The sequence below is a fragment of the Oncorhynchus gorbuscha genome, linkage group LG08 (genome assembly GCF_021184085.1).
Source record: "Oncorhynchus gorbuscha isolate QuinsamMale2020 ecotype Even-year linkage group LG08, OgorEven_v1.0, whole genome shotgun sequence".
NCBI classification, from domain to species: domain Eukaryota; kingdom Metazoa; phylum Chordata; class Actinopteri; order Salmoniformes; family Salmonidae; genus Oncorhynchus; species Oncorhynchus gorbuscha.
The window spans coordinates 59,911,776-60,055,954 of NC_060180.1; the positions used below are offsets into that span (position 1 = coordinate 59,911,776).

At 43.1% G+C, this 144,179-nt stretch overlaps 4 protein-coding genes across 6 annotated transcripts; 2 read left to right on the top strand and 2 right to left on the bottom strand.

Annotated features, from left to right (window-relative positions):
- The first annotated feature begins 11,148 nt into the window (after positions 1-11,148).
- Positions 11,149-12,593, top strand: LOC124040953 (E3 ubiquitin-protein ligase rnf152-like). The gene has a single exon (XM_046358078.1). It carries the CDS (start codon positions 11,439-11,441, stop codon positions 12,219-12,221), a length of 783 nt encoding a protein of 260 aa, XP_046214034.1. The 5' UTR covers positions 11,149-11,438; the 3' UTR covers positions 12,222-12,593.
- Positions 12,594-24,797: 12,204 nt separating this feature from the next.
- LOC124041927 (paired box protein Pax-3-like) lies at positions 24,798-69,833 on the top strand. 2 transcript variants are annotated; one of them, XM_046360107.1, is made up of 9 exons: positions 24,798-25,226; positions 26,059-26,294; positions 26,825-26,954; positions 27,455-27,601; positions 41,216-41,415; positions 42,267-42,432; positions 43,782-44,002; positions 58,729-58,992; positions 67,090-69,833. In XM_046360107.1, the coding sequence occupies exons 1-9, from the start codon at positions 25,142-25,144 to the stop codon at positions 67,105-67,107; spliced, it is 1,467 nt and encodes a 488-aa protein (XP_046216063.1). In that variant the 5' UTR covers positions 24,798-25,141; the 3' UTR covers positions 67,108-69,833. The 2 variants fall into 2 exon arrangements, with proteins under 2 accessions (XP_046216063.1, XP_046216064.1); XM_046360108.1 differs by having other exon boundaries at positions 26,828-26,954.
- Positions 69,834-74,564: 4,731 nt separating this feature from the next.
- LOC124040668 (flocculation protein FLO11-like) lies at positions 74,565-79,039 on the bottom strand. The gene is made up of 5 exons (XM_046357747.1): positions 78,889-79,039; positions 77,563-78,429; positions 76,512-76,706; positions 76,279-76,367; positions 74,565-76,099 (listed from the first exon to the last, which is right to left on the bottom strand). Exons 1-5 carry the CDS (start codon positions 79,037-79,039, stop codon positions 76,016-76,018), a joined length of 1,386 nt encoding a protein of 461 aa, XP_046213703.1. The 3' UTR covers positions 74,565-76,015.
- A 4,909-nt stretch (positions 79,040-83,948) lies between these two features.
- On the bottom strand, positions 83,949-102,770 carry LOC124041928 (zonadhesin-like). 2 transcript variants are annotated; one of them, XM_046360109.1, is made up of 23 exons: positions 102,596-102,770; positions 102,087-102,127; positions 101,445-101,692; positions 97,696-98,248; positions 97,306-97,502; positions 96,585-96,965; positions 95,437-95,738; positions 94,998-95,263; positions 94,545-94,598; positions 94,290-94,427; positions 93,733-93,995; positions 93,538-93,622; positions 93,357-93,428; positions 93,108-93,245; positions 92,296-92,558; positions 92,030-92,114; positions 89,763-91,937; positions 89,341-89,549; positions 89,080-89,236; positions 88,461-88,840; positions 86,871-87,000; positions 85,715-85,883; positions 83,949-85,436 (listed from the first exon to the last, which is right to left on the bottom strand). In XM_046360109.1, exons 1-22 carry the CDS (start codon positions 102,670-102,672, stop codon positions 85,750-85,752), a joined length of 6,348 nt encoding a protein of 2,115 aa, XP_046216065.1. In that variant the 5' UTR covers positions 102,673-102,770; the 3' UTR covers positions 83,949-85,436; positions 85,715-85,749. The 2 variants fall into 2 exon arrangements, with proteins under 2 accessions (XP_046216065.1, XP_046216066.1); XM_046360110.1 differs by lacking the exon at positions 93,108-93,245.
- Positions 102,771-144,179: the final 41,409 nt, after the last annotated feature.

Below are 144,179 nucleotides of genomic sequence, written 5' to 3' on the forward strand. Positions count from 1 at the left end.
CAAATCAAATCAAATGTATTTATATAGCCCTTCGTACATCAGCTGATATCTCAAAGTGCTGTACAGAAACCCAGCCTAAAACCCCAAACAGCAAGCAATGCAGGTGTAGAAGCACGGTGGCTAGGAAAAACTCCCTAGAAAGGCCAAAACCTAGGAAGAAACCTAGAGAGGAACCAGGCTATGTGGGGTGGCCAGTCCTCTTCTGGCTGTGCCGGGTGGAGATTATAACAGAACATGGCCAAGATGTTCAAATGTTCATAAATGACCAGCATGGTCAAATAATAGTAAGGCAGAACAGTTGAAACTGGAGCAGCAGCATGGCCAGGTGGACTGGGGACAGCAAGGAGTCATCATGTCAGGTAGTCCTGGGGCATGGTCCTAGGGCTCAGGTCAGTTGAAACTTGAGCAGCAGCATGGCCAGGTGGACTGGGGACAGCAAGGAGTCATCATGTCAGGTAGTCCTGGGGCATGGTCCTAGGGCTCAGGTCCTCCGAGAGAGAGAAAGAAAGAAGGAGAGAATTAGAGAACGCACACTTAGATTCACACAGGACACCGAATAGGACAGGAGAAGTACTCCAGATATAACAAACTGACCCTAGCCCCCCGACACAAACTACTGCAGCATAAATACTGGAGGCTGAGACAGGAGGGGTCAGGAGACACTGTGGCCCCATCCGAGGACACCCCCGGACAGGGCCAAACAGGAAGGATATAACCCCACCTACTTTGCGAAAGCACAGCCCCCACACCACTAGAGGGATATCTTCAACCACCAACTTACCATCCTGAGACAAGGCTGAGTATAGCCCACAAAGATCTCCGCCACGGCACAACCCAAGGGGGGGGCGCCAACCCAGACAGGATGACCACAACAGTGAATCAACCCACTCAGGTGACGCACCCCCTGCAGGGACGGCATGAGAGAGCCCGAGTAAGCCAGTGATTCAGCCCCTGTAATAGGGTTAGAGGCAGAGAATCCCAGTGGAAAGAGGGGAACTGGCCAGGCAGAGACAGCAAGGGTGGTTCGTTGCTCCAGAGCCTTTCCGTTCACCTTCCCACTCCTGGGCCAGACTACACTCAATCATATGACCAACTGAAGAGATGAGTCTTCAGTAAAGACTTTATACAAACAAGCCATTTGCCACACGGGCCTGCCATCATTCACTTTGAACTGGACTGTGTGTTTACAGGCAGTAGGCCCTGTCACCATTCACTTTGAACTGGACTGTGTGTTTACAGGCAGTAGCCCCTGTCACCATTCACTTTGAACTGGACTGTGTGTTTACAGGCTTTAGGGCCTGTCATCATTCACTTTGAACTGGACTGTGTGTTTACAGGCAGTTGGTTCTGTCATCATTCACTTTGATCTGGACTGTGTGTTTACAGGCAGTAAGGCCTGACATCATTCACTTTGAACTGGACTGTATGTTTACAGGCAGTAAGGCCATCATTCACTTTGAACTGGAATGTGTGTTTACAGGCAGTAAGGCCTGACATCATTCACTTTGAACTGGACTGTATGTTTACAGGCAGTAAGGCCATCATTCACTTTGAACTGGAATGTGTGTTTACAGGCAGTAAGGCCTGACATCATTCACTTTGAACTGGACTGTATGTTTACAGGCAGTAAGGCCTGACATCATTCACTTTGAGCTGGACTGTGTGTTTACAGGCAGTAAGGCCTGACATCATTCACTTTGAACTGGACTGTGTGTTTACAGGCAGTAAGGCCTGACATCATTCACTTTGAACTGGACTGTGTGTTTACAGGCAGTTGGTTCTGCCATCATTCACTTTGAACTGGACTGTGTGTTTACAGGCAGTTGCAACAGCGCGACTTTAGATCATTAGAATGCATTCGCCAAAAGCCACAAAATCCACCTGAATGGATTTCTGCAAATATGTAAAGACCACAGGATTAACCCCGGTGTCCTGGCTAAATTCCCAATCTGTCCTTCATACAATCATGGCCACCTAATCATGCCCAGGTTAGAATTGGCTCATTCATCCACCCCTCCTCTCCCCTGTAACTATTCCCCAGGTTGTTGCTGTAAATGAGAATGTGTTATCAGTCAACTTACCTGGTAAAGTAAAGGTAAAATAAAAAAGATGAGCTAAAATCTAATGAAGGAACATTAGATAAACTCTCTCAAACCTTTTCAGCTAGTTGGACGTCAAAATTTCACTGATAAACGATGGGGAATTGTAGCCTCCTCGTCGTTTTGCAGCTTGCCTGCCAATGCATGCTTGTCCCAACTAAGCACGCAAGATAACTGGCTAAAGTTGGCTAGCTTGCTAGCTAGCTACTTCCAGATACAAATGAGAGAGCACCTCTGACCATTTTGGGCTCCCGAGTTGCGCAGCGGTTTAAGGCACTGCTTCTCAGTGCTAGACGCGTAACTACAGACACCCTGGTTCGTATCCAGGATATATCACATCTGGCACAATGGCCCAGGGTCATCTGGGTTTGGCTGGTGTAGGCCGTCATTGTAAATAAGAATTTGTTTTAACTGACTTGCTTAGTTAAATAAAGGTTACATTTTTTAAAATTAAATACTTGTTGTAGCAGAGATGGCTAGGCTGTTTATACATGTTATGTAGAGCGTTCTTGACTAACAATTACTTTTTTTGTCTACGTTTACTGACACCGGTCATATTCAGCGGATGTTGCGTTTTCGTAAATTCAATCAGTTATTCTGCACTCTGACACATTCAGACGAGAGTGCTCTGAAATCGGAGTAGATAGCCAGAGTGATTTTGCAAATGCAATAGATTCTTGAACTAGCTAACCAAAGTACACCTGCATCTCTAGCTGTGTATAGCTAAAAGTCACTCACCCAATCCTCCAATGGCGGGACATGACATCCTCCTAGAAGATAGCTAGCTAGCTAACGTTAGGCTCCGTGTTTTTAGCTTGCTATATAAATAGATACGCTAGCCTATTAGCCACGTTATGACTGACTTGTGATAATTTCCCTTGCTAGTTTGATTGTATTGACATTCCCAGCCTGTTACATTTGTTTGTTTTTTGTCCAGAATAGTAAGTCATTGAAACTGAAACAGTGCACCCTGAATGGAGACAGCAAACAAATATTGGGAAATGCCTCATGATTGTGTTTTTGTATTCTTATGATTGGAACCTACTGGCTTATTATTTCAGATTTTATGGACTTCTTATCCTTTAACATCATGCTGTGTGTGACTGCTGTCTTCACATCTGTACTATGCAGTGGTGTAGTGGTGCCTGGAGAAGTGTGTATACTCAAATTCTGCCAAAAAGTTTCCAAATGGCCCACCCAGCAAACGAAAGGCACCCCGTTTTTAAATTAGTTTTCCTATAGATTTTTCAGATTTTCACTCTCAAAATCATGTTTTTTTAATTTTATACAAAAATGTGATCGTCTAAGTCCACAACAATGCTTAAAACACATCAATCTGTTTGGGTGGGCCTATCAGGGCCTGGCTCCCCAGTGGGTGGGCCTTTGTCCACCCAGGCCCATCCATGTCTACGCCCCTGGTGCATGATGACAATTGCGCATCACAAATAGCCTACTAACCAACACTTCGGACTTTTTCAATACCTGGTTTGCATACTCATTATTGTCTTCGGTAGGATTTACTGGTAAATATCATAAGTTGAAACGTCTTTCCTACCCTACCGGCTACCGATGTCATTCTTCTGTGAGCTGCTCTATGCCAACAAAAAACAGCTGAGAGCTGCACACTCATGCTGCCTGCCTGCAGATAATATTCCGCTGAAACTAGGCTGAGTTCGGAGCGCATGTGAATATATTTCACGTGATTTGCGACTGTATAGGCTAATTTGTGCATGGTTTCTCTATTGTACTACATAATTGATAAGTCCTATACCTCCACTTCAACATTGGTAAGCATCAGTAGGGATTAAGAAGTGAGTATAGCAATGAAAGGAAACGGGGCTTATACCTGCGTATAGTCTTCACTACACCACTGGCCCTTTGTTTTACAAAGAGTGCGCTATCGTACATGAGTGCGCTGCTATTACGGTTGCTGTCCATTCAGAATCACGAACCTGTCACACACTGAAGGCCTGTAGGTTCGCCACTGCGCAAGCATGTTTATAATATATATAAAGGCTGTTAAGATACTGTATTAATGATTCAAGAAATTAGTGTATATATTTGGCCAGGAGAAACGGTTTTATGCGCTGACTGAATGGAAACGGATAATTATTAGTTTTTTACTCCGCTGGTCTCGGCTGGTCTCGGGAAGAAATTACGAGTCCTCACTGTCCTCACTATCCTCCGAGACTGTCCTCACTGCCCTGCCTCGAGACCGGCATTGAGTACTACAGCTCTGAAAATAGGGTTGTAATGTGAAAGAGGAAGTGTGAAATTTAATTCGGATTTTCGCATGTGGAAAGAGCTACAGAGCGAAATGCTCACCTTAGAAACGACATGCAAGTGAAATGGCCAGGTAAGCCCCTCTTGACCCCATGACCCTAGACTGATGATATCCACTCAGTACAGCCAAACATCTCCAGGGTATTGGCATGCTTATTAAAGCAAGAACGCTCATCCTTTCACATGGTGTATATTGACCATGTGTCTAATAGGGTTAGGTTCCCCAACATACTCATGTAAACAATGGACACACATGTGTTAGTACATACACACACACACACACACACACACACACACACACACACACACACACACACACACACACACACACACACACACACACACACACACACACACACACACACACACACACACACACACACACACACACACACACACACACACACACACACACACACACACACACACACACACACACACACACACACACACAGCATCTGTGTCCCCAGGCTATTCCTTTCTCGTCTAGGTCATCAAGATGATTCACCCACCATCAGAGGGCAGATGTTATAAACCGAGGAAGCACTTTCGTCTCCTCTGTAAATATGTGTGTCCAATCTGATAATGACACCGACACGCACTTGAGCTGCTTGCCCTGGTGCCTAGGTGCACACTTAGTGGTGACCCTAAAGGAAGACAGAGGAAGAGAGGGAAATGCATAGTATACTGAGACCTAACCATAGGTGATGACCTCTTCTCCCTGACAGGCTTAGACTAGCTGACAGACTCTCCCTTGGGAGTCACTCTGAGCAGCACCAATATTGACCCATGTCATGTGATCACTTCATGATTATGATGATGAGTAATGTGTTTAGTCATTTCTCTAATACCCACCATAATATATGATGAATGGTAAAGTGTCAATGGGGAATTGTATGAATGAATGGAATTACATTACAAGAAATTGGGGTGATGTTTCTCATTATGGTTGCTATGGCACTGTTAAAGAGATGATGTTCTGTTATAATCTCCACCTGGCACAGCCAGAAGAGGACTGGCCACCCCACATAGCCTGGTTCCTCTCTTGGTTTCTTCCTAGGTTTTGGCCATTCTAGGGAGTTTTTCCTAGCCACCGTGCTTCTACACCTGCATTGCTTGCTGTTTGGGGTTTTAGGCTGGGTTTCTGTACAGCACTTTGAGATATCAGCTGATGTACGAAGGGCTATATAAATACATTTGATTTGATTTGATTGTATGTTTTCCATAGAAAGACTTCAAAGATCAAGCTCTTATTAACTTAAATGCTGGCTAAATTCTGGTAAACTGCCAGCTACAGTTGAGAGCAGTTCAGAATCATGAAGATATACAATTAAAGTCCCACATACAGATATTTGTGTCTGTTACCCTTAAAAACAAGGGGAGAGAATGTATAAAAAATAACGCTCAGATTATCCCATTCTTCTGAGTGATGAAGTAGAATGAAAAATGTAACCATTGAGTCCCTGCCTGAGCATGCAGCCCCTTTGACGTCCAGTTGGGCTTGAAATGTGCCAAGGGGAGGGGAGGGGTGTAAGGAGGGGGATAAGAGGGGCGAGGAGGATTAGGGGAACAAAAGGATCCTTCTCTGTCGTCTTAAAGAGGATCTTCTCCTGGCTCATCCCCTGCTCTCTGGCGGCAGATTTATTTTTCAGAGAGAGGGTGGCTGGTGGAGAGAGTGATGGAGGGAGGGAAAGAGGGAGGAGGACAGAGAGGAGGTGGAGTGCAGATTTCAAAGTCATCTTTAACTTTAAGCCCTGCAGTCTCTCCCAAACGAAGCCCCCTTTCCCAGACACCGTGTTATCTATGGCTCCCCAATGGCAGCCCAGTAGCCTGGCACCCTCTCTTTCTTCTCACGCTTTTGTCACGTTGGCATTTAAGTACCCTTTTTCACCGGCTGGATGACCAAGTGAAGGAGCCCCTTTGAGGGACATGAAAGAGACAGACTTTAACTATCCAGCCCAGTCTCCTCTTAAAACAATACCACACGGGAAACAAATACCCACTTTGTTGCCAGAATTCTTTCAGGCATGTTCTATATCAGAATCAGTCAGAGGCAAGATGACTAGTTAAAATGAGAGTTTGGGGAACAGTTACCCCCCCCGGAGACAATGGAGATCTCTGATAGGAGAATAGAGGGCGATGTACTACTTTAAGCTGCATTTGTTATGATCGTTTCATCCAATAGCTTTTCACAAGATGGATGAAGACATTTTGACTTCAACTAATGCTATTTTTTAAATGACCATAATTTACCTCCATTAAAGAAATGTTGCCATCAAGTTACACACACACACACACACACACACACAAAAAGAGATCCCATTCCACAGTCTCATTAATATTTCACTAGTTGCAACCGTAGAAAGCATGAGAGACCACAATGATATTTGGTCGAGTAATTTGGGAAGAGAATGGATCTATGCAAATTCATGAAAAAAAAACACACTTTACAATGAAACAACATTGTTGCCAGATGATTATAGCAATACATATCCACCAGTAAAACCCTGTAGAAGAGAATTGTATATCTGACACAAATGAATCAGATGAACCCTAATTCTGAGCAGTGAGGAGATCCTGGCCCACTCTTCATCCATTGCCTAAGACCTTTATTACACTCCTTGTTCTCACCTCCTACTTCTCAGTTTTAAGATGGACTTTATTTGCTTACAACCCCTTACAGTCATCAGCCTTGCTCTCCACTATGTCCTCCACAGGCACAGACAACCCCATGGTGAACTGAGATAGAGTTAATCCCAAATGAGATGGGGTTGGTACAGGGAGGGACCAGGTCCTGCTGTTTGTAGCCTGGCTACATTGCAGCTGGTGGTGCTAGTTGAGTTGAAAGCTGTTTTGCTTATACTGTATAATCCCAGCCCCAGGCTGTAGGTTACATTCAGACACACAGATGCATGCAGTATAACACACGCACACACCACACACACACACACACACACACACACACACACACACACACACACACACACACACACACACACACACACACACACACACACACACACACACACACACACACACACACACACACACACACACACACACACACACACACACACACACACACACACACACACACACACACACACACACACACACACACACACATCAGCTTCATGTACAACTTCCCACAGAATATGCAACACAATCACACACACCAATTCCTTCAGAGGCTCTGTCAGACACTGAACTCTTAACCTGTGCTTTGTTCCAACACGCCTAGCTAACAGGGAGGCTGACAACATAATACAAATCTGTACCTAAGGGTTAACTCAGACAGGTCGAGGGTTAAGGATAATTTTTCACTTAAATTATCATGTCAAAGAGATGCACATTCAGCACTGTGATATTGGCAAAATACAATAATGAGGACATCAATAAAAACATAAAATGACATCTGAAAATGTTTATTCAAGGTATGGTGTTCATTTACCTCCAATTTGTCAGATACAGCCTAATCTATATCACATATCAACACATGAAATTCACCTGATGATCCATACATTTTGAGGTTCTAGTCTTATTGGTGTGTGTGTGTGTGTGTGTGTGTGTGTGTGTGTGTGTGTGTGTGTGTGTGTGTGTGTGTGTGTGTGTGTGTGTGTGTGTGTGTGTGTGTGTGTGTGTGTGTGTGTGTGTGTGTGTGTGTGTGTGTGTGTGTGTGTGTGTGTGTGCAGAACGACAAACCGAGTCTGAGTGTAACCTAAAGCCTGGGGCTGGGATTAAACAGTTAAAGTATATACAGTGGGGCAAAAAAGTATTTAGTCAGCCACCAATTGTGCAAGTTCTCCCACTTAAAAAGATGAGAGAGGCCTGTAATTTTCATCATAGGTACACTTCAACTATGACAGGCAAAATTAGAAAAAAAAATCCAGAAAATCACATTGTAGGATTTTTTTATGAATTTATTTGCAAATTATGGTGGAAAATAAGCATTTGGTCACCTACAAACAAGCAAGATTTCTGGCTCTCACAGACCTGTAACTAATTCTTTAAGAGGCTCCTCTGTCCTCCACTCGTTACCTGTATTAATGGCACCTGTTTGAACTTGTTATCAGTATAAAAGACACCTGTCCACAACCTCAAACAGTCACACTCCAAACTCCACTATGGCCAAGACCAATGAGCTGTCAAAGGACACCAGAAATAAAATTGTAGACCTGCACCAGGCTGGGAAGACGGAATGTGCAATAGGTAAGCAGCTTGGTTTGAAGAAATCAACTGTGGGAGCAATTATTAGGAAATGGAAGACATACAAGACCACTGATAATCTCCCTCGATCTGGGGCTCCACGCAAGATCTCACCCCGTGGGGTCAAAATGATCACAAGAACGGTGAGCAAAAATCCCAGAACCACACGGGGGGACCTAGTGAATGACCTGCAGAGAGCTGGGACCAAAGTAACAAAGCCTACCATCAGTAACACACTACGTTGCCAGGGACTCAAATCCTGCAGTGCCAGATGTGTCCCCCTACTTAAGCCAGTACATGTCCAGGCCCGTCTGAAGTTTGCTAGAGAACATTTGGATGATCCAGAAGAAGATTGGGAGAATGTCATATGGTCAGATGAAACCAAAATGTAAAAACTCAACATGTCGTGTTTGGAGGACAAAGAATGCTGAGTTGCATTCAAAGAACACCATACATACTGTGAAGCATGGGGGTGGAAACATCATGCTTTGGGGCTGTTTTTCTGCAAAGGGACCAGGACGAGTGATCCGTGTAAAGGAAAGAATGAATGGGGCCATGTATCGTGAGATTTTGAGTGAAAACCTCCTTCCATCAGAAAGGGCATTGAAGATTAAATGTGGATGGGTCTTTCAGTATGACAAAACACACCGCCCGGGCAACGAAGGAGTGGCTTCGTAAGAAGCATTTCAAGGTCCTGGAGTGGCCTAGCCAGTCTCCAGATCTCAACCCCATAGAAAATCTTTGGAGGGAGTTGAAAGTCCATGTTGCCCAGCAACAGCCCCAAAACATCACTGCTCTAGAGGAGATCTGCATTGAGGAATGGGCCAAAATACCAGCAACAGTGTGTGAAAACCTTGTGAAGACTTACTTAAAACGTTTGACCTCTGTCATTTCCAACAAAGGGTATATAACAAAGTATTGAGAAACTTTTGTTATTGACCAAATACTTATTTTCCACCATAATTTGCAAATAAATTCCTTGAAAATTCTACAATGTGATTTTCTGGATTTTTTTCCTTCTCATTTTGTCTGTCATAGTTGAAGTGTACCTATGATGAAAATTACAGGCCTCTCTCATCTGTGGCTGACTAAATACTTTTTTGCCCAACTTATGATGCAGTATACGGCATCTTCAGGCTATACACATAGACAGCGAGAAGCCCACACTACACATTCTGAAATCACATTCTACACACTCCACATCGACTCACTTTGTGTCCGTATTTGCCTATGATACTGGTTCAGATTGTCTGCACTGGCTAAAAAAACAAGTTATTTCATTATTTGCTGCTCATGTTGGTCAATAAACTATGACAGGGTGCAAAAATCGTGTAAAACTCATTTGAGTAAGCTTTTTTTCTGGATGGGATGAGTAAAAAATGTATCACTAGCTACTTTAAACAATGCCACTTAATATAATGTTTACTCATCTCATATGTATATACTGTACTCTATACCATCTACATCATCTTGCCATCTTTATGTAATACATGTATCACTAGCCACTTTAAGCTATGCTACTTTTATGTTAACATACCTTACATTACTCATATGTATATACTGTACTCTATACCATCTACATCATCTTGCCATCTTTATGTAATACATGTATCACTAGCCACTTTAAGCTATGCCACTTTTATGTTAACATACCCTACATTACTCATCTCATATGTATATGTATATACTGTACTCGATACCATCTACTGTATCTTGCCTATGCGGTTCTGTACCATCACTCATTCATATATCTTTATGTACACATTCTTTATCCCTTTACACTTGTGTGTATAAGGTAGTAGTTGTGGAATTGTTAGGTTATATTACTCCTTGGTTATTACTGCATTGTCGGGAAACTAGAAGCACAAACATTTCGCTACACTCGCATTAACATCTGCTAACCATGTGAATGTGACAAATAAAATAAAATAGGATTTGATTTAGCAGGCGGGAGGTGTCGTCGCATGGTGCTGATTAGAATCACTGGCGCTGTCCACCAAGTGTGGTGCTGAAATGTCTAAAACAACAGTGCGCGGATTGATCACAATAATAATAATAATATATGCCATTTAGCAGACGCTTTTATCCAAAGCGACTTACAGTCATGTGTGCATACATTCTACGTATGGGTGGTCCCGGGAATCGAACCCACTACCCTGGCGTTACAAGCGCCATGCTCTACCAACTGAGCTACAGAAGGACCACAATAAAGATATTGTTAACTATTTCACTCAAACGACAAGATGTAGACCTATCTCTAAAACGACGAATAGGCCTATGGTTTTTGTTTGTTCAGATAGGCTGTATGCTACGCAAATAGGTACTTGGCAGGAGGATAGATTAGGTGTTTTGCAGTAAGGGTTTATTTCTTTAAGTATGTAACAGGTTTTGACCTAAACGGGTTTAAACCTGAATAATCTGATCATGTAGCCTAATCTGGCACTGTTCTGGGTTGTGCCAGTACCCCAGTTGCGCCCCAGATTTGTGAACCAAACAGCTCTACAGGGGGAACGACTCTAATCTAGATTCTGGTTCATGCCGAGCTTCAGCAGCGGGGGGAAGGGAACCGTGAATGCTGCTCTGTCCTGTCCTCTGTGAGAGAGAGGGCTAAAACGGCTGCCGCCTCTTCACCGACTCAGCTAGGAAACCCCCAGCATTACCTCATCAAATTCCCATTGCGTCGTATTACGGTATTATATCTCTATTCCGGGATTTGATGATAACAAAACCACACAGAATGGCGGCGATGGAACTCACTGCGTCTGTGTGAGCCCGGGTGAGAGGCAGTGGAAATCATTTGATTATATCACATCAGAAGTTATTTTGAGCATGTAAACATTCGAGGATGACATGGCAGAGGCGCCGAATGTAGCAGGAACTAAAGGAATCGGGGCGCAGGTGAATGAAGATGTTTCCCTCTATGAGGAATATGAGTGTAAAATATGCTATAACTACTTCGACCTGGACCGTCGCACGCCCAAAATTCTGGAATGTTTGCACACTTTCTGTGAGGAGTGTCTGAATACTCTCCACCTTCGTGAGGACCGAGGATGGCGCATCGGCTGCCCTCTCTGTCGCCACCGGACCCCGGTGCCTGAGTACAGGATACACAACCTCCCCAACAACACCAAAGTCACCGATGCTTATCCATTCTACATCCAGGATGACAGTCTTCCGCAGGACATCCTGCCACCGTATCCTCCTCCTTTGCACCCAGCGCTCACTGCCGCGTACCGCCGCGAGGTGGCGAACGAGGCAGCCGTAGCTGCGCAGGACCAGGCTATCCCGTCTGTAGCTGTGGTCGGAGGTAATGCCGCTGCGAACTCTTACGACAGTGCTGGATACGAGAGCTGTCAGAACTGTAGGCGCATCGTGTTAACCACAGGCTGTGTGTGCGCCATTTTCGGCTTCGTCTCCATGCTTGTGCTGCTGTTTCTGGGACTGATATTCGTGCATAACTTCAACAACCCTCCGTCTCCAGTCGGCCCTATCTGTTTGTCTGTAGCCAGCATCATGGCCATGTTCTCTGTTGTTATGACGTGGTTGGTGTGCTGGTTGAGATACAGGCCTGACCCGGAACCCGGGCGTGCTGCTTCCTCCAATGCCAGCAGGAGACATGTAAATGTTTTATGAGATTACATTTCAAATGTGTTCACTTCGTTGTATTAATTTATTGACGTGTCAGTTATTAAGTGTAGGGTATACTATATATACTCAAGTTTGTTATACACAATAAGTAAGCCATGATACACTCCTTTCGGTAGCCTGGTTGACATAGAAGGGGGTGTATCACATGCTATCACATTATTGGACCAATTTAATTGTGTAAAATGTCTGCCCAATTTAGTGTTGCATCACATTGTGTTCCACGTCTGCCTCTGGTGGGCCTGTCATGTCACCCTGAATGTAGGCTAGGTCATGACTCATAGTCAGATTGTGTGTTCTTCTGTTTCAAATGTGTCACCCATATTCACATTAACCAAAGAATAAAGCTAATGAACAATTGTCATGTGCCCTTGCTGCCCTGGCTGTTAGGTATAGGTTAGTACTATTTGATGGCAGAAAGGATTTAGAGCAGTTTCTCAGTTAGACGGACCCTGGAATGTAGCCCTTCAGATGGTTTTATATGACATTGATTCAGGCATTGCTCAAGTCTTATATTTGTAATAGAATTGATCCTTGAGTCTTGATCTGCCAGCCCTTTCCTTCCTTTCTGATCTGGCATTACTGGATAAGTGTACAGGTATTTGTAGTTCATATTGATTGTTTTGACTACATTGCCTCACCTGGGCCCAGTTTTTTCAAAGTTATCTATCTGGATTTCGCTTATCGGATAGGATTAAATACATAGAAATAGAATGAACAGAACTCACAAATCATTGACATGAATGGGGACTGCCGTTCTATTTATTCCATTTCTATGCATTTAATCCTATCTGATAGCCGAATTCCGCATAGATAACCTTTGAAAAACTGGGCCCAGAGGGTGCGAATCCCAGCCTCAAATCAGAATAAGGATTACCACTGGCGCCCTCCTGTGGCTCATACAGTTACACTGTACAATATTTCATACAATGAAACGACTGAATTCTGTGCAGCTCACTGATGCTGCATGAATCTCAATGTACTTGTCACAATCTGTGATATGCTAAGCTACTATAAAAGCCTATCATTGGAAGCCTTTACAATGACAGAATGTTCTGTTTTAGGTTCTGGTCTTATAAAGAGAACAATGCAGGGTTTTCCACATCATCAAGCAGAGATGGTAGGCTACCCACATCCTCTACTTGGTATCCCTTTTTCTTATTCTCATGGTGGGAAATACACTCCCTGTCAAAGTGAATATTGTTCACAATAAAACATTTTCCATCGAGTTCCCTAGATGGAGAGATGAAATAATGACATTATTCACAATTAGATCAGGGAGAGATATGGGGTTCCAATGTTGATGGGGGGAATCTACTCCCACAATGGTGAAGGTATTAGGTTACAGGTTGATGAGGCACCATGGTGGGACATTTCTTATAGCACTACGACGTGATAAGTCGCACAAAAGAAGAACAAACACATACACGCATTTCTGGCAAATGCCAGATGGGCTGGTCCATCTTTATCTTAGTGTGCCTGTCTAAGATAGTTTTTTTTTGCACAAAATGATCATTATCTGGCTAACAGTGGGGCTCAAGGGAAAAAATGGGCCGGAGGGCCGTGAGATAAAAAGAATGGCCGTTATGGGGGTCTCGAGGGAAAAATTGACCAGTGTATTTGAAATGCCAGCTCCGATTTCTTTCGTCCAAGTCCGCCCCTGCACACACACACACACACACACACACACACACACACACACACACACACACACACACACACACACACACACACACACACACACACACACACACACACACACACACACACACACACACACACACACACACACACACACACACACACACACAGAGACACACACACACACACACACACTCAAACAAATTAACACACCAGACTGAGCGTCAGGATAAAGTGACTAAGAGGGCAGTTGAAATCGGTGAGGGGGTAACATTTTGGAAATATATTGAATTCTGCTTATATCGCGCTATACAACAATAAACAAATGCTGAGACTCCAAAATCATTGAGGGTTTTTGAAGTGACAGATAGGCTACATATTTCGCGTCAATCTCCGATGTACTGTATCAGCACAATGGACAGCGCCCTACACACTAAAGCAAGGCCGTTTTGGTAATGAATATAAGCTACAAGATAGATAGGGTAGTTCACCTATTACAAACATCTTATGTGAATGCAGCCGCACACACAGCTGTCTTACTAAAATAATGCAAACTAAATGCTGAAAGTAGTAGCCTTGTTATTCATGCAAACAAACATAGTGAATAGCAGTTTGATTTAGAATAAAGACACAACTGTGAATGAGAACGAATTAATGCGAACAGAACAAAACAGCAGTACCAAATAAGCCCAGTAAACAAAACATTTGATCCATAAAGGCATGACACGAGCTATATTTAGGCTTGTCACATTAACAGTAAACAAACGCAGTAAACAAAAGGCGACTGGAGATCTAAAGAACCAAAACATACAGCCTGCCACAGTGAGATGCAGCCATGCACAGCTGTCTTGCCAAATAAATACGCCTATAGGCCCACTTCAAACATAGAAAACCGCTCATAAGTACAGCAACTCGTTGTGATATGCACAATACACTTCTGTGGATCAAATTCGACCCATGTAATCAAGGAAGCAATACCAGACTTCAATAAACACGTTTCCAATACGTACAGTTCTATTTACAACCACGAAAATTAGTAGACTGCCAAGAAAACCATAATACAATGTATCTATTTCTATGAGGAATCGTACGGATATGTAGCTACAGCGCATTCGGAAAGTAGTCAGACCTCTTAACTTTTTCACATTTTGTTACATAACAGCATTATTATTTAAAAAAAAAATGTTTTTTCCCTTCATCAATCTACACACAATACCCCATGAAGCCAAAACAGGTTTTTAGACATTTTTGCAAATGTCTTCAAATAAAAAACTGAAATATAACATTTACATACAGTACCAGTCAAAAGTTTGGACACAACTACTCATTCATACTTTGAAGAATCTCAAATAGAAAATAAATTTAGATTTGTTTAACACTTCTTTGGTTACTACATGATTCCCTATGTGTTGTTTCATAGTTTTGATGTATTCACTATTATTCTACAATATAGAAAATAGTAAAAAATAAAGAAAAACCCTGTAATGAGTAGGTGTGTCCCAACTTTTGATTGGTACTATAAGTATTCAGACTCTTTGCTCAGTACCATGTCGAAGCACCTTTGGCAGTGATTACAGCCTTGAGTCTTCCTGTGTATGACGCTACAAGCTTGGCACATCTCTATTTGGGGAGTTTCTCCCATTCTTCTAGACAGATCCTCTCAAGCTCTGTCAGGTTGGATGGAGAGCATAATTTCACAGCTATTTTCAGGTCTCTGTCTCTCTAGCGATGTTCGATCAGGTTCAGGTTCGGGCTCTGGGTGGGCCACTCAATGTGTTGTCTTGGCTGTGTGCTTAGGGTCGTTGTCGAAGGTCCTGAGTGCTCTGGAAAAGGTTTTCATCAAGGATCTCTCTGTACATTCAACTTTCCCTCGATACTGACTAGTCTCCCAGTCCCTGCCACTGAAAAACATCCCCACAGCATTTATATTTTATTTTATTTTATTTATTTAACCTTTATTTAACTAGGAAAGTCAGTTAAGAATAAATTCTTATTTACAATGACGGCCTACCCCAGCCAAACCCGGACGTCGCTGGGCCAATTGTGCGCCGCCCTATGGGACTCCCAATCACGGCCAGATGTGATACAGCCTGGATACGAACCAGGGACTGTAGTGATGCCTCTTTTACTGAGATGCGGTGCCTTAGACCGCTGCGCCACTCGGGAGCAGTGGTCTGGTGCCAGGTTTCCTATAGACGTGAAGCTTGGAATTCAGGCCAAAAACTTCATTCTTGGTTTCATCAGACCAGACAATCTTGTTTCTCATGATCTCAGAGTCCTTTAGGTGCCTTTTAGCAAACTCTAAGCAGGCTGTCATGTGCCTTTTACTGAGGAGTGGCTTCCGTCTGGCCACTCTACCATAAAGGCTTGATTGGTGGAATGCTGCAGAGATGGTTGTCATTCTGGAAGGTTCTCCCATCTCCACAGAGGAACTCTAGAGCTCTGTCAGAGTTACCATCAGGTTCTTGTTTACCTCCCTGACAATTGCTCAGTTAGTCCGGGCGGCCAGCTCTAGGAAGAGCCTTGGTGGTTCCAAACTTCTTGAATTTAAGAATGATGGAGGCCACTGTGTTCTTGGGGACCTTCAATGCTGCAGAAATGTTTTGGTACCCTTCCCCAGATCTTTGCCTTGACACAATCCTGTTTCGGAGCCCTACGGACAATTCCTTCGACCTCATGGCTTGGTTTTTGCTCTGTCATGCACTGTCAACTGTGGGACCTTATATAGACAGGTGTGTGCCTTTCCAAATCATGTCCAATCAATTGAACTTACCACAGGTGGACTCCAATCAAGTTGCAGAAACATCAGTGGTGGAATGTGCAATAATAAGTATATATTTTTTTTGCTTTTGTCATTATGGGGTATTGTGTAGATTGATGATTTTAATTTTATTTCATCCATTTTAGAATAAGGCATTGGGAATTATATTGGGAATTATATTGAATTCTGCGTATATCAAACTATATCACAATAAGCATAACAGTTCCATTTTTTATTTAACCTTTATTTAACCAGGTAGGTCAGTTGAGAACAAGTTCTCATTTACAACTGCGACCTGTCGTAGATAAAGCAAACAGTGCGACAAAAACAACACAACTCTGTGGAGTTACACATAAACAAATGTACAATCAATAACACAATAGAAAAAAATAGAAAGATCTATGTACAATGTGTGCAAATTTAGAAGAGTAGGGAGGTAGGCAATAAATATGCCATAGAGGTGAAATAATGACAATTTAGCATTAACACTGGAGTGATAGATGTGCAGATAATGATGTGCAAGTAGAGATACTGGGGTGCCAAAGAGCAAGAGGGTCAGTAATAATATTAGGATGAGGTAGTTGGGTGTGCTATTTACAGATTGGCTGTGTACAGGTACAGTGATCGGTAAGCTGCGCTGACAGCTGATGCTTAAAGTTTGTGAGGGAGATATAAGACTCCAGATTTGGTGATTTTTGCAATTCATTCCAGTCATTGGCAGCAGAGCACTGGAAGGAAAGGCGGCCAAAAGGAAGTGTTGGCTTTGGGGATGACCAGTGAAATATACCTGCTGGAGCGCATGCTGGGTGTTGCTATGGTGACCAGTGAGCTGAGGTAATGCGGGGCTTTACCTAGCAAAGACTTATAGATGACCTGGAGCCAGTGGGTTTGGTGACAAATATGTAGTGAGGGCCAACCATCGAGAGCATACAGGTTGCAGTGGTGGGTAGAGTGTTGGGGGCTATTTTGTAAATGACATCGCCGAAGTCAAGGATTGGTAGTATAGTCAGTTTTACGAGGGTATGTTTGGCAGCATGAGTAAAGGAGGCTTTGTTGCGAAATAGGAAGCCGATTCTAGATTTAATTTTGGATTGGAGATGCTTGATGTGAGTCTGGAAGGAGAGTTTACAGTCTAACCAGACACCTAGGTATTTATAGTTGTCCACATATTCTAGCTCAGAACCGTCCAGACTAGTGATGCTAGTCGGGCGGGAGGTGTGCGGGCAGCAATCGGTTGAAGAGCATGCACTTAGTTTTACTAGCATTTAAAAGCAGTTGAAGGCCACAGAAGGAGTGTTGTATGGCGTTAAAGCTCGTATGGAGGTTTGTTAGCACAGTGTCCAAAGAAGGGCCAGATGTATACAGAATGGTGTCGTCTGTGTAGAGGTGGATCAGAGAATCACCAGCAGCAAGAGCGAAATCATTGATATATACAGAGAAAAGAGTCGGCCCGAGAATTGAACCCTGTGGCACCCCCATAGAAACTGCCAGAGGTCCCGACAACATGCCCTCCGATTTGACACACTGAACTCTGTCTGGGAAGTAGTTGGTGAACCAGACGGGGCAGTCATTTGAGAAGCCAAGGCTGTTGAGTCTGCCGATAAGAATACGGTGATTGACAGAGTCGAAAGCCTTGGCCAGGTCGATGAAGAGGGCTGCACAGTACTGTCTTTTATCGATGGTGGTTATGATATTGTTCAGGAACTTGAGCTTGGCTGAGGTGCACCCATGATCAGTTCGGAAACCAGATTGCATAGTGGAGAAGGTACGTGGGATTCAAAATGGTCGGCGATCAGTTTGTTAACTTGGCTTTCAATGATTTTTTTCTGTAGTGTCTTGCAGTTGGATGTCAAGTAGTTTGCCATACCAAGCGTTGACGCAGCCAGTCACGATGCTCTCGGTGGTGCAGCTGTAAAACATTTTGAGGATCTGAGAGCCCATGTCAAATATTTTCAGTCTCCTGAGGAGAAAGATGCTTTGTCGTGCAATGTTCATGACTGTGTTGGTGTGTTTGAATCATGATAGCATGTGATTCAGTATTACAGTAGTGTAATTATTTTAAAATGAACCAGCTTTATTTGACATCAAGATGCCAACATCAGAGCGAGGATGACCCAGGCTCCTGCAGGGTGAAAGGTCAATTGAGAGCTTATGGTTTAGTTTAGGGTAGACAGGAGGAGGGCCAAGGTGCTCACACAGTAGCCTGGGGGTATGGATGGAGAGATATGCATGGGGTTGTAGGTATAGCCATATGAGTTCACCATAGGGATAATAAACTATAAACTCACCATTGTCTCCAGTCATCGTCTATGGTCATTTATAATATTAAAGTAGACTGCTGCATGGCCTGAGGGCTCCCATGCCCCTCTACTCATCTTTCTCTCTTCTTCTCTTTCTTCTGCTCACCAAGTCCACTTTATAGGCTCACTGTCATGCAAAATGCCCCCAGTTTGAGCTCTGGGTGACGGGCCTCAGATTGCATGGAATTGATAACATCAAACACATTAGACGTAACATATCCATTGTTGAATGAGCTTAGGCCCACAAGTCCTACCTTACCTGTAGGCTATATGGGCAACCAATCGACCAATAGCCAGAAGAATATTTTGCCCCTGAGAAGCTATTCTTTGTTTGCAACCTTTTTGAAAATATCCATATATGACTGCATTGAGAGCTAAAGTTCTGACTGGGCTATGCTGATAGGCTATTGTTTTAACACATATCATATCTGGGGACAGTATAACCTACACAAAAATTGGCTATGACAGTACTTGGTTTATATAAAATCATGTTACTTTCATGAGAGAATTACCGCCCCTGTCACAGTGGCAAACATTTATCTGTGGACTTAATACATCGTTGTTTACACTCAAAGTAAATGGGAAATGGCTATCAACCATTCCTTATGTATTTGAATGACCTGAAAACAGTGTGCAAAGTCATCACAGCAACCAGTTCCGACTGTAAACGGTATTCTGTCATCATAATGGGAGAATGATACGGTTCCCACATTATGCACCACTGACTTTAAAAGGGATCATTGAAAAGAAAAACTCCAAACCTCCAAAATGGACATTTTTCTGATTCATACTGTTATACTTTTGAACAATATATTTATATTAGGCTACAATTTCCCAAAAACATAAGTCATCTTTCATAATTGAAAGAACTCGTCAATAAATAAATGAAATACCATGAGATGTGGGTTTATTATATCGAAAATGACATAATTCTGAGATCAGAACCAGACCAAATTCCTAACGGTACTTTCTTGTTTCCTCCCGGCCTATACGTGACAGATTTGTTGTTATTCTCTTTTTAAAATTAATTTTGCTCTCTGATACATCACAAGGTTATGTTGGTTCTGAGCCTGCACTGAATACTATGAGTTTTATTTTCTACACTGAGGCATTTTGGTCTTTATTTTTCGATGCATTTTGTTGAGGAAATTTCTGACTGATCGAGGAAATTTCTGACTTAGATTTTCCCCTTCACTAATTGATTTGACACGGATATCCAGTATCCCTTTCATGATAATCAAACTTCGTATCATAACTTTGTTTTTGCACCATTCCATCTTTTATGGCGATATAGAGTTTCAGTAAGTCCTTCATGTTCCGTGGATGTATTTGTGTAGGAGGAAAGGGGAATGTATCTCACCTCGAACCCTGTGAACAAAAACATTATCAGGCTACATGCTGGGGTTGTTGCTGTAAGAAGTAGCCACGCCATTTCTTTAGAAAACTGCAAATAAATACACTTTTTAGTGATCTCAATGTAGTGCATGTTTCAAATGTCACAATATATTATTATGATATATTATTATTTGTATTATAATTGGTCATTATTATTATCATTATTACTACGTTATTAACAGGCCAACATGTTAATGCACGATTGGAAGATTAAGTCCCATGCCCGTAAAATAAATAATAATCGTGTTATCAGATATATTTACCATATTAGTACATTAGATTATCACAAATAACGCATACGCATCCGACCAAAAAACATGGCTAATTGTCACAGTTCAACAAGACCACAAAACAGTCAAATGATCTCTCATGTCTCTGTGTCAATAATCGAACATTTGCATGTGTCAGTTACACCAACGTGTGGTTGAACCATAGGTCATGCATGGTCCTAATGTTCAATTAGTCGACCATTAGGCGAAGACGTTCCACATGTAGACTTTTGTGCTGAAACTCTGAGAAAGAGAGCAATTTCTCCATTTGCACGTGAAATAACTCCCGTGTCCATACCATATTCCCCTCGTGCGTTCAATTGTCCGTGCGTTCCTGTAGAAAGACAACATTTGGAAGAGACTTTTCAGTTCCCCAAAAGTTTAACGTAAAAGCAGGCCTTCATAAAACTATGGGATACCCCATTTCCATCTCTAAGATGTATTTTGGCTAACAGTCATTCTTCTTCTGTTTATTTAGATCTCAGGTAACAAAAACGACAGCAATGGTCATGGAACAGGGTTAGAAGAAAAGCCGCACACAGCCACTTTCCTAATGATTTTAATGCCGTAGCCTATCATAGTAATGGATATTCAATAAGAATGTTAACTATTATTATTATTATGCCTGTTTATCTCCATAGTTAACATTGTGTGAGATTTTTAAAAATCATACAATGTTTTATTATTAATGGATATTTATCAGAAATAATAAGAGCCCCAATTATAATAGTAATAATAATATGCTTAATATTCCATGTATTTTTTAATATGTAGATATATGAATAAGACATACTAATCATCTGTTGCTCTTTTTTAACACCTCAGGGACATCGCTAAAAACGACATATAACGAAGCTATTCCCATTGATAAAGAAGTGACACCATTATGCAAATACTAGGCTATGATTGGCTTTAGGCATAGGGCCTACTCATCAGAAGCATGTATTAGTGTTCAGCTATCCCAGCAAAATCAATTAAAATCAAATCCAATGACGCTCTCCCTTGTGGAGATTCCAGCTTGGTATGGAGGCTCCTTGCTCCACAGTGACGGCCTTAATCCGGTTAGGGTGCACCTGGGACCGCGACGCTCCATAATCACCTCTTATTAAGGTCCGCGGTGCACCCGGGCGCGCACTCAGAGATACGGAGAGGGTAATTATGCCATCCAATATTCCGAAGGAAAACCACTCTCGAATAGACTTTTCTGTTTATACACAGAAGTATTTTTGTCAACAAAATTCAGCTGTGGTGAATATCAACCACAGTAATGTTGTAGGGCTCAATCTGTTGGAGTTGACCACGTTGTTATTGGCCTTTTATAGAGCACAATGGTGTAATAGCTGCTGATATGCCTAAATCCCTTTAATGCAACAACAAAAAACATGACAAAAAAGTTCATGTGGGATTATGAATTGTTGATCAAGTTGACTATATTCCAGGCCCCAAACAGCCACGACTGTCACAAGTAACCTGTAGGGGAAAATGCCCCCTTAAGAAATGTCACATTTCTGACAGAAAAATATTTAGATATGTGCATACTGGCTATCTTTAGGCAAACACATTTTGAATGGAAATAAGTGGGCAAAAATGTTTGTTGTTGTTGTTGTTATTCAATAAAAGTAGAATCTTTAGAAAGGGGGCGTTTTTCCCCACTATCAGGTCAAAACGCCCCCCTCTATGGGCAAAAATATTTTAAAATAATTTACTCTTAAAAGCTAAGATATCCTATTTTAAATAGATAAATCAAATATCCGAACAAACTGGCATTGTACTATCTCACTATTTATATACCCGCTATGATGAGGTTTTGATCCACTGTCCCTCTTTTTATATTCGCCCTTCCTGTCCAAATCATCCTGAAGTTTCTCAAAATGGATTGTGTAACTCAAAGAAGTTATATTAGGTATCATTGATTTACATTGATTGCCTGTACATAGATTTTTCCATTTTTCTTTTCTTTTGTGTCATTGGCTGTACGTTTGTTTATGTGTAACTCTGTGTCATTGTTTTTGTCGCTTTGCTTTGTCTTGACCAGGTCACAGTTGTAAATGAGAACTTGTGCACAACTGGCCTACCGAGGGTCTCGATTTCGACAAACCATTTCTGTATGGACCTCGCTTTGGACACGGAGGCATTGTCATGCTGAAATAGGAAAGGGCCTACCCCAAACTGTTGTCATAAAGTTGTAAGCACAGAATTGTCTAGAATGTCATTGTATGCTGTAGCGTTAAGATTTCCCTTCATTGGACTCAAGGGGCCTAGCCCGAATCATGAAAAACAGCCCCCTTACATTATTCCTCATCCACCAAACTATACAGTCAGCGCTATGCATTCGGGCAGGTAGGGTTCTCCTGGCATCTGCCAAACTCAGATTTGTCCGTAGGACTGCCACATGGTGAAGTGTGATTCGAGAGAACTGCTCCAGAGTTCAATGGCGGCAAGCTTTACACCACTCCAGCTGATGCTTGGCATTGCACATGGTGATTTTAGGATTAAATGTGGCTGCTCAGCCATGGAAACCTATTTCATGAAGCTCCCAATGAACAGTTATTGTGCTGACGTTGCTTCCAGAGGCGGTTTTGAACTCGGTAATGAGTGTTGCAACAGAGGACGGACGCGGCTGAGCCATTCTTACTCCTAGACGTTTCCACTTCCCAATAACAGCACTTACAGTTTACCAGAGCAGGGCAGAAACTTGACAAACTGACTTGTTGGTGGCATCCTATGACGGTGCCACGTTGAAAGTCACTGAGCTCTTCAGTAAGGCCATTCTACTCCCAATGTTTGTCTATGGGGATTGCTTGTCTGTGTGCTCAATTTTATGCACTTGTCAGCAACCGGTGTGGCTGAAATAGAGGAATCCACTAATTTTCTGGGATGTCCACATACTTTCGACATGTCGTATATTTTCTAAATGACAAAAAAACAGATACATGAACCTCAAAATAGTTTTTTTGGAGTGATTTAAAAAGTTGAGCTGAAACAGATGAAATGTTAATTAAGTTGAGCAAGACTAGTGGCATCCAGGTAAAGTGGTTTCTGTGAGAATTACAGGAGGGGGACGTTTAACCCCGAGCCACCCTACATCTCTCATATACATATCCTCATACAAAACTGTATTTTCGTTCAGTTTACTGATTGGAAATGTGACCAAACAATCGGTGGGTAATATTAGGCTATGTGGAATTTTGAGACAAATAACCCGTTGTTTGCATAGAACTAACTCAAAGGCATATTTTGGAATGATCTCGATACTTTTGATTGATTGGAGTGGTGAATGGAAGAAGCTTTTTGACTGACGGGACGTGTTCAATTAGCCTCCACAAAGACTGCGCTTCTGAACTGGGAACAATTGTGTGCGTGCTTGTGCGTATGCGCGCGCGTGTGTGTGATGAGAGAGAGGCAGAGCGCGCGCGAGAGCGAGAGATAAGGACGGGGCAACCAGTGAACAAACACGATATTTATGTTTATTTATTAGTAATGTTTACTGCTAATTTCTGATAGTTTATTTAACTTTAGTTTATTATCTATTTCACTTACTTTGGCAATGTAAACATGTTTCCATGCATACCAGAAAAAACATTTGAATTTAATTGTGAGAGAGAGAGAGAGAGAGAGAAAGATGGGGGGGGGGCAGTTGACACTCATGAAGTTATAAATAATGTCTTCACACAATTGTACTTATTTCGCTACAGACAACTTTTACTGCACTCCCGGCGTCATATCCTGCTGGGTCGACCGAGCGGTGCTCCTTTTATTCTAATTAGTGCAATACTGTCTAAATAGTACAATAAATTCCTGTGTTTGTAGCATCACTGTGCATAGCATTAACAAACTGTGTTTGTGTATGTGATTTTAGTCACATCATAATAAATGGATAGATGAGTGACTGTTTACTTACAGACTCAGAGGGTAGCGTAGCCTTCAGTGAAAGACGCATCTTTATCCATCCACATATTAGATGGAGGGCTGATCCTGGATCAGATCCTGTGAAACAAAAAGCTCGAGGGCACCGCAAGACTCAAAACACATCGCCTTGAACCAGTGAGGCCACGACGTGATACATTTTCCTCTGTCGGCCAATCAAAAAGTCCCCTCGGCCCTCAGGACTTTCGCCTCTCTACGCCAATCAGAGGCCTGGAAAGACTGGGGTAGAAAGGAGAGAAACATCTTCTAAAATGTTTCACTTCCACGCATCTTTCCAATTCACATCAAGTATTAACAAGAACTCCATCTAAGCGTCTTCCAATTTCAACAGAGGCAAACATCGCTTTGTCAAACGTTCACTATTTTCACTCTCCATATTGGATATCGATAAATGCACGATTTTCAAAGGATTTATCTTGTGTTTTTATTTGCATGTTGTTGTTATTTTGACGAAGCAACTTGCTATTCCCCAGGAGGTGGAGGCTGTCCTGTTGCTCCATCAAAGCCAAAGTGTAGTCTGTAACTTTTTGGAGGATCCCAGAATTGTTCTGAAGTTCCCGTTTTGGTGTTGATTTTGGTCCAGCGCAAAGCTTTGTTTGCGGAGGTTTAGGAGACATGACAGCTCTAGCCGGGGGCATACCGAGAATGATACGCCCGACACACCACCAGAACTACCCGCGGGGAGGCTACTCTCTGGAAGGTAGGCAGTTGCAAATAAACATGGGTCCAAATGGAACCAAGTGCATGTTTCTTGCGTGTTGGAAGATTTTGTTTGTTTGTAATTGATTCAATCAGGTAGCAAGTGTTGATATTTTGTCAACTTCGAACAGATGCAAAATTGTTGTTCGTCTATAAATCATTTTGTTTGCCTTTCAACAGACAATTAGGCTACATACGAACTAGCATTTTGACAGTAACAAACATTTTAGGCTACACTACTAGGCCATGTAGCAACCCATGATTCCGTTGAATTGACATAGCAGCAGTTATCAAAACAACGACAATGCTCATGTTATGATTTTGATATTTAGCGATTTAGCGAGACTGTGCACTATTAATTAGGTCTAGTGTAAAAACAATACCAATCAACCCTTTGCCTATATCTATCGAGATTAAATGCTATTTTAGATATCAACAAATGTTATTGCAACAGGTCTCTCTTGAAAAACAGCCTCGTTTTAATCAGGATACATACAGGTTGAATGAATAAATACAGGCCTGATTGTTTGGGCTTTTTTGCTGTTGTTGTTCTTTTTATTGACGTAATTGTTATTATTGAATGACATGCGTCCCCTCCTTCCGGTCTCTACCCCGTTAGGCCAGGGCCGGGTACATGCGTTCCCTCCTTCCGGTCTCTACCCCGTTAGGCCAGGGCCGGGTGTTGTTGTTCTTTTTATTGAAGTAATTGTTATTATTGAATGACATGCGTTCCCTCCTTCCGGTCTCTACCCCGTTAGGCCAGGGCCGGGTGTTGTTGTTCTTTTTGTTGAAGTAATTGTTATTATTGAATGACATGCGTTCCCTCCTTCCAGTCTCTACCCCGTTAGGCCAGGGCCGGGTGAATCAACTCGGTGGAGTGTTTATTAACGGCAGACCCTTGCCCAACCACATTCGCCACAAGATCGTGGAGATGGCCCACCACGGCATTCGACCCTGTGTCATCTCCCGCCAGCTCCGAGTCTCCCACGGCTGCGTGTCCAAAATCCTATGCCGGTATCAGGAGACCGGCTCCATCAGGCCCGGGGCCATCGGAGGCAGCAAACCGAAGGTGAGGGCCCTAGAACCGGATTGCAAGACCTGCCTGAAATAGTCAACGATAATTAATAGCAGAATATTTTATTTGTATTGTTTCAACTTTAAACCAAGCCCATATGCTCTAACACTGTCATCATCACTAACGACACGAGAGAGTTAATGGGAGATGACAGGCCATAAAAGTAACGTGCTATCTAAAAGGACACGTAATAATGTAGGCCTACAGTTGGTATAGTTTATGGAATTGTCATACGCTATTAATGAATTCCCAATTTGAAATAGCCTATTTTTTTAATCGATAAGGACATTTGGGGGGTGTTTTACGCGCACTTTTACACACTCTATTAACCCAGCAAGTGGATGTAGAGTCAAAACCTAGGTTTTATAAACTAAGTAAACAATCAAACTCAACAGAAGCAAGCATAGGCTCACCCCTTAGGGTACTTATTTTCTATTGTGCAATGTCTAATTTATTCAGAAAGGAAACCGTATTTTGCAACAACAATATATTGAAAGAAATGTGTATGCATTCTTGGCATGAAGCAGACATCCACCCCAGACGTGGATAAGAAGATCGAGGAATACAGGAGAGACAACCCGGGAATGTTCAGCTGGGAAATCAGGGATACATTACTCAAAGACGGCATCTGCGACAGAAACAACGTCCCCTCAGGTAGTTACATTTTATTTGATTTTCTTGACCAATGTGTAATACGTACAACATTACTAACATGCATATTTTACAATATATCTACACGTTTCAAATAATGTCATTCACAATAAACAAACATGGACGGTAGGATATAGGCCTACTTGACTGAAATCGTCTAAACTTTTGCGTAGTAAAAAAAGGCAATGCCTCAAATATTTCGGCAAGAGAGGATATACTAGCCTAGGCCTAAGAAATCATAACCGCAGTTGGCTAAATAACGAAAACAGTATTTGAATGTACATGTAAACTTATCTGAAAGTTGAAAAGTATGCCATGCATTGCCTAAAAAAACAACATATGAATACCATATGTGAACAAATCAACCGGTGCTATAATGGCAATGTGAATGACATGTTAGTATGTCTAATACCTGTTTTGACATAAGTTTGCTCATTATCCCGTATTCCTGCAGGCATTTAAAAAATAACGTAGGCCTATCATTTTACATTTTGTTTCGAAAGTGAGTTCAATCAGCCGCACCATGCGTTGTAAATTCGGGGGAGGTGCAGGAGAAGACGAGGAGGACGATGATGAAATCGAGAAGAGGGAATTGGAAGAGAACGAAAGAAGGGCGAAACACAGCATCGACGGCATCCTCGGGGATAGATGTAAGTAATGGTTTTAATTTAAAGCAGTGCAGAGCACTGGCGATGTTGATGTGGCCTAGGCGACGATGTTGAGTTCTATTGGACAAGTGTGCAATTATGATACAGATAGGCCTACTTATTTTTGATTTCAGAATTAGTACCATCGTATACTTTTTTTTCCTCTCAGTTTTCTATATTTGGTTGTGATAAAATGTGTAGAGTTATTCTTTAGAAGTTTCGTAAAGGTTTGTTTATTTGTTGGCTTCTTGAGTCTGTTGGTGGAACATTTAGGAAAATTGAGAATGGGGAAAATTAGTATTTGTCTCTTAACGATACTGAATTAGAAGATATCTGTACCATTTAAATTCAGAGGATAGACAAGACTCAGTTGGTGTAGCCTAAATAAAGTATAATCATGAATTGGAATAGTCCTACAATTTGATTTGTGGAAATAGGAATTATCTTTCATTTTCAGTTATTCCATTTCATTACGCAATTTCCCAATCATGCATTGAATAAAGTTGGAATAAATTATATACGTCCAGAAATTGTTTAGTAAATCTGTTGACCAGAATTGTTTTTTAAATGTGTTTTCTTAGGCTACGGTTGGTTTATAAAGCGAAATGAGTCCTGTGCATATTATATTTTTTTACTTGAACATAAAAAAATACATTCAAAAACCAATGGCACTTGACAGAGAACTATTATGTACATTTTTGCAACATAGTCTATTGTTTATGAATTTGGAGTTCTGAATTGTATGCCTGTAGGCTATTATTTCCAAACGAAACTTTTACAAAAGCCAAACGTTTCCATATGAAGTTGATCAAACATTTGCCCAACTGTTCCGTCCCCCATAAAAAGAGACGGTTCCTCTGCACACAATCCGGCACTTGAGGATGAACTTGGGAGACAAAGGCGCGAGAGTCCATTGAGACTCACACTTCGGCATCTCGCGCACAAAGGTCTGCTATAGCAAGCGGCTCAGTGGTGTACAAAAAGACGCCAAAGCTTTTCAAAATGTGGAGAGAAAGGGATAAAAAATGCGCTGACAAAGGGCTGGGAGAAGACATTATGGACCCGCAATAAGCGATGAATAATTCAGATAACACCGATAGCAAATCCGGCCGTTTTTATAGACTGCGCGCCCAGAGAAAAAAAATGCCGTTTTCACCTACAAAATGTTACTTTGGAGTGTTTCTCAGCGTCAGGAGATGGCGTTTACCATTCCGAGTCCGAGATAAAGAGACAACATCTACTTTCTCCCTGTGACCTGGATTTTCCCCGAACACCTGTTGATTGGTGACCTGTTGGGTTTTATGGAATGTAGGCTCTATGATATCATAGTCCTTTCCCATTATGCTTATATTAGGCTAAATGGACTTCACATGCTTATTTACATGTTTTACATAGTTATACAATTCTAGAAATGTGAGCATAATATTGTTGGTAAATGTAGTAGTTCATAAAATATGTCTGAAGTGCCCAGTGCCCATTGCCTGCTTTGTTTAGATATAAATATATGTATATATATATTAAATATATCTATTTCGTTCCACTTATAGCAAATACTTCTCGGCCACATTAGATAAATAACTATCAAACATATATATATATATATTTTAAAATGTACTTCCCCTCCAAGCATCCTCAAATGATTGTGCCCACATCGCTCTTTTACGCATGGTTTTACTAGTCTGTACTGCATCAGTCATCGCAGTGAAAACCTTTTCTAGTATATTAAACTCAAACCTTTTATTTTTCCCCACTTTCATCTCCGGACAAAGCCCGCCCCCTTCCTCTTCGCCCGGGGCGCGCGCATTCATGCAATATAACCGCTTTCCTCCCTCTTTCCAGGCGAGGCATCGCGAATACAGATCAGGATAGTCAATTGACTTTATTAACCTTTAAAAGTGACTCTACCAGTTTGGTTAAGGTCTTTCCTGTAGGGTTGGAACGAATTTGTAGGCTTGTATTTTGTTGCATTTATGGTGCTCCTTTATGATTGTGTTTCGATATCTGATATTATTCTCCCCAATTTTCTGTGTAATCTATTCGTGTCGATGCCTTGTTTAGATAGATTAGACAGCCTCGCAGATATTCTGAGATAGACCTATGAACCGGATGAAGACATTGTCAAAAGTCAGGACCAGCAAGGCATAATAAAACGTTGCAACAAGTGATGTTAAATTGGATATTATGGGCACAGTATGATTTACAGCCTATTTATTTTCAAATATGCCAAACATCTGAATGAACTAAAAGTAATTGTTTTGATGTGTTCTCTATTTCAACAGAAATAGTTTAGTGTTATGGAAGGATTATTCTAGGTATTTTGCTTTCAGTACCTGGACCTCATGTTACATTATCATCCGCATTAGCAATATGATCTTATCCATAATGACTACATCAACTTATAAACTCAGTGCAAACTCAACTGTTGATAATGGCATATCTGAAACGTTTTTTTTTTCAAAATATGACTTTCCTTTTCCCATCTTCTGTGTGTCTGTGGAAGTAGTTGGTCTTGTTGTTTTCTTTGTCCTTTAAAGCTCTTCATTAGAATATGAAAAGGCTGTTTTGGGTATGAGGACTGTGTCTTCTGGCCAAATATTGATTAAGTAGGTGTTTGTAGAGGCGATAGTTGTGGGAGAGAGAGGACTGTTGCTCTCTGCCCCTTTCTCTTCTGCCTCCATTGTTGGCTTCCCTTAAGTGCCGAGATCAAAGCTGCTCTGTTTAGATTTATTTGTCTGGTAAAAGGCCACTGCAGAGTTCTGTGGCCGGGATAAAAGTATCTATACTGGGACTGGGTAGCTACTATATCTGCATGGTATTACAGGGAACCTAGAGCATTCTGGGAAAAGGATGCCCCCAAGCAAATTGGAAATGTTGCGCTTTTAATCAGGAAATGAATCTGATGTTGAATGATTCCACTTCCTCTTTAACTGTAATAATGAAGTTTAGCGGAAATAAAATATAACTATATACAATTGATTTACTGCGTGTCCTTAATTGAAATGGTTGTGTTATCATTATACAAACGGTTGTACCTTGTACTAGAAGTAGCAGTGAGAGGCATTAGTACAGGAAATAGTAAATACATAGTATCTTTAACAACAAATGAATATTGCTGAAAAAAATATCTAGAAACATATCCACCCAAATATTGCATTAGCAAGTTCCATAAAGGATACTGGCATGTAAAAGTGCCTCCAGAACGGAATAGATGGTTACATTTATTAATCAATAAATACTTTCCTAGTAAGTGGCCCCTAATTAATGACACCGTTTCTCTGTATAGTCTGTATGACTATATCACCAATGACACTCCTTTAGCCTCATTTAGCTAAGTATAAAAGTAACCAATTTCATGATAGAGGAGTGGCCTTCTTTTACAGATTCCATTTAAAACGATGGGGGAGAGAGAAGAGAGGAGGGAAGGGAGAAAAAAAGTAAATACAAACAGTCAAAGGGATAACTTCTCTTAAAATGGAGTCCTGCGGTGCCAAATTGAATAAGCCCAGTTCTTTCAAATCTGCCATGGTGAACGCAGTCAACATGTAATAATTGGTTTCATTGAGGCACATTCCAACAATCTGCTACCATTCTCCTGGCTCCATTGTCTTGGGGCAGGCAAATAGCCAGGGGACAGGAGGAATCAAGTGCTGACAAAACATGAAAGATTTAGCTGCTTTTGTCAAAGAAACTGAGTAGGACTTTGTTTGTGTAAATAAAGTGGGGAAAATGGCTCCCCACTACTTTGGCATGGACTGAGAGAGAGTAGAGGTTGAGAAAAAGAGACAGAGAGCAGAGAGAGAGAGGGATACAGGGAGAGAGAGAAAGATATCGATTACGGAGAAAGTGAGACATTTTTCAACGTGGCATGAATACACTGTAATGTGCATACTTTGCAAAACTGTGTTTGATGTTTAATCATATCATTGACTGATATGATTTGTCTGAATGTATATACACAAACCATGTAAACCAACTCGAACATTCCATAATGCCTATTCTCCCAGGGCTTTTAGAAATGTCAATAGACCCATGTATATCACACAGTCAGTCAATAATAGCCTAGTACAAGCTCAGGTCAGGAATACACCGATACCCCCTCAGATAGAACAGGAAAACCATCAGGGAAGATGAACAGGGAAAACCATCAGGGAAGATGAACAGGGAAAACCATCAGGGAAGATGAACAGGGAAAACCATCAGGGAAGATGAACAGGGAAAACCATCAGGGAAGATGAACAGGGAAAACCATCAGGGAAGATGAACAGGGAAAACCATCAGGGAAGATGAACAGGGAAAACCATCAGGGAAGATGAACAGGGAAAACCATCAGGGAAGATAGAAATTGATTTTCTGTATTCCTTTAATGTTGTGCATTTGTCAACGGTCCATGCGTTTTTAAGCTGTTTTAGTGAATTAAGCAGGGGGATTGAGAGAGATGGAGAGAGATGGGAGTCTCCAGTCACAACAAACAAAAGCCTCATTGCAACCAATGGAATGTTTTCTACAGGCTACTTTCCATCTCTGCCTCCAGGCAGAGCAACAGAGAAATCCTAGAGTAGAGAAAAGCTGGGTTTTGACTCTGTGTGTGATCCATGGCTGTCTCCCTGCCTGGGTTATAACTACTTATGTAAACCCAACTGAACTTGGCCAGTGGAACTGTACTGTAACAATATGCCAAACCAGAAATCCAAAGCCACAATACCTGGAATATAGCAACTGTTTCTAGGAGACTGATGGAGGGATCAGAATTCATTCCATGGTTAAGAGTTTTTAACCTCAGTGATAGATTAATAGTGGATGTATCCTAGGGAATTTGGTGTTAGGTGTCCTACAAGCTCTCACAGTCTCACGTTAGGATTAGTCCATCATCCATGTTTCTCAAATTTCAAATTTGTCCAATTTTGAAGTGTTTAAGGTTAAGTTTAGGCATGAACTCACATTCTTAAAGTTAGGCATTAACTCTGAATGGTTAAGGTTAGGCATTAATTTTGAATGATTAAGGTTTGGGATAGGCTTAAAACAAAAATATAAAAAACAACTTTCTATTGCTGGATTTGAACATGCCACTTTTGGAGTCAGAGGAAGACGCTTATACTTATTCCCCTCTACCATCCCTGTCCACAATGGTCTAGCAAAACCCAAACCTACTTGAAGGTAACAGTGCTTACTGCCAGTTTCCACCACATCTCCCAACCTCCTCAGACATGAATGGACGTGGAATACTGACTTGAATCACGGGCGACGTGCCTGAATGTCACCACAAGTCAAACAGAGAAACAGCTTGATAGTCCCATATTTATCTGTTTCATGGCAACTTTTCCCCCTTGCATGAATTTTCTTGTTTTCTTGGATAAAGTGATAAAGATAAAGTTAGTGATCGTTTAAAAAAAAAAAAGTTGTAGTTTATTTTTTACTTCTGCAGTGTGTTTCCTGCAAACCATTTAAAATCTTGTCAGCTGGTTAGTTAGCGACGTCCAGATTCTGCTGGCCAGCATTTTTAGAGAATGTAGCTATGCTAGTGGCAACAGATTGCATCAGTTAGTGTTGCATTCAAAAGCATCCCCCCTCCTATTCACTTCCAGATTTACTCCTCTCACCCTAGCTATACACACCACATTCACTTTAGCCTACGTCACAGCATCACTTTCAAGACTGGCTTATCTGCAAGTGAATGGCTCTATGCTTCATTAATGCTTCTTTCTCCACTGGCACCCTCATTGTGATCGGCATGATATCATTCAAAGGACAATTAATGAATGCAGGGCAACTTTGAAGTGGGGGAGCGGGGTCCTGCCCTGGACCTGCCCCTCGTTGGTGATAGACTCCATCACATTCTCCCCACTGCCCTGAGAGACAGTTTGGAGTGGGGGAGCGGGGTCCTGCCTTGGACCTGCCCCTCGTTGGTGATAGACTCCATCACATTCTCCCCACTGCCCTGAGAGACAGTTTGGAGTGGGGGAGCGGGGTCCTGCCCTGGACCTGCCCCTCGTTGGTGATAGACTCCATCACATTCTCCCCACTGCCCTGAGAGACAGTTTGAAGTGGGGGAGCGGGGTCCTGCCCTGGACCTGCCCCTCGTTGGTGATAGACTCCATCACATTCTCCCCACTGCCCTGAGAGACAGTTTGAAGTGGGGGAGCGGGGTCCTGCCCTGGACCTGCCCCTCGTTGGTGATAGACTCCATCACATTCTCCCCACTGCCCTGAGAGACAGTTTGAAGTGGGGGAGCGGGGTCCTGCCCTGGACCTGCCCCTCGTTGGTGATAGACTCCATCACATTCTCCCCACTGCCCTGAGAGACAGTTTGAAGTGGGGGAGCGGGGTCCTGCCCTGGACCTGCCCCTCGTTGGTGATAGACTCCATCACATTCTCCCCACTGCCCTGAGAGACAGTTTGAAGTGGGGGAGCGGGGTCCTGCCCTGGACCTGCCCCTCGTTGGTGATAGACTCCATCACATTCTCCCCACTGCCCTGAGAGACAGTTTGAAGTGGGGGAGCGGGGTCCTGCCCTGGACCTGCCCCTCGTTGGTGATAGACTCCATCACATTCTCCCCACTGCCCTGAGAGACAGTTTGAAGTGGGGAGCGGGGTCCTGCCCTGGACCTGCCCCTCGTTGGTGATAGACTCCATCACATTCTCCCCACTGCCCTGAGAGACAGTTTGAAGTGGGGGAGCGGGGTCCTGCCCTGGACCTGCCCCTCGTTGGTGATAGACTCCATCACATTCTCCCCACTGCCCTGAGAGACAGTTTGAAGTGGGGGAGCGGGGTCCTGCCCTGGACCTGCCCCTCGTTGGTGATAGACTCCATCACATTCTCCCCACTGCCCTGAGAGACAGTTTGAAGTGGGGGAGCGGGGTCCTGCCCTGGACCTGCCCCTCGTTGGTGATAGACTCCATCACATTCTCCCCACTGCCCTGAGAGACAGTTTGAAGTGGGGGAGCGGGGTCCTGCCCTGGACCTGCCCCTCGTTGGTGATAGACTCCATCACATTCTCCCCACTGCCCTGAGAGACAGTTTGAAGTGGGGGAGCGGGGTCCTGCCCTGGACCTGCCCCTCGTTGGTGATAGACTCCATCACATTCTCCCCACTGCCCTGAGAGACAGTTTGAAGTGGGGGAGCGGGGTCCTGCCCTGGACCTGCCCCTCGTTGGTGATAGACTCCATCACATTCTCCCCACTGCCCTGAGAGACAGTTTGGAGTGGCTGAAAGAGAAAGAGAGAAGAAGAGAGAAGAGACGAGCGACCAATAGAAGGTTAAGGAGAGGAGTCCCTGTATAAAAAGAGCTCTCTATTTCCTTGGAAATATTAGCCAAGCAAATCTCTGTGATGGTTGAGGATAAAGGAGTTGGAAGAGAATGGAGTCGGGGGGCCGAGGGCAAAGGGACTCCTGGCAAAAAAGGTTCGGACACAATGAGATAGTTAATTGAGTAAAGCCAGACAGCGTTGTCAATCACTTAACTTTGTTTAGCCAGGCTTTTTTGTTGTTGAATAGCAGTTTAGTTCAGCGTAGAAGAAGGGACACGGTAGAAGGGACTCTTTTTAGCTGTCTTCTCACAATTTATTTTTATCTGCAGCTGTTTTTTCATCCGTATTCGTACATCTCAACTGTCTTCGACTTGACCAATCTCTCATTTCTGCGAGAGAAGCTGAGAAAAATCCCACAAATGTCAAAATGTAAAACTAAAGAAACCAGGACAGACAGACTTAACCAGTAAAGGGAGAAACAGAAAGACAGACAGACGTCACAGCCAAGAACATTTGTTATGGAAAAGAAGAGAAACTGAGGAATGTGACGGTGGTTGATCTCTGGCCGTTCACTGCCTATGATGTTTTGTGGAGAGGTGATGTTGGGCTGTAAAGGGGTAGGTAGCCCCCATCCGCCCCTCTCCTGTCCCCCTCCCATCTCTGGCAGTACATGGCAGTGTGGTTTGGGCAGGGTCAGAGGGCGGCTTGGGGTCACTGCCTGTTAAAACTATCTCCTCCTCAGGAAGAGAGGGTTAGAATAATGTTTAGTTCACCATGACAGCTAATGGACTCCCGTTCCGTTCCTCTGGGCTATAGAACATATTACATAGACATCCTATATTACATGGAAATCCTGCATGGATGTGTAATGCTAAAGGGAATTGGAATGATGATGGTGATTGCTTGGTGTGAAACTGTGAGAGTAGGCCCACTAGGGTCATTATGCACCTGGGGAGCGGGTGGCTTGGGAGGCTGGGCAGGGGTTAGTCGGTGCTGGGGGGGAGCGTGTGGCAGACTGGCCTGTTCATGTGGCCCTGCATGGGTGCTGTACTGCTGCTTTGTCCCTTCTCTGGGGGTGGCAATGCCACCGTGAAACTGTCACCTCACTCCACCCCACTGGAACTAAATAATAAGATGCCCCACACTGGGTCCACATAATGTCCTGCACAGGGCCGTTTGGGGCTTTTTGTCACTTTAGCTACATTAGAGAGTGATACATTTTCTTAATGTCATATCGCTGGCTCTCTTTGTGTGTGATCTCTGCAGACAGCTTTCCCATATCTCCCTGTCTACCATTGTCTTCCCCTTTCTCTCTCTCTCTCTCTCTCTCTCTCTCTCTCTCTCTCTCTCTCTCTCTCTCTCTCTCTCTCTCTCTCTCTCTCTCTCTCTCTCTCTCTCTCTCTCTCTCTCTCTCTCTCTCTCTCTCTCTCTCTCTCTCTCTCTCTGTCTCTTTGTCTCTCTCTCTCTCTCTCTGTCTCTTGTCTCTTTGTCTCTTTGTCTCTCTCTGTCTCTCTCGCCATCTCTCCATCTCTCTATCCCTCCTACCTCCCTTCCTCATTCCCAGGCAGCTGGCACAGACTCCTGGGGGCTCCTTAGAAAGTCAAGTGAGAGCCAGGCCCCACTCCGCTCTTTCTGCCCATCCTCCCTTCTTTCTCCCCACACTGTTAACTCCAGCTGGGGTCAAAAGCTCTCAGTTAACCATTATGCCCCGTGTGCATCTGCTGGGTCTGGCCCTAGCATTTCCCTGTCACGCCTCCATGGCGATGATGTACTGTTTTATTCAGTGAGTAGGCCAGTGAGTCCTACTCTCTGAAAGGGCCAGATCTACTTCCCTGGGCAAATAGCTAGTTTATTTGTCTCTTCTGCCTTTTGTTTTGGGTGCAGAGGAACACATGTCAGCAGCTCAATTACCCTCTATAGTAAGAACCCCTAGAGGATGGGCTGCCCGCCCCTACGACCGTTCTCGTCATAAACAACCCCATATGGCCCTCTCTCTAAACCCTTTCTCTCTTCTTCTATCTCTCTCTCTCTCTCTCTCTCTCTCTCTCTCTCTCTCTCTCTCTCTCTCTCTCTCTCTCTCTCTCTCTCTCTCTCTCTCTCTCTCTCTCTCTCTCTCTCTCGCTTTCTTTCTCTTTCTACGTCTTTATGCTGAGATTGCAAAAGCAGAGAGTGCACAGGTTGTATTTTAGTGTGTGTGTGTGTATGTGTATTGCACACTCTCTCTCTGTGTGTATCAGTCACTATGTGTGTGAGTGATGTCTCTCCTCATATTGACATGTCAGAGTAGGGTGGAGAGTTGAATGCTTGCCAGGGCGTCTCTTGTCTTGCCCACTGTACTCTACACAGTCAACAAAGCCCGTCCCTATTGGAGATCTGGTCTGTGTGGAGGTTTTCCTCTATTGTTAAATACAGTTCTACTGCAGGTGATCTTAATGGACAGAGACAGCTTGACAGTTCACATCTGTGTGTGTGTGTGTGTGTGTGCCCTGCCTGTCTGCTCCCTGGATCCATAAAGCATTAGTTTAGCTCAGGTTTGTGTATGTGTGCTTTAAAAAAAAAAGTGTGTTCCCAAGTCGGTGTGTGTGTGCTTGCGTGTGTTTGTGCGTGCATGTGTTAGAGCTGGTTTCTGTGTGAACAGCACATGAATGTCTGTAATAGTTTAAGAGACACGCACTGTCTAACACAAACTACCTATTTAAATCTATCTCTCTGTCTATTCTTACTGTGGCACTCTGCCATCCTTATGCAATGTATCCTTTATCTACTGGCCTTGTCCTGCTTTGTTTAAATGTCTATTTTACTGGGTAATTCAACAGCAAAACCAATTTCCCCCCTCAGGGATAATAATCTATCTTCCCATTGTGGTCAGAGACACAGCCAAACTGTTGAGTATTTTGTATTCTCAGCACCCTGGTGCTTTAGCTCCAGCGTAACATTTGATTTGGGTGTTGAAATGAGGAGGTCGAGGCCTCCCTTTGTGTGTTTACTATCCTCTTCTCCTGTTTGCTGACGAGAATGTGTGGGAACACTGTTGCTCCGGGTTCCTGCGTCCCGATCCTCCGCGACGTCGGAACGTGGTTGGTCTTCTCATACTCAAAAGCTGTTGTGGCGAGGGGGGGGGGGTATATAGAGAGCATGAGTAATGAGAAACAGGGGAGTGAATTGATGGAAATGGACGTGATGTAAGGGACAGTTTTAAGAATGAACGGCACAGAGCAAGGGAGTAGAGAGCATCCCCAATTTATCTCCCTCCTGTTCTGCTATCGTGGTTCCCTCTATAGCACCCCTAACCTCCTGCCCACATACACTTTTCTCCAGGTGCATTTAGCTCCCCTCTCATTTACCCCCTCTCTCAACCCCCCCCAAACCCCCATCCCTCCTCCAATCACCATGCCCCTCTGGGTTTAGGTGGAAGGTGGGCGCTCCCCTGCTGTGCCCCTCCACAGCCCCCAATGGCCCCTCTCTGGCCCTCTTTGTGCCCCCCCCCTCGACTCCCTCAGCTCCCCCAGCCCCCCACTCCCCTGCCGGGCAGGTGACAGGGCCCTGAATGCGGGCCTGGGCAGCCCTGATGAATCCTACAGATGGAGCGTGGAAATTGACCCAATAGAGCCCTGCCAGGCCTCTCCCCTCTGCCATACAAAGGAACCCAGGCCACATCACTCCCAAAGAGAGAGAAAGAGTGAAAAAAAAAAGTCAGGAGGATGACAAAAGTAACACTGTCATTTGCCATTAACGGAGTGGCCGTGATGTAGAGTTTCCGTGGCAGTTACTAATAATAAAAACAGGGAGCGAAGAAAAAGAGAGAGAGAAAGTGAGTAAAAGTGGAATGCTCCACCCCCACCCTGCAACTAACATGATACAGTGCTGCTGGGGTGCTTCATGAACTCTCACTCTGTCGTTGAGTCTCTCATTTTCAGCTCTAGCACTCTCTCTCTCCTTCTTTTCTATCTCTCTCTTCTCTCCTTTAAATGGTAATGACTGTGAAGTTTGTTTAGTCTTATTCTTGTTTATCTCTTGATTAATCCGTTTCTTGTTTTGTGAATGATTTGACTAACAAGTCCAGTGGCTTTTGGGGCAGAATTTGAGATTAGAGGGTAGTATCCAAAATACTAGTTTGTAGTTTATAAGTTGTAAATGTAAAATTCATGGCTGAAAAAAATCCTTCACTATACTTTTTTCAGTTTTAAGTGAGGCTTCATGCTGTGTTCCAAGCATCTCCTCACCATTGCTGCCAAAGTACCACAAACGTCCAAGCCAGACCAGTATTCGAAATCACGGCTGAAAACTCTCTGCCCTGATAGGTATTTGCACTTTACGTCCAACAACTCTCCCATGAGTCTCTCTGCTCTCAATGCTCTGTCCGGTACCCCTGGTCCGACTCTATTAAAGAGCTCTTCTCGGTGTTGGAATCTTGATTTTGGTGTTCCAGAGCCGGAGAAGAATTCCCCGAGCTAAAATCCCCGTGTAATGCCTGGACGGGCTTTCACTGGCAACCAGCACAAGCATTTCCTGCTCGGCTCCAGGGGCTGGTGCTGAGGGGACTGGAGAGACGGGAGCCCAACTCGCATGCCTGCCTGGCTCTCTTTTTAATTAAACCTCCAAATCTGGAGAGGAAAGGAGAGAGGGAGGAGAGAGGAGAGGAGAGGAGAGGAAAGGAGGAGGGGAAAGGAGAGGAAAGGAGGAGGGGAAAGGAAAGGAAAGGAAAGGAGAGGCGAGGTGAGGCGAGGAGGAGGGGAAAGGAGAGGAGGAGGGGATGGGAGAAGAGAGGAGGGGAAAGAAGAGGAGAGGTTACCTCCATTAACCATTCTCTCTCCACTTCTCTCTCTCTTTCCTCCTCTCTGATGCCTCAATGAGAGGAATTGATTTGGGAAATACTATCACCAGAACATAACTTTATTTGCCTAGGAGCACAGACTTGTGGCTCACAGAGCTCTGTCCCATCTTCTGTCTGACTTCATGATTAGATGGTCTCAGGCAAGGAGCTCAAGGGAGTGGAGTTGAACCCTTTCTATCTGTAGCCATCTGCGTTGGAAACATTGTTATAGAGAAAAAGCAATGCGTGAAATCAGAGGTCCTAGACACAGCAGATGCATGTGTGGGTGTGAGTGTGTGTATACATTTTGTGTGTGTGGCGAGGGCATTGCATACACGTAATGGCAAACAATGGGTGGCTGTCACGCTAGTTTGAGGAGCCTAATCATTATTTAATAGACGGCTAGCCTCCCCCATGTGCTGCTTTAGTTGTTCAGTCTCTCAGCCTCAAGCCTTCATTCACCTCTCTTCTGCTGAATTAGGCCTTAAAGGCCCTCTCAGTCTGTCTGTCTGTCTGTCTGTCTGTCTCTGTCTGTCTGTCTGTCTGTCTGTCTGTCTGTCTGTCTGTCTGTCTGTCTGTCTGTCTGTCTGTCTGTCTGTCTGTCTGTCTGTCTGTCTGTCTGTCTGTCTGTCTGTCTGTCTGTCTGTCTGTCTGTCTGTCTGTCTGTCTGTCTGTCTGTCTGTCTGTCTGTCTGTCTGTCTGTCTGTCTGTCTGTCTGTCTGTCTGTCTGTCTGTCTGTCTGTCTGTCTGTCTGTAAATTCTTCTGTCCCTCTGTCTCTCTCTCTCTTTCTCTCTCTCTCTGTCTCTCTCTCTGTCTCTCTTTCTGTCTCTCTGTCTCTCTGTCTCTCTGTCTCCCTCTGTCTCCCTCTGTCTCTCTCACTCTGTATATTATTCTGTCCCTCTGTCCAGCAGCCCTTAACTGAGCAAACAGATTAAAACCACAATCTGGGATAAATGTTTCATCCAAAATGGCACCCCTGTCACTTATGTTGGCAGATTAGGCAGCACCTGCCTGGTGATAGGCGCCTCTTTCCCTGCTTGTCTTCCTCTATAGAATGCTATCTCCACAGTGCGCCCAGCATGAATGAGACTAGAGGCCTAGGGGATATCCTACTTTTCCCTACAGGGATACGACTCCTTTAATCCGTGTTTAAACAGACTACTGGTCTCACTGGGCTCTTTTGATCACCTTATGATCCACTGGTGCCTGTGGGGAGTTAAAAAGGGGTGTTCAGGATATATTTAAAGTGATCTCTCCCTGTGAAAGCCATAAGCTCCTAGTCATAGTTGGGGGAGAACTAGATATGTTATTCCCTGACCACAGGAGCTGCTCAGGAAAACTCTGGGCCTTAGTCATTACATTACATTGCAGGATTTATACCAAATCTCTGACACCTTTTGCTTCTGTGTGTCTCTCTAATAAAGGTGTAAGCGTTTACTTTACAATCCAAGTCTTCTGGCATTTTGTTGTTCCATTCTTCCATAAAAAAATAACAGCCTTCCTCATTTAGTTTTTCCAAACGGCCAATCAGAATAACCATTATGTGTTGCATGTTTGCAGCCAGCCACTCAGATGAGGGTTCGGATGTGGACTCGGAGCCAGGCCTGCCACTGAAGAGGAAACAGCGTCGCAGTAGGACCACCTTTTCAGCCGAGCAGCTGGAGGAGCTGGAGAGAGCCTTTGAACGAACGCACTACCCAGATATATACACCAGAGAAGAGCTAGCTCAGCGGGCCAAACTCACAGAGGCCAGAGTACAGGTTAGTGAAGACCAACATACACACATAGGCAGGAATACACATACACATTATGGAGGTCTTTGTCCACAGTCCCATTCAACCCCTCCAGACATCAGTCACGAGACATCAGTCATGAGTCAGCTGTACACACACACACACACACACACACACACACACACACACACACACACACACACACACACACACACACACACACACACACACACACACACACACACACACACACACACACACACACACACACACACACACACACACACACACGATATGCATACACATACTGTATGTGCACGGACACACACACACACACAATGAATACTCTTACATAGGCATGCCTATTCATTACATTTACATTTACATTTAAGTCATTTAGCAGACGCTCTTATCCAGAGTCACACTTGCACACACACACACACACACACACACACACACACACACACACACACACACACACACACACACACACACACACACACACACACACACACACACACACACACACACACACACACACACACACACACACACACACACACACACATAGAAGTGTTTAAATACACACACAATGAATACACGTTAGCATTCCCATACACACACACACACACACACACACACACACACACACACACACACACACACACACACACACACACACACACACACACACACACACACACACACACACACACACACACACACACACACACACACACACACACACACACACACACACATAGAAGTGTTTAAATACACACACAATGAATACACGTTAGCATTCCCATACACACACACACAGATTTTCTATTTTTCACAATAATTCATTCTCACATCTTTTATTTTATTTTTATTAGGTGTGGTTCAGCAACAGGAGAGCCAGGTGGAGAAAACAGGCAGGAGCCAATCAGCTGATGGCATTTAATCACCTGATCCCTGGCGGTTTCCCACCTTCGGCCATGTCGAGTTTGCAGCCCTATCAGCTGTCAGACAGCCCCTACCCTCCCACCTCCATATCACAAAGTGAGCACAACTTCACCTTCTATTTCTCTCTCTGATCTTGTTTTATACGTGCACACCAAAGCTCATCTACAAATCACATTTACATTTGAGTAATTTAGCAGGAACTCTTGTCCAGAGCAGCACGTACAGTTAGTGCATTCAAGTAGGGGTGGGAGGGCCAAGAGACCGGAGGTGGCAGAACAGAGTGCTCGGGTTGGGGTGTAGAGTTTGAGCATAGCCTGAAGGTAGGGAGGGTCAGTTCCTCTTACATTTACATTTACATTTAAGTCATTTAGCAGACGCTCTTATCCAGAGCGACTTACAAATTGGTGCATTCACCTTATGACATCCAGTGGAACAGCCACTTTACAATAGTGCATCTACATATTACTCTCTTGCTGCTCCGTAGGCAAGTACCATGGTCTTGTAGTGGAAATGTTATTTGTCACATGCTTCGTAAACAAAAGGTGTAGACTAAAAGTGAAATACTTACTTACGGGCCCTTCCCAACAATGCAGAGATAATAAATGCACAATGAATAACAATAACTTGGTTATATACACAGGGTACCAGTACGAGTCGATGTGCAGGGGTACGAGGTAATTAAGGTAGATATGTACATATAGGTAGGGATAAAGTGACTAGGCAACAGGATAGATAATAAACAGTAACAGCAGTTTGTGATGAGACAAAAGAGTTAGTGCAAAAAGGGCCAATGCAGATAGCCCGAGCAGCTACTTGGTTAACTATTTAGCACTCTTATGGCTGTTCAGGGTCCTGTTGGTTCCAGTCTTGGTGCATCACTACCGCTTGCCGTGCAGTAGCAGAAAGAACAGGCCATGACATGATGTATTTGACTGAAAATCAATAGCCTAGCATTAATCCATTCCTCCTTTCTCTCTCTCTCTCTCTCTCTCTCTCTCTCTCTCTCTCTCTCTCTCTCTCTCTCTCTCTCTCTCTCTCTCTCTCTCTCTCTCTCTCTCTCTCTCTCTCTCTCTGTCTCTCTCTCTCTCTCTCTGTCTCTCTGTCTCTCTCTGTCTCTCTCTCTCTCTCTCTCTCTCTCTCTCTCTCTCTCTCTCTCTCTCTCTCTCTCTCTCTCTCTCTCTCTCTCTCTCTCTCTCTCTCTCTCTCTCTCTCTCTCTCTCTCTCTCTCTCTCTCTCTCTCTCTCTCTCTGTCTCTCTCTCTCTCTCTCTCTCTCTCTCTCTCTCTCTCTCTCTCTGTCTCTCTCTCTCTCTCTCTCTCTCTCTGTCTCTCTCTCTCTCTCTCTCTCTCTCTCTCTCTCTCTCTCTCTCTCTCTCTCTCTCTCTCTCTCTCTCTCTCTCACACACACTCAATCTCTTTCTCTCTCTCCATCACTCTCTCCTTGCAGTGTCAGAGCAGCCCAGTACGGTCCTCAGGCCTCAGCCCCTCGCCCCCACCTCAGTGCACCAGGGTGGGCTCAGCTCCTCAACGGGGGCCCAGGACGGTAGTTCTGCCTACTGCCTGTCTTCTGGACGCCATGGCTTCTCCGGCTACTCGGAAAGCTTCGTGCCTCCGTCCGGCCACTCCAACTCAGTCAACCCCAGCATCAGCAATGGTCTTTCACCACAGGTCAGTTCACTGTTCAGTCCCGACTGTAGCTAATAGAATAATCATTTATCACATTGAGCAGCAGACTATATTATCCAAAGAGACTGACATTTTGCTAGCAGCGCACATAGAAGAGCTTGCCTATGTTCCGCTCTGCAACACGTGGATTCCATAGTTTCAATAAGACATTTAGTACAGGTTTTATACCATTGGAATGGAAAATTCCTGTTTAGCGGTTGGTTCTAGATAACATTCAGAAGGTATATTTTCTCAGAGGTTCTACAGATGTTTATCAAAATATCCGCAACATTTCAACGGCATGTCTTAAGCCTTTCAGTAGCATCTCAACAGTCAATCTCTTCATGTTCAACGAGGTAGTCAAACAGGTGACAAACTCGAAACCGGATGTTTGTCAACAATACACGATACTAAATCATTTCAGTTTAGCAAAAAGTCTCTTCTCATTTGAATATGGACCGCTAGCATATGAATAGACATGAGACAATAAAAGACGGAGGGTGTGTGAGAGCGGAAGATGACACAAATGAAATCTGAAAAGACAATTATGGCCGATTACACAGTCATCAGCATCCATGGGGGGTTCGGTACGCGGCGACGGGGCCGTCCTAACAGGCGGAAAACAAGCTTTTAACTGCCACAAAGGGTGGCCAGGCCCCACGCAATGCATGCTGGGCCCTCACCCCATGAGAAAGAGAGGTTCTCAGTCCTCCATCAGTGTCCTGCTTAGTGGTGATAAAAACGAACGCTTCAGGCACATCTTCCTCTCTTTCTATGACAAGGGGAACCCCGAGGGTGTGTGTCTGTGTGTTTGCTTGTCATTTTCATCAGCAATGACAACATTAAATTCAACCACACCTGTTTCATCACAAAACTGGAGAGCAACATCTGTCTGGTGAAGTCCACACAACATATTGCATGTAACAAACAGTTACAAGACCTACAGCAGGGTCAAGCAAGGTAATGTTTCTCACATTTTCGAACTACTAAACAACTATAGATTTAGAGCCACAGAGAGTTACCGCAAAGAAAACAGGAACTGCCTCCACTATTCCAGCACCATTTCAACATCATCAAATCACCTCTGCTTAGTCTAATACAGTGGCAACTATAATATACCAACAACAATTTAGTCCAGTCAACATACGCTAAATATGATGTGGCTGTCCATACCACTGATATATGTGTGTGTGTGATTGCAAGTAGAACAAACATGTTGACTCACCAATCCCTCCTCTCTGTCATGTTGCCGAAACGGTCTATGACAGTCATACAGTACAAGCTTTTAGTTTTTGTTGTCCTAGGCTACCTGGATAATATTATTGCTGCTAGCCTAACTTCCTTCCCTAGGCAACAGTGAGCCAGCTAGTCAACATTAGCCTACTACATCTACCTCCGTATTGAATTTCCATCCTCTCAGACAAGGGGCACAATGTATGAATTTATGGTTGGATCGGTTGGATCGCCATTATAATCATTTACCAATACAGGGAATTAAGGAAAACCACAAGTCCAAATCCCTGTCTCCATCCTTGGCTAATTTAGGAAAGGGTACATTTTAGCTAGATAGCTAGCCACCAAAATCAAATCAAATCAAATTTATTTATATAGCCCTTCGTACATCAGCTGATATCTCAAAGTGCTGTACAGAAACCCAGCCTAAAACCCCAAACAGCAAACAATGCAGGTGTAAAAGCACGGTGGCTAGAAAAAACTCCCTAGAAAGGCCAAACCCTAGGAAGAAACCTAGAGAGGAACCGGGCTATGTGGGGTGGCCAGTCCTCTTCTGGCTGTGCCGGGTAGAGATTATAACAGAACATGACCAAGATGTTCAAATGTTCATAAATGACCAGCATGGTCAAATAATAATAAGGCAGAACAGTTGAAACTGGAGCAGCAGCACAGTCAGGTGGACTGGGGACAGCAAGGAGCCATCATGTCAGGTAGTCCTGGGGCACGGTCCTAGGGCTCAGGTCCTCCGAGAGAGAGAAAGAAAGAGAGAATTAGAGAGAGCATATGTGGGGTGGCCAGTCCTCTTCTGGCTGTGCCGGGTGGAGATTATAACAGAACGTGGCCAAGATGTTCAAATGTTCATAAATGACCAGCATGGTTGAATAATAGTAAGGCAGAACAGTTGAAACTGGAGCAGGAGCATGGCCAGGTGGACTGGGGACAGCAAGGAGTCCTCATGTCAGGTAGTCCTGGGACATGGTCCTAGGGCCCAGGCCAGTTGAAACTGGAGCAGCAGCATGGCCAGGTGGACTGGGGACAGCAAGGAGTCATCATGTCAGGTAGTCCTGGGGCATGGTCCTAGGGCTCAGGTCCTCCGAGAGAGAGAAAGAAAGAGAGAAGGAGAGAATTAGAGAACGCACACTTAGATTCACACAGGACACCTGAATAGGACAGGAGAAGTACTCCAGATAAACAAACTGACCCTAGCCCCCGACACATAAACTACTGCAGCATAAATACTGGAGGCTGAGACAGGAGGGGTCAGGAGACACTGTGGCCCCATCCGAGGACACCCCGGACAGGGCCAAACAGGAAGGATATAACCCCACCCACTTTGCCAAAGCACAGCCCCCACACCACTAGAGGGAAATCTTCAACCACCAACTTACCATCCTGAGACAAGGCCGAGTATAGCCCACAAAGATCTCCGACACGGTACAACCCAAAGGGGGACCCAGACAGGCCGACCACAACAGTGAATCAACCCACCCAGGTGACGCACCCCCCCAGGGACGGCACGAGAGAGCCCCAGCAAGCCAGTGACTCAGCCCCCGTAACAGGGTTAGAGGCAAAGAATCCCAGTGAAAAGAGGGGAACCGGCCAGGCAGAGACAGCAAGGGCGGTTCGTTGCTCCAGAGCCTTTCCGTTCACCTTCCCACTCCTGGGCCAGACTACACTCAATCATATGACCCACTGAAGAGATGAGTCTTCAGTAAAGACTTAAAGGTTGAGACCGAGTTTGCGTCTCTGACATGGGTAGGCAGACCGTTCCATAAAAATGGAGCTCTATAGGAGAAAGCCCTGCCTCCAGCTGTTTGCTTAGAAATTCTAGGGACAATTAGGAGGCCTGCGTCTTGTGACCGTAGCGTACGTGTAGGTATGTACGGCAGGACCAAATCAGAGAGGTAGGTAGGAGCAAGCCCATGTAATGCTTTGTAGGTTAGCAGTAAAACCTTGAAATCAGCCCTTGCTTTGACAGGAAGCCAGTGTAGAGAGGCTAGCACTGGAGTAATATGATCAAATGTTTTGGTTCTAGTCAGGATTCTAGCAGCCGTATTTAGCACTAACTGAAGTTTATTTAGTGCTTTATCCGGGTAGCCGGAAAATAGAGCATTGCAGTAGTCTAACCTAGAAGTGACAAAAGCATGGATTAATTTTTCTGCATCATTTTTGGACAGAAAGTTTCTGATTTTTGCAATGTTACGTAGATGGAAAAAAGCTGTCCTCGAAATGGTCTTGATATGTTCTTCAAAAGAGAGATCAGGGTCCAGAGTAACGCCGAGGTCCTTCACAGTTTTATTTGAGACGACTGTACAACCATTAAGATTAATTGTCAGATTCAACAGAAGATCTCTTTGTTTCTTGGGACCTAGAACAAGCATCTCTGTTTTGTCCGAGTTTAATAGTAGAAAGTTTGCAGCCATCCACTTCCTTATGTCTGAAACACATGCTTCTAGCGAGGGCAATTTTGGGGCTTCACCATGTTTCATTGAAATGTACAGCTGTGTGTCATCCGCATAGCAGTGAAAGTTTACATTATGTTTTCGAATAACATCCCCAAGAGGTAAAATATATAGTGAAAACAATAGTGGTCCTAAAACAGAACCTTGAGGAACACCGAAATGTACAGTTGATTTGTCAGAGGACAAACCATTCACAGAGACAAACTGATATCTTTCCGACAGATAAGACCTAAACCAGGCCAGAACATGTCCGTGTAGACCAATTTGGGTTTCCAATCTCTCCAAAAGAATGTGGTGATCGATGGTATCAAAAGCAGCACTAAGGTCTGGGAGCACGAGGACAGATGCAGAGCCTCGGTCCGATGCCATCAAAATGTCATTTACCACCTTCACAAGTGCCGTCTCAGTGCTATGATGGGGTCTAAAACCAGACTGAAGCATTTCGTATACATTGTTTGTCTTCAGGAAGGCAGTGAGTTGCTGCGCAACAGCCTTCTCTAAAATCTTTGAGAGGAATGGAAGATTCGATATAGGCCGATAGTTTTTATATTTTCTGGGTCAAGGTTTGGCTTTTTCAAGAGAGGCTTTATTACTGCCACTTTTAGTGAGTTTGGTACACATCCAGTGGATAGAGAGCCGTTTATTATGTTCAACATAGGAGGGCCAAGCACAGGAAGCAGCTCTTTCAGTAGTTTAGTTGGAATAGGGTCCAGTATACAGCTTGAAGGTTTAGAGGCCATGATTATTTTCATCATTGTGTCAAGAGATATAGTACTAAAACACTTGAGCGTCTCTCTTGATCCTAGGTCCTGGCAGAGTTGTGCAGACTCAGGACAACTGAGGTTTGGAGGAATACGCAGGTTTAAAGAGGAGTCCATAATTTGCTTTCTAATAATCATAATCTTTTCCTCAAAGAAGTTCATGAATTTATCACTGCTAAAGTGCAAGTCATCCTCTCTTGGGGAATGCTGCTTTTTAGTTAGCTTTGCCACAGTATCAAAAAGGAATTTCGGATTGTTCTTATTTTCCTCAATTAAGTTAGAAAAATAGGACGATCGAGCAGCAGTAAGGGCTCTTCGGTACTGCACGGTACCGTCCTTCCAAGCTAGTCGGAAGACTTCCAGTTTGGTGTGGCGCCATTTCCGTTCCAATTTTCTGGAAGCTTGCTTCAGAGCTCGGGTATTTTCTGTGTACCAGGGAGCTAGTTTCTTATGAGACATTTTTTTAGTTTTTAGGGGTGCAACTGCATCTAGGGTATTGCGCAAGGTTAAGTTGAGATCCTCAGTTAGGTGGTTAACGGATTTTTGTCCTCTGGCGTCCTTGGGTAGGCAGAGGGAGTCTGGAAGGGCATCAAGGAATCTTTGTGTTGTCTGTGAATTTATAGCACGACTTATCGATTTATAGCACCAGAGGACAACAACACAACGAGATGCTCAATTAAACTTTTTTATGTGAATTTTGTTTGACTTTTGGTGTGATGTGATTGGTGTGAAGCCAAATCCAAACTGGCTTTCTTGACTGCATTACCTCTTCTTTTTATAAGAAACATTAACGTGTTGAACATTCTAAACATTGCATAGTCAACTTACACACAGATCTGACACACACTTACCCCACCAGACATACCACCAGGGGTCTTTTCACAGTCCCCAAATACAGAACAAAGTGTACAGTATTATATAGAGCCATTATTGTATGGAACTCCCTTCCATGTCATGTTGCTCAAATGAACAGCAAACCTGTTTTTAAAAACAGATAAAGAAACACCTCACAGCACAACGCCTCTCTCCTATTTGACCTAGACAGTTTGTGTGTATGTATTGATATGTACGCTACATGTGCAGTTTTTAAATGAATGTAGTTCTATCCTTGAGCTGTTCTTGTCTATTAATGTTCTGTATTATGTCATGTTTTGTGTGGACCCCAGGAAGAGTAACTGCTACTTTTACAACAGCTAATGGGGATCCTAATAAAATACCAAATACCCTTGACACTTTTTTTGAGTGCGCCAGGCCTGAGCTCACTCAGTTTAGCTCCTCGCTGATTGGCTATTATTATAATTTTTTATTATCAAGGGAGGCCAAATGCTTGCTGGTCTCCCTTGCATTCAATGCTTCGGGCAGCAACAATGTCATACTCTTTTTGACCAGACAGAATCAGATAGATGGGCTACATAGTGAGAGGGGTGCTGTTTTGCTCGCTCAGATACTTTCTCTAGTGAGAGACATATAGCCTTTTCCGAATTGAAGGAAAATTATGAAACAGAGTGACGAAAGCTAAATGATTTTTTTTTTCTTGGTAATTATTTTGGGGAAGCCTGGCTTCCGTTGGCATCCATGAATACAAGCCACTGGCACACACACACACACACACACACACACACACACACACACACACACACACACACACACACACACACACACACACACACACACACACACACACACACACACACACACACACACACACACACACACACACACACACACACAGTCAAACACACACACACAGTCAAACACACACACACAGTCAAACACACACACACACACACACACACACACACACACACACACACACACACACACACACACACACACACACACACACACACACACACACACACACACACACACACACACACACAGTCAAACACACACACACAGTCAAACACACACACACAGTCACACACACACACACACACACACACACACACACACACACACACACACACACACACACACACACACACACACACACACACACACACACACACACACACACACACACACACACACACACACACACACACACACACACACACACACACACACACACAGTCAAACGCACACGCCGGGAATGTTTGTTTCCATATGGAATTGCAATCATGGAACGTTCCAGTGTGCTAATTGATTGCAATGAAGGAATCTATCCCTTAGTAATGTGGTGTGTAATTTATGCAAATGACTCACTTTGTTGACTCATTTGTTTTAATTAATATATTCATCTGCAAATTTGGATGTATACTGGAATATGCTCATTTGCATTTCAGACTGGATGGCATTTATGTGAGGATTGTAAATGAATACAAGAGAGGGAATGTAAATGAATACAAGAGAGGGAATGTAAATGAATACAAGAGAGGGAATGTAAATGAATACAATGTAAATGAATACAAGAATGTAAATGAATACAAGAGAGGGAATGTAAATGAATACAAGAGAGGGAATGTAAATGAATAAAGAGAGGGAATGAATAATACAAGAGAGGGAATGTAAATGTAAATGAATACAAGAGAGGGAATGTAAATGAATACAAGAGAGGGAATGTAAATGAATACAAGAGAGGGAATGTAAATGAATACAAGAGAGGGAATGTAAATGAATACAAGAGAGGGAATGTAAATGAATACAAGAGAGGGAATGTAAATGAATACAAGAGAGGAATACAAGAATGTAAATGAATACAAGAGAGGGAATGTAAATGAATACAAGAGAGGGAATACAAGAATGTAAATGAATACAAGAGAGGGAATGTAAATGAATACAAGAGAGGGAATGTAAATGAATACAAGAGAGGGAATGTAAATGAATACAAGAGAGGGAATGTAAATGAATACAAGAGAGGGAATGTAAATGAATACAAGAGAGGGAATGTAAATGAATACAAGAGAGGGAATGTAAATGAATACAAGAGAGGGAATGTAAATGAATACAAGAGAGGGAATGTAAATGAATACAAGAGAGGGAATGTAAATGAATACAAGAGAGGGAATGTAAATGAATACAAGAGAGGGATTGTAAGAGAGGGAATGTAAATGAATACAAGAGAGGGATTGTAAGAGAGGGAATGTAAATGAATAAATTTATTTTACATGAACAGTGAGTGGATGAAAACTTTACAATTAGACATACCAACGAAGCTACGTAAACTCTGCACATATGCGTCTCAGCAAAGCCTCAATACTGTGGATTGTTACAGTTCATTGTTCTTTTGAGTTATTTGATCGTTTATCAGTGCTGAATGGTATTTCTTGGTGGTATTGGGAGTTATTTGGGGCTTTAGTTAGTGAAATATCAGTTCCTGTGGTGTAGCTCTCTGAATGTTACACTTTGTTTATATGGTGTTTTAACAGTAGTGTATGAATATGTCGCCAGTGAGTTAGTCCTATGCTATGACTAGTTCGGCCTATGCCCTGAGTGGTGGTGCTTCGGTTGGTAGTAAAACATAAAGGCTTAGGGAACTATATGACCATTCTAGCCTAGCCCAGTGTAATGTGGGCTAGATCCCTGTCGCATGGGGTCTCAGGCGTCTGGCTAGCTGATCCGTTGCATACCAGTGGAATCCTTTCTCACCAGCGCAGCGAGCGGTCAGGCTTTGCACAGCGTTGAGGCTTAATCCCCGGAACCACCGAAAAACAGAGACAGCGCCGGGGCTTCAATCACAGAGCAGAGGAGCTGGAGTAATACATAGACTGGCTGAGACGCATATGTGCGTTCATACAGTCTCAGACACACATACAAACAAGGCTTTTTTGATCAGGTTGCCTTATCAAAGGGATTGTACACAGTTATCTTCCCTCTAATGCATTATCTAATCTCATCTCTGAGGACATACAGTGGGGAGAATTTGATACTCTGCCGATTTAGCAGGTTTTCCTACTTACAAAGCATGTAGAGGTCTGTATTTTTTTAATCATAGGTACACTTCAACTGTGAGAGACGGAATCTAAAACAAAAATCCAGAAAATCACATTGTATGATTTGTAAGTAATTAATTTGCATTTTATTGCATGACATAAGTATTTGATCACCAACCAACCAGTAAGAATTCCAGCTCTCACAGACCTGTTAGTTTTTCTTTAAGAAGCCCTCCTGTTCTCAACTCATTACCTGTAATAACTGCACCTGTTTGAACTCGTTACCTGTATAAAAGACACCTGTCCACACACTCAATCAAACAGACTCCAACCTCTCCACAATGGCCAAGACCAGAGAGCTGTGTAAGGACATCAGGGATAAAATTGTAGACCTGCACAAGGCTGGGATGGGCCACAGGACAATAGGCAAGCAGCTTGGTTAGAAGGCAACAACCGTTGGCACAATTATTAGAAAATGGAAGAAGTTCAAGATGACGGTCTATCACCCTCGGTCTGGGGCTCCATGCAAGATCTCACCTCGTGGGGCATCAATGATTATGAGGAAGGTGAGGGATCAGCCCAGAACTACACAGCAGGACCTGGTCAATGACCAGAAGAGAGCTGGGACCACAGTCTCAAAGAGAACCATTAGTAACACACTACGCCGTCATGGATTAAAATCCTGCAGCGCACGCAAGGTCCCCCTGCTCAAGCCAGCGCATGTCCAGGCCCATCTGAAGTTTGCCAATGACCATCTGGATGATCCAGAGGAAGAAGGGGAGAAGGTCATGTGGTCTGATGAGACAAAAATATAGCTTTTTGGTCTAAACTCCACTCGCCGTGTTTGGAAGAAGAAGGATGAGTACAACCCCAAGAACACCATCCCAACCGTGAAGCATGGAGGTGGAAACATCTTTCTTTGGGGATGCTTTTCTGCAAAGGGGACAGGACGACTGCACCATATTGAGGGGAGGATGGATGGGGCCATGTATCGCAAGATCTTGGCCAACAACTTCCTTCCCTCAGTAAGAGCATTGAAGATGGGTCGTGGCTGGGTCTTCCAGCATGACACTGACCCGAAACACACAGCCAGGGCAACTAAGGAGTGGCTCCGTAAGAAGCATCTCAAGGTCCTGGAGTGGCCTAGCCAGTCTCCAGACCTGAACCCAATAGAAAATCTTTGGAGGGAGCTGAAAGTCCGTATTGCCCAGCGACAGCCCCGAAACCTGAAGGATCTGGAGAAGGTCTGTATGGAGGAGTGGGCCAAAATCCCTGCTGCAGTGTGTGCAAACCTGGTCAAGAGCTACAGGAAACATATGATCTCTGCAATTGCAAACAAAGGTTTCTGTACCAAATATTAAGTTCTGCTTTTCTGATGTATCAAATACTTGCAATAAAATGCTAATTAATTACTTAAAAATCATACAATGTGATTTTCTGGATTTTTGTTTTAGATTCCGTCTCTCACAGTTGAAGTGTACCTAGGAAAACCTGCAAAATCAGCAGTGTATCAAATACTTGTTCTCCCCACTGTATGTGTTAAATACTCAGCAGTACAACATCCACATGTAATTCACATCTATATGGTATTATCTTCAGTTATGTAACCTTTATTTAACTAGGCAAGTCAGTTAGGCAAGAACAAATTCTTATTTACAATGACGGCCTACACCGGCCAAATTGTGTGCCGCCCTATGGGACTCCCAATCACAGCCGGATGTGATACAGCCTGGATTTGAACCAGGGACTGTAGTGACACCTCTTGCACTGAGATGCAGTGCCTTAGACCGCTGCACCACTCAGGAGACCAAATGTCCACATTTTGGCTTTCCAGAAAAAAACCTTCCTGTATACTTTCTCACCTTCAACACACACACACACACGCACGCACGCACACGCGCACACACACACACACGCTGTGAGATGAATGGGGTGTGTTGACCTCCATATGTTTCCCATTTGTAGTCAGTCACACATGAGCATGTTCCTGAGACGCATTAGGTTAGATTCCTCTGACAGCGCTCCTGTAAATTACATACCCTTAGACAGATAGTGTGTGTGTGGCTGTCCGGCCTTTTCTGTGTGGACGTTTTTAACTATACTTTGGGGACCAACTGAGGACACTTTCTTGGTCCCTACAAGGTCAAATGCTATTTCTAGGGGTATAGGTTTAAGGTTAGAATTAGGGTTAGGACCTAGTGTTCGGTATCTCTCTCTTCTCCTTCTCCTATCTCTCTCTTCTCTCTCCCCTATCTCTTCTCTCTCTCCCCTATCTCTTCTCTCTCTCCCCTATCTCTTCTCTCTCTCGCCTATCTCTTCTGTCTCTCCCCTATCCCTTCTCTCGCTCCCCTATCCCTTCTCTCTCTCATATCTCTCTAAAGGTCCCTTTCACGCCACCTATTTCCCCCTCGTTTTGACGACACCTCTTCTCACGCCAACTCTCATGCAGCTGTTCACGATGTATCACCAAGGAAACCTCTTAACCCTTGACATCAGAAACAAAAAGTTCCACACACACACGCACACACCACATACACGTTTATTGTAAATGTGTTAAAGAATCATACTCCTTTTTCCCACGTACCCCGTGGCCTCTCCTTGTTGGCCCCACAAGGACACGGTGAATTTGGGCATCAAATGAGAAAGCTGGAGAGGGAGGAGAGAGAAGAGAGAAGAGAGAGAGAGGGGTGGGGTGAAAGGGAGAGAGAGAGGGGTGGGGAGAGAGAGAGAGAGAGAGAGAGAGAGAGAGAGAGAGAGAGAGAGAGAGAGAGAGAGAGAGAGAGAGAGAGAGAGAGAGAGAGAGAGAGAGAGAGAGAGAGAGAGAGAGAGAGAGAGAGAGAGAGAGAGAGAGAGAGAGAGAGAGAGGAATGGGTTATTCACGTCTGTTTTTCTCCTTTACTATACTGTCCAAACACACAAAAGGTCATTCATAAAAGTATACACACTGTTGAACACACCACCTGTTTGATCTAGTACACACTGAAGACAAACAGTTATTTACCATAGGTTTTGTATTGGGAATGTCTTTTAATATGTCATTTTTATGTTTCATGGTAGGTCTACTGGAAATTGAAAATAGTAGTTAGTCTCCATGAACAAAATGTTCAATTCTATAGGATACAGTAAAAATCATTCGTGGGGGAAAAGACTAGCTAGCACGGAATAGGAACGGAACTGTGCGGTCCCTAAACGACGCAGGCTCCCCTGTCCGTCCGTCAGTGAGGAAACCATGTAACAAGAACCATGTGTCTGGGTGAACACAGTATAATGTGTCTCTCATGGTCACAACCAGGAGAGGAGAGAGGATGAGAGGAGAGAGGAGGAGAGAGGATGATAGGAGAGGAGAGAGGATGATAGGAGAGGGGAGAGGAGAAAGGATGATAAGAGAGGAGGGGAGGAGAGAGGATGAGTGGAGAGAGGATGAGAGGAGAGAGGATGAGAGGAGAGAGGATGATAGGGGAGAGGAGAGAGGATGAGAGGAGAGGACGAGAGGGGAGGAGAGGATGCGAGGGGAGGAGAGGATGCGAGGGGAGGAGAGGATGCGAGGGGAGGAGAGGATGCGAGGGGAGGAGAGGATGAGAGGGGAGGAGAGGATGAGAGGGGAGGGGAGGAGAGGATGATAGGAGAGGAGAGGAGGAGAGGATGAGAGGAGAGGAGAGGATGAGAGGAGAGGAGAGGATGATAGGAGAGGAGAGGATGATAGGAGAGGAGAGGATGATAGGAGAGGAGAGGATGATAGGAGAGAAGAGGATGATGATGATATGAGAGGAGAGGATGATGATATGAGAGGAGAGGATGATGATATGAGAGGAGAGGATGATATGAGAGGAGAGGATAGAGGATGATAGGAGAGGAGAGAGGATGAGAGGAGAGGAGAGAGGATGAGAGGAGAGGAGAGAGGATGATAAGAGAGAGGAGGAGTGGATGAGAGGAGAGAGGATGAGAGGAAAGGAGAGAGGATGATAGGAGATCAGAGGGGGGAGAGGATGATAGGAGAGGAGGGTATGAGAGGAGAGGATGAGAGGATGATGGGAGAAGAGAGAGGATGATGGGAGAGGAGAGAGGATGATGGGAGAGGAGAAAGGATGAGAGGAGAGAGAGGATGATAGGAGAGGAGAGGGGATGATAGGAGAGGAGAGAGGGGAGAGGAGAGAGGATGATATGAGAGGAGAGAGGATGATAGGAGAGGAGAGAGGATGATAGGAGAGAGAATGATAGCAGAGGGGAGAGAATGATAGCAGAGGGGAGAGGATGATAGGAGAGGAGAGAGGATGATAGGAGAGGAGAGAGGATGATGGGAGAGGATAGAGGATGATGGGAGAGGATAGAGGATGATAGGAGAGGAGAGAGGATGATGGGAGAGGATGATGGGAGAGGAGAGAGGATGATGGGAGAGGAGAGAGGATGATGGGAGAGGAGAGAGGATGATGGGAGAAGAGAGAGGATGATGGGAGAGGAGAGAGGATGATGGGAGAGGAGAGAGGATGATGGGAGAGGAGAGAGGATGATATGAGAGGAGAGAGGATGATATGAGAGGAGAGAGGATGAGATGAGAGGAGAGAGGATGATATGAGAGGAGAGAGGATGAGATGAGAGGAGAGAGGATGATATGAGAGGAGAGAGGATGATATGAGAGGAGAGAGGATGATATGAGAGGAGAGAGGATGATATGAGAGGAGAGAGGATGATATGAGAGGAGAGAGGATGATATGAGAGGAGAGAGGATGATATGAGAGGAGAGAGGATGATATGAGAGGAGAGAGGATGATATGAGAGGAGAGAGGATGATATGAGAGGAGAGATGATGATATGAGAAGAGAGGAGAGGGGGGAGAGGATGATAGGAGAGGAGAGAGGAGGAGAGAGGATGATAGGAGAGGAGAGAGTATGATAGGAGAGGAGAGAGTATGATAGGAGAGGAGAGAGGATGATGAGAGAGGATGATGGGAGAGGAGAGAGGATGATGGGAGAGGAGAGGGAGGAATAGAGAGGAGAAGATAGGAGAGGTTATTATGCCTGCTACTAACTACTTGATTTACATTACACCAAGTTACATTGTCATGATCAGTAGGAAATAAGAATCAATAGGTATGGTTTGGTCAGTAAATGAAGAGTAGGTAAAAATGTTAACCAATTTTCAACCTCCATTCATTATCTCAAGTACCAAACCAGTGTCTACATATGTGAAAATGGGTTGTTTCTATGATCTGTGGTTAAAAAGATGCTTCTCTGTGACATGATAGGGTAGGATTAAAAGTTACAGAATAAATAATGTGAGGTTGAAAAGTGGCAGAGTTGCCTTACAAAGTCTCATAAAAGCAGAGCATGATTGTTATATAATTTATGGCTTTGTTTATGGGAAGTCGGATGTATGAATATGTTTTATACATTTTCCTTGTGTTACATACAGGACTGCTTTCAAAGAATGTCAGTAACATGTCTTTAAAATATATATTCCTGGAAAATGTAGCTAACGATTCAAGAGACTGACATTTCTCTGATGTGAACTAACAGAATTTATTTTAGGCCCAGTGGGGTTTAATAACACAACTTTCCTGCTGTAGTAAATTCCTGTTGTTCTTCCTCCATCTGGAACTCTCCTCTTGTCTTCACTGACACAGCAACTCCAATCTGCACAGTGTGACTCTGTATATACCCTAACTCGTGATATGAGTGCTCAAGTTGAACTTTCACGCATACTGTATGTCCTAGTTACATCATGATCTATGCAGAAGTATGTGTATAAAGAAGTGTGCGTTTGTAACTGGATTGAGCCATGTAAGGGCTGTATTTATGCATGATCTGTATGAGACAAAGTATTATTTAATTTACTTTTATTTTTATTCTATTCTATTTGAAATTATATTCTACTCACCCTACTCTACTCTACTCTACTCTACTCTACTCTACTCTACTCTACTCTACTCTACTCTACTCTACTCTACTCTACTCTACTCTACTCTACTCTACTATACTCTACGCTACTCTACTCTACTCTACTCACCCTACCCTACCCTACCCTACCATACCCTACTATACTCTACTCTACTCTACTCTACTCACCCTACCCTACTCTATAAAACCCTACTATACCCTACCCTACCCTACCCTACTATACTCTACTCTACTCATCCTACCCTAATCTATAAAACCATACCCTACCCTACCCTACCCTACCCTACTCTACTATACTATACTCTACTCTACTCACCCTACTCTACTCTACTCTACCCTACTCTACTCACCCTACTCTACTCACTCTACTCTACTCACCCTACCCTACCCTACTATACTCTACTATACTCTACTCACCCTACCCTACTCTATAAAACCCTACTCCACCCTACCCTACCCTACATCACACCTCACTCCATTCCATTCTCTCCTCTCTCTCACCAGGTAATGGGGCTGTTGAACCCAGGAGGAGTACCCCACCAGCCCAGCCACCAGAGTGACTTTGCCCTCTCTCCCCTGACCGGAGGGCTTGAGCCCGGGGTTGGCATGGCGGCCAGCTGCCACGGCTCCCAACGGGGCTTGGAGGGTCTGCCAGGCCTGACCAGCATGCCCAGCTCCCAGTCCTACTGCCCACCCACCTACAGCTCGCCAGCCTACGCCATGGAACACCACCCCTCCTACCAGTACGGACAGTACGGACAAAGCAAGGTGGGTTTTTGAACTAGGAATATTATGTACGGTTTATTGTAGCACTGGGACTGTTAGTAACATGTTTTATTGTAGCACTGGGACTGTTAGTAACATGTTTTATTGTAGCACTGGGACTGTTAGCAACATGTTTTATTGTATCACTGGGACTGTTAGTAACATGTTTTATTGTAGCACTGGGACTGTTAGCAACATGTTTTATTGTATCACTGGGACTGTTAGCAACATGTTTTATTGTATCACTGGGACTGTTAGTAACATGTTTTATTGTAGCACTGGGACTGTTAGTAACATGTTTTATTGTATCACTGGGACTGTTAGCAACATGTTTTATTGTATCACTGGGACTGTTAGCAACATGTTTTATTGTATCACTGGGACTGTTAGCAACATGTTTTATTGTATCACTGGGACTGTTAGCAACATGTTTTATTGTATCACTGGGACTGTTAGCAACATGTTTTATTGTAGCACTGGGACTGTTAGCAACATGTTTTATTGTATCACTGGGACTGTTAGTAACATGTTTTATTGTAGCACTGGGACTGTTAGCAACATGTTTTATTGTATCACTGGGACTGTTAGCAACATGTTTTATTGTATCACTGGGACTGTTAGCAACATGTTTTATTGTATCACTGGGACTGTTAGCAACATGTTTTATTGTATCACTGGGACTGTTAGCAACATGTTTTATTGTATCACTGGGACTGTTAGCAACATGTTTTATTGTATCACTGGGACTGTTTTAGCAACATGTTTTATTGTATCACTGGGACTGTTAGCAACATGTTTTATTGTATCACTGGGACTGTTAGTAACATGTTTTATTGTATCACTGGGACTGTTAGCAACATGTTTTATTGTATCACTGGGACTGTTAGCAACATGTTGTATTGTATCACTGGGACTGTTAGCAACATGTTTTATTGTATCACTGGGACTGTTAGTAACATGTTTTATTGTAGCACTGGGACTGTTAGCAACATGTTTTATTGTATCACTGGGACTGTTAGCAACATGTTTTATTGTATCACTGGGACTGTTAGCAACATGTTTTATTGTATCACTGGGACTGTTAGTAACATGTTTTATTGTATCACTGGGACTGTTAGTAACATGTTTTATTGTAGCACTGGGACTGTTAGTAACATGTTTTATTGTAGTACTGGGACTGTTAGTAACATGTTTTATTGTAGCACTGGGACTGTTAGTAACATGTTTTATTGTATCACTGGGACTGTTAGTAACATGTTTTATTGTATCACTGGGACTGTTAGCAACATGTTTTTATTGTAGCACTGGGACTGTTAGGAACATGTTTTATTGTAGCACTGGGATTGTTAGTAATGTATATATACATGTGTGTATTTGTATGTGGTTATTTTAGACACATTTGATGTTTGAATGCATTGATTGTAACTCATTCTGAAAAGAATGTCTGTTAAAATATCTTTATGAAAGACGCATTAGATTAGCATTAAAGGTATACTAACTCCATTCATTTCTACATACCCTACAATCTCCCATGATTAGAGACCATACTCAAGGTTTAGATTTTCAGAATAATAACCCATGTTAATTGCAAAGGCCAACAAATCAGGCGGTGACATTACACATATGTCAGAGACACGACTAGTAGTCGAGGGGGCACTTCAGTTTCCATTACTATTACCTGTGAGCATTTACCCACACCATATATCTACATGACCAGATACAGAAGTATGTCGGTTGGCCTCTCTCCCCCATAACCATCAGCCTGTGACCTTTCACGAACCTGTGTGATGAGCTGGACCATCAAACCCTCCGCTCGTTCACCTAGCCATGTAATGACCCCTAGGTAACGAAGATACCTCCCCAAATCAAAGGAGCGGCTTCCCCAAAGCATGTTTGACAGGCGGGGGAGGAGGGATAGTTAGTGGGGTGGGGTGAGGGGCGGGGAGGCGGAGGGAGAGGGGTGGGGTGAGGGGCGGGGGAGGAGGAGGGAGAGTTAGTGGGGTGGGGTGAGGGGTGGGGGAGGAGGAGGGACAGTTAGTGGGGTGGGGTGAGGGGCGGGGGAGGAGGAGGGAGAGTTAGTGGGGTGGGGTGAGGGGCGGGGGAGGGGGAGGGGGAGGGGGAGGAGGGAGAGTTAGTGGGGTGGGGTGAGGGGTGGGGGAGGAGGAGGGAGAGTTAGTGGGGTGGGGTGAGGGGCGGGGGGAGGAGGAGGGAGAGTTAGTGGGGTGGGGTGAGGGGCGGGGGAGGAGGAGGGAGAGTTAGTGGGGTGGGGTGAGGGGCGGGGGAGGGGGAGGGGGAGGAGGAGGGAGAGTTAGTGGGGTGGGGTGAGGGGCGGGGGAGGAGGAGGGAGAGTTAGTGGGGTGGGGTGAGGGGCGGGGGAGGAGGAGGGAGAGTTAGTGGGGTGGGGTGAGGGGGGGGGAGGAGGAGGGGGAGTTAGTGGGGTGGGGTGAGGGGCGGGGGAGGAGGAGGGAGAGTTAGTGGGGTGGGGTGAGGGGCGGGGGAGGAGGAGGGGGAGTTAGTGGGGTGGGGGGAGGCACACTACCACATGTTGACTGGCCCGTCAGTAGCGGCATCTTGATGTCATTAATTTGGGGAGGTCCAAGCTGGGGACCCATGTGCAAGCAGCTCGTGAGGGTAGGGGGTTGTTGGTAAGAGAGAGTTGGGTGGAAGGTGGGGTTGAGAGGGGGTCTTTTTAACGGGGAGCGAAATGGCCTTTGGCAGGCAGGGATTGGAAACATGTGTCCCTGTGGAGGTCAGATGCAGTCTGAGTTGTTATTGATCACTGGAGCAGAGTCACAGCCAGGACCAACGTGGGGGCCAGGACCAACGTGGGGGCCAGGACCAACGTGGGGGCCAGGACCAACGTGGTGGCCAGGATCAACGTGGCCAGGATCAACGTGGCCAGGACCAACGTGGCCAGGATCAACGTGGGGGCCAGGACCAACGTGGCCAGGACCAACGTGAGGGCCAGGACCAACGTGGGGCCAGGACCAACGTGGCCCGGACCAACGTGGCCCGGACCAACGTGGCCCGGACCAACGTGGCGGCCAGGACCAACGTGGGGGCCAGGACCAACGTGGGGGCCAGGACCAACGTGGGGGCCAGGACCAACGTGGGGGCCAGGACCAACGTGGCCTGGACCAACGTGGCCAGGACCAACGTGGCCAGGACCAACGTGGCCAGGGCAGGCAGGCAGGCCAACCAACTCTAACTCTCCCCAGTACAGTACAGCCCAGCCAAAGGGGAAAGCGCCAGATCTGCCTCTCTTTAACTCCCTCACCCCCTCTCGCCCTCTTCCTTACATCCTCCATTCTCTCTACCTCTCACTGCTCTCGTCAACACCTTCACCCACTATTTACCCCTCTCACCCATCAGACATGATGTTATCATGACACAGGAGGTAGATACTGACATGATGTTACCCTGACACAGGAGGTAGATACTGACATGATGTTACCCTGACACAGGAGGTAGATACTGACATGATGTAATCATGACACAGGAGGTAGACACTGACATGATGTAACCCTGACACAGGAGGTAGACACTGACATGATGTTACCCTGACACAGGAGGTAGATACTGACATGATGTAATCATGACACAGGAGGTAGATACTGACATGATGTAATCATGACACAGGAGGTAGATACTGACATGATGTAATCATGATACAGGAGGTAGATACTGACATGATGTAATCATGACACAGGAGGTAGATACTGACATGATGTAATCATGATACAGGAGGTAGACACTGACATGATGTTATCATGACACAGGAGGTAGATACTGACATGATGTTATCATGATACAGGAGGTAGATACTGACATGATGTTACCCTGACACAGGAGGTAGATACTGACATGATGTTATCATGATACAGGAGGTAGACACTGACATGATGTTACCCTGACACAGGAGGTAGACACTGACATGATGTTACCCTGACACAGGAGGTAGACACTGACATGATGTTACCCTGACACAGGAGGTAGATACTGACATGATGTTATCATGATACAGGAGGTAGACACTGACATGATGTTACCCTGACACAGGAGGTAGACACTGACATGATGTTACCCTGACACAGGAGGTAGACACTGACATGATGTTACCCTGACACAGGAGGTAGACACTGACATGATGTTACCCTGACACAGGAGGTAGACACTGACATGATGTTACCCTGACACAGGAGGTAGAAACTGACATGTTACCCTGACACAGGAGGTAGATACTGACATGATGTTATCATGATACAGGAGGTAGATACTGACATGATGTAACCCTGACACAGGAGGTAGATACTGACATGATGTTATCATGATACAGGAGGTAGACACTGACATGATGTTACCCTGACACAGGAGGTAGACACTGACATGATGTTATCATGACACAGGAGGTAGATACTGACATGATGTTATCATGACACAGGAGGTAGACACTGACATGATGTTATCATGACACAGGAGGTAGATACTGACATGATGTTATCATGACACAGGAGGTAGACACTGACATGATGTTATCATAACACAGGAGGTAGATACTGACATGATGTTATCATGACACAGGAGGTAGACACTGACATGATGTTATCATGACACAGGAGGTAGATACTGACATGATGTTATCATGACACAGGAGGTAGATACTGACATGATGTTATCATGACACAGGAGGTAGACACTGACATGATGTTATCATAACACAGGAGGTAGACACTGACATGATGTTATCCTGACACAGGAGGTAGACACTGACATTATGTTATCCTGACACAGGAGGTAGACACTGACATGATGTTACCCTGACACAGGAGGTAGACACTGACATGATGTTACCCTTTCACAGGAGGTAGACACTGACATGATGTTATCATGACACAGGAGGTAGACACTGACATGATGTTATCATGACACAGGAGGTAGACACTGACATGATGTTACCCTGACACAGGAGGTAGACACTGACATGATGTTACCCTGACACAGGAGGTGGCGCCGAAGCTGATGGCTAACGTTTTACATGCCCGTAACCAATTGTGCTATTTTGTTCATTTTTTTTGCGTTGTTTGTAACTTTTTAAAAACTTTTTGGGAATATAATGTTGCTTCAACTGTTTCTTGTGACCGAAAATAACTTCTGGACATCAAAACTGGGTTTAATCACCACAAACTGGAAGAAGCTTCTTCCTTGAACTAGTCCAATTAGAAAGATATACTGCTCTTCCGGGAACAGGCCCAGATTCCCGTTGTTTGCGTGCAGAAAAGATGGAGGAAAAGAGGACGCAGATCGGGCTGCCTTTTGAGAATCCGTAGGCGAGCGAGTAACTCCCACTGCCATCAATTCTACTTGCTAACATGCAATCATTGGAAAATACAATTGATGACCTACGATTACGATTATCCTACCAACGGGACATTAAGAACTGTAATGTCTTATGTTTCACCGAGTTGTGGCTGAATGACGACACTGATAATAAAGAGCTGGAGGGATTTTCAATGCACCGACAGAACAGAGAAGCTACGTCTGGTAAGCTTCTTGTCAATAACAGCTGGTGCGCGATGTCTAATATTAAAGAAGTCTCGAGGTATTGCTCGCCTGAGGTAGAGTACCTTATGATGAGCTGTAGACCACACTATCTACCAAGAGAGATCTCATCTGTATTATTCATAGCTGTCTATTTACCACCACAGACTGATGCTGGCACTAAGACTGCACTCAACCAACTCTATGAGGCCATAAGCAAACAAATAAATGCTCACACAGAAGAGCCGCTCCTAGTGGCCCGAGACTTTAATGCAAGCAAACGTAAATCAGTTTTACCAATTTTGTTTACCAGCATGTCACATGTGCAACCAGAGTGTAAAAAAACTAGACCACCTTTGCTCCACAAACAGAGATGCATAGAAAGCTCTCCCTCGCTTTCCATTTGGCAAATCTGACCATAATATTATCCTCCGGATTCCTGCTTACAAGCAAAAACGAATCCATACGCCTATAAGAAATCCCGCTATGCCCTCCGATGAACCATCAAACAAGCAAAGCATCAATACAGGATTAAGATTGAATCCTATTACACAGGCTCTGACGCTTGTCGGGTTTCTCAGAGCTTGAAAACTATTACGGACTACAGAGGGAAACCCAGACGCGAGCTGCCTAGTGACGCGAGCCTACCAGAAGAGCTAAATTACTTTTATGCTAGCTTCCAGGCAAGCAACACTGAAGAATGCACGAGAGCAACAGCTGTTCTGGATGACTGTGTAATAATGGTCTCGGTAGCCGATGTGAGCAAGACCTTTTAAACAGGTCAACATTCAAAAAGCCGCAGGGCCAGTTGGATGTGTACTCAAAGCATGCCTGGACCAACTGGCATGCGCGGAACAAGTGTCTTCACTGACATTTTCAACCTCTCCCTGACCGAGTCTGTAATACCTACATGTTTCAAGCAGACCACCATAGTCCTTGTGCCCAAGGAAGCTAAGGTAACCTGCCTGAATGATTACTGTCTGGTAGCACTCACGTCGGTAGCCATGAAGTGCTTTGAAAGGCTGGTCATGGCTTACATCAACAGCATCCTCCCAGATACCCTAGACCCACTCCAATTCTCATACCGTCCCAACAGATCCACAGATGACACAATCTCAATTGCACTCCACACTGCCCTTTCCCACCTGGACAAAAGGAACACCTATGTGAGAATGCTGTTCATTGACTACAGCTCAGCGTTCAACACCATAGTGCAAACAAAGCTCATCACTAAGCTAAGGACCCTGGGACTAAACACCTCACTCTGCAACTAGATCCTGGACTTCCTGACGGGCCGCCCCCAGGTGTGTGTACTTAGTCCCGTCCCGTACTCCCTGTTCACCCATGACTGGCCAAACACGACTCCAACATCATTAAGTTTGCTGACGTCACAACAGTGGAAGGCCTGATCACCGACAATGATGAGACAGCCTATAGGGAGGAGGTTAGAGAACTGGCAGTATGGTGCCAGGACAACAACCTCTCCCTAAATGTGAGCAAGACAAAGGAGCTGATCATGGACTACAGGAAATCATCAACGGGGCTGTAGTGGAGCCGGTCGAGAATTTCATGTTCCTTGGTGTCCACACCACCAACGATCTATCATGGTCCAAACACACCAAGACAGTCGTGAAGAGGGCACAACAAAACCTTTTCCCCCTCAGGAGACTGAAACGATTTGGCATGGGTCCCCAGATCCTCAAAAAGTTCTACAGCTGCACCATTAACAGCATTCTGACCGGTTGCATCACTGCCTGTAATGGCAACTGCTCGGCATCTGACTGTAAGACGCTACAGAGGGTAGTACATACGGCCTAGTACATCACTGGGGCCAAGCTTCCTGCCATCCAGGAATAGATGGTGTAAGAGGAAAGCCCATAAAATTGTTAGAGACTCCAGTCACCCAAGTTATAGACTGTTTTCTCTGCTACCACATGGCAAGCGGTACTGGAGCGCCAAGTCGATGACCAAAAGGCTCCTTAACAGCTTCTACCCCCAAGCCATTAGACTGCTGAACAATTCATCTAATGGCCACCGGATTATTACTTTTTAACCTTTATTTATCTAGGCAAGTCCGTTAAGAACAAATTCTTATTTACAATGACGGCCAAGGAACAGTGAATTAACTGCCTCGTTGAGGGGCAGAACAGCAGATTTTTTCATTGTTAGCTCAGGGATTCGATCTAGCAACCATTTGGTTACTGGCCCAACGCCCTATCCAATAGGCTACCTGCCCCCCATTTGTTTTTTACACTGCTGCTACTGGCTGTTTATTATCTATCCAGTCACTTCATCCCTACCTACATGTACAAACTACCTCTAACCTGTATCTCCACACACTGACTCAGTACCGGTACCCACTGTATATAGCCTCGTTATTGTTATGATATTGTGTTACTTTTGTATAATTTTCTCACTTAGTTTACTTTAGGGCTTGTAAGTAAACATTTCACAGTAAGGTCTACACTTGTATTCGGCGCATGTGACAAATACAGTTTGATTTGAGATACTGACATGAAACCCAATGGAGAACAGTTCTAACCCCCCCCCTCTCTCTCTCAGGTGCCTTTCATTATCTGAAACCCCAACATGGCCAGGAGTGGACGAGATCTCTGGCCAACCTGACAGTCAACTCCGGAGAAATCCCTCTTCCCCCTTCCCCCTCTGCCTATTCCCTACCCAGCCCCTGAGGAGAAGGGACAACCCAGAGAAATTGACGGAGGGGGGTTGTTTTGGGATGGGGTACCCTGGTTGGGGATGTGGGGGAGTCTCAATGGGATAATCAGAACCAAAGGGGGAGCCCTCTCCAGTTACCTGGCTCTCGCCCCACTCGCACTTCACGTCATGCTCTGAAAACCAAGCACGCCTCGCTCTCCATGCTTGAAGAGAAAAATAAATGGAGAGAAGGAGAAGAAGAGGAGGTGAGGCAGAGGATAAATGAAAAAAGGGTGAATAAAACAAAATTCACTCAGTCAAGATTCTGCCTTTGATTTGTAATAAGTGGGAGAGAGTGGGAGAGGACTTGTAAGCTGTTTTTCTTCCATGGATGCGCCTTCGAGGCCAATGTGATGGGAGGAAAATACGTTTTTAAGGCACGATCCTGAGGCTAACGGTGATCTATCTATGGACCTGCAATAGGCACACCGCTCACTCAGCCACAATGCTTTATTTATGGCACTCACAATGTCTTATACTGTACACTGATACTATGTATTTTTTCACATGATTTGGGGAAATGAAATTGGTTCTATCAGGAGAAGAACAACCGCAATCAATTTGATTCGTAACATGACTGTAGGGTTAAAGTAAAGATCTGGAGAGTGAACTCAGTCTTTCACCCATCTCGGTTGATAGTAGAGAGACAGAGAGATAGAGACATACAGTCGTAGATGGAAGCTGCTTCAACCCAAAGAAGTGCCTCAGATGAAATGATCTGACACATCTCCTCAACTAGCCTTCTACATTCTTTTTCTAAACTATATTGTATTGAGAAAAACAAAGATAGCTGGGTTGCTTGCAGGGCAGTGCACAGACCTTTTGGGGGGCATGTGCTCAAACAAAAAGTAGGGTGCCCCCTCAAAGAAATTCCCGCAGCAGCTGCAATTTTTACAAGAGGCGAAAACAGCACAATCTGACGAGTAAAGTGTTTCCCGAAACTATTTTGAACTGGAATTAATGCTGCACTTAATAAAATTAATGACCCACACAATTCCAGTCAAAATAGAAGATGGTAAGAAATAGTGTTGCCTACCGTTACTAAATCCAAAACAACTCCATTTGTTGCCACGATTATGTATCCCAGGGTTTTTCATATTCGTTGACCCGCGACCCCCAAAAAGGAGTGGTCAGCCTACAAAACATGTAAACCCCGGCGCACGCACATGCACGTGTGCGCAAATGTAGCATGTCATTACAGCCATAAATGGTGATGCATTTTCAAAACGCAAGTCTACAGAAATAAACTTTACAGCTGAATTTGGGTCTGAAAGTCATTCATGTTTGCAGCCAATATGTACTAGGGATATATCATGTCACTTCTCTGGAGTCCAGAGCAAGCAAAGTCAAACGGCCTACTTGTAGAGGAGGTTGCAGGATCGTATGGAAAATGATGCCACTTTGGAGGGCAACCTGCCCTCAAAGTGCTTGTTGTCAGCCCTGTAGCCCGGTTCTTCGTTACTACTATTGTAACAAATTCACCAGAAAATTTTACATCTTCACTCCATAATATTGAAAGCAGTGCGATGTTACAGCTGCTTATCTTTAGACATATAGCCAGCAGTAGCCACCCAAATTAGCCCTATCTGAAATTTGGAAATTACCAATCAAATCTCCACCTAGCCTATTGTTCGGGCAAATATGAGTCCGTAGTAGATTGCTAAACTGCATTTTATATGGATGATAAACGTAGGCCTACTCTGTATTTGGCACGTAGAATTGGAGGAAATGAAACAAGTGTTCTGGTCATTAATCTGGATATGCGCGCCTGCCTTTGCGCGCCAATGCTGATTGATGACTGGTCATTGGTCAAAAATCAAGAAGCACAACTTTTTGGTTCTGAAGCATAGATGAGAATTTACCACCGATTTGAGCGCACTCAGAACAACAACGACAACAAAATGTATACAAAAAGAATAATATATGCCACCACTGAAAAGGGCACTTTGGAGTCTGGAGTCTTTTAAAGCAATAAGAATCCTAACACAAGATCCATGCATGTACAGGTAACTTCGATTTTTGCAGATGGGAGATTTGAGTATAAATCTGAGTTATATACACTCAAGTTAAGATTCTGCCCGTACAGATCTGGGACCAGTCACATAGTCCAGTCAAGTGTTAATTGGACCTGATGAAACATACCACTCCTGTTCATTGAGTATTTATTCAGTCCACCTCTGTTAGTATCCCTGGTCTTAATACTCAGTGGTGCTGACCCGTAAATCTTAAACAGCAGATCTAGGATCTTAAACACAGGAAATTGTAGGGTATTTTTGTTTTTTAAAAGGCTACTGAAGTTTATAATTTCCACTTTGAAACTTCAGACTTGTTTTTCATTACGAAAAATGAATCAACCCCTACATAAATGTCTATTCATTATAATCCACATGATAATTCACATTTGCAGTTGCTGCAGCAGTATTTTCCAACTGTATCAAACTGGTTCAAATTAAGATCCTACATCTGTACACCTATATTTTTCGGCCTTGTTTCTTTTGTAAACATATATCATTTTCATTTATGACTGCATAAAATGATTTTTGTTGGAATATGTCTTGTCAAATGCAGCACTATTTACTATTTATAATAAAATATTAAAAACATGTGTACAGGCTGAAGTGTTTTCATCGATTTAAAACCAATGTGTGTCTGTCTTTACAATCTTGATTACGTACTGACATACTTTTTTATTTTTTGAATCTTAAGAGTAATGTAAGTCGCTCTTGAAAAGAGTGTCTGCTAAATTACTGAAATGGAAACACGTAAATGTAAAATGTTAGCTTTGAGTTAACTATGAGTTAGGATAAGTTATGAACCAGTTCTGAACTTGGGGCAATATACTTGATTACTAGCTCATTCAGGACATCTACATTAGTTACATCTAAATTAGATACCGTAATTGCATTAAACAAAGGGAAAGGGAAAGGCAGCCAAAAGAGCAATGACACAGACAAGACAAGATGGCAATGTCCCAAGTGACCATCGACTGGATGACTTACTGGAAAGTGACATATCTTTACCCCAAATTTAGAACAAAGATAATATTTCTTTATTTTCAAATTTCATGTTTAAGATTAAATGTTTTCCCTGCAATAGGATATGTTTGGTTTTCCAAGAGAATAACTGAAAGAATCTGCCATCCACCAATCCCATCACTGTATGCACACACTCATGCACTCACCAGGGTTGGGGTCAATTCAATTTCAGTTCCAGTCATTTCAGGAAGTAAACCATATTGTGGTCTTCCTAAGAACAAGCATTTGCCATGACTGACGGTGGACCGTTGGTGCTCTCATCCTCTCATGTATTCTCTCGCTGCAGCCCAGCGGCTCCCCAACACTTTAAAGACTCATTCATAAATATATCCTTTTTCATAAACACTGCATCCAGACAAATTCCTGCTCCCCAGGGGACCCTTCAAACCCGTAATGATTAAAGCAGATCTCTCTGTAAACGATCTAAACACAACACCACAGACACATTGGGACATTAGTCACTGCCACTGTCTCTCTGGGGTTCAGACTGGAATTGCTTCCCAAAAAGCACCCTATTCTCTATATTGTGCACTACTTTTGACCAGGGCCCAAAGGGCTCTGGTCAATAGTAGTGCACTATGTAGGGAATAGGGCACCATTTGTGACACACATGGGGTTCAGAGGGCTAAACGTTCCGATCCCAGCGCCGCGGCAGAAAGAAAAACACTCAGCCAGTTGTCTGACACTTCACAAGTTATGGGTATCTGTGTTTTTATCACTCTCTCATTCTTCTCTTCTTCTTTCCTTATTTTTTTCTCTTTGTGAAGGGGGGAATCTGGGGATCAGGTGTTTGCAGCTGGTAGTGTCACTCATTTTATATGGTGTGTGTGTGTGTGTGTGTGTGTGTGTGTGTGTGTGTGTGTGTGTGTGTGTGTGTGTGTGTGTGTGTGTGTGTGTGTGTGTGTGTGTGTGTGTGTGTGTGTGTGTGTGTCCATGTATGAATTCATACCAGTGGCGGTCGGAGCCGTTTAATATGAGGGAGGACAATTTTCTTTCTCCATAAGCATGGTCTTATTTCCTATTGGAGGACTGTCATTCATATTCCATTCACTCAGTTCAATGTAACATCGATAGGTTTAGACGACTAAACGATACTCTCATTTTTTCTATACCCATCATGAGGTTGCACAACCTAGCCTATGAATGAAAGTTTATAACATAGGTGCACAGGTGACAGACAGTGACACATTCAATAGTGCCTTGAACACTCTTGCCTGCATCTAGCTGATCTAGGGTGTAATCATTAGTCCAACAGTTGCAAACAATAGTTTCTATGTGACAAATTCAGGTATGTTTATCCCCGTTTCATTCCATTTGATCCCCGATCACGTATAAACACAGTTCACTTTTATAGCAGCCACGTTGTATTCCTTCTCGCATCTATGTGCTATCCCCCTCTCACCCTTTCCTTTCATTTGGGTACTTCAATTCACAACCCATCAGTTTTATGTGACCAGGAGAAAAAATATGTTCCAAGCTCAACCATATCATAACCTCTACACACAGCCTACATAGATGTCACCATATTAGCTAAAGTACGGTCATAGTCAACACAGCTAATAAAACTAGTGCCATAGTAAACCTGCTTCATTCCTGCATTAATATTACAGTGTATAGTCAGTAAGCAGTTTAGCAGTTACACAAGCGGGCCCCGGTGGCAATAAATTAGTAAAACCAAAAGCTTACCTTGACTTGGAAGTGTTCCAGTTTTGTGTTGGATAGTCATAGCCAGCGAGCTAACATAGCATCACTCTGTTTGAGCAGGGCATTTGAGTGGGCTAAACTAGCTAGCTGCATTTTCTAGCTAAGTAAGTGAAACTGAAAGTGAAAAAAATGACAAAATCTCTCTCTCTCTTGCTTCTCCATTTTTGAAGATATGAATTTGTCTTTCTCTCTCTTTGAGACAACTACTCACCATATTTTATGCACTGCCTTGCTAGCTAGCTGTAGATTATGCTTTCATTACTAGATTCAATCTCTGATTCTTTGATTTGGGTGGACAACATGTCAGTTCATGCTGCTAGAACTCTGATAGTTTGGAGGACGTCTTCCGTAAGTTGTCATAGTTACTGGGCAGGTCTATGGAAGGGGGTGAGAACCATAAGCCTCCTATGTTTTGTATTGAAGTTAATGTACCCAGAGGAGGAAGGGAGCTAGCTGCCCTCCAGCTACACCATGGTGCTACCCTACATAGTGTTGTTGAGGCTACTGTAGACCTTCATTGCAAAACAGTGTGTTTTAATCAATAATTTGGTGAGGTGAATATATTTGGTAGATTTTTATCTAAAAAGGATAACTTTCTTAATGTTTAAATTAAAAAGAATGAAATTCACTAAGGAGAATGGTCCTCACCTTCCTCCTCTGAGGAGCCTCCACTGGTTCATACATCTTCCTCTATATGTGTGCATGTGTTCCTACATTGTGTATTTACTTGCAATAGTGTTTGTGTGATTGTGTGTTGATGTTTGCTTGTGTGTCCGAGCTCTGAGGTAAACGTTGAGAGATCAAGGCCAGATATCATTTCACTGTTTTCTAAGTCTTTCAGCAAACTCCTTTTAAAGTGCTTAACTTGTTGAACACAATGGAAGTAGGAGAAAAAAGCCTCCTCTGAAGCAAAGTGCCACTCAAGCAGCCACAAACTGGAGACAACTTAACCCTTGACCCAACACTCTTTGAAATGAGTAGACTACTTGACCAGAGCTAACAACAACCCCAGTCTCTTGCAGCCTCCAAGCCCTCCAATAGAAAGTGAAGGAAGGGGAGGAGGTGTTTCAGTAGAGAGGGAGGGAGAGATAAAAGGAGTGAGGGAGGTGTGAAAAAGAGTTGATTTTAGAGAAGAGGACAAAAGAGAAAATATGTTTTGGGTAATGCACAGCTTTGATTCAAGGCAAAAAGTTGAAAAGGATGAATTGAGCTCACATGATTTGTCTGCATAGACAATGGTGCATGTATGTTATTTTAGCCTGGTGACATTAACTTTATCAGTATGACATTTCAACCATGTTTATAACTTTGTTGAGAGACTGAACTCTGATATTTTGCAGAGAGTATCTTTGCTCTGTAGCTGCCATGGCCTTTTACTGGTAAGGGTGGTAAGTGGTCTTTATCTCAGCAATGTCTCTTTATCCATTGTCAGATAGTTGCTAGGTTAGGGACAACATTCCTTTCCCAATGTGGCTCAGTGTCGTCACTTCTCCCTCTCTCTCTGTCTCAATTTTTCCCTTTCTCAATCTGGCTCTACACATCTTTCTCCAATGTCTTTCTCTCTCTAGAACTCCATTTCTTCATCGTCTCTCTCATTCCATCGTTGAATACTTTTGGATACCATTTTTATTTTCTCCGTCTCCTCTCCCTCATCTGTAGTTCTCTCTCTGCCTCATTTCAAACTCCTCTTTATCTGTTTCGCCATGAACCGAACCCTGCTTCTTGCACTACTCTCCCGATGCAGGAAGATCATCCTAGAAGAACTGGAATCCAACAGTGTCCACCACCTCAACACCAACACCACATCGTCATCATCCCTCCCAATGCCCATCCTGACCCCCAGCCAGCCGGCTGTGGATCCCAGGACTTCCTACGATAATGCTTACTTCTACATCCTCTTTGTCATGGGTTTCTACTCCTTCCTGGCTATCGCCCTCTTCAAGAGCTTCGTCAACAGTTCACAGAAGAAGGACCCTTATGAGGAGTTCATGGGCGAAGGAGGAGGAGGGAAGGAAAAATTGAGTGCAGATGATTTTGACTTGAATTTGAACGACAATGGGGCGGTTTAACTTTGAAGAGTAGAGCAGAGGAGGAGAGAGGACTCTGAGTCCTGAAGTTGGGTTGGCTGGTGGGCTGGCTGTGAGGCAATGCTGCATGCAGATGTTTTGACAGTTGCCAAAGCCAGGAAAATGTCAATACAAACTTTTCACGGACCTGCTAGTGATTTTGCAAAACCTTTAGCTGCAAAGTTATTTTTTTCTCCATCATTCAAAAATGAGAAACTGAAAGCAGGAGGGGGATCAGGGGGGAGCAGTAGGGGGATGGGGGGAACTGTGGGTCATCACAATTCAGAATCTTCTCCTGTGAGGCCCTATCAGGATAAATTCCAGAAGGGCCTTTTACATGGCACACACCACAGAACATAAGGGACACTTAAACTGCCCGGTGCAAAATATATTGTGTGTGTATGTGTGTGAGACCATATTTGTGTATGTAGAAAGAGACAAACCATTAAATAATTGTATATATAATCTTGAATATTATGAAGACAAGCATGGGTAAAGAAACAATGTTTTGGGAATTTTATTCAACAATATGATGAGGTTTGTTTGGGTTAGACAATTATGTCACAGTTTGCTATCGTTATACAGCAATTAATATGTGCATATGAAATAAAGATCAATAAAGACATAAAGAGTGATTGCATTTGAGGTGCCAAATCATACAGGGGCCGTTTCACCTGAAAAAGCACAAGAAAGATGATTTCAACACCCAACATCTCAGATTTTTTCTAAAATAGTTTCTGTTGTTAGAAACAGATAAGATTAGCATTGCGACAACATTATTTTGTTGAAATATAATTTAATCTCTGAGAAAATAAACTAATTGACTGCACCCAAATTAGCCATTTTAATTTACAGGATTCATATAATATTGAATAAATATAATATGTAACATCTGATTTGGGCCAAACTTTTCTCTAACAATGAGTTAGACAGGAGGAATCCAAAGAAATTGTCAAAAGCCCCCCACGGAATCCCCCAAGCCAATTCCACCCAAACAATGAGTATCAGTTTTCTATGTTTGACAAGTAGTATGGAGCTGCAGCTCAGAGTATTGTCTCTTCATCCTGTGTAATGTTTTCTCAGTGAATTTGGTAATGTTTTTTTCCCCTGTTCAGAGAAATTAGTCATTGAAGTTGGATTTATGTCCCATCCCACATCCTAATGTTACCAAGTTCTGACCACTAGATGGTGCTGTTCCTGCTATTAGGTGATTACTTTTTAAAGACCCCCATCATGTGTTCATGGGATAGTTCACTCAAGTTGTATGTAAACATTATTAAGGTGATTAGTGAAATGCAAATTAATTACTTAAAAATCGAATATACATACACACACACAGTATATACAGGATATATATTGACAATCCAATTGTTGCGCAGATTTTCCAAAATAACTTTTGTTTTGCAGCCAACAGGTGTATAGTGCCCCTTAGATGCATCTTTACCTATTTGTTTTAAAACAATGTCTAGTATAGAAATTGGAAATAGCTGTTGTATTACAGGTTTTTGGGTGTTTTTAGATGGAAAATATTATTGTGACAAAAATGGGTAAAAACACATTTTTGGAAAGTCACTTATGAAAGTGCATTTTTGGCAGTGTTGGAAAGCCTCTTTTACTGTGCTTCTGTTGGATAATGAATCAGTTATACTGCCTCCTTGTGACAAATGACTGAACAGCATTATAAACCTATAATACAATATGTCCATATGCTAAACTGACCAACATTCCTAAATAAGGTTAAATATAAATATAGGCTACAATTAATAGGCCATAGATTTAATTCTTCTGAAAAAGACTGAACCAAAATCAAAATGACTGAAAAGCTTAAACTAGCATTGTTGATTTTCAGATGTAGGTTTTTCTGTGGGGTCCAGACTATTTTAGGGTTATATGAAGAGGGTTAGTTCCAGGAATCTCCTAAGATTCTTTGGGTTAGTGTAGAGACATGTTTTGGATTAAATGTTGGTCTCATATTCCTCTGACGTTTCTGATGCGCAGTGTGCAGTTGTTACAGTACTCTCTCTGTAGAAAGGCTTGGACCTGCGCTGCAAACTGGAGAGGAAGAGTAGAATCAGGCAAGGAATAAAGTCTCTCCTGCCTGTTATCTCAACAGGTTGATATAATATAGCCTGGAAGCCTAATTCTAAATGGTTGATACTGGTCATGTAGTAATGTTTTAGAAACATTAAGCCTTGTAAAAGTGTGAGTTGATAATTGTGAGCTTCACTTACATGATGCAACGCCTCAATGATCTCCTCCTTACTTATGTCCCCAGCCGAAACTATAGAGACCCTCAAATGGGCGATCAGAGTTTGGGTATCTGATTGGAAAAATCACAATGCAACATGATCCATTTTGAGATGACGATCCTAGCCATACTGAGCTGTAAATGATGCCCTTTACAAAATCAATCATGTTAATGCCATGATTCTTGAACAACTTGGTAGTGGGAACTATAGCCTACCTTTGTGAGAGGTTATGATGTTCTTATGGTCTGTCTCAGTTGTTTCCTTGGAGACCGTATTCTGGATTAAGGTTGTTGTGACCGGTGGTGTTGTGTTACCAGTTGTGTCATCAGAATGACTGGTAATGCTCTGTACTAGGTTACACACAGCAGGGACGGTATGTGTGGCTTGAAGAGTCCATGTTGATCCAAGTTCTGAAATAAACCATGTATATGATTAACACCGTGTCATGAAACTGCTGTATTCATTCTTGGTCCATATAACTAGGGGATAGGTGTGACTAGATGTTGTTTGACAGTTCAGATACTATACAGTGGTGTAAAGTACTTGAGTAAAAATACTTTAAAGTACTACTTAAGTCATTTTTTGGGGGTATCTGTATTTTACTATTTATATTTTAGATTATTTTGACTTTTACTCCACTACATTCCTAAAGAAAACAATGTACATTTAACTCCATACATTTTCCCTGACACCCAAAGGTACTCTTTTCATTTTAATTGCTTAGCAGGACAGAAAATGGTCTAATTCATACACTTACAAAAAGAACGTCCCTGGTCATCCATAATGCCTCTGATCTGTCTGACTCATTCAACACAAATGCTTTGTTTGTAAATTATGTCTGAGTGTTGGAGTGTGCCCCTGGCTATCCATCCATTTAAAAAACAAGAAAATTGTGCTGTCTGTTTTGCTTAATATAAGGAATTTTAAATGATTCGTACTTTTACTTTTACTTTTGATACTTAAGTATATTTGAGCAATTACATATTTAAAACTGAACACCAATAGACTTATTGGTGTAGTATTTTACTGGGTGCCTTTCACTTTTACTAGAGTAATTTTCTATTAAGGTATCTTTACTTTTACTCAAGTATGACAATTGTTTTTTTTTCAGTACTGATACTAACCCAGAGTAGTGAAGGCTGGGACTTTTGTGACTGTACTGCCCTCTACTGGTGACGGTGTAGTATTGCTGTCTCCTGTTATTGGCGCTGTTGTGTCTGTCGTTTTTTGCCAGAATAGAATACTTGGATATCATCATACACTCACCAACAGGAGTGGATGTTGTGACTTCTAGTGTGCTGCCATCTTCTGGTGAAGGTGTAGTACTGCTGTCTACTGTGCTAGATGGTGAAGGTGTAGTATTGAGGTCCACTGTGTTTGATGGTGGTGTAGTACTACTAGAATTGCTCTCTACTGTGTTAGATGGTGAAGGTGTAATATTGCTGTCTACTGTGTTAGATGGTGAAGGTGTAATATTGCTGTCTACTGTGTTAGATGGTGAAGGTGTAATATTGATGTCTACTGTGTTAGATGGTGAAGGTGTAGTATTGCTGTCTACTGTGTTAGATGGTGAAGGTGTAGTATTGCTGTCTACTGTGTTAGATGGTGAAGGTGTAATATTGATGTCTACTGTGTTAGATGGTGAAGGTGTAGTACTACTAGAATTGCTGTCTACTGTGTTAGATGGTGAAGGTGTAATATTGAGGTCCACTGTGTTTGATGGTGGTGTAGTACTACTAGAATTGCTGTCTACTGTGTTAGATGGTGAAGGTGTAGTATTGTTGTCTACTGTGATAGATGGTTTAGGTGTATTATTGCTGTCTACTGTGTTAGATGGTTTAGGTGTAGTACTGCTGTCTACTGTGTTAGATGGTTTAGGTGTAGTATTGCTGTCTACTGTGATAGATGGTTTAGGTGTATTATTGCTGTCTACTGTGTTAGATGGTTTAGGTGTAGTACTGCTGTCTACTGTGTTAGATGGTGAAGGTGTGGTATTGCTGTCTACTGTGATAGATGGTTTAGGTGTATTATTGCTGTCTACTGTGTTAGATGGTTTAGGTGTAGTACTGCTGTCTACTGTGTTAGATGGTTTAGGTGTAGTATTGCTGTCTACTGTTCTTGGCTCTTGTGTGACTGGCTTTGGAGGGGTGAACGTTTTAGAAAACAAGGAAAAGGATGGCAGTTAGAAAGTCACAATTCAAACAACCGTCTGTTGAGAAAACATGCCATATGTTATGAAATAAGTATAATTTCAACTGGTTGCTTTTCTATGTTCTGATAGGACTGGTATTCTATCTGTCCCTCACGTTGTGTGCAGGTGGTCCTGTAGTCATGACAGCAGTCTCCATACAGCACACAGGCCTGGTCACAGAAACAGCTTCTTCTTCTACAGCTGCTACTCTGCCCCAAACAACACAGAACTGGAGGGGACGAGCATCTGTCTGAAAAACAATGGAATAGTGAACACGGATGCTTCACCTTGTAAAAAGCTAGCCACACTTCTTACAAGTGATCATTATACTGCAGGCCTTCTTATTGCGTTGATATCACTTAGGGACTCCCGTTGAACAGGCAAGTGGGGTATTTACTCACCCTGTGACAGGGTCGATTGGGCTGGTGTGGTAGGTCGGCTTGAGGTGTTGATGGTGGTATTAGAGGTGGAGTCACCCTCTTGGGGCCTGGCTGTGGTGCCTGAAACATGGCTGGACAGACTACTGCTGGGGTCCTGGGTGGAAGTAGCCATGTTGGGTCGAGCAGAGGTGGGGGTAGAAGGGGTAGTTGGGTGGGATGCATTCAGAGAGCTGTAGTCAGTCTGAGTAGCTGTCGTATGGGTTGGAGAGATAGCTGTAACTAAAGAGAGAAGACAGTGAACACAATCTAAATGATGACACATCCCTTTCAATCATACCTTGTGTTAGTAGTGTGTGTCCATTGTATGGGCTGACATCCAGACAGACGCCCACACAACACAAGCGATATTAAAGAGATGTGACAACAACAAGTTCAGTGTTATAGTGACATTCTTCCGTCTAGACGTAAGGTCTCAAGTATCAAGCTATTCACTAGTCAACATTCCTTACACTGATTTGTACCTTCACTATGATGTCATATTTTGAAGATGAAAAATGGACTGAACATTCAGTGCTGTGAAAAAGTATTTGCCTCCTTCCTGATTTCTTATTTTTTTGCACATTTCTCACACTTAAATGTTTCAGATCTTCAAATAAATTAAATATTACACAAAATAACCCAAGTAAACACAAAATGCAGTTTTAAGGGATGATTTTATTTATTAAGGGGAAAAAGCTATCTGAACCTTCATGGCCCTATGTGGAAAAAGTAATTGACCCCTAAACCTAATAACCGGTTGTGCCACCCTCAGCAGCAACAACAGCAATCAAGCGTTTGCGATAACTGGCAATGAGTCTTTCACGTCGCTGTGAAGGAATTTTGGCCCACTCTACTTTACAGAATTGTTTTAATTCAGCCACATTGGGGGGTTTTCGAGCATGAACCCCCTTTTTAAGGTCACGCCACAGCATCTCAATCGGATTCAAGTCTGGACTTTGACTAGGTCACTCCAAAACCTTCATTTTGTTTTATTTAAGCCATTCAGAGGTGTGTTTTGGATCATTGTCCTGCTGCAGAACCCAAGTGCGCTTCAGCTTGAGGTCACAAACTGATGGCTGGACATTCTCCTTCCGGATTGTTTGGTAGAGAACAGAATTCCTGGTTCCATCAATCACAGCAAGTTGTCCAGGTCCTGAAGCAGCAAAGCAGCCCCAGACCATCACACTACCACCACCATATTGGACTGAAATGATGTGTTACTTTTACGCCAGGGAAACACACCTTCCAAAAAGTTAAACTTGTGTCTCGTCAGTCCACAGAATATTTTCCAAAAAGTCTTGGGGATCAAGATCTTTTTTCCCAAAAGTGAGACGAGCCTTTGTGTTCTTTTTGGTCAGCAGTGGTTTTCGCATTGGAACTCTGCCATGGATGCCATTTTTGCCCAGTCTCTTTCTTATGGTTGAGTCATGAACACGGACCTTAACTGAGGCAAGTGAGGCCTGCAGTTCTTTAGATGTTGTTGTGGGTTCTTTAGTGACCTCTTGGATGAGTCTCCGCTGCGCTCTTGGGGTAATTTTGGTAGGCCGGCCACTCCTGGGAAGGTTCACCACTGTTCCAAATTTTCTCCATTTGTGGATAATGTCTCTCACTGTGGTTCGCTGGAGTCCCAAAACTTTAGAATTGGCTTTGTAACCCTTTCCTGACTGATAGATGTCAATTACTTTGTCTCTCATCTGTTCCTAAATTTCTTTGAATTGCGGCATGATGTCTTGCTTTTTGAGATATTTTGGCCTACTTCACTTTATCAGACAGGTTCTATTGAAGTGATTTCTTGATTCAACAGGTCTGGCAGTAATCAGATGAAGAAGAAATCAGGAAGAGGGAAATACTTTGTCACTGCACTGTAGATGAAGAAGAAATCAGGAAGAGGGAAATACTGTAGATGAAGAAGAAATCAGGAAGAGGGAAATACTGTAGATGAAGAAGAAATCAGGAAGAGGGAAATACTTTGTCACAGCACTGTAGATGAAGAAGAAATCAGGAAGAGGGAAATACTGTAGATGAAGAAGAAATCAGGAAGAGGGAAATACTGTAGATGAAGAAGAAATCAGGAAGAGGGAAATACTTTGTCACAGCACTGTAGATGAAGAAGAAATCAGGAAGAGGGAAATACTTTGTCACAGCACTGTAGATGAAGAAGAAATCAGGAAGAGGGAAATACTTTGTCACAGCACTGTAGATGAAGAAGAAATCAGGAAGAGGGAAATACTTTGTCACTGCACTGTAGATGAAGAAGAAATCAGGAAGAGGGAAATACTTTGTCACAGCACTGTAGATGAAGAAGAAATCAGGAAGAGGGAAATACTTTGTCACTGCACTGTAGATGAAGAAGAAATCAGGAAGAGGGAAATACTTTGTCACTGCACTGTAGATGAAGAAGAAATCAGGAAGAGGGAAATACTTTCACTGCACTGTAGATGAAGAAGAAATCAGGAAGAGGGAAATACTTTGTCACAGCACTGTAGATGAAGAAGAAATCAGGAAGAGGGAAATACTTTCACAGCACTGTAGATGAAGAAGAAATCAGGAAGAGGGAAATACTTTGTCACTGCACTGTAGATGAAGAAGAAATCAGGAAGAGGGAAATACTTTGTCACAGCACTGTAGATGAAGAAGAAATCAGGAAGAGGGAAATACTTTGTCACAGCACTGTAGATGAAGAAGAAATCAGGAAGAGGGAAATACTTTCACAGCACTGTAGATGAAGAAGAAATCAGGAAGAGGGAAATACTTTGTCACAGCACTGTAGATGAAGAAGAAATCAGGAAGAGGGAAATACTTTGAAGAAGAAATCACAGCACTGTAGATGAAGAAGAAATCAGGAAGAGGGAAATACTTTGTCACTGCACTGTAGATGAAGAAGAAATCAGGAAGAGGGACATACTTTCACAGCACTGTAGATGAAGAAGAAATCAGGAAGAGGGAAATACTTTCACAGCACTGTAGATGAAGAAGAAATCAGGAAGAGGGAAATACTTTGAAGAAGAAATCACTTTCACACTGTAGATGAAGAAGAAATCAGGAAGAGGGAAATACTTTGTCACAGCACTGTAGATGAAGAAGAAATCAGGAAGAGGGAAATACTTTGTCACTGCACTGTAGATGAAGAAGAAATCAGGAAGAGGGAAATACTTTGTCACTGCACTGTAGATGAAGAAGAAATCAGGAAGAGGGAAATACTTTCACTGCACTGTAGATGAAGAAGAAATCAGGAAGAGGGAAATACTTTCACAGCACTGTAGATGAAGAAGAAATCAGGAAGAGGGACATACTTTGTCACTGCACTGTAGATGAAGAAGAAATCAGGAAGAGGGAAATACTTTGTCACTGCACTGTAGATGAAGAAGAAATCAGGAAGAGGGAAATACTTTCACAGCACTGTAGATGAAGAAGAAATCAGGAAGAGGGAAATACTTTCACAGCACTGTAGATGAAGAAGAAATCAGGAAGAGGGAAATACTTTCACAGCACTGTAGATGAAGAAGAAATCAGGAAGAGGGAAATACTTTGTCACAGCACTGTAGATGAAGAAGAAATCAGGAAGAGGGAAATACTTTGTCACTGCACTGTAGATGAAGAAGAAATCAGGAAGAGGGAAATACTTTGTCACTGCACTGTAGATGAAGAAGAAATCAGGAAGAGGGAAATACTTTGTCACTGCACTGTAGATGAAGAAGAAATCAGGAAGAGGGAAATACTTTCACAGCACTGTAGATGAAGAAGAAATCAGGAAGAGGGAAATACTTTGTCACAGCACTGTAGATGAAGAAGAAATCAGGAAGAGGGAAATACTTTGTCACTGCACTGTAGATGAAGAAGAAATCAGGAAGAGGGAAATACTTTGTCACTGCACTGTAGATGAAGAAGAAATCAGGAAGAGGGAAATACTTTCACAGCACTGTAGATGAAGAAGAAATCAGGAAGAGGGAAATACTTTCACAGCACTGTAGATGAAGAAGAAATCAGGAAGAGGGAAATACTTTCACAGCACTGTAGATGAAGAAGAAATCAGGAAGAGGGAAATACTTTGTCACTGCACTGTAGATGAAGAAGAAATCAGGAAGAGGGAAATACTTTGTCACTGCACTGTAGATGAAGAAGAAATCAGGAAGAGGGAAATACTTTGTCACTGCACTGTAGATGAAGAAGAAATCAGGAAGAGGGAAATACTTTCACAGCACTGTAGATGAAGAAGAAATCAGGAAGAGGGAAATACTTTCACAGCACTGTAGATGAAGAAGAAATCAGGAAGAGGGAAATACTTTCACAGCACTGTAGATGAAGAAGAAATCAGGAAGAGGGAAATACTTTGTCACTGCACTGTAGATGAAGAAGAAATCAGGAAGAGGGAAATACTTTCACAGCACTGTAGATGAAGAAGAAATCAGGAAGAGGGAAATACTTTGTCACTGCACTGTAGATGAAGAAGAAATCAGGAAGAGGGAAATACTTTGTCACTGCACTGTAGATGAAGAAGAAATCAGGAAGAGGGAAATACTTTGTCACTGCACTGTAGATGAAGAAGAAATCAGGAAGAGGGAAATACTTTGTCACTGCACTGTAGATGAAGAAGAAATCAGGAAGAGGGAAATACTTTGTCACTGCACTGTAGATGAAGAAGAAATCAGGAAGAGGGACATACTGTAGATGAAGAAGAAATCAGGAAGAGGGAAATACTGTAGATGAAGAAGAAATCAGGAAGAGGGAAATACTGTAGATGAAGAAGAAATCAGGAAGAGGGAAATACTGTAGATGAAGAAGAAATCAGGAAGAGGGACATACTGTAGATGAAGAAGAAATCAGGAAGAGGGAAATACTGTAGATGAAGAAGAAATCAGGAAGAGGGAAATACTGTAGATGAAGAAGAAATCAGGAAGAGGGAAATACTGTAGATGAAGAAGAAATCAGGAAGAGGGAAATACTGTAGATGAAGAAGAAATCAGGAAGAGGGACATACTTTGTCACTGCACTGTAGATGTTTTCCTAGTAAATTATATAGATATTGTGACAGATACATCTGATCAGTACGTTAAAAGTGATATATTATTGTTGTAACACAAAACGATATTATCTTACGTCATGCAATAATGGACTACACTTTTGACATGTGATTATCGTATATCTTGGACTTTGAAACATTGTAAGGTTCATATCAATCTTTTTAAAATGTCAACATTGGCTATCAAATTAAATCCTACTTTCTGCCCACACCAGATCTTTAGGAGGATCCATCAACAAACAATACACATTTCAAAATCATGTCTAATATAACCCAGTATTCCAAATAAAAACAACATCAAATATATTGTATGTCAATAACTGTCCTTTCTCTTTGTTCCCCTACCTGTTAACAAGGTCCCCTGTGTACAGGGAAGCAGAAACAGCATCAGAAGCACGCAGTGTTCTGTAGACCCATCCATCCTACTGTCTTACAGCCAAATGTGGTGAACATTCATTTATGTGGGTAGGAATGAATACACTGGCAATCATACACACGGCCGCACACGTATGCAGACAAACACCGAGTGAGTAATCCCATGGTTTGCTAGGTGCACAAACACATATTTTCCTTCAAGTTTGGAAGTATCCTATTACCTCAGACTTGACACCACTATCGTATCTGTTGCCCCAAAAGTCACAGTGGCGTCTAATCGTTTCGTAACAAGAACATTCTTTTCATTATTGGTTCATGTTTGACATATAAGGAATGGTGTGTATTACCTCTGACTAGACCAATGGAGACACACATGACCAGACTGATTTATAAGGAAATAAATAATACACCATAACCAGGGCCCAGAGTTTTTGGAGTTTTTCAAGCCACGTGAGTTACAACCATTGCTTCTTTGTTATCCCTTCTTTAAACTGGACTTCCCTACTGCTTTCAACACACACAGAATCGGTGCAGTGTGAATCATTTTGGATTATTTATAAGATGTCATAAAATTCCTATCAATCCTAGACATAGCATTCAAGAAATAAAACATACATTCAGTGGGATAAAACATCAGCCAAAACACTTGCATCCTTTGTTTACATGGTTTTCTATTATCGTACAGTAATATTGCACATTACAGTCACTGAACTATTGGACATCAGCCTAAAGCTAAAGGAATGTGGGCTTTTGAATATATAGTACACATTAGAAGTAATACACAAATATGTAACTTGTGTACATTGATTCATACACTAGGTGAACTGTGCAAAGAACCTACAGTAAGACTGAATTAGATCTCAGAAGGCACACAGGTGGGTCATAAGACGCAGTAACAACAGGATTTAAACCAAAAGTCATATAGAAGGAGTAGAATACTTCATTGATCTCCTCTCCATACAGTCCACAAAAACGCAAGCTTTTTTTTGTTTAACACAAGTACTTTCAAATACGCTGTGTCCATTGTAGGAAGGAAAGTGTCTGCTTATGAGAAGAATATTACACAATCAATGGTCTTGATGCATGGAGGTCAGGTCACTGGCCATAGACAACGTTAGGAAGGAAAGATGATCCTCTGAAAACATAAAAGAACGAGCAGTCAGTCTTGGTTTTGGTGCTCTTTAAATATGTAACATATGCAATCAATAAAAAATAAGAATGACTAGCATTATTCCCCAATAAATCAAATCTCTCTGCTTGGTAGAGAGATAATTAAAGTGGAACTTGAAATTCTAAAAAAGTTCAATAAGGAGGGGAGTTCCTAATATGGATGCCGTACTTTACACTCCACACACGATATGGCAGACAATAACATGGCAGTGGTAGCTAGTACTGGTTTGTGTGACTACATACTTCCATGTTATGCTCAGTCTGTCCTCTGTCACTCTCTAGCTCTCTCTGAACTCCTTGATGCTCTTGGCCTGGTTATTGTCGGGCTTCATCATATCGTTCTTCTTGTTGCCGTCAAAGTTGCCACACAGGCCGCCCACCCTCCTCTTGTAGGTGTGGGGCAGGATGATCTCTACAGAAAGTAAGCACATGGATATCAGTTTACTGCAATACATAAACCAGTTTACTGTATGTCATAAAGCAGTTTGCTGCATATCATAAAGCATTTTATTGTATATAATAAAGCAGTTTACTGTATATAATAAAGAAGTTTACTGTATTTTATAAAGCAGTTTATATCATAAAGAGGTTTACCGCATGTCATAAAGCAGTTTACTGCATATCATAAAGCAGTTTACTGCATATCATAAAGAGGTTTACTGCATGTCATAAAGCAGTTTACTGCATATCATAAAGCAGTTTACTGCATATCATAAAGAGGTTTACTGCATGTCATAAAGCAGTTTACTGCATATCATAAAGCAGTTTACTGCATATCATAAAAAGGTTTACCGCATGTCATAAAGCAGTTTACTGCATATCATAAAGCAGTTTACTGTATATCATAATTTACTGAATCATTTACTGTATATCATAAAGCAGTTTACTGCATATCATAATGAAGTTTACTGCATATCATAAAGAGGTTTACTGTATATCATAAAGCAGTTTACTGTATATCATAAAGCAGTTTACTGTATATCATAATGAAGTTTACTGCATATCATAAAGCAGTTTACTGTATATCATAAAGCAGTTTACTGCATATCATAAAGAGGTTTACTGTATATCATAATGAAGTTTACTGTATATCATAAAGCAGTTTACTGTATATCATAAAGAAGTTTACTGTATATCATAAAGCATACATTGCACATCTATAGCATATCGTAAACATTACACAGATGTGTTTGGATTGATATGTTGTCTTGTTACCACATTTTCAACAAAATATGAAAAAAGGTGTCAGCTATGATAATAGTATGATGATATTATCTGTCCACAGATAAAGCCATATTGTGTGGTCTGTACAGCTGTCTTACTGTCCTATCATTAGAGAGACTACTGAGGTACCACTTATTTAAACTCTCCTTTGGCTGTACTATAACAGCGGTGTTACCTGCTCTGCTGTCTCCATCAAACTCCACGGAGAGGCCGAAGTCTGTCTTCAGGTAGATACGAGAGGAACGCTCCAGAATCCTCAGACCACCTGCTGGTGAGACAGGGGCACGGGTGCTCCTACCGTCCAGCTAGAGAGAGGGAGAGAAAGAGAACAAGCAAAGAAGTGAAAATATTAGTGAACAAAATAATATGCATTCCTCTGAAGTTCAGAGTGTACTACAACCCTGTCATGAACCATTGATTTGATACTGCACAGATAAGGCTCAACCAGTGCCCGAGCGACTGCTCTTTTGCCCTCCTATGAAAAAGTGCCCTGCAGCTTGTGGATTTTTGGAATTTTAGGAATTACCTTTGAATTATATTTTGAGTCTCTTCATTTTTAGTAACATTTTTAAATGCAACAAATTGCACATCAATCTAGATAATTCCTTAAATTCTTGAATCTCAGAATATTATACCCCTCCCCGCCCTCCCGCCCCAGATTGCACTCGTCTGACTTGCATGCAGTGGCTACCGGCTGCAGGCACCAGACGGGGAGACTTGAATACTGGTAGGAGGCTACTTTAGAGTTGGGTCTGTTTCCCACTGTTAGGGACAAACAATGGGGCAGGATTTTGGGGCGATTTTTTTTTCTCAACTTTATTTAACCAGATAGGCTAGTTGAGAACAAGTTCTCATTTACAACTGCGACCTGGCCAAGATAAAGCATAGCAGTGTGAACAGACAACACAGAGTTACACATGGAGTAAACAATAAACAAGTCAATAACACAGTAGAAAAAAAGAAAAAAAGAGAGTCTATATACATTGTGTGCAAAAGGCATGAGGAGGTAGGCAAATAATTACAATTTATCAGATTAACACTGGAGTGATAAATGATCAGATGGTCATGTACAGGTAGAGATACTGGTGTGCAAAAGAGCAGAAAAGTAAATAAATAAAAATAGTATGGGGATGAGGTAGGTAAATTGGGTGGGCTATTTACCGATGGACTATGTACAGCTGCTTTGATCGGTTAGCTGCTCAGATAGCAGATGTTTAAAGTTGGTGAGGGAGATAAAAGTCTCAAACTTCAGCGATAGATGTCAGCAACAGAACAAACTTAAATGAAATCAAATCAAATGTAGTTTTTGTTTGCCTTTCTTTATTTTGAGCCCCTTCCCTCCCAATGGGCTGTGCATGGTTTTGCCACACGCTCTCAGACATCTCATGTGTATTTACAGTACTCTATACTATTCTACTCTCATTCACTTAATAATGCTGATGTATGTTGTGTAATTCGTTAGATATTACCTGTTACCTGCACTGTTGGAGCTAGAAGCACAAGCATTTCGCTACAACAGGAATAACATCTGCTAATCATGTGTATGTGACCAATACACTTTGATTTGTAACAATTCTAACACCTAGACAGAGATAATGTTTTAGAGAGGTGTTCAATATGACATGGGGCAACTGATTACAAAACGCTGAGGATGGAAAAACCCTAGTAAAACTACTATAAATAATGTATAAAGAGAAGTACAGGCTATGAATTGCCTTATACTGTACTTGTCATGTTACGTAATGTATATGTCCAGAATACTTACAACAAGTTTCCTGTTGTTTCTGAACTCCACTGTGTGGTTATAGACTCTGATCTTCAGTCCTCTGAATCGCAGACGGTTGTCGTTCTCTTTGCTGTGATCATGGCTGTCTTCATTGCTGTCCCTTTCCTTGCTGTCTTTATGCTGGTCATCCTCATCCTTGCTGTTACCATGACGACTGCCACCATGTCTACTGTCCCCATGACTGTCCACACCATCCTGGTTGACGATCTCAATGATGGCCTCTATGTAGACATCTTGCTGGTTCTTGGACAGGCCTGTGGTCTGGACCAGAATGTAGGACTTTCTGCCGTCAAAGTCATGCTTCATGTTGTCAAAAGTTCTGTACTCTGGCTCTCCATTGATAGAGCACTCGCTGAAGTCTGGAAGGCAACAGTAGGGACATCATTAGTGCATAGACTTAAATGTAAATGTAGCCGCGGGACGTAGGGGTGCAGCACCCCCTAAAAATCACAATAAAAACAATGAAATATATAAATGTAACTTTAAAAAAAAAAAAGAATCCCAGAAGTAGTGCACTGGGCCTGGAGTAAGATGTAGCCATCTGTAGCATGGGAAAACATTTGTACAGCCCATTGAGCAGGTCAAGTGTGGCCTATACCTGTTGACTTGCAGAAATACTGTCCGGCTTCATTCTGAAAACAGACAGAATCCTCATCACACCCATTTTCATCGTCGCAGTCAATCTCCCCCACACCGTCGCCTTCATCACACTCACACTTTTGATGGCAGTGCTCAGTGTACCAGTTCTCTTCAAACTGAAATCAAATAGATCATTAAAGTAATTACACTGCACATGTTACACATATAACTAGGTAGCTACGTCTAAAAACAGTTTCGAATTTTGTGCTGGGTTACTCACATTATGACTGTTGCCATTGCTGCCTACACAGCCACACTGCTGGATGGGCACACACACCCTCTGTTTGAGAACAAAGCCGTCGTCACATACACAACCCTGTACACAGGGCTCGTCAGCACGGCAGTCAGGAGGGCCGTGGAGGTGCTTACAGGTGGGCTGGCAGGCGGAGATGCAGGAGATGTAATGGCTGTTCTTTAGGCAAGATGACGCTAGAGAGAAAATAACAAATACGATGTTGAGTGTAAAGAATATGTATCACATATGTATCACACTGACTGCAAGTATAAGTACAGAGATTACATTTCCCTTGTACTTAGTGTTTTTCCATTTTGAAAAGACAGATTGTATAAAACTTGTTTTAAAGGAGGGGTGTGATGAATGTAGATTGTAACTTTGTGTTATCGAAGGACACAAAGACTTACTTGGTCTTGCTGTGGTGGGCGGTTGTGGTCTTGCATTTGTTGGTCTTGGTGGTCGTGGTCTTCCAGTTTTTGGTTGTAGGGTTTGTGGTCTTTCTGTTGTTGGTCTAGGTGGTCTTGGTCTTTCAGTTGTTGGTCTTGGTGGTCGTAGTCTTTCAGTTGTTGGTCTTAGTGGTTGTAGTCTTTCAGTTGTTGGTCTTGGGGGTCGTGGTCTTTCAGTTGTTGGTCTTGGTAGTCGTGGTCTTTCAGTTGTTGGTCTAGGTTGTCGTGGTCTTTCAGTTGTTGGTCTAGGTTGTCGTGGTCTTTCAGTTGTTGGTCTTGGTAGTCGTGGTCTTTCAGTTGTTGGTCTAGGTTTTCGTGGTCTTTCAGTTGTTGGTCTTAGAGGTTGTGATCTATCAGTTGTTGGCATTGGTGGTCGTGGTCTTTCAGTTGTTGGTCTTGGTGTTTCTGGTCTAGCAGTTGTTGGTCTTGGTGGTTGTGATCTTTCAGTTGTTGGTCTAGGTGGTTGTGGTCTTTCAGTTGTTGGTCTAGGTTGTCGTGGTCTTTCAGTTGTTGGTCTAGGTTGTCGTGGTCTTTCAGTTGTTGGTCTTAGAGGTTGTGATCTATCAGTTGTTGGCATTGGTGGTTGTGGTCTTTCAGTTGTTGGTCTTGGTGTTTCTGGTCTTTCAGTTGTTGGTCTTGGTGTTTCTGGTCTTGCAGGTCTTGGTCTTGGTGTTTCTGGTCTATCAGTTGTTGGTCTAGGTGGTTGTGATCTTTCAGTTGTTGGTCTAGGTGGTTGTGGTCTTTCAGTTGTTGGTCTTGGTGCTTCTGGTCTTTCAGTTGTTGGTCTTGGTGTTTCTGGTCTATCAGTTGTTGGTCTAGGTGTTTCTGGTCTTGCAGGTCTTGGTCTTGGTGTTTCTGGTCTATCAGTTGTTGGTCTAGGTGGTTGTGATCTTTCAGTTGTTGGTCTAGGTGGTTGTGGTCTTTCAGTTGTTGGCATTGGTGGTTGTGGTCTTTCAGTTGTTGGTCTTGGTGTTTCTGGTCTTTCAGTTGTTGGTCTTGGTGTTTCTGGTCTTGCAGGTCTTGGTCTTGGTGTTTCTGGTCTATCAGTTGTTGGTCTAGGTGGTTGTGATCTTTCAGTTGTTGGTCTAGCTGGTTGTGGTCTTTCAGTTGTTGGTCTTGGTGCTTCTGGTCTTTCAGTTGTTGGTCTTGGTGTTTCTGGTCTAGCAGTTGTTGGTCTTGGTGTTTCTGATCTTGCAGTTGTTGGTCTTGGTGTTTCTGGTCTTGCAGTTGTTGGTCTTGGTGTTTCTGGTCTTTCAGTTGTTGGTCTTGGTGTTTCTGGTCTATCAGTTGTTGGTCTAGGTGGTTGTGATATTTCATTTGTTGGTCTAGGTGGTTGTGGTCTTTCAGTTGTTGGTCTTGGTGTTTCTGGTCTTTCAGTTGTTGGTCTTGGTGTTTCTGATCTTGCAGTTGTTGGTCTTGGTGTTTCTGGTCTTGCAGTTGTTGTTCTTGTTGTTTCTGGTCTTTCAGTTGTTGGTCTTGGTGTTTCTGGTCTATCAGTTGTTGGTCTAGGTGGTTGTGATCTTTCATTTGTTGGTCTAGGTGGTCTTCGTCTTTCATTTGTTGGTCTAGGTGGTTGTGGTCCTTCAGTTGTTGGTCTTGGTGTTTCTGGTCTTTCAGTTGTTGGTCTTGGTGTTTCTGGTCTATCAGTTGTTGGTCTAGGTGGTTGTGGTATTTCAGTTGTTGGTCTTGGTGTTTCTGGTCTTTCAGTTGTTGGTCTTGGTGTTTCTGGTCTTTCAGTTGTTGGTCTTGGTGTTTCTGGTCTTTCAGTTGTTGGTATTGGTGTTTCTGGTCTTGCAGTTGTTGGTCTTGTTGTTTCTGGTTTTGCAGTTGTTGGTCTTGGTGTTTCTGGTCTTTCAGTTGTTGGTCTTGGTGTTTCTGGTCTATCAGTTGTTGATCTAGGTGGTCTTCGTCTTTCATTTGTTGGTCTAGGTGGTTGTGGTCTTTCAGTTGTTGGTCTTGGTGTTTCTGGTCTTTCAGTTGTTGGTCTTGGTGTTTCTGGTCTATCAGTTGTTGGTGGTTGTAGCGTAGTTGTTGTGGGTGGTTCAGGTCTTGTAGTAGTTGGAGCTGGTGCAGTGGTGGACTTGTCCACTGGAGGGAGAACAGGTTTCTCTGTTGGTGTTGGTGGCTTAATCAAGTCTAGAAGATAACATAATATCCAAATTATGACAATGACCCCAAACATGGTTGTGTTTTTGACCAATATGAACTATAGAGGGAGTGATCCTTACCTGCACATCGCCCACGATGCAAAGAAACATCATCTATAGTCACGTCGGACTGATCAGTGGTGCCTCTGTGGCCCTCGAAGATGATCTGAGATCAAAGTAAATTCATTCAGGGGAAAAATTCCCAATAGCAAATTGATATATAACAAACAGGTAAAGTAAACCCATTTTGTCAAAAGGACCTCTGGATGAACAAGCTAGTCTTTAAATTACAACATACAGGGTGGAAAAGGCCAGGGGCTACACCGAGACCAAGGTCACACCACTACCTGGAAAGGTCCAGTGGTCATCAGATCCACCTGAGCCTGTTGCCATGAGTCTCCCTGGTTGTTCTTCTTCCCCCACACCCCATCCACATAGCGGCCCTGGAGCAGGTAGACGTGCAGACCCATGGTCTCGGCCGAGCCAGACATGTGGTACCAGAACTGCAGACACTGAGGACCGGGGTCAGAACACTCAGAGCTGAGGAGGCGAGCCGTGTCTCCGTTAGACACACTGTTGGCCTCGATGTATAAGTAGTGACCAAATGGACCTGCCGATTATAGGTGAGAGTAGATTAAATAAGATTAGAGATGGGGTCACAGGGCCTCCTGAGTGGCGCAGACCCGGGTTTGATCCCGGGTGCTAAGAAGCGGTTAGGCGGGTCATGTTTCAGAGGACCATTGACCCAACCTTTGCCTCACGAGCCCATTGGGAAGTTGCAGCGATGAGACAAGATTGAAAAAGGGGGTAAAAAAAAGAAAAAAAAGAGGTGGGGTCACATGAAATTCCTTTAGATTTGATTAGGGGTTCTAACAGCAATGGGTCAGGTCAGATTGTTTATGTAAGGGTGTAGGTCTAACAATATAGCCATTGAGGTTAATTGAGCAAAAATAATAGTTGAGGGTAAGTCTTTCAATCCAATTTGGACTTTCAGGTCCGTTGTTTGAGTTTCGGAGATTTAGCAACCATTACAATGCATTAAAAAGCATTGCAACGTCCAACAATAAGCATTTTGGCGCACATTCAGGCGGTAGCCCCGACCGGGACTGAAACCTGGGTCCAGTGACTGTCAAGCCAAACACATCCTACGAACACCTACTTCCTTTTGTGTGGTCAGCTGATGGCCCAGTCATGGCAGTGGGGGTGGAGCCACTGTGCCTTGTCCAATCAAAAACGTCTGTCATTAGCTGGGTAAAACCGCAGAGGTCCTGCTCGAAAGCGCAATCAAGGTTGCAGACTGAACGGGGAACATTGGGAACATTTGTAAATGTCAACATGAGTCTAAAATTTTTACATATTATTCTGACATATCTTTCTATAAGAAAATGTGTCTATAGATGTTATGTACCTGGATGTGGGGCAACTCCTCCATCAACTGAGGAAGGAACTGAAGCTCCACTAATACCACCAATCGAAGAACCTGCCAGAGGAAGCAAAGGAATGGCATTGGTCATAAAGGGTGAACGTTTTCTTATCTGACATTCAGGGGTTAGATAAAGCACGTGTCCCTATGATAAGTAAACACTCACCTGAGCATGATTCATAGTGGATGGAGATGTCATCAAATGCCACATCAGACCGAGGGTCAGAGCCTCGTATTCCCTCCATGATGATCTGAAACAGAGACCTTTTGTGTTGGATGGAAAACAATCTCCCCTCTCTTTATAAAATCACAATCTTTTCACACTAGTTAACCCTCTTAAACCTCTGTGACCTTCTCCTACCTTGAATGACCCATCGATTATAATATCCACTTCTGCCGGATACCATGTGGAGCCCTGGTTGTTGGCTTTGGACCACAGTTTTTTGTTTCTGTTGTGCTGGTCAAGCTGGTAGACATTGAGAGCCATGGCTGTGGCCTGTCCGTACATGTGGTACCAGAAGCGCAGGCAGTATTTGCCCGGCCCGTTTTGGCACTTAGGGCTCATCATACGGGCAGAGTCTCCGTGGTAAACACCGTCACCCTCAATGTACATGTAGGAGCCACCTGACCAACAAACACACGCAGACACACTTTAACATCACGACTCACAGCATATTAGCTCTGAAATGGCTTGCTTCCATGGAGTCTATGGTATCTTCTATGTAGACAGGTATTTATATATATATATAACTATCTGTACCAGTCGATAGGCTACAACCATGTATTGACACATTCATTGAATAATGCATTCATTGAATAACAGTGACTGATGCACATTTGAACATTGAGATTGGATCTGGGTGTGTAAGATATTGGTCGTTTCAGATATTTTTTTGTCACAACCATATAACCTCTCACCTCCTGTGGTATGGTCTTGGGTTGGCCCTGTGAGGTCAGATGGGGTTGGGCCTCTCAGTCTCCTCCAATCAAAACTGTCCTGAATAATCTGCTCCCACCCACACTCGCTCTTGTCAAAGTTGCAGTCTAGAGGACAAACTGTAGGAGGCAGAACCATAGAACAATCTGTCATCAAATGAACCAGATGGTATAAAAGGCATGGAAATGCTGCCATTGATCAATTTGATACAAAAATAATGTGGTCAAGGGTCTTACGTTCCTTGTCAGGTGTAGTAACTGGTGGTATTGTGGGAGGGCCAGGGAGACTATCTACAATGATAAGACAGACAGCAAGGTTTTTCACAGGAACACATTGGACAAGCCTCAGGTTCAGGTGGATGTGACGGAGGGCAATGTAAGAGAAGTAGGGCGGAGGGGAGGAGGGAAAAAAGGGCAGGAATTAGGGATGAAAGAGGGGAATGAAAAGAAGAATGGAGTAAGGAATGAATGATCCAAGTTGAAGACTACAGCAAAAAGCTAAGTGTACGATGATGGATGGGGTGAGCAAACTCCATACAATCATGGTACAGTGTTCATATTAGGATAGCCTCACCGTAGTAGTGGGTCCATAACCAAATATAAATTACATTAAAACCTGAAGATTGCCTCTAAACTCAATACATCATCATCATCATCATTACGAAAACAACACCATCAGAAAACACTCACCACAGGCGGTGTTGTTCCACCAGGGAGGCAGGGTCACATTGGCCACTTCGCAGGTGGTCACATAGGACCTCAGGGAGTCACATGTCACATGCATGTTCCCGCCGGAGGCACAGTGGTCGGACATACAGCTGTCGATGTAGGGTGTGGGGTGGACGAAGGGGTGGCAGGGCTTGAAGGCTTCGCGCAGCAGTTTGGAACACTCCACGTAGCCCTGTTCATCCAAATGAGAGTCACATGGTTGGGGGGCAGGGGGGGAGGCAACACATCTAGGGTAGAAGGGAAAGGAGAGGAGATCAGTGGTGGACTGGATTTCATAGAATAGTGTTGATGACACAACCATGGTTCCCATTTCAGATTATGCACCGGATATGGTCGTTAACTACGAACCGAATGACCATTATACGTTACCGTTATGGTTTAAAACAATGAACCCACTCACCGATCATCTTCCGGACTATTCACTCTCCAGCTGTTGGCAAACGTGACCACGTTGGTCTCGGGTTTGGTGCCGTTAGGGGTCAGGAAGTCATCCCCCTGGTCATCGGAGTAGGTACCACAAAGGCCGAACATCTCGCCCTTGTAGCGCTCGTCCAGCTGCAGGAAAAGCCTGCTCTGGTCGTCCAGCAGCATCCGAAGGCCAAAAGTCGTCTCCATGACAGTGTACTGCTTCTTCTTGTACAGCTTCACCTCGCCGTATGTGCCATTTACTGTAACAGGAAGATGCTGCAAAACATGGTTCACCTACAGGGGAGAGTAGGCAAGGGTAGAGTAGAGTAAGGTAGAGTGGAGACAAGTAGAATAGATGACAGTAGAACTGAACTGAATTCAATTGAATTGTTGTTGGAGTAATGTACAGTACCAGTCAAAAGTTTGGACACACCTACTCATTCAAGGGGTTTTCTTTATTTTTGACTATTTTCTACATTGTAGAAAAATAGTGAAGACATCAAAACTATGAAATAACACATGTGGAATCATGTAGTAACCCAAAAATTGTTAAACAAATCAAAATATATTTTAAATTCTTCAAAGTAGCCACCATTTGCCTTGATGACAGCTTTGCACACTCTTGCCATTCTCTCAACCAGCTTCATGAGGTAGTCACCTGGAATGCATTTCAATTAACAGGTGTGCCTTGTTAAAAGTTAATTAATGCGTTTGGGACAATCAATTGTGTTGTGACAAGGTTGGGGTGTTATACAGAAGATAGCCATATTTGGTAAAAGACCAAGTCCATATTATGGCAAGAACAGCTCAAATATGGCAAGAACAGTTAATGAAAAGCCTTTGAATGAGTAGGTGTGTCCAAACGTTTGACTGGTACTGTAGGTCTCCACCATCTCACAGGACAAATTGTAGACACTAAAGTACACTGAATTGTCACAAATACAAATGAAGACATATAATGGATAGGCATAGTTAGCTTCGGCACTACTAGTCTACATAACGTTTATTTGAGCTGTCATGCCAAAACAAAACAGAACAGTGGGGAGGGCTAGTGGGAATCCAGTGGGTCAGCAATGCATGCTAATGTAATCACAACAAGTAAAGAAAGATTATTCACAATTTTGTAGTTTTCATGCTTACTGTGACACTGTAGTTTTGCATCTTCACATGCAGACCGCTTGTCTCCAGAACCACTGCGTCCAGCTTGGCACTGCTCTCATTTCTGGGGTTCCAGTTCTGGCCCGTCACTGAGAACTGGACGGGTGTGTCCCCACCGCAAGTCTTGGCCAAGGTATAGCTGCAGCCCCCCTGGAAGGTGTATGCCTTGCCGTCGAAGGTGATGTAGTGGGGGTCTCCGTAGACGTGGCAGGTGGCCGGGCTGGAGAGGAAGCAACCGTTGACCCCCTCCTTGACCTTGCACACCTCGTCGGCCGCGCAGGAGGAAGCAGCACACTGGATTCTGTCCCCACCCATACACTGGCACACACGATTACACTCACCTTCCCTGAACGTCTCTCCTCTCTAGAAAAGGGTGAAGAAAAGAGTGATGAACACCAACATTCTCTGTGTGTGTGTTGTGTCTGTCTGTCTGTCTGTCTGTCTGTCTGTCTGTCTGTCTGTCTGTCTGTCTGTCTGTCTGTCTGTCTGTCTGTCTGTCTGTCTGTCTGTCTGTCTGTCTGTCTGTCTGTCTGTCTGTCTGTCTGTCTGTCTGTCTGTCTGTCTGTCTGTCTGTCTGTCTGTCTGTCTGTCTGTCTGTCTGTCTGTCTGTCTGTCTGTCTGTCTGTCTGTCTGTCTGTCTGTCTGTCTGTCTGTCTGTCTGTCTGTGTGTGTGTGTGTGTGTGTGTGTGTTAACATTCCCTACTTCATAGTGTTCTCCCTTTATCCAGCAGCCGCAGTCCTCTGCAGGTACACAACTCCCCCCGCTGAGCTTGAAGCCTGGGTCACACACACACCTCTCCTCACACCTCCCACACGCCCCTTGAATATCCATGCTGGAGCAGACCTCAGGGCAGCCCTTAGCACAGGCATTGTAGTGGCTGTTCGCACCACACTCCAGGGCTGGGGGAGGAAGAGAGAGAGAGATATGAGACAAAAGTCTGGTCATGGTGTAAAAGAGGGCTATCACCACCACCAACATCATCATTATCATCATCGTCATCATCATCAAGTCCTCTCCAACTTCACCAGTTAATAAGAGCAAACTGTTTACTACAACAGGAAGGTGAAAAGAGGAAACCATAAAACAACTTACGACACATAGTTGAGGTCCTCCAGGCTGGTACGAGTACCCCTGCCTTGAGACACATATCTGAGTAGGAATGCAGGGCTTCACACAGCACCTCTGGGTCACCATCCGCTCCACACATCTCCGCCACACAGCTCCGGAAGTAGGTCTCTGCTCTCAGAACAGACTGGCAGCCAGAGAAAGGCCCATGCCTGGAGACCAGGGACCCACAGTATTGCTCGCTGGCATACTCCGCCTCCTCAGTTGGTTGACACTCAAGGGGGAGGACGGTCAAGTCACAGGCCTCGCTCTGCCAGTTCTGTCCGAATGTGGCAGAGTCTTCGGCCTCGGAACTGCCAGGTGTGTGGTAATCATCGTCTCTCAGGTGGTTGAAGTTCCCACACATGCCACAGACTTTACCGGAGTACGATACGGGAACGGTGATATGGACAGCACCGGCATCGTCGTAGGATACAAAAAGGTTGAAGTTTGTCACCACAGCGACGGAAGCGGCGTTGCCTAGGATGTTGACAGTGCCACCATTGAGGCTCAGAGGGAGTTTCCTCCAAATGCCATTGACCTGAAAACATGACACAGATTAGTGTGCTTGAAAGACTTTGGTCTTTCTTTGCCGTTCCCACATCTATGGTAGTATGTAGTAAATATTTACTGGATCAAGGTGTTCAATACTTTGGAATAGGGGACAAATTACTAATGCCCTAATGGCCCATAAAACTTTGAAAACCTGATAAGGTTTCATATTATTGTACATTATTGTGTAACAGAACTTTGAACTCATCTGAACTTAGTTGTATTGTAAATACTTTTAAAGATATCAGTCAATGGAAACAGCAGATACAGTGAGCTCCAAAAGAATTGGGACAGTGACAGTGAAATGGTTTATTGTTTTGGCTCTGTACTTCAGCAGTTTGGATTTGCAATAATATAATGATTATGAGGGTATTTCATCAATATGGGATTAACCGTTTAGAAATTACAGCACTTTTTGTACATAGTCCCCATATTTTAGGGGACCAAAAGTATTGGGACAAATTCACTTCTATGCATTTTAAAGTAGTAAAAAGTGAAGTATTTGGTCCTATATTCATAGCACACAATGACTACAACAAGCTTGTGACTGTAAACATGTGTTGGATGCTTTTGCTGTTTGTTTTGATTGTGTTTCAGATGATTTTGTGCCCAATAGAAATTAATGGTAAATAATGTATTGTGTTATTTTGGAGTCACTTGTATTGTAAATAATAATATAATATGTTTCTATACATTTCTACATTCTACATTGTGGATGCTACCATGATTACAGATATTCCTGAATGAATCGTGAATAATGATGATTGAGAGGGTCATTGGCATTATCTGCATAAATGGCTGCATATTTGCATTTCACAGGAGAGAAACACACATTATCTGTGGCAATCTCAATGAAGACATGTTCCCCCAGAAGTCCTGGGGTCACTGACACAAGGAGACGTGTGATGACTGATGAAAATGTGAATTGACTAAATGAATGTTATTGTGTGAATTAAATTGTCGTGTTTGGTTTGTTTCAAGAGCTCATAAAGGGCTGCACATTTGGATATGTCTCACTGCATTGTATGTTTTCTGGTTGATGCATTTTTAAAGTGACTGGATTGAAATTGTATGTTGGGTTGATTGGTTATCAGGCACATTCCTGTAGTCTGGTCAGAACATTCCAATTCAATTGATTAGATTAGAATCTGGGTGTGTAGTTCCTGCGTTTTGTTTTCACTAGCAAAGAGCTCAGAAATGTTCATTCAGGCTGGGGATGCGTTCCCGCTTGAATTGGGTTAAAAGGGCAGTGAATTCGCTCATACTTTGAGAATTTGCTACCAAGCTCCTGCGTGTATCAGACACACATCATTTCTTCTCTCTATTCTGACCTGAAGACACGTGTAACAACTTGAAGTCTTAACCTATTGGTGATAGTTACTTACTCTGTGTTATTCTCTAATGTATCATGTATTTCATGCACACTGTAATTGTTTGATTGCCAATTATTTTGTGACTAACACATTCTAATTGTTGAATTGAGTAAATGCATTCCTCGTTTTACAGAGTAACTCTTTGATTGACTATAAGCCTATAATGTAATAGGTCTATTGATAGTGGTTATATAAACTAAACACATATCACATGCTTGGGTACCACCTTGACATCCCCGATCTGCTGGCCTCAATAACTTAATGCTAGAACATTGGTTGCCAGGATTAGCTATTTGAATCTAGTCTTAATAATTGCATAGTGATGCTTTCACTATCTTGCTATATCCTCCAGAGACCCACAGGGCCTGTTGCATTCATTCACATCATATTGGAGTCAGATTGATGACTGTAGTTTAGTATTATTAAACAGAATTTCGACTTAATGGTTGGATCATTTTTATCCATCTACATAATGGTGACCCCTCATCCTCAGTCGATGGGGATTTCCACCAACCTACAACCTTGTTATTGTAATGGTGACCCCTCATCCTCAGTCGATGGGGATTTCCACCAACCTACAACCTTGTTATTGTAATGGTGACCCCTCATCCTCAGTCGATGGGGATTTCCACCAACCTACAACCTTGTTATTGTAATGGTGACCCCTCATCCTCCTACAACCTTGTTATTGTAATGGTGACCCCTCATCCTCAGTCGATGGGGATTTCCACCAACCTACAACCTTGTTATTGTAATGGTGACCCCTCATCCTCAGTCGATGGGGATTTCCACCAACCTACAACCTTGTTATTGTAATGGTGACCCCTCATCCTCAGTCGATGGGGATTTCCACCAACCTACAACCTTGTTATTGTAATGGTGACCCCTCATCCTCAGTCGATGGGGATTTCCACCAACCTACAACCTTGTTATTAATGGTGACCCCTCATCCTCAGTCGATGGGGATTTCCACCAACCTACAACCTTGTTATTGTAATGGTGACCCCTCATCCTCAGTCGATGGGGATTTCCACCAACCTACAACCTTGTTATTGTAATGGTGACAGGATTAGCATGTCTTGGGGGTATGATATTTGTGCGTCTGTAAGTTTTTCACTCATCATTAATCACGATACATTCAGGATTATCTGTAATCATGGTAGCATCCACGTTAATGTAGAAGTGTTCAGAAACATGTTATACTCTTATTTACAATAAAAGTGACTCCAAAATGACACAATACATTATTTACCATTCATTTCTATTGGGCACAAAATGATCTGAAACCCCACCAAAACAAACAGCAAATGCATCCAACACATGTGTAGCCACAAGCTCGATGTAGTTATTGTGTGAATATGGGACCAAATACAACACGTTTTACTACTCTAATACACATAGAAGTGAATTTGCCCCAATGCTTTTGTTCCCCTAAAATGGGGGGACTATGTACAAAAAGATGAAAATACCCTCACATTGGAGCTAACACTTTAACCTCGTAGTCATTGTATCATTTCAAATCCAAAGTGCTGGAGTACAGAGCCAAAACAACAACAAAAAAATGTCACTGTCCCAACACTTTTGGAGCTTAATGTATATCTACATTTAGACCCAGGGACTTTGTTTAGCACTATTATGCAGTGACTCAATTACAAATAGCACAACCAAAGTCAGGATATTTTTCTGCGTCAAGATACATTATGTAACATTATAACGTGGTCAGTTGGAATTTGCAAGACTAAATCACATGTGAAAGTGATTATAACCAATAAACCATTATAACTTCAATGTAACAACTTACAAGGTACTCACCATGACCCGGTGGTTTTGTCTCTTGTGCAGGGAGACCATGAGGTTCTCCACTTCCACCTTGACCTGATGAACAGCAGACACGGAGGAGTTCCCTCTCAGCTCATTCTTCACCTCAACACTGAAGTGGGACAGGGGTGTCTCAGAGGGCGCGCACACCCGGGTCAGGACGTAGGTACAGGGTCCCACGAAGCGGAAGTTGGCCCCGTCAAAGGTGCTGTAGTGGGGGTTGCTGTGGACAGTACAGGTCCCTGAGAGAGAGAGAGAGAGAGAGAGAGAGAGAGAGAGAGAGAGAGAGAGAGAGAGAGAGAGAGAGAGAGAGAGAGAGAGAGAGAGAGAGAGAGAGAGAGAGAGAGAGAGAGAGAGAGAGAAAATGTAAACATTTTAATACACTATTCTGTGTTTTGGCTTTTAATAAAGGTGTGTCTTTCTCCAAAGTTACTGTAGCAAGAAATTGGTGGTGTGGATGACACTGGAATTAAGGACGTGAACTGCACACAAGTGTAGCCTATAAGCCAGACTGATGAATAGGTTGCTAGTTCTACTGACAAATCCCATTTCTCCTTTTGCAATCATTGTGTTGTTTGAAGAAAAAAAACAGCAAAACAATGCTAAGCATTATTTGTTTTTAAAACTATTTCGCACCTGCATCTGTCCTGGTAACTGATGAGCTGTCACCTTCAATGCTGAAGGAAGAAAAACAACATCAGGATCAAATCAAAACATTGGAAGAGAAATGGATATCAAAGTAGAACACGTTGTTTGCCTGTCAATACATCAACATCCTAACCTCAATGTCATGGTGCTATCAGAGAACAAGTTGCAAACAAAAGTTCAGCATTAGTATTATTAATACTAACGTGGACATAATAAGGACTTAGACAGTAATCATAGAAGTGAGAAGACTGAGATGCAGCCAGAGAGAGAGAGAGAGGGGTGGGAGGAGGGGGCAGAAAAGAGACACACAAACACATAGAGCCCCAGTGTCCAATACCTATGCCAAGGCAGATGGATGGATGGATGGAGGGAAGGAGGGAGGGAGGAAGGGAGTGTGTTGGAGAAGAAGGGAAAGTGATAGAGTGAGAGAGAGTAACTAAAAGTATGTTAGATGCTAGACATTAGACCAAGAGATACAGTATGATAGTGAGACCCACCTTGCGTTGGTTCCTGCCTGTAGCAGGCAGAGGAGGGCTGCTGTTGCCACCAACCCAGTGTAGGTGCCTCCTAGCATGGCTGTTCTCCTTGCTGTGGTCCCTTATGGAGGCTAGAGATAAAACACCGTTTGCACTCTTTGTACAGAGAGAGTGGAGAGTACTGAGTCTCCGAGTGTTGTCAGGTCTCACTCGGATTCTAACTGGGAAGAGGAGAGCAGGCAGGCTTTTATAAGGGGGAAGCACACACCTGATAAGGTAAAACTCAGAGCAGTGGGCGGGTAAAGTAGAAAATGGGGGTGGTCAGGTGTATGGCGTCAAACAGACATTGAATTGACGAATTGATTGAGAAACAGTTACTATAAAGTGTGTCAGTCTCCAGGTCAGGGATTTAGTATAGGATCAAAGCTATGGCATGGCTAGTAGACTATGACACGCTGATTAGAGATTGATTATAATCAAAAGATTCTGTTTTATTATGCTTTTTTTCCCACTTAGGAGATAGGACCATATAAAAATCACAAGGAAAAAGTGAGGACAATCACTGAGATACATTTTTTATAGAATTAATAAAAAATGTATTTTTTGATAAGATCAAGAGTGGAAATGAGGGGAAATTCAGGGGAATCGGGTTCTGGGAGTGAATTTACGGTAGTAAAATTGTGCTTTTTAAGGTAAATTCAAGGATTATACATTGGTGGGTTCCCAGAGTGATCCCCCCCCATTTCCACGCCTGGCTTAGACATTTTTCTATTGGAAAACTGCAGTGCTAAAGTTAGTTTATTTGCTTATTTCGGACACCTCATGATCCAAAAAGTAAAAGGTGAGTGTAAAGCAGTGCAGTTAGTTCCACTCTGAACAAAAAACTGAAACAAAGTAAAAGGTGAGTGTAAAGCAGTGCAGTTAGTTCCACTCTGAACAAAAAACTGAAACAAAGTAAAAGGTGAGTGTAAAGCAGTGCAGTTAGTTCCACTCTGAACAAAAAACTGAAACAAAGTAAAAGGTGAGTGTAAAGCAGTGCAGTTAGTTCCACTCTGAACAAAAAACTGAAACAAAGTAAAAGGTGAGTGTAAAGCAGTGTAGTTAGTTCCACTCTGAACAAAAAACTGAAACAAAGTAAAAGGTGAGTGTAAAGCAGTGCAGTTAGTTCCACTCTGAACAAAAACTGAAACAAAGTAAAAGGTGAGTGTAAAGCAGTGCAGTTAGTTCCACTCTGAACAAAAAACTGAAACAAAGTAAAAGGTGAGTGTAAAGCAGTGCAGTTAGTTCCACTCTGAACAAAAAACTGAAACAAAGTAAAAGGTGAGTGTAAAGCAGTGCAGTTAGTTCCACTCTGAACAAAAAACTGAAACAAAGTAAAAGGTAAGTGTAAAGCAGTGCAGTTAGTTCCACTCTGAACAAAAAACTGAAACAAAGTAAAAGGTGAGTGTAAAGCAGTGCAGTTAGTTCCACTCTGAACAAAAAACTGAAACAAAGTAAAAGGTAAGTGTAAAGCAGTGCAGTTAGTTCCACTCTGAACAAAAAACTGAAACAAAGTAAAAGGTGAGTGTAAAGCAGTGCAGTTAGTTCCACTCTGAACAAAAAACTGAAACAAAGCAAAAGGTGAGTGTAAAGCAGTGCAGTTAGTTCCACTCTGAACAAAAAACTGAAACAAAGTAAAAGGTGAGTGTAAAGCAGTGCAGTTAGTTCCACTCTGAACAAAAAACTGAAACAAAGCAAAAGGTGAGTGTAAAGCAGTGCAGTTAGTTCCACTCTGAACAAAAAACTGAAACAAAGTAAAAGGTGAGTGTAAAGCAGTGCAGTTAGTTCCACTCTGAACAAAAAACTGAAACAAAGCAAAAGGTGAGTGTAAAGCAGTGCAGTTAGTTCCACTCTGAACAAAAAACTGAAACAAAGCAAAAGCATGATTAATACTTAAACAAGGTGGCATTTATAGAAATCTTGTGTTTGACAATGGGTTTGTTCATGAACAGGAACAAACAATGTAGATATAAGCAAGCTTGGTAGTCAACAACTTTCACTTTTCTTATAACCAATATTCATCAATATTAACCTGGTTTGTGGGTCATTCAATCAATGATGGTAAAACAAAATCATTCAAAACCTAAAGAAACATACTTTGTTGCATATTGGTCATAGAAAAGGAGTGTATTTACTCAATGCTTGCTGTCTTGGCAAAATCATATTGGAAACAGAAGGGTAAATTGTCTGTACAGATGTAGGATCTTAATTCAATCATTATTTTGTTGCTGAGAATTTTCTTGCACAGCTGGAAATGCAAACTTGCAGTGTATTTGAGGTTTAGAAAAGGCTTCTAAAATTGGTCATTACCATTTAGATATGTCAGACTTCATTTTCCCTAACGAAAAATGTATCAACGCCTATAAAAATGCCAATTTATTATAATCCACATAATAATTTACATTTCCTGTTGCTGCAAGATAGTTTTTCTGCTCTAGCAAACTGGCTCAAATTAGGATCCTACATTTGTACTATATAACAGTTTAGAATGTGAAATACTCCAAGTTGTTGACATGCACTATAACATGTATCATATTAGCCACTTCCTCCTCAATGAAAACTTAATCTGTAATCCAGGGACTACAAATGGAAATGAGCTTTTAAGCTAAATTGCACATTTACAGAAGATACATGTGCATTCATTAAAGTCGAGTCAAGTAAGAGTAAAGCAAAGTAAAGTTCAGTGACTTCAAGGAGGAATAATATTATGTGACAGAGTGTGTCTAGAGAGCATTCATGACATTCATTAGGGTGGCAGGTTGCCTAGCGACAGTTAAGAGTGTTGTGCCAGTAACCGGAAGGTCGCCGGTTTGAATATCTGAGCCGACAGGGTGAAAAATCTGTTGATGCAAGGCTCTTAACCCCAATTGCTCCTGTAAATCGCTTTGGATAAGAGCGTCTGCTAAATGATATAAAGTCAGAGCCCGAGCCTTTGCAGGTCTCTCCACCGGTTATGTGCAATAGTGGTGCACGGGTCAGCTGTTTGTTCACTCGCAATCACTAATAACCCATCCGCAACCGCCCAACTGCATTTGATAAAGTGAAAATCTGAGGCCCGAACCCAACCCTGACACGCAAATATAGAAAATGTGCTATATGCTACAGTCAAAGACAGCAGAACGATTGAGATGATTCTGTTTCTAATTCCCGACACATTGGTAGGCTATGTGTTAGTAAACTTGTCTATACTTAGATACATGTAGTTTTTCTTTTGCCATTATATGTTGCTCCAGAAGACTAAATAAACCCTTTATCCACAGAATAATGTAATAGATGGATAGAATGAATGCTTTAATCTAGTTGACATTGGGACAGTTTTCTCTCATCTTTCGCAGAGCAAAGACGTTTCGGGACTGGGGAAAAATACAACAATGCCACAACAAATGTCAGTTTTATCGGTTGTAATGAAAAAGAAAGCTGGGAAAACGACCCGACATGTTTTTGATAAGATTTCAGTTCGGCTTCAACGCATATTTTATGTTTATTTATTTATTTATTTATTTATTTAACCTTTATTTAACTAGGCAAGTCAGTTAAGAACAATTTCTTATTTTATGTGTAGGAAAAATGTGATTGAAATACAATCAGCTTTTATGTTGCTTTTATGATGAAGATAGAACCTCTGCAGATGGTATCTAACTGAGCATTACCTTCTATCAAGATGCAGAAATAAATGAATCATATTTCTCCACTCCTGTTCCCAAATCCACATTTTGCCTGCATTTGGTGTATCAATTTACTACAATAAATGCTTAATTCTGCCAGAGTTATTGTTAATGTGAGAGGTTATAGACCTACAGTCAGTGTCTAGATTTCAGTTTCCATTCAACCCATCTAAACAGTAGGTTACAGTTACCTTGATGTACTATAGGCCTATTTGAAGTCCTGTCTTGTGACTGTCTAATTTGTATCACAATCATCACACAAACAGTTGAAGTCGGAAGTTTACATACACTTAGGAGTACTTAGGTAGAACAAAATCGCTTCCATAGTTAGTCTTGCATAGTTTGTTTTGTTTTGGTATGTTGCACTAAAAGTGGCTAATATTGCGTTGATTTGATCACAATTCCCACAGTAAAAAGAAACGCTGATAGTGTTAACTAACGGGGAAAACTCTTTAAAGTTGAGTTTCTTCTGCTGGCATTCCCGGGGGAGATGCCCACCCACGCGCAATTTAGAGGGAACATTAGGTAAGGGGTGTGAGCCACTGAAGCCTCCTACCATTAGCTCTGACAAATTGAAAACCCTAGTCAATGGCGACTCTTCTACCCGCAATATTAGGCTTAAAAAGAATCATCAAGCGATCATACATTGTTTACCAGGGGGCAGGGCTACTGACGTAAAAGCTAATCTGAAGATGGTGCTGGCTGAGGCTAAAACTGGCGAGTGTAGATGGTATAGGGATGTTGTGGGAGGTCCAGTGTAAACACAAACTCACTTCCTTGACAACTTCCTTTACAACAGCTCTGCGCTGCTCTGCGAAGTGCAAGAAGTATGAACGCCCTGACAGAGGCCATATGTTGTAAATGTTGCATGGCCAATGCAGATGTCGGATTGACCATACAAAGCCTTCAATTTAGCAAGAAAGATGTGTTGGCATCGAGCAATCGTCTTTGGCCCCCTCCCAGTTAGGGGGAGTGATGAGCTCTACATCAGATTTACACAACTCAATCGGTGGTTGAAAACTGTTTTCTGCCCCTCCCAAAATATAGAATGTATAGATAACTGGCCCTCTTTCTGGGACTCCCCCACAAACGGGACCAAGCCTGACCTACTGAGGAGAGACAGACTCCATCCATCTGGAGGGGTGATCTCATCTTATCTATCACCATACACAGGGCTCTAACTCCTCTAGCTCTACAATGAGATAGGGTGCAGGCCAGGCAGCAGGCTGTTAGCCAGCTTTCCAGCTTAGTGGTGTATGCCAGTAGCACAGTCAGTATAGTCAGCTCAGCTTTCCCCATTGAGACTGTGTCTGTGTCTCGATCTAGTTCGGGCAAAACTAAACATGCCTGTGTTCGCCTTAGCAATCTCTCTGGAATAAAGACCTCCTCCATTCCAGTCATTATTATAATAGACTGTGATAATATCTCACATCTCAAAATAGGACTACTTAATGTTAGATCCCTCACTTCCAAGGCAGTCATAGTCAAATAACTAATCACTGATCATAACCATAGTGATTGGCCTGACTGAAACATGGCTCAAGACTGATGAATTTATTTTCTTAAATGAGGCCTCTCCTCCTGGTTACACTAGTGACCATATCCCCCGAAAATTCCACAAAGGAAGAGGTGTTTCTAACATTTACAACAGCACATTTCAATTTCCGAAAAAAATGACTGCATTTTCGTCTTTTGAGCTTTTAGTCATAACATCTTTGCAGCCTACTCAATCACTTTTTATAGCTACTGTTTACAGGCCTCCTGGGCCATATACATCATTCCTCACTGAGTTCCCTGAATTCCTATCAGACCTCGTAGTCATGGCAGATAACGTTCACATTTTTGGTGACTTCAATATTCACATGGAAAAGTCCACAGACCCACTCCAAAAGGCTTTCGGAGCCTTCATTGACTCTGGTGGGTTTTGCCACAGTCATACCCTGGATCTAGTTTTGTCCCGTGGAATAAATATCGGGGATCTAAATGTTTACAACCTGATTTGAGCAGAAGAAAAACAATCCTAAAAGTGTTTTTGATACTGTCGCAAAGCTAACTAAAAAGCAGCATTCCCCAAGTGAGGATGGCCTTCACTTCAGCAGTGATGAATTCATGAACTTCTTAGACGAAAAGATAATGATCATTTGAAAACAAATTACGGGATCAATGGAGACCCTCAAGTTTTTTTTTAATCCTGTATCTCTCGACACATTCACTAAAATAGTCATGGCCTCTAAACCTTCCAGCTGCCTACTGGACCCTATTCCAACTTAATTACTGAAAGAGCTACTTCTGTGCTTGGCCCTCCTATGTGCACCAAACTCAGAAGTGGCAAAGTGGCAGTAATAAAGCCTCTCCTGAAAAAGTCAAACCTTGACACAGAAAATTTAAAAAGCTATTGGCCTATATCGAACTATCGGCCTATTCATCTCAAATATTTTAGAGAAAGTTGTTGTGCAGTAACTCACTGCCTTGATGAATACAAATAATGTATACAACACGCTCCAGTCTGGTTTTATACCCCATCATAGGTACTGAGACTGCACTGTGGTATATTATCCTTTGATGGCGTCAGACCAAGGCTCAGCATCTGTCCTCATGTTCCTTAACCTTAGTGCCGCTTTCGACACCATCAATCACCAAATTATTTTGGAGAGATTGGAAACCTTAATTGGTCTACACGGACATGTTCTTGCCTGCTTTAGATCTTATCTGTCCGATAGATATCAGTTTGTCTCTGTGGATGGTTTGTCCTCTAACAAATCAATGGTAAGTTTTGGTGTTCCAAGGTTTTGTTTTAGGACCACTATTGTTTTCACTATATATTCTGTCTCTTGATGGTGTCATTTGGAAACATAATGTCAACTTTCACTGCTATGCGGACGACACACAGCTATACATACATCAATGAAACATGTTGAAGCTCCAAAATTTCCTACCCTGCAAGTTTGTGTTTCAGACAGCTTTTTAAAATCTTCGTAACATTGCAAAAATCTAAAACATTTTGTCCAATAGTGATTCAGAAAAGCTAATCTGTGCTTTTGTCCCTTCTAGATACTACACTACTGCAATGCTCTACTCTCTGGCTACCCGGATAAAGCATTAAATATACTTCAGTTAGGGCTAAAATTCAGCTGCTAGAATCTTGACCAGAAAGAAAAAATGAGAACATATTACTACCATCCTAGCCTCTCTACACTGGCTTCCTGTTAAGGCTAGGGCTGATTTCAAGGTTTTACTGCTAACCTACAAAGCATAACATGGACTACCTATCTATGCGATTTGGTCCTGACGTACATACCTACACGTACGCTACGGTCACACAACGCTGGCCTCCTAATAGTCCCTAAAGCAAACAACTGGAAGCAGGGCTTTCTCCTACATAGCTAAATTCAGTAAATACTTTTAAGACTTTACTGAAGATTCATCACTTCAGTAGGTCCTATGATTAAGTGTAGTCTGGCCCAGGGGTGCGAAGGTGAATGGCAAGACACTGGAGTGACGAAATGCCATTGCTGTCTCTGCCTGAAAGTCTCCTCTCTCTCCCCTGTCTCCACTGGGATTCTTTGCCTCTGACCCTATTATGGGGGCTGGCTTACTAGTGCTCTTCCAAGCCGCCCCTAGGAGGGGTGCGTCACGTTGTGCCAGGCATTTTCCGCTATACTCGACTTGAGAGAGTTGAATCACTGACGAGATCTTCCTGTTCTGTTTTGCGGCCCCTCAGGCTCATGCGGTGACAGAGATCTTTGTGGGCTATACTCAGCCATGTCTCAGGGTAGTAAGTTGGTGGTCTGTTGATATCCCTGTAGTTGTGGGGGCTGTGCTATGGCAAAGTGGACGGGGTTATATCCTGCCTGGTTGGTCCTGCCACAGTGTCCCCCAACCACCCCTGTCCCAATTCTCCTGTCTTATCTGGTGTCCTATGACAACTTAAGTATGCTCCCTCTAATTATTCTCTCTCTCTCTCTCTCTCTCTTATCCCTCCCTCCCTCCCTCTCTCTCTCTCTCTCTCTCTCTCTCTCTCTCTCTCTCTCTCTCTCTCTCTCTCTCTCTGTCTCTCTCTGTCTCTCTCTCTCTCTCTCTCTCTCTCTCTCTCTCTCTCTCTCTCTCTCTCTCTCTCTCTCTCTCTCTCTCTCTCTCTCTCTCTCTCTCTCTCTCTCTTTCTGTCTCTCTCTCTCTCTCTCCCTCTCTCTCTCTCTCTCTCTCTCTCTCTCTCTCTCTCTCTCTCTCTCTCTCTCTCTCTCTCTCTCTCTCTCTCTCTCTCTCTCTCTCTCAATAGAAACAAATATTGACACTGTTCTTAACTGCTCCATTGATAACATGTGTGTGTTGGCGTCTCAGAGAGAGAGTCTGATTTGACTGTATGTACAGTATACGAATCAATGAAATCTATAATGGTTCTCAACAGATGGATCACAGATTATCTACACATCCATTTTAGGTGTGTCCTCCTCAGGAATTTATCAGGATACATTCCAGTATCTTAATGGGGCCTGGCTGTAGTTTAATGGGGCCTGGCTGCATTTTTCTGTAGTTTGGAGCCTAATGGTTGCTAAGGCATGCCAACACATTGTTGGTTGTAAGGAACAGTAGCATGTTAAAATAGTACAGCAAGAGAGCATGATATTTTAAATCTAGAACATTCTCTTTTGACTGGGTTCTACCTGCATGAGACCACTTAGATATGTTGGTCATTGGAACCACGTAATAATTTAGTTTCTATTTTGTAATTATGATATTGTCAATATAGCCAATTAATTATTCACCTCCTATTTTACTACTGGATTTGGGCCATGGATTGACGGTAAAACGGACAAATCTTGCCCTTTGCCCCGTCTTAATGCCATGGAAGGGTGTTGGCTGTCAATCGATATGGGTCTTGAACCGTCTTCTCAGTCTCTTTATCAAGATATAAAGTCGACCTCGCAAATCAGGTGGAGGGCACTCTGATGACTGTATGACGCAAATTCTCATGCATGAAGTGTGGACCAGACGGGGGGGGGGGGGGGGTGTCTGTGCATATTTGTAAACAACAGCTGGTGTACGAAATCTAAACAAGTCTCTAGATTTTGCTCGCCTGAAGTAGAGTATATTGTGCTAAATTGCTGCCACACTACTTGCCCAGAAAGTTTTCAGCTATACTTTTCGTGGCTGTTTATTTACTACCACAGACAGATGCTGGCACTAAGACCGCACTCAGTCAGCTGTATAAGGAAGTAAGCAAACATGAAACCACTCACCCAGTGGCGGCGCTCCTAGTTGCTGGAGACTTTAATGCAGGGAAACTGAAATCAGTTCTACCAAATTTCTATCAACAGGTTAAATGTGCAACCAGAGGGAAAAAAATTATAGATCACCTGTACTCCACACACTCCGTACAAAGCTCTCCCTCACCCTCCATTTGGTAAATCCGACCACAACTGTATCCTCCTGATTCCTGCTTACAAGCTCAAATTAAAGCAGGAAGCACCAGTGACTCTGTCTATAAAAAAGTGGTCAGAAGAAGCAGATGCTAAACTACAGGACAGTTTTGTTATCACAGACTGGAACATGTTCAAGGATTCTTCCAATGGCATTGAGGAATACACCACATCAGTCACTGGCTTTATCAATAAGTGCATTGAGGATGTCGTCCTCACAGTGACTGTACGTACATACCCCAACCAGAAGCCATGGATTACAGGCAACATTCGCACTGAGCTAAAGGGTAGAGCTGTCGCTTTCAAGGTCCGGGAATCTATCCCGAAGGCTTACAAGAAATCCTGCTATGCCCTGCGACGAACCATCAAACAGGCAAAACATCAATACAGGGCTAAGACTGAATTACACTACACCGGCTTCGACACTCGTCTTATGTGACAGGGCTTGCAAACTATTACAGACTACAAAGGGAAGCACAGCCACGAGCTGCCCAGTGACACGAGCCTACCAGACGAGTTAAATCACATCTATGCTTGTTTTGTGGCAAACAGGCATGCATGAGAGCATCAGCTGTTCTGGATGACTGTGTGATCACGCTCTCTGTAGCTGACATGAGTAAGGTGTTTAAACAGGTCAACATAAACAAGGCTGCGGGTCAGACCGATTACCAGCACGTGTGCTCCGGGCATGTGCTGATCAACTGGCAGGTGTCTTCACTGACATTTTCAACATGTCCCTAATTGAGTCTGTAATACCAACATGTTTCAAGCAGACCACCATAGTCCCTGTTCCCAAGAGCACAAAGGCAACCTGCCTAAATGACTACAGACCCGTAGCACTCATGTCTGTAGCCATGAAGTGCTTTGAAAGGTTGGTAATGGCTCACATCAACAACATTATCCCAGAAACCCTAGACCCACTCCAATTTGCATACCGCCCAAACAGATCCGCAGATGATGCAATCTCTATTGCACTCCTAACTGCCCTTTCCCACCTGGACAAAAGGAACACTTTTGTGAGAATGCTATTCATTGACTACAGCTCAGCTCACCATAGTACCCTCAAAGCTCATCACTAAGCTAAGGATCCTGGGACTAAACACCTCCCTCTGCAACTGGATCCTGGACTTCCTGACGGGCCGCCCCCAGGTGGTGAGGGTAGGTAGCAACACATCTGCCATGCTGACTCTCAACACTGGAGCTCCACAGGGGTGCATGCTCAGTCCACTCCTGTATTCCCTGTTCACCCTCGACTGCATGGCAAGGCACGACTCCAACACCAGTAGGCCTGATCACCGAAAATGACGAGACAGCCTATAGGGTGGAGGTCAGAGACCTGGCCGGGTGGTGCCAGAATAACAACCTATCCCTCAACGTAACCAAGACTAAGGAGATGATTGTGGACTACAGGAAAAGGAGGACCGAGCACGCCTCCATTCTCGTCGACGGGGCTGTAGTGGAGCAGGTTGAGAGCTTCAAGTTCCTTGGTGTCCACATCAACAACAAACCAGAATGGTCCAAACACACCAAGACATTCGTGCAGAGGGCACGACAAAGCCTATTCCCCCTCAGGAAACTAAAAAGATTTGGCATGGGTCCTCAGATCCTCAAAAGGTTCTACAACTGCAACATCGAGAGCATCCTGATTGGTTGCATCACTGCCTGGTACGGAAATTGCTCGGCCTCTGACCGCAAGGCACTACAGAGGGTAGTGAGTACAGCCCAATACATCACTGGGGTTAAGCTGCCTGCCATCCAGGACCTCTACACCAGGCGGTGTCAGAGGAAGGCCCTAAAAATTGTCAAAGGCCCCAGCCACCCCAGTCATTGACTGTTCTCTCTACTAGCGCATGGCAAGCGGTACCGGAGTGCAAAGTCTAGGACAAAAAGGCTTCTCAACAGTTTTTACCCCCAAGCCATAAGACTCCTGAACAGGTAACCAAATGACTACCCGGACAATTTGCATTGTGTGGCCCCCGCCAACCCTTCTTTTTAAGCTGCTGCTACTCGCTGTTTATCTTATATGCATAGTCACTTTAACTATACATTCATGTACATGCTACCTCAATTGGGCCGACCAACCAGTGCTCCCGCACATTGGCTAACCTGGCTATCTGCATTAGAGGTCGACCGATTAATCGGAATTGACGATTAATTAGGGCCGATTTCAAGTTTTCATAACAATTGTTAATCAGCATTTTTGGACACCGATCATGGCCGATTACATTGCACTCCATGAGGAGACTGCGTGGCAGACTGAATACCTGTTATGCGAGTGCAGCAAGGAGCCAAGGTAAGGTGCTAGCTAGCATTAAAACGTATCTTATAAAAAACAATCAATCTTAACATAATCACTAGTTAACTACACATGGTTGATGATATTACTAGTTTATCTAGCTTGTCCTGCGTTGCATATAATCGATGTTAATTTATCATTGAATCATAGCCTACTTCGCCAAACGGGTGATTTAACAAGCGCATTCGCGAAAAAAAGTACTGCCGTTGCACCAATGTGTACCTAACCATAAACATCAAGGCCTTTCTTAGAATCAATACACAAGTATATATTTTTAAACCTGCATATTTAGTTAATATTGCCTGCTAACATTAATTTATTTTAACTAGGGAAATTGTGTCACTTCTCTTGTGTTCTGTGCAACAGAGTCAGGTTATATGCAGCAGTTTGGGCCGCCTGGCTCGTTGCGAACTGTTTGAAGACCAGCCAACTTCGCCAAACGGGGGATGATTTAACAAAAGCGCAATCATTGCACGAATGTACCTAACCATAAACATCATTGACTTTCTTAAAATCAATACACAGAAGTATATATTTTTATACCTGCATATCTAGTTAAAAGAAATCCAGGTTGGCAGGCAATATTAAATTAGGGAAATTGTGTCACTTCTCTTGCGTACATTGCATGCAGAGTCAGGGTATATGCAACAGTTTGGGCCGCCTGGCTCGTTGCGAACTAATTTGCCAGAATTTTACGTAATTATGACATAACATTGAAGGTTGTGCAATGTAACAGCAATATTTATACTTATGGATGCCACCGTTAGATAAAATACGGAACGGTTCCGTATTTCACTGAAAGAATAAAGGTTTTGTTTTCGAAATGATAGTTTCCGGATTTGACCATAAGGCTCGTATTTCTGTGTGTTATGTTATAATTAAGTCTATGATTTGATATGTGATAGAGCAGTCTGACTGAGGGGTGGTAGACACTAGCAGGCTCGTGAGCATTAATTCAAACAGCACTTTCGTGCGTTTGCCAGCAGCTCTTTGCTGTGCTCCAAGCATTGAGCTGTGTATGACTTCAAGCCTATCAACTCCCGAGATTAGGCTGGTGTAACTGATGTGAAATGGCTAGCTAGTTAGCGGGGTGCGCGCTAATAGCGTTTCAATCGGTGACTTCACTCGCTCTAAGACCTTGAAGTAGTTGGGCCGCGGCTTTTGTGGAGCGATGGGTAACGCTGGTTCGAGTGTGGCTGTTGTCGGCGAGGAGAGGGACGGAAGCTATACTGTTACACTGGCAATACTAAAGTGCCTATAAGAACATCCAATGTATATGAATGTATATGTATATGAAATACAAATGGTATAGAGATAAATAATCATATAAATACTATATTAACTACAACCTAAAACTTCTTACCTGCGAATATTGAAGACTCATGTTAAAAGGAACCAACAGCTTTCATATGTTCTCATGTTCTGAGCAAGGAACTTAAACGGTAGCTTTCTTACATGGCACATATTGCACTTTTACTTTATTCTCCAACACTTTGCTTTTGCATTATTTAAACCAAATTGAACATCTTTCATTATTTATGAGGCTAGATTGATTTTATTGATGTATTATATTAAGTTAAAATAAAAGTGTTCATTCCGATTAATCGGCATCGGCTTTTGTTGGTCCTCCAATAATCGGTATCGGCATGGAAAAATCATAAACGGTCGACTTCTTAACTGCATTGTGTCCTGCACCCACCACCCGCCAACCCCTCTTTTACGCACCTGCTACTCTCTGTTCATCATGTATGCATAGTCACTTTAACCATATCTACATGTACATACTACCTCGCTACTTTTTATAGCCACGCTATTGTCTATAGCCTGTCTTTTTACTGTTATTTCTTTACTTACCTATTGTTTACCTAATACCTTTTTTGCACTATTGGTTAGAGCCTGTAAGTAAATAGAATTTCACTGTAAGGTCTACCTACACCTGTTGTATTCGGCGCACATGACAAATACACTTTGATTTGATTTACCTGTTCCTCATTGGTGACAATGTGTCAACCCGGGCTTAAAGTAGAACACCTGAGCAGGCATTGGAATGTGACTTTTCAAACACACATAAATGGAACGCAGAAGATATTGAAACAGAACGATAAGAGTACCACATGTCTCGTTCCTTTACAAGGCACCCTAAGACCACACAACATGCTGTTCAATGTAATGGGACCTTATATAAGTCTATGAATTGGACCCACTTGAGATGCAATATATAATTTAACATATTCCACTCAGTAAGTACCAGGGTATTTAGTGGGCTGTAGTTTGTAAATCCATATCTTCATTTAAACCAGGGTATTTAGTGGGCTGTAGTTTGTAAATCCATATCTTCATTTAAACCAGGGTATTTAGTGGCCTGTAGTTTGTAAATCCATATCTTCATTTAAACCAGGGTATTTAGTGGCCTGTAGTTTGTAAATCCATATCTTCATTTAAACCAGGGTAATATAATAATAATAATATATGCCATTTAGCAGACGCTTTTATCCAAAGCGACTTACAGTCATTAGTGGCCTGTAGTTTGTAAATCCATATCTTCATTTAAACCAGGGTATTTAGTGGCCTGTAGTTTGTAAATCCATATCTTCATTTAAACCAGGGTACTGAGTGGCCTGTAGTTTGTAAATCCATATCTTCATTTAAACCAGGGTATTTAGTGGCCTGTAGTTTGTAAATCCAAAAACATTCCATTTGATTTAACTGTTTAAGACGGTTCCCTTTTCTAATAGAGGCCGGAATATGATCAATACCCATAACTTGTAGGGAGGCAGGGTTGCCATGGTGTAAGGACTTGTAGTGCCTTGCCATTGGGGTCTTGAAGGCGCCTCTTTGTCCGTCCAATGTAGAACACCTTGCCCTGTGGACATTCCAATCTATAGATAACATGAGTGGTTTTGCAGTTAATGAAATGCTTGACGTAATACTCCATTTTGGAAGCTGTGTCAACAAAATACTTCTGTGCAATATTTCTGCAATGGTTGCAATGGTTACATTTAAAGGAGCCCTTGGGTTTGTGGTCAAGACAAGTTTTTTTAGAGTCACCCAGAAGATAACTGTGGACTAATTTGTCATTTAGGGTTGGACATCTCTTATGACTCAGGAAAGACTTGGCGTAGAAGCGTATCACTTTGGATGATTCCCCAATTATTTTGAATGATTCTTTTAATGTTCTCTAATTCAGTCCTGTATTTTGTAACAAAATACACTCTCTCCGATGTATCACGAGGCTCTCCCCTTCGCAACATGTATTCTCTGTCAAGTAATCCAGCCCTTATACCTGCATCTTTTAGGACCTGAACGCTGTAGCACCGATTCAAGAAGCGATTCTCCAATTAAGCAGATTTGACACTGTAGTCTGTTTCCTGATCGCAAATTCTGCGGACACTTTGGAATTGGCCATATGGAATATTCTCTTTTAGCCTTTTGGGGTGAAAGCTATCTGCCCTCAGAATGGTATTCCCATCTGTAGGCTTCCTAAAGATTGATGTGTGCAAACAACCTTTGTCATTTTTACTAATGTCGAGGTCCATAAAATGATCAATGCTGTACTCCATAGTTAGTTTAATGTTAGGGTTAATGTTGAAACAGGTGCTATTCATAGTTAGTTTAATGTTAGGGTTAATGTTGAAAACAGGTGCTTGTCATGTTTGTCATTTATTATCATGTCTTGTCCCTGTGCTCCCCATTCTATTCGTTTCCCTCTGCTGGTCTTATTAGGTTCTTTCCCTCTTTCTATCCCTCTCTCTCCCCCTCCCTCTCTCACTCTCTCGCTCTCTCTTCTCTCTATCGTTCCGTTCCTGCTCCCAGCTGTTCCTATTCCCCTAATCATCATTTAGTCTTCCCACACCTGTTCCCGATCCTTTCCCCTGATTGGAGTCCCTATTTATTCCTTTGTGTTCCGTTCCTGTCCTGTCGGTTCCTTGTTTAGAATTCACCGTGCTGTGATTGTGTATCGCCCTGTCCTGTCGTGTTTTTTGCCTTCATCAGATGCTGCGTGTGAGCAGGTGTCTCTGTCAACTACGGCCTGCGCCTACCCGAAGCGACCTGCAGTCTGTGGCCGCTTCTCCTGTTATTCCCTCTACAGACTAGAGGATTTCTGTTATTCCTGTTTGGACTTGAATAAACTCTGTTTCTGTTAAGTCGCTTTTGGGTCCTCTTTCACCTGCATGACAGAAGGAACCGACCAAGGAATGGACCCAGCGACTTCAGACGCTCGTTACACTGCCGTCAAGATCCAAGGAGCCATGCTCGGCAGACACGAGCAGGAATTGTCTGCTGCTCGCCATGCCGTGGAGAACCTGGCCGCTCAGGTTTCCGACCTCTGGACAGTTCCAGAGTCTACGTCTCGTGCCACCTGTTACTTCCTGGCCTGCCGAGCCTCCAGAACCTAGGGTTAATAACCCACCTTGCTATTCCGGGCAGCCCACTGAGTGCCGCTCCTTTCTCACGCAGTGTGAGATTGTGTTCTCTCTCCAACCCAACACATACTCTAGAGAGAGAGCTCGGGTTGCTTACGTCATTTCACTCCTTACTGGCCGGGCTCGAGAATGGGGCACAGCTATCTGGGAGGCAAGGGCTGATTGCTCTAACAAGTTCCAGAACTTTAAAGAGGAGATGATTCGGGTTTTTGACCGTTCAGTTTTTGGTAGGAGGCTTCTAGGGCCCTGGCTTCCTTATGCCAAGGTGAACGGTCCATAACGGATTATTCTATTGAGTTTCGCACTCTTGCTGCCTCTAGTGAGTGGAACGAGCCGGCGCTGCTCGCTCGTTTTCTGGAGGGACTCCACGCAGTGGTTAAGGATGAGATTCTCTCCCGGGAGGTTCCTTCAGATGTGGACTCTTTGATTGCTCTCGCCATCCGCATAGAACGACGGGTAGATCTTCGTCACCGGGCTCGTGGAAGAGAGCTCGCATCAACGGTGTTTCCCTGCTCCGCATCGCAACCATCTCCCTCCTCTGGCTTTGAGACTGAGCCCATGCAGCTGGGAGGGATTCGCATCTCGACTAAGGAGAGGGAACGGAGGATCACCAACCGCCTGTGCCTCTATTGCGGAGTTGCTGGACATTTTGTTAATTCATGTCCAGTAAGAGGCCAGAGCCCATCCATCTACGCTGGACCGGTTCGGGTGCTACATGCAGTGCCTTGATTGACTCTGGGGCTGAGGGTTGTTTCATGGACGAAGCATGGGTTCGGAAACATAACATTCCTTTCAGACCGTTAGACAAGCCTACGCCCATGTTTGCCTTAGATGGTAGTCATCTTCCCAGTATCAAATTTGAGACACTACCTTTAACCTCACAGTATCTGGTAACCACAGTGAGACTATTTCTTTTTTGATTTTCCGTTCACCGTTTACACCTGTTGTTTTGGGTCATCCCTGGCTAGTATGTCATAATCCTTCTATTAATTGGTCTAGTAATTCTATCCTATCCTGGAACGTTTCTTGTCATGTGAAGTGTTTAATGTCTGCCATCCCTCCCGTTTCTTCTGTCCCTACTTCTCAGGAGGAACCTGGCGATTTGACAGGAGTGCCGGAGGAATATCATGATCTGCGCACGGTCTTCAGTCGGTCCCGAGCCAACTCCCTTCCTCCTCACCGGTCGTATGATTGTAGTATTGATCTCCTTCCGGGGACCACTCCTCCTCGAGGTAGACTATACTCTCTGTCGGCTCCCGAACGTAAGGCTCTCGAGGATTATTTGTCTGTGTCTCTTGACGCCGGTACCATAGTGCCTTCTTCTTCTCCGGCCGGGGCGGGGTTCTTTTTTGTTAAGAAGAAGGACGGTACTCTGCGCCCTGCGTGGATTATCGAGGGCTGAATGACATAACGGTTAAGAATCGTTATCCGCTTCCCCTTATGTCATCAGCCTTCGAGATTCTGCAGGGAGCCAGGTGCTTTACTAAGTTGGACCTTCGTAACGCTTACCATCTCGTGCGCATCAGAGAGGGGGACGAGTGGAAAACGGCGTTTAACACTCCGTTAGGCATTTTGAGTACCGGGTTCTGCCGTTCGGGTCTCGCCAATGCGCCAGCTGTTTTTCAGGCATTAGTTAATGATGTTCTGAGAGACATGCTGAACATCTTTGTTTTTGTCTATCTTGACGATATCCTGATTTTTTCTCCGTCACTCGAGATTCATGTTCAGCACGTTCGACGTGTTCTACAGCGCCTTTAGAGAATTGTCTCTACGTAAAGGCTGAGAAGTGCTCTTTTCATGTCTCCTCCGTTACTTTTCTCGGTTCCGTTATTTCCGCTGAAGGCATTCAGATGGATTCCGCTAAGGTCCAAGCTGTCAGTGATTGGCCCGTTCCAAGGTCACGTGTCGAGTTGCAGCGCTTTTTAGGTTTCGCTAATTTCTATCGGCGTTTCATTCGTAATTTCGGTCAAGTTGCTGCCCTCTCACAGCTCTTACTTCTGTCAAGACGTGTTTTAAGTGGTCCGGTTCCGCCCAGGGAGCTTTTGATCTTCTAAAAGAACGCTTTACGTCCGCTCCTATCCTCGTTACTCCTGACGTCACTAGACAATTCATTGTCGAGGTTGACGCTTCAGAGGTAGGCGTGGGAGCCATTCTATCCCAGCGCTTCCAGTCTGACGATAAGGTTCATCCTTGCGCTTATTTTTCTCATCGCCTGTCGCCATCTGAGCGCAACTATGATGTGGGTAACCGTGAACTGCTCGCCATCCGCTTAGCCCTAGGCGAATGGCGACAGTGGTTGGAGGGGGCGACTGTTCTTTTGTCGTTTGGACAGACCATAAGAACCTTGAGTACATCCGTTCTGCCAAACGACTTAATGCCCGTCAAGCTCGTTGGGCGTTGTTTTTCGCTCGTTTCGAGTTTGTGATTTCTTACCGTCCGGGTAGCAAGAACACCAAGCCTGATGCCTTATCCCGTCTGTTTAGTTCTTCTGTGGCTTCTACTGATCCCGAGGGGATTCTTCCTTATGGGCGTGTTGTCGGGTTAACAGTCTGGGGAATTGAAAGACAGGTTAAGCAAGCACTCACGCACACTGCGTCGCCGCGCGCTTGTCCTAGTAACCTCCTTTTCGTTCCTGTTTCCACTCGTCTGGCTGTTCTTCAGTGGGCTCACTCTGCCAAGTTAGCTGGTCATCCCGGTGTTCGAGGCACTCTTGCGTCTATTCGCCAGCGCTTTTGGTGGCCGACTCAGGAGCGTGACACGCGCCGCTTCGTGGCTGCTTGTTCGGACTGCGCGCAGACTAAGTCGGGTAACTCTCCTCCTGCCGGTCGTCTCAGACCGCTCCCCATTCCTTCTCGACCATGGTCTCACATTGCCTTAGACTTCATTACCGGTCTGCCTTTGTCTGCGGGGAAGACTGTGATTCTTACGGTTGTCGATAGGTTCTCTAAGGCGGCACATTTCATTCCCCTCGCTAAACTTCCTTCCGCTAAGGAGACGGCACAAATCATTATTGAGAATGTATTCAGAATTCATGGCCTCCCGTTAGACGCCGTTTCAGACAGAGGCCCGCAATTCACGTCACAGTTTTGGAGGGAGTTCTGTCGCTTGATTGGTGCGTCCGTCAGTCTCTCTTCCGGGTTTCATCCCCAGTCTAACGGTCAAGCAGAGAGGGCCAATCAGACGATTGGTCGCATACTACGCAGCCTTTCTTTCAGAAACCCTGCGTCTTGGGCAGAACAGCTCCCTGGGCAGAATACGCTCACAACCGCTTCCTTCGTCTGCTACCGGGTTATTCTCCGTTTCAGAGTAGTCTGGGTTACCAGCCTCCTCTGTTCTCATCCCAGCTTGCCGAGTCCAGCGTTCCTCCGCTCAAGCGTTTGTCCAACGTTGTGAGCGCACCTGGAGGAGGGTGAGGTCTGCACTTTGCCGTTACAGGGCACAGACGGTGAGAGCCGCCAATAAACGCAGGATTAAGAGTCCAAGGTATTGTTGCGGCCAGAGAGTGTGGCTTTCCACTCGCAACCTTCCTCTTACGACAGCTTCTCGTAAGTTGACTCCGCGGTTCATTGGTCCGTTCCGTGTCTCCCAGGTCGCCAATCCTGTCGCTGTGCGACTGCTTCTTCCGCGACATCTTCGTCGCGTCCATCCTGTCTTCCATGTCTCCTGTGTTAAGCCCTTTCTTCGCACCCCCGTTCGTCTTCCCCCCCCCCCTCCCGTCCTTGTCGAGAGCGCACCTATTTACAAGGTACATAAGATCATGGACATGCGTTCTCGGGACGGGGTCACCAATACTTAGTGGATTGGGAGGGTTACGGTCCTGAGGAGAGGAGTTGGGTTCCGTCTCGGGACGTGCTGGACCGTTCACTCATCGATGATTTCCTCCGTTGCCGCCAGGATTCCTCCTCGAGTGCGCCAGGAGGCGCCGGGTGAGTGGGGGGTACTGTCATGTTTGTCATTTATTATCATGTCTTGTCCCTGTGCTCCCCATTCTATTCGTTTCCCTCTGCTGGTCTTATTAGGTTCTTTCCTTTCTATCCCTCTCTCTCCCCCTCCCTCTCTCACTCTCTCGCTCTCTCTTCTCTCTATCGTTCCGTTCCTGCTCCCAGCTGTTCCTATTCCCTAATCATCATTTAGTCTTCCCACACCTGTTCCCGATCCTTTCCCTTATTCATAGTTAGTTTAATGTTAGGGTTAATGTTGAAAACAGGTGCTATTCATAGTTAGTTTAATGTTAGGGTTAATGTTGAAACAGGTGCTATTCATAGTTAGTTTAATGTTAGGGTTAATGTTGAAACAGGTGCTATTCATAGTTAGTTTAATGTTAGGGTTAATGTTGAAACAGGTGCTATTCATAGTTAGTTTAATGTTAGGGTTAATGTTGAAAACAGGTGCTATTCATAGTTAGTTTAATGTTAGGGTTAATGTTGAAAACAGGTGCTATTCATAGTTAGTTTAATGTTAGGGTTAATGATGAAACAGGTGCTATTCATAGTTAGTTTAATGTTAGGGTTAATGTTGAAACAGGTGCTATTCATAGTTAGTTTAATGTTAGGGTTAATGTTGAAACAGGTGCTATTCATAGTTAGTTTAATGTTAGGGTTAATGTTGAAACAGGTGCTATTCATAGTTAGTTTAATGTTAGGGTTAATGTTGAAAACAGGTGCTATTCATAGTTAGTTTAATGTTAGGGTTAATGTTGAAACAGGTGCTATTCATAGTTAGTTTAATGTTAGGGTTAATGTTGAAACAGGTGCTATTCATAGTTAGTTTAATGTTAGGGTTAATGTTGAAACAGGTGCTATTCATAGTTAGTTTAATGTTAGGGTTAATGTTGAAAACAGGTGCTATTCATAGTTAGTTTAATGTTAGGGTTAATGTTGAAAACAGGTGCTATTCATAGTTAGTTTAATGTTAGGGTTAATGTTGAAACAGGTGCTATTCATAGTTAGTTTAATGTTAGGGTTAATGTTGAAACAGGTGCTAATAGTTAGTTTAATGTTAGGGTTAATGTTGAAAACAGGTGCTATTCATAGTTAGTTTAATGTTAGGGTTAATGTTGAAACAGGTGCTATTCATAGTTAGTTTAATGTTAGGGTTAATGTTGAAACAGGTGCTATTCATAGTTAGTTTAATGTTAGGGTTAATGTTGAAAACAGGTGCTATTCATAGTTAGTTTAATGTTAGGGTTAATGTTGAAACAGGTGCTATTCATAGTTAGTTTAATGTTAGGGTTAATGTTGAAAACAGGTGCTATTCATAGTTAGTTTAATGTTAGGGTTAATGTTGAAACAGGTGCTATTCATAGTTAGTTTAATGTTAGGGTTAATGTTGAAAACAGGTGCTATTCATAGTTAGTTTAATGTTAGGTTTAATGTTGAAACAGGTGCTATTCATAGTTAGTTTAATGTTAGGGTTAATGTTGAAAACAGGTGCTATTCATAGTTAGTTTAATGTTAGGGTTAATGTTGAAACAGGTGCTATTCATAGTTAGTTTAATGTTAGGGTTAATGTTGAAACAGGTGCTATTCATAGTTAGTGGATGGCGTGACTTTCCCAATTTCCCTTATAAAATGTAAAGTGCTCTTTGCATTTATATACTGTATATAAGAAATTACTCATCCAAACCATACAGAATGTATTTGTCTGAGCTGACGGCACCATTATACAGTCGTTTATCTGGTTCTCTGGGGTCTATATCTAGTGAATTTTCACCTTTGTCAACATAATAAGTCTGTGTGCCCTCCCCCTCTTTCTATCATCTCCTCTCTAAAACTCCAAGCCCATTAATGGACACACCTCCGCCCTATCTCTCTCTCCTCTCTCCCCCCCTGATGAGGCGAAGACCCAAAAGGTCACCTCTGTTAAGAAATCAATCCAGACAGCATTCTTTCATCTGGGGATAGGTCAAGCGTGGCATATGGATATCTTCAACCCTCTTCTCTCTTTGCTGACTCCAGTCTCCAGAGGGCTCGGGACTCCCACTCCTACAGAACACTGCCAGGTCAAGGTCACGAGTGATGGATAACAGTGGGTTCTCTAGGGCAGACGTTGAGCTCTCCCTCATGTCACAGACATTACTAGTTGGCTCTATTGACTTTTTGTTTCTCTCTTATTCTCGTCCCTATTCCCTATTTGTCTAAGACAAAATACTGGAATAAATGGAGACGTTTGAGGAGACTTAAAAGCAGTATGTTGATAGCTTTGTTTCTCCTGTTTTGTCTACATCTTTTTCTGGATATTATGATTCACAAATGTAGAATTCCCTAAAACTCCCAAAGCTCTTAATAAAAGAGCCCAATATTGACATGTGAGGGCTTGTGCTCCTTACTATACACTCCGAAAGGCAAATATTTGTACCCAGGCACCAGCAGATTTATGTTTGAGCCTAGCATAACTGCTAAAGTGGATCCATAGCATTATGGTTGGAGCCCTTTCCTGCAGTCAAATGACCAATTGCCTTCTAGTGGCCTCATGGGTGGAATGTTATTAACATTTTTCTTAATTTCATACTTAATAAACAACATTTAAAAAATCACACTGAAAATCAAGTGTTGCTATGTCAACTCGTTTAGTTATATTTCAGTCTTCTGTGATGTGTATAAAGTGTAATATTGGGATGCAAATTCAAATTTGAACACATTTCAGCTCTGTATCTGACATGGTACAGGTGTCTTCTTTTTTTAAGCCATAATCATATGTGTGAGGTGTATACTTTGTTTCAAAGTATACTATATATAAAAAAGTATATGCACATCCCTTCAAACAGCCAAGCAATCTCCATAGATAAAACTTTGGCAGTAGAATAGCCTTACTGAAGAGCTCAGTGACTTTCAATGTGGCACCGTCATAGGATGCCACCTTTCCGACAAGTCAGTTCATCAAACTGGGATATGCTTAACACCCCGGCAGTCCTACAATCTAAGCTAGATGCCCTCAATCTCACTCAAATCATCAAGGAACCCACCAGGTACAACCCTAACTCTGTAAACAAGGGCACCCTCATAGACGTCATCCTGACCAACTGGCCCTCCAAATAACACCTCCGCTGTCTTCAACCAGGATCTCAGCGACCACTGCCTCATTGCCTGTATCCGCCACGGAGCCGCAGTCAAACGACCACCCCTCATCACTGTCAAACGCTCCCTAAAACACTTCTGTGAGCAGGCCTTTCTAATCGACCTGGCCCGGGTATCCTGGAAGGACATTGACCTCATCCCGTCAGTTGAGGATGCCTGGTCATTCTTTAAAAGTAACTTCCTCACCATTTTAGATAAGCATGCTCCGTTCAAAAAATGCAGAACCAAGAACAGATACAGCCCTTAGTTCACTCCAGACCTGACTGCCCTCGACCAGCACAAAAACATCCTGTGGCCGACTGCAATAGCATCGAATAGCCCCCGTGATATGCAACTGTTCAGGGAAGTCAGGAACCAATACACGCAGTCAGTCAGGAAAGCTAAGGCCAGCTTCTTCAGGCAGAAGTTTGCATCCTGTAGCTCCAACTCCAAAAGTTCTGGGACACTGTGAAGTCCATGGAGAACAAGAGCACCTCCTCCCAGCTGCCCACTGCACTGAGGCTAGGTAACACGGTCTCCACCGATAAATCCATGATTATCGAAAACTTCAATATGCACTTCTCAACGGCTGGCCATGCCTTCCGCCTGGCTACTCCAACCTCGGCCAACAGCTCTGCCCCCCCCGCAGCTCCTCGCCCAAGCCTCTCCAGGTTCTCCTTTACCCAAATCCAGATAGCAGATGTTCTGAAAGAGCTGCAAAACCTGGACCCGTACAAATCAGCTGGGCTTGACAATCTGGACCCTCTATTTCTGAAACTATCTGCCGCCATTGTCGCAACCCCTATTACCAGCCTGTTCAACCTCTCTTTCATATCGTCTGAGATCCCCAAGGATTGAAAGCTGCCGCAGTCATCCCCCTCTTCAAAGGGGAGACACCCTGGACCCAAACTGTTATAGACCTATATCCATCCTGCCCTGTCTATCTAAGGTCTTCGAAAGCCAAGTCAACAAACAGGTCACTGACCATCTCGAATCCCACCGTACCTTCTCCGCTGTGCAATCTGGTTTCCGAGCCGGTCACGGGTGCACCTCAGCTACACTCAAGGTACTAAACGATATCATAACCGCCATCGATAAAAGACAGTACTGTGCAGCCGTCTTCATCGACCTCGCCAAGGCTTTCGACTCTGTCAATCACCATATTCTTATCGGCAGACTCAATAGCCTCGGTTTTTCGGATGACTGCCTTGCCTGGTTCACCAATTACTTTGCAGACAGAGTTCAGTGTGCAAATCGGAGGGCATGCTGTCCGGTCCTCTGGCAGTCTCTATGGGGGTGCCACAGGGTTCAATTCTCGCGCCGACTCTTTTCTCTGTATATATCAATGATGTTGCTCTTGCTGCGGGCGATTCCCTGATCCACCTCTAACGCAGACGACACCATTCTATATACTTTTGGCCCGTCATTGGACACTGTGCTATCTAACCTCCAAACGAGCTTCAATGCCATACAGCACTCCTTCCGTGGCCTCCAACTGCTCTTGGGGCGGCAGCGTAGCCTAGTGGTTAGAGCGTTGGACTAGTAACCGGAAGGTTGCGAGTTCAAACCCCCGAGCTGACAAGGTACAAATCTGTCGTTCTGCCCCTGAACAGGCAGTTAACCCACTGTTCCCAGGCCGTCATTGAAGATAAGAATATGTTCTTAACTGACTTGCCTGGTTAAATAAAGGTAAAATTAAAAAAAATAAAAAATAATTAAATGCGAGTAAAACCAAATGCATGCTTTTCAACCGATCGCTGCCTGCACCCGCATGCCCGACTAGCATCACCACCCTGGATGGTTCCGACCTTGAATATGTGGACACCTATAAGTACCTAGGTGTCTGGCTAGATTGCAAACTCTCCTTCCAGACTCACATCAAACATCTCCAATCGAAAATCAAATCAAGAGTCAGCTTTCTATTCCGCAACAAAGCCTCCTTCACTCATGCCGCCAAGCTTACCCTAGTAAAACTGACTATCCTACCGATCCTCGACTTCAGCGATGTCATCTACAAAATGGCTTCCAACACTACTCAGCAAACTGGATGCAGTCTATCACAGTGCCATCCGTTTTGTCACTAAAGCACCTTATACCACCCACCACTGCGACTTGTATGCTCTAGTCGGCTGGCCCTCACTACATATTCGTCGCCAGACCCACTGGCTCCAGGTCATCTACAAGTCCATGCTAGGTAAAGCCCCGCCTTATCTCAGCTCACTGGTCACGATGGCAACACCCATCCGTAGCACGCGCTCCAGCAGATGTATCTCACTGATCATCCCTAAAGCCAACACCTCATTTGGCCGCCTTTCGTTCCAGTACTCTGCTGCCTGTGACTGGAACGAACTGCAAAAATCGCTGAAGTTGGAGACTTTTATCTCCCTCACCAACTTCAAACATCAGCTATCCGAGCAGCTAACCGATCGCTGCAGCTGTACATAGTCTATTGGTAAATAGCCCACCCATTTTCACCTACCTCATCCCCATACTGTTTTATACTGTTTTTATTTATTTATTTACTTTCCTGCTCTTTTGCACACCAATATTTCTACCTGTACATGACCATCTGATCATTTATCACTCCAGTGTTAATCTGCAAAATTGTATTATTCGCCTACGTCCTCATGCCTTTTGCACACATTGTATATAGACTGCCCATTTTTTTTTCCTACTGTGTTATTGACTTGTTAATGGTTTATTCAAATCAAATGTATTTATACCCTGTGTACATCAGTCTGTATCTCAAAGTGCTGTACAGAAACCCAGCCTAAAACCCCAAACAGCAAACAATGCAGGTGTAAAAGCACGGTGGCCAGGTCGCTAGAAAGGCCAAAACCTAGGAAAACCTGAGAAACCGGGCTTGTTCTCAACTTCTGGCTGTGCTACCTGGTTTCAAATGTTCAAAAGGCAGAACAGTTGAAACTAAAATGGCCAGGTAAAAAGGAGTCTTTGTTCCTGGGACATGGTCCTATTTCAGCAACTGGCCAGGTGGACTGGGGACAGCTGATGTCAGGTAGTCCTGGGGCATGGTCCTATGTCAAGCACACAGCCAAGCAATCTCCATAGATAAAACTTTGGCAGTAGAATAGCCTTACTGAAGAGCTCAGTGACTTTCAATGTGGCACCGTCATAGGATGCCACCTTTCCGACAAGTCCGTTCATCAAATTTCTGCCCTGCTAGAGCTGCCCCTGTCAACTTTAAGTGCTGTTATTGTGAAGTGGAAATGTCTAGGAGCAACAACGGTAGGCCACATTAGCTCACAGCTCACGCATCTCCTCGGTTGCAACGCTGACTACCGAGTTCCAAACTGCGTCTGGAAGCAATACCAGCACAAGAACTGATGGTCGGGAGCTTCATGCAATGGGTTTCCATGGCCGAGCAGCCGCACACAAGCCTAAGATCACCATGAGCAATCCCAAGCGTCGGTTGGAGTGGTGTAAAGCTCGCTGCCATTTGACTCTGGAGCAGTGGAAACATATTCTCTGGAGTGATAAATCACACTTCACCATCTGGCAGTCGGACAAACGGACAAATCTGGGTTTGGTGGATGCCAGGAGAACGCTACCTGCCCCAATGCATAGTGCCAACTGTAAAGTTTGGCGGAGGAGGAATGGTCTGGGGCTGTTTTTCATGGTTCAGGCTCCTTAGTTCCAGTGAAGGGAAATCTTAACGCTACATCATACAATGACATTCTAGATGATTCTGTGCTTCCAACTTGGGGAAAGCCCTTTCCTGTTTCAGCATGACAATGCCCCTGTGCACAAAGCAAGGTCCATACAGAAATGGTTTGTCGAGAAGAACTTGATTGGCCTGCACATTGCCCAGACCTCAACCCCATGGAAGCAAGTCCCCTCAGCAATGTTCCAACATCTAGTGGAAAGCCTTGCAAGGAGAGTGGAGGCTGTTTTAGCAGAAAAGGGGGGACCAACTCCATATTAATGCCCATGATTTTAGAATGAGATGTCTGACGAACATACTTTTTGTCATACAGTATAGAGTAGATTTGTCTTCCAAGAAACACTCTGTGTAACCCTAATTTATTTTATTTATTTTTTATTTCACCTTTATTTAGCCAGGTAGGCTAGTTGATAACAAGTTCTCATTTGCAACTGCGACCTGGCCAAGATAAAGCACAGCAATTCGACACATACAACAACACAGAGTTACACATGGAAGAAACAAACATACAGTCAATAATACAGTAGAAAAAAAGCAAACAAAAGTCTATATACAGTGAGTGCAAATGAGGTAAGATAAGGAGTTAATGCAATAAATAGACCATGGTGGCAAAATTATTACAATATAGCAATTAAACACTGGAATGGTAGATGTGCAGAAGATGAATGTGCAAGTAGAGATACTGGGGTGCAAAATAGCAAAATAAATAAATAAACACAGTGTGGGGATGAGGTAGATAGATGGACTGTTTATTTAGCCCCATACTGTAAAAGTTTAAAGTTACTGCAACATTTATAAGGACATATTGCAGAACTCACCATTTAATATCCTTCTACTACTGCAGAAATGGCCTATTTTTCAATGAAAGACTCATTTATAAAAAAAGAGAGCAGTGGCTCATGTCAGAAAACACTGCCCAGGGAGGATGACAGACTGCACCTCTCTAGAATGTAGAAGTGTAGACCAAGTCAACTAATCACAAAACAGTTGAAATCAGCGGTAACATAAATAAAGTCAGACTATTCAATAATTACAAATGAAAAGACATTAAGCTTTTAACTTCTGTTATTGACTATTCATCTTACTATTAGACAAGACAATTGTATTCTATTCCACAGGTCTGACTGTGTCAACAGTTTGAAGTGCTGAAGGGGAATACGTTATTTGGCGGTTATAAAGCATTACAAACTGGGTGGTTCGAGCTATGAAGACCATATACCACAGGTATGACAAAACATTTGTTTTTACAGCTTTAATTATGTTGGTAACCACTTATAATAGCAATAAGGCAACTCTGGGTTAATTATGTTGGCAACCACTTATAATAGCAATAAGGCGACTCGGGGGTTTGTGATATATGGCCAATATACCACAGTTATGGGCTGTATCCAGGCACTCCGCAATGCGTCGTGCTAAGAACAGTCCTTTGCTGTGGTATATTGGCCATATACCACACCTCCTCGTGCCTTATTGCTTAAATAAAGCGCTAGAACACATTGATTTTCATTCAATAATAATTTATAGCCTGGTAAGAGCCAGTTTCCTATTAATGTGCCGTTGGTCATCAGCCAAAACACCTCTTCTCTTCCAAATAGGTCATAACATACCCTTTCTCCTCCCTAGTGAAGTAGCACTCCATTGGCACTTTTCCATTGAATGCGCATCTCTGCATGTCTGGCAGACATATCAGTGTGGATGACGGATCACCACCTCAAGCTGAACCTCGGCAAGACGGAGCTGCTCTTCCTCCCGGGGAAGGACTGCCCGTTCCATGATCTCGCCATCACGGTTGACAACTCCATTGTGTCCTCCTCCCAGAGCGCTAAGAACCTTGGCGTGATCCTGGACAACACCCTGTCGTTCTCAACCAACATCATGGCGGTGGCCCGTTCCTGTAGGTTCATGCTCTACAACATCCGCAGAGTACGACCCTGCCTCACACAGGAAGCGGCGCAGGTCCTAATCCAGGCACTTGTCATCTCCCGTCTGGATTACTGCAACTCGCTGTTGGCTGGGCTCCCTGCCTGTGCCATTAAACCCCTTCAACTCATCCAGAACGCCGCAGCCCGTCTGGTGTTCAACCTTCCCAAGTTCTCTCACGTCACCCCGCTCCTCCGTTCTCTCCACTGGCTTCCAGATGAAGCTCGCATCCGCTACAAGACCATGGTGCTTGCCTACGGAGCTGTGAGGGGAACGGCACCTCAGTACCTCCAGGCTCTGATCAGGCCCTACACCCAAACAAGGGCACTGCGTTCATCCACCTCTGGCCTGCTCGCCTCCCTACCACTGAGGAAGTACAGCTCCCGCTCAGCCCAGTCAAAACTGTTCGCTGCTCTGGCCCCCCAATGGTGGAACAAACTCCCTCACGACGCCAGGACAGCGGAGTCAATCACCACCTTCCGGAGACACCTGAAACCCCACCTCTTTAAGGAATACCTAGGATAGGATAAGTAATCCCTCTCATCCCCCCTTTAAGATTTAGATGCACTATTGTAAAGTGACTGTTCCACTGGATGTCATAAGGTGAATGCACCAATTTGTAAGTCGCTCTTGATTAGAGCGTCTGCTAAATGACTTAAATGTAATGTAAATGTAATTTGACAATCAGCGCTTTACCTCATCACCCCTTCCCAGCTGAACAGGTAATGTAATGAATACAGGTACAGAGGTCCTGCACTGCCTATCAGGGATCAATATAGTAGTAGTGTTTAACTGTCTTTTTTAAACACTGAGCTTCTCTCTGAGGAGGAGTAGAGGAGAGGGGCCCCTCAGGGCTCTGTCTCGAGTCTTCTTCTGTTCATCATGCTCAACACAATGTAATGTATTCCCCTTCTCCACTAGCCTAGCATGCATGAATAGGAAATACAGCCCGACAAGCAAGCCCTTTTTTAAGGTGCTAAAGCGTGATAGGAGAGTATGTGTGGTGTGGACCGAAGGTTATGGTGTGTTCTAGTCAAATGCATCCTTATTTGTGTGCATGTATGTGTGTGTATGTGTGTGTATGTGCATGTATGTGCGTGTATGTGTGTGCGTGTCTCTATGCATACATTTTTTCACTGTGTTTTCATATTTCTCTCTGTTTGCTGACTATATCACGTGGATTCTAGAATGACTCACCAGCGGAGGGTTTTTTGGAGGTCATTCTATCCTTTAGCCAGAGGGTGGTGCTCTTTCTCTCTCAGAAAGAAAACAATCAGAGACATGAGCCTGCAAATGTTCTCAGTCTGGCAGTGGGAATTATCCCACTGATAACAGAATGGAAACAAACCTTAAATGATCTGTCCCTGCCACTGTAGAGATGCATAGTGGCAAACTTAATATGTTGAATAAATATACATGTATTACAACGGTGACATTAGGCCTTTCAGCTGGAATGAGGGTATAGTACTTTAGCTACATTATAAACTTTAGAAACATGCAATCTACAGAGGAAGAGTTTAACTCAGCAAGACCCTTCATGCCAATAATCACATATTTAAACCAATGAAAGAAATATGAAATTCATTATAAAACCAATTGATATTGGTTTATGTTTGGGTTAAAAAGGAATTGAATATACTGCGTTCAGTGATTTCCCTGATAATCCCTATGCTTCCTAGCAAAATACCATGGCAGAGACCACCCAGTGTCCTATGTGTCCCTCAACTACCTTTAAACTGCACTCCATTATACACAACAATGACACGCACCATCTCATTACCACACACTTTCCCATCAGCACTTCTAATTGTTTCGCTAATCATTTTCAGTTTGATTGTCATCCCTATTTTCAGAGAGGGGTTCTGAGACCCCGCCCCAAAGGGAAACGGAAGGGGTTAGAAGGTCACAGCGGAAATATTTGTGGCCCATTGCCATGAGAAAAGGGAAACCAATGGAGGAGAGAGAGAGAGAGAGAGAGAGAGAGAGAGAGAGAGAGAGAGAGAGAGAGAGAGAGAGAGAGAGAGAGAGAGAGAGAGAGAGAGAGAGAGAGCCCCAGAGTCCGATACCTATGCTGAGATGGACGGCGGTTGTGCGTTGGAGAGGAACATAAAGCTATAGACCTTTTTGTTCTTCCCCACCAAGGTTGATGTTTACAGGTAGTGCAGCGGTGAGTAGAGTCAGTGGTGTTAGTGTTGTAACCTTCAAAGGCCAAGGATGGAGGCTGTGTTAATTCACAATCAGTTTATAGGTCAGCACTCACACACTGATGCTGAGAGTTGCTGCAGTTCACTGACCTAACTGACTGAAATCATTCTGAAGTGGACTCACCTGCTGTCTCCAAATACACACTAAACAAGCAAGCAAACAGGCACTCACTCAGAACCTGCTTAGTGTCCCTAGCTCTACTCAAAGCTCAAAGGGTACTGAAAGAGGGGTGGCTTGTAGCCTCGAGGTTAGAGTGCTGAACCAGTAACTGAAGGTTTACTGGTTCAAATCCTGAAGCTGACAAGCTGTGCCCATGAGCAAGGTATTTAACCCCAATTGCTCCATGGGTGCTGGACAATTGTGACCCCACTCTCTGTGGGTGTTTCAGGGGGAGTTTGGATATGGTGACCCCGGCCGTGACCCCACTCCCTGTGGGTGTTTCAGGGGGAGTTGGGATATGCAAAAAACACCCAGGATCAATTATTGTTGTAAATATCTAGACTTGCGGTGAATGCTTTCAAAAAGTGTTTTTTTGTGTCTGGATGACGTGCTCTGCGTCACACCCGCTCAGTCCTATTTGAGCGTGAGATGCTTCAGATGTAGTCTAACGTAACGTGGCGATGTTAGAAGGATGACATCAGCCTCATGAATGTTAAATGTGCCTGCCCACAGAGCGAGCAGAGAGAGCAGAGAGGCCAAGTACTGTGAGGACTCGGCGTTACTTAGATCGCTCGGAGAAGAAACACACTCATTATTTATTCATAGACCAGGGTATAAGCACAGCGGGAGCAGTGATGTCATCAACTCTCCTGAGCTCCTTTCCGGGTGCATAGTTAGAGCTTCTGACTGACTGATTCATACTTCTTAAAGACTATATATATCACCTGGATACACACCTACGTCTTTGACTAATGTTGTTTTTCTCCTAATGTGTTTGGATTTTGTGGTATGTCTTTGGGTGGTGATGTATTGTCTTGCCTACAATAGTCAGCAGGTCTTTGAGTGTGTGTGTTTGCTCTGCATTGATGTTATTGTCATTATTCTACTTTGTCCTATTGTGCAGTATGTCCCTGTGCTTCTTGTGTCCACTTTAAAGGTTTCACTGTCTGTACTGTATTTCTATCGATTGTGTATGAAGCACCTTTTGTATATGTGTTCGTATTTGAATATGTGCTTTAAAATACTATGAAGAGATGATATTATCGATGGCCATGTTCTTCTGTCTCTCAAACACACGGAGGCAGGTGATGTCGTAACGATATGGTGGTGACTCACACACAGCCTGTCGGCTTCATGCACAATGTCCAAACATCATTGTTTTGGAGGTTCTATTTCATATGGACTGGAGTCAGTGTTGAAATGACTGAGGCGTATCCAGGGGTTCCACTGAAAAACTGAAATAGGTTGGCCTGGCTGGTCCTGATTTGATTCGTTGGACAAACCAGCCCAGACCGGTTTTTGATGAGGTGCAGACCTCACGCAGGGCTGGATATCTACTCTTATTCACCTTAGCTGAGGCATCGAGCCACTGGGCTGTGAGAGGTCTTCCAGCTCCGCAGGCTGTTGGCGGGGCCAAGAGGTCGCCTGCCCAAAAACCAGAGGGTAGTGGACCAGAGAGGAGCAACCTGAGCTACTTTACAAACTGTGTCCGGCAGACTTTCATATACATGTTGATACAGTATGTGTACACATGAACTCAAGCACACTGACATGCATAAATACAGGTAGGCATCTGCACACCAAATCAAGGTTAAACAAGGGAATATGCTGTATGTGTGTGTGAGTCATGCTAGCTATAAGTCGAAAGCAGCATGAAATCCTACCCTCTTCCTAGAGGTGTGGAAAGATGACTAAATGGAAACTAAGAAAAGCAAAGAGAGAGGAAAAACCGTGTTATTCTAATTGTGGCAGTAATATGGATATATTCATCCTACAACAGAGGCTTAGCTTAAAGGGCATTACCGCCACTTTTCAACCTCATATTCATTATCTCCAGCACAAAACCAGTGTCTACTTATGAGAAAATGGTGTGTTTCTATGATCTAAGGAAGGTCTTTAAAAATGCTTCTCTGTGACATCACATGGTAGGATTAAAAGTAAAAAACAATGATTTTCAAAACCTGAGTTTCTATCCCAGGGGAGCGTCACCGCAAATCTCATAGTATTTGAAAATCACTGTTTTTGAAACGTTTGATTATGTTATAATGTAGAATTTTACATTTTGTTTCACATAAGTTGACACTGGTACTGTGCGAGATATAATTAAAATGAGGTTGAAAAATGGTGGAATTGCCCTTTAAGGACATTAATTTCAAGCCCAAGGAAGGCTCTCTCCAGTCTGACTGAAAGAATGAAAGCAATTTTTCCCCGTGCTCTGTGAAAGGAAGAGGCAGAAAGGCAGGCTGGCGCCCCAGCAAAACCGTCATTATGCTTTGAAAATCCCTCTCTGCCTCCAGTGCCCCAACCTCCACACCTCTCCGCCTCTAAACTGGAGCGAAACAGATAACATTAGCAAGCGAGAGAGCCTACCACAGTCAGGTAGAAAGAGCACCTTTGAATGTCAACCGTCAAATATCAGAGAAGTAAGCTCCAAATGGCAGAGGAATGAAGCTTGTCAGAGGCCATGAAGACACACATTATCTGAGGCCAAGAACAAGTCTGATAACATATAAAAAGCTGCTCAAATAGTAGAGGGGGATTAGGAGAGGAAGGGAGATGTGGATTTTAATTATGATATTGGGAATTGAATTGCTTTAATTTGCTGTTGCCTGCATGAAAAATAAATGGAATTCATAGGAGATTAATAGCGTTGGGCATGAGGTATGTTTTAATAATCCTACTCTGTTTTAGGCCTATTTGGCCGTCATTTTCTCAGGTTAAGTCTTTCATGAACATTTCATGAAGCTATACACGGTGTAGCAATGCCTGCAATAATGTAATAACTTTTTCAGTAATTAAAGTTGGAAATTCAACATTGTAGATTGTCAAATACATTTTCAATACAATATAATACCAATCAGCTACCAATTTATGTTTTAGAATATACAGAGGGGTATTTTGCCTGGTTGGCTAACTACCTCTCTCAAAGAGTGCAGTGTATAAAGTCAGAAAATCTACTGTGTCAGCCACTGCCTGTCACCAAGGGAGTACCCCAAGGCTCAATCCTAGGCCCCACGCTCTTCTCAATTTACATCAACAACATAGCTCAGGCAGTAGGAAGCTCTCTCATCCATGTATATGCAGATGATATAGTCTTATACTCAGCTGGCCCTCTCCGGATTTTGTGTTAAATGCTCTACAACAAAGCTTTCTTAATGTCCAACAAGCTTTCTCTACCATTAACCTTGTTCTGAACACCTCCAAAACAAATCTTATGTGTTTTGGTAATAAGAAAGCCCCTCTCCCCACAGGTGTGATTACTACCTCGGAGGGTTTGGAGCTTGAGGTAGTCACCTCATTCAAGTACTTGGGAGTATGGCTAGATGGTACACTGTCCTTCTATCAGCACATATCAAAGCTGCAGGCTAAAGTTAAATCTAGACTTGGTTTCCTCTATCGTAATCGCTCCTCTTTCACCCCAGCTGCCAAACTTACCCTGATTCAGATGACCATCCTACCCATGCTAGATTACGGAGACATCATTTATAGATCGGCAGGTAATGGTGCTCTCGAGCGGCTAGATGTTCTTTACCATTCGGCCATCAGATTTACCACCAATACTACTCTGTAAACTGGTCATCTCTGTATACCCTTTGCAAGACCCACTGGTTGATGCTTATTTATAAAACCCTCTTAGGCCTCACTCCCCCCTATCTGAGATATCTACTGCAGCCCTCATCCAGTCACACTCTGTTAAAGGTCCCCAACGCACACACATCCCTGGTTCGCTCATCTTTTCAGTTCATTGCAGCTAGCGACTGGAACGAGCTGCAACAAACACTCAAACTGGATAGTTTTAACGTAATCTCTTCATTCAAAGACTCAGTCAAGGACATTCTTAATGACAGTAGTGGCTGCTTTGCGTGATGTATTGCTGTCTCTACCTTCTTGTCCTTTGTTCTGTTGTCTGTGCCCAATAATGTTTGTACCATGTTTTGTGCTGCTACCATGTTGTGTTGCTACCATGTTGTCGTGTTGTGTTGCTACCATGCTATGTTGTTGTCTTAGGTCTCTTTTTATGTAGCATTGTGTTGTCTCTTGTCGTTATGTGTGTTTTGTCCTATATTTATATATATTTTTAAAATCTCAGCCCCCGTCCCTGCAGGAGGCCTTTTGCCTTTTGGTAGGCCGTCATTGTAAATAAGAATTTGTTCTTAACTGACTTGACGAGTTAAATAAAGGTTACATTTTTTTAATAAAAAAAATAAAAATAAGCAGCGCTTCCTGTATAGGCTACCTGAACAAGCCATTAACGCACTCTCTCCCAGCTTGGCTAAAATGTTGTTGTGCGTAAAACCAGTCTATTAATGCCAAATAATAGTCAGTACACCCTCAAAACACTACCAGAGATAAGGGACAATAACTCTTGTCTGTTAAATATGATAATCTGTTTCCATCTGGAAATGTATTGACTGTCCAGTATCCAGACTACCTGTCCCCAAAGCTTCCTATGCAGTTCATCTCTTTCCATGTTCAATGTTTTTAGGCTGGAAATGAAGGAGAATGAGAGTCTCAATTAAAGATGTTGCAGAACTGCTGTATTTGAAGCCCTCCTCCCTTCTGACTACTTCCCTTGACGTTGCTACGGTAATCAAGCTGCTTTTACCTTCTCTGTAAGTATCTCTTCTGCAGTGAGATTGTTTACTAAACTTAAACTCATAAAGAACTATAAGAAGCAAGTTCTGAAATGGCTTTTGAACACCTGAGTAAAGCTCCACTCATTGCACTGGTGCCGTCGTAGCCTTGACCACAGCATTTGTTTGAAGGTATAAGGGGGTTATCGCCAATCAGTTAAAAGAACATATTTTTAAAGCACTTTTTCAGCCACATTCCTGAAGCCCAAGAAACAAAAACTTAGTCTTCTAGTACATATGGAAATTAAAAAGGTTTATGAATGAATTACTTTTTTGTAGGGTTCATTGATGACAGGCGCATGGGCCCCTGGAGCTCGTGCCCGCCTTAAAAGTGGACAGTATTTTTATCACTGGTTATTTGAACAAATCACGATTTAGCAGGTGTGCACATCTTTGACATTTGGAAAGGGAGGGGACATTTGGTCCATAGACTCAGCCGAAACTTGCAGAGAGAGGGGGGTAGAGCTGCTGCCATGCTTCCGCTCCTCGTTCTAGAATCTTTTAGAATAGATCTCCCTCAAGAACTTAATTCATTATCTGACTCAATTACTTGACATTTTAGTTATTGGTTAACAGAGTTCAACAGAGTTGAGACTTCTAATGGTAACAGAGTTGATACTTCTGATGGTAACAGAGTTGATACTTCTGATGGTAACAGAGTTGAGACTTCTAATGGTAACAGAGTTGATACTTCTAATGGTAACAGAGTTGATACTTCTAATGGTAACAGAGTTGATACTTCTAATGGTAACAGAGTTGATACTTCTGATGGTAACAGAGTTGATACTTCTAATGGTAACAGAGTTGATACTTCTAATGGTAACAGAGTTGAGACGTCTGATGGTAACAGAGTTGAGACTTCTGATGGTAACAGAGTTGAGACTTCTGATGGTAACAGAGTTGATACTTCTGATGGTAACAGAGTTGATACTTCTGATGGTAACAGAGTTGATACTTCTGATGGTAACAGAGTTGATACTTCTGATGGTAACAGAGTTGATACTTCTAATGGTAACAGAGTTGATACTTCTGATGGTAACAGAGTTGAGACTTCTGATGGTAACAGAGTTGAGACTTCTGATGGTAACAGAGTTGATACTTCTGATGGTAACAGAGTTGATACTTTTAATGGTAACAGAGTTGATACTTCTGATGGTAACAGAGTTGATACTTCTAATGGTAACAGAGTTGAGACTTCTGATGGTAACAGAGTTGATACTTCTAATGGTAACAGAGTTGAGACTTCTAATGGTAACAGAGTTGATACTTCTGATGGTAACAGAGTTGATACTTCTAATGGTAACAGAGTTGATACTTCTGAAACAGAGTGGTAACAGAGTTGATACTTCTGATGGTAACAGAGTTGAGACTTCTGATGGTAACAGAGTTGAGACTTCTGATGGTAACAGAGTTGATACTTCTAATGGTAACAGAGTTGAGACTTCTAATGGTAACAGAGTTGATACTTCTAATGGTAACAGAGTTGATACTTCTGATGGTAACAGAGTTGATACTTCTAATGGTAACAGAGTTGATACTTCTAATGGTAACAGAGTTGAGACTTCTGATGGTAACAGAGTTGATACTTCTGATGGTAACAGAGTTGAGACTTCTAATGGTAACAGAGTTGATACTTCTAATGGTAACAGAGTTGATACTTCTGATGGTAACAGAGTTGATACTTCTAATGGTAACAGAGTTGAGACTTCTGATGGTAACAGAGTTGAGACTTCTGATGGTAACAGAGTTGAGACTTCTGATGGTAACAGAGTTGAGACTTCTGATGGTAACAGAGTTGATACTTCTGATGGTAACAGAGTTGATACTTCTGATGGTAACAGAGTTGATACTTCTGATGGTAACAGAGTTGATACTTCTGATGGTAACAGAGTTGATACTTCTGATGGTAACAGAGTTGATACTTCTGATGGTAACAGAGTTGATACTTCTGATGGTAACAGAGTTGATACTTCTGATGGTAACAGAGTTGATACTTCTAATGGTAACAGAGTTGATACTTCTGATGGTAACAGAGTTGAGACTTCTGATGGTAACAGAGTTGAGACTTCTGATGGTAACAGAGTTGATACTTCTGATGGTAACAGAGTTGATACTTCTAATGGTAACAGAGTTGATACTTCTGATGGTAACAGAGTTGATACTTCTAATGGTAACAGAGTTGAGACTTCTGATGGTAACAGAGTTGATACTTCTAATGGTAACAGAGTTGAGACTTCTAATGGTAACAGAGTTGATACTTCTGATGGTAACAGAGTTGATACTTCTGATGGTAACAGAGTTGATACTTCTAATGGTAACAGAGTTGATACTTCTGATGGTAACAGAGTTGAGACTTCTGATGGTAACAGAGTTGAGACTTCTGATGGTAACAGAGTTGATACTTCTAATGGTAACAGAGTTGAGACTTCTAATGGTAACAGAGTTGATACTTCTGATGGTAACAGAGTTGATACTTATGATGGTAACAGAGTTGATACTTCTGATGGTAACAGAGTTGAGACTTCTAATGGTAACAGAGTTGATACTTCTGATGGTAACAGAGTTGAGACTTCTGATGGTAACAGAGTTGAGACTTCTGATGGAAACAGAGTTGATACTTCTAATGGTAACAGAGTTGATACTTCTGATGGTAACAGAGTTGAGACTTTTAATGGTAACAGAGTTGATACTTCTGATGGTAACAGAGTTGATACTTCTAATGGTAACAGAGTTGATACTTCTAATGGTAACAGAGTTGAGACTTCTAATGGTAACAGAGTTGATACTTCTAATGGTAACAGAGTTGAGACTTCTGATGGTAACAGAGTTGTGACTTCTGATGGTAACAGAGTTGAGACTTCTAATGGTAACAGAGTTGATACTTCTGATGGTAACAGAGTTGATACTTCTAATGGTAACAGAGTTGATACTTCTGATGGTAACAGAGTTGATACTTCTGATGGTAACAGAGTTGATACTTCTGATGGTAACAGAGTTGATACTTCTGATGGTAACAGAGTTGATACTTCTGATGGTAACAGAGTTGATACTTCTGATGGTAACAGAGTTGATACTTCTAATGGTAACAGAGTTGAGACTTCTGATGGTAACAGAGTTGTGACTTCTGATGGTAACAGAGTTGAGACTTCTAATGGTAACAGAGTTGATACTTCTGATGGTAACAGAGTTGATACTTCTAATGGTAACAGAGTTGATACTTCTGATGGTAACAGAGTTGATACTTCTGATGGTAACAGAGTTGATACTTCTGATGGTAACAGAGTTGATACTTCTAATGGTAACAGAGTTGATACTTCTGATGGTAACAGAGTTGATACTTCTGATGGTAACAGAGTTGATACTTCTGATGGTAACAGAGTTGATACTTCTGATGGTAACAGAGTTGATACTTCAGAGTTGATGGTAACAGAGTTGAGACTTCTGATGGTAACAGAGTTGATACTTCTGATGGTAACAGAGTTGATACTTCTGATGGTAACAGAGTTGATACTTCTAATGGTAACAGAGTTGATACTTCTGATGGTAACAGAGTTGATACTTCTAATGGTAACAGAGTTGTGACTTCTGATGGTAACAGAGTTGATACTTCTAATGGTAACAGAGTTGATACTTCTGATGGTAACAGAGTTGATACTTCTGATGGTAACAGAGTTGATACTTCTGATGGTAACAGAGTTGAGACTTTTAATGGTAACAGAGTTGATACTTCTGATGGTAACAGAGTTGATACTTCTAATGGTAGCAGAGTTGATACTTCTAATGGTAACAGAGTTGAGACTTCTAATGGTAACAGAGTTGATACTTCTAATGGTAACAGAGTTGAGACTTCTGATGGTAACAGAGTTGTGACTTCTGATGGTAACAGAGTTGAGACTTCTAATGGTAACAGAGTTGATACTCTGATGGTAACAGAGTTGATACTTCTAATGGTAACAGAGTTGATACTTCTGATGGTAACAGAGTTGATACTTCTGATGGTAACAGAGTTGATACTTCTGATGGTAACAGAGTTGATACTTCTGATGGTAACAGAGTTGATACTTCTGATGGTAACAGAGTTGATACTTCTGATGGTAACAGAGTTGATACTTCTAATGGTAACAGAGTTGAGACTTCTGATGGTAACAGAGTTGTGACTTCTGATGGTAACAGAGTTGAGACTTCTAATGGTAACAGAGTTGATACTTCTGATGGTAACAGAGTTGATACTTCTAATGGTAACAGAGTTGATACTTCTGATGGTAACAGAGTTGATACTTCTGATGGTAACAGAGTTGATACTTCTGATGGTAACAGAGTTGATACTTCTAATGGTAACAGAGTTGATACTTCTGATGGTAACAGAGTTGATACTTCTGATGGTAACAGAGTTGATACTTCTGATGGTAACAGAGTTGATACTTCTGATGGTAACAGAGTTGATACTTCTGATGGTAACAGAGTTGAGACTTCTGATGGTAACAGTTGAACATGGTAACAGAGTTGATACTTCTGATGGTAACAGAGTTGATACTTCTGATGGTAACAGAGTTGATACTTCTGATGGTAACAGAGTTGATACTTCTAATGGTAACAGAGTTGATACTTCTGATGGTAACAGAGTTGATACTTCTAATGGTAACAGAGTTGTGACTTCTGATGGTAACAGAGTTGATACTTCTAATGGTAACAGAGTTGATACTTCTGATGGTAACAGAGTTGATACTTCTGATGGTAACAGAGTTGATACTTCTGATGGTAACAGAGTTGATACTTCTAATGGTAACAGAGTTGAGACTTCTGATGGTAACAGAGTTGATACTTCTAATGGTAACAGAGTTGTGACTTCTGATGGTAACAGAGTTGATACTTCTAATGGTAACAGAGTTGATACTTCTGATGGTAACAGAGTTGATACTTCTGATGGTAACAGAGTTGAGACTTCTGATGGTAACAGAGTTGATACTTCTGATGGTAACAGAGTTGATACTTCTGATGGTAACAGAGTTGATACTTCTGATGGTAACAGAGTTGATACTTCTAATGGTAACAGAGTTGATACTTCTGATGGTAACAGAGTTGATACTTCTAATGGTAACAGAGTTGTGACTTCTGATGGTAACAGAGTTGATACTTCTAATGGTAACAGAGTTGATACTTCTGATGGTAACAGAGTTGATACTTCTGATGGTAACAGAGTTGATACTTCTGATGGTAACAGAGTTGATACTTCTAATGGTAACAGAGTTGAGACTTCTGATGGTAACAGAGTTGATACTTCTAATGGTAACAGAGTTGTGACTTCTGATGGTAACAGAGTTGATACTTCTAATGGTAACAGAGTTGATACTTCTGATGGTAACAGAGTTGATACTTCTGATGGTAACAGAGTTGATACTTCTGATGGTAACAGAGTTGATACTTCTAATGGTAACAGAGTTGAGACTTCTGATGGTAACAGAGTTGATACTTCTGATGGTAACAGAGTTGATAATTCTGATGGTAACAGAGTTGAGACTTCTAATGGTAACAGAGTTGAGACTTCTGATGGTAACAGAGTTGTGACTTCTGATGGTAACAGAGTTGAGACTTCTAATGGTAACAGAGTTGATACTTCTGATGGTAACAGAGTTGATACTTCTAATGGTAACAGAGTTGATACTTCTGATGGTAACAGAGTTGATACTTCTGATGGTAACAGAGTTGATACTTCTGATGGTAACAGAGTTGATACTTCTAATGGTAACAGAGTTGATACTTCTGATGGTAACAGAGTTGATACTTCTGATGGTAACAGAGTTGATACTTCTGATGGTAACAGAGTTGATACTTCTAATGGTAACAGAGTTGATACTTCTGATGGTAACAGAGTTGATACTTCTAATGGTAACAGAGTTGATACTTCTGATGGTAACAGAGTTGAGACTTCTGATGGTAACAGAGTTGAGACTTCTGATGGTAACAGAGTTGATACTTCTAATGGTAACAGAGTTGAGACTTCTAATGGTAACAGAGTTGATACTTCTGATGGTAACAGAGTTGATACTTCTGATGGTAACAGAGTTGATACTTCTGATGGTAACAGAGTTGAGACTTCTAATGGTAACAG

Coding starts and splice junctions, on each gene's coding strand:
- LOC124040953 (XM_046358078.1), top strand. CDS start 11,439: ATGGCAGAGGCGCCGAATGTAGCAGGAACTAAAGGAATCGGGGCGCAG.
- LOC124041927 (XM_046360107.1), top strand. CDS start 25,142: ATGACAGCTCTAGCCGGGGGCATACCGAGAATGATACGCCCGACACAC. Junction 41,416..42,266: donor TCACAGAGGCCAGAGTACAG/GTTAGTGAAGAC, acceptor TATTTTTATTAG/GTGTGGTTCAGCAACAGGAG. Junction 44,003..58,728: donor GCAATGGTCTTTCACCACAG/GTCAGTTCACTG, acceptor CTCTCTCACCAG/GTAATGGGGCTGTTGAACCC.
- LOC124040668 (XM_046357747.1), bottom strand. CDS start 79,039: ATGGCTACTTCCACCCAGGACCCCAGCAGTAGTCTGTCCAGCCATGTT. Junction 76,368..76,511: donor CATCATAACCTCTCACAAAG/GTAGGCTATAGT, acceptor TTTTCCAATCAG/ATACCCAAACTCTGATCGCC. Junction 76,100..76,278: donor TCATTGAGGCGTTGCATCAT/GTAAGTGAAGCT, acceptor CTTCCTCTCCAG/TTTGCAGCGCAGGTCCAAGC.
- LOC124041928 (XM_046360109.1), bottom strand. CDS start 102,672: ATGCTAGGAGGCACCTACACTGGGTTGGTGGCAACAGCAGCCCTCCTC. Junction 102,128..102,595: donor CAGGCAGGAACCAACGCAAG/GTGGGTCTCACT, acceptor TTCTTCCTTCAG/CATTGAAGGTGACAGCTCAT. Junction 95,739..96,584: donor TGCAAAACTACAGTGTCACA/GTAAGCATGAAA, acceptor TCTCCCCTGTAG/GTGAACCATGTTTTGCAGCA.